The 144179-nt window shown below is 43.4% G+C and overlaps 6 protein-coding genes, 1 long non-coding RNA gene and 1 pseudogene across 24 annotated transcripts; 1 reads left to right on the top strand and 7 right to left on the bottom strand.

Annotated features, from left to right (window-relative positions):
• Positions 1-15621: 15621 nt before the first annotated feature.
• On the top strand, positions 15622-22388 carry LOC103714196 (uncharacterized). Of its 3 annotated transcripts, XM_089925773.1 has the most exons (5): positions 15628-15895; positions 16045-17043; positions 18835-19341; positions 20376-20537; positions 22085-22388. In XM_089925773.1, the coding sequence occupies exons 3-5, from the start codon at positions 18841-18843 to the stop codon at positions 22178-22180; spliced, it is 759 nt and encodes a 252-aa protein (XP_089781899.1). In that variant the 5' UTR covers positions 15628-15895; positions 16045-17043; positions 18835-18840; the 3' UTR covers positions 22181-22388. The 3 variants fall into 3 exon arrangements, with proteins under 3 accessions (XP_088562892.2, XP_089781899.1, XP_088562896.2); XM_088706766.2 differs by lacking the exon at positions 16045-17043 and having other exon boundaries at positions 15622-15895; XM_088706770.2 differs by lacking the exon at positions 15628-15895 and having other exon boundaries at positions 16093-16372.
• A 5752-nt stretch (positions 22389-28140) lies between these two features.
• LOC103714195 (uncharacterized) lies at positions 28141-50305 on the bottom strand. Of its 2 annotated transcripts, XM_026807320.4 has the most exons (8): positions 50048-50305; positions 45233-45299; positions 45072-45133; positions 44895-44984; positions 44670-44791; positions 30030-30084; positions 28414-28625; positions 28141-28329 (listed from the first exon to the last, which is right to left on the bottom strand). In XM_026807320.4, the coding sequence occupies exons 2-7, from the start codon at positions 45297-45299 to the stop codon at positions 28422-28424; spliced, it is 600 nt and encodes a 199-aa protein (XP_026663121.1). In that variant the 5' UTR covers positions 50048-50305; the 3' UTR covers positions 28141-28329; positions 28414-28421. The 2 variants fall into 2 exon arrangements, with proteins under 2 accessions (XP_026663121.1, XP_088562881.1); XM_088706755.2 differs by having other exon boundaries at positions 28141-28625.
• LOC149768758 (uncharacterized) lies at positions 39475-44663 on the bottom strand. Of its 3 annotated transcripts, XM_089925772.1 has the most exons (3): positions 41174-44663; positions 40461-41104; positions 39475-40388 (listed from the first exon to the last, which is right to left on the bottom strand). In XM_089925772.1, exons 1-3 carry the CDS (start codon positions 41829-41831, stop codon positions 39606-39608), a joined length of 2085 nt encoding a protein of 694 aa, XP_089781898.1. In that variant the 5' UTR covers positions 41832-44663; the 3' UTR covers positions 39475-39605. The 3 variants fall into 3 exon arrangements, with proteins under 3 accessions (XP_089781898.1, XP_089781897.1, XP_089781896.1); XM_089925771.1 differs by having other exon boundaries at positions 40461-44663; XM_089925770.1 differs by having other exon boundaries at positions 39475-41104.
• A 5356-nt stretch (positions 50306-55661) lies between the features above and the next one.
• LOC103714193 (nucleoside diphosphate kinase 3-like) lies at positions 55662-73523 on the bottom strand. The gene is made up of 7 exons (XM_008801361.5): positions 73163-73523; positions 70609-70746; positions 70073-70110; positions 69925-69975; positions 68850-69017; positions 68637-68749; positions 55662-55980 (listed from the first exon to the last, which is right to left on the bottom strand). The coding sequence occupies exons 1-7, from the start codon at positions 73242-73244 to the stop codon at positions 55857-55859; spliced, it is 714 nt and encodes a 237-aa protein (XP_008799583.3). The 5' UTR covers positions 73245-73523; the 3' UTR covers positions 55662-55856.
• A 420-nt stretch (positions 73524-73943) lies between these two features.
• LOC148715399 (uncharacterized) lies at positions 73944-75217 on the bottom strand (annotated as a pseudogene).
• A 2768-nt stretch (positions 75218-77985) lies between these two features.
• On the bottom strand, positions 77986-86513 carry LOC103714194 (uncharacterized). 11 transcript variants are annotated; one of them, XM_088706741.2, is made up of 10 exons: positions 86371-86475; positions 82469-82485; positions 82280-82364; positions 82085-82201; positions 81882-81964; positions 80845-80908; positions 80602-80719; positions 79797-79951; positions 78393-78444; positions 77986-78291 (listed from the first exon to the last, which is right to left on the bottom strand). In XM_088706741.2, exons 4-10 carry the CDS (start codon positions 82160-82162, stop codon positions 78260-78262), a joined length of 582 nt encoding a protein of 193 aa, XP_088562867.2. In that variant the 5' UTR covers positions 82163-82201; positions 82280-82364; positions 82469-82485; positions 86371-86475; the 3' UTR covers positions 77986-78259. The 11 variants fall into 11 exon arrangements, with proteins under 11 accessions (XP_088562867.2, XP_088562852.2, XP_017700010.3 ...); XM_088706726.2 differs by having other exon boundaries at positions 82085-82196; positions 86371-86474; XM_017844521.5 differs by having other exon boundaries at positions 82085-82196; positions 82280-82470; positions 86371-86508.
• A 16430-nt stretch (positions 86514-102943) lies between these two features.
• On the bottom strand, positions 102944-108301 carry LOC103714191 (uncharacterized). Of its 2 annotated transcripts, none has more exons than XM_008801358.6 (5): positions 108008-108301; positions 105932-106504; positions 104188-104515; positions 103964-104041; positions 102944-103347 (listed from the first exon to the last, which is right to left on the bottom strand). In XM_008801358.6, exons 1-5 carry the CDS (start codon positions 108013-108015, stop codon positions 103297-103299), a joined length of 1038 nt encoding a protein of 345 aa, XP_008799580.3. In that variant the 5' UTR covers positions 108016-108301; the 3' UTR covers positions 102944-103296. The 2 variants fall into 2 exon arrangements, with proteins under 2 accessions (XP_008799580.3, XP_008799581.3); XM_008801359.5 differs by having other exon boundaries at positions 105932-106501.
• A 32201-nt stretch (positions 108302-140502) lies between these two features.
• LOC148715398 (uncharacterized) lies at positions 140503-141344 on the bottom strand. Of its 2 annotated transcripts, XR_015971100.2 has the most exons (3): positions 141029-141344; positions 140734-140860; positions 140503-140609 (listed from the first exon to the last, which is right to left on the bottom strand). It is a non-coding gene; the product is annotated as an uncharacterized LOC148715398 (long non-coding RNA). The 2 variants fall into 2 exon arrangements; XR_015971098.2 differs by lacking the exon at positions 140503-140609 and having other exon boundaries at positions 140621-140860.
• Between the last annotated feature and the right edge of the window lie 2835 nt (positions 141345-144179).

The raw sequence follows: 144179 nt of genomic DNA, 5'->3' as shown, positions 1-144179 counted from the left end.
CCATTCCCTTCTCTGTTCAAATTAAGCAACCAACTGTATTCTCTTCTTCCCTTCCTCCCTCGCCTCTCTTTCCTCCTCCTCTCCCTCCCTCTCCACTGCCAGCCACTCATCCTCCTCCATCCCTCTCCTCCTCCTCCGCCCAAACACCTTTTCTCCTCCTCTTACCTCCATCCACTCTCCGTCTCTCTCCTCCCCACAGCACCTACCTCTCCTTCTCTTACTTCCGTACACTGATCCCCATCCGTCTCCTCCCCAAGAATACCATTCTCTCCTTTTCTTATCTCCGTCCACTCCCCGTCCCTCTCCTCTCCACGAACAGCTTCCACTCCTCCTCTTACCTCCGTCCACCCACCACCCGTCTCCTCCCCTCCGTAGAAACGCATTCCTCTCCTCCTTCCACCCTCCCATCTGTGTCCAGACCCTCCCCATTCACCTCTACTCCCCGAAGCGGCAGCCTCGGCGCTGACGCTGGTGGTCGAGCCGCCAAGTCTCCCGCGAAGCCTCCAGCATTCGGCACCAATGGTGAAGCCACCGAACCTCCCGTAAAGCCTCCAGGCCTCGTCTCGTCCACAGGCAGCAAAGGCAGCTGCAAGATGATGGCCCGCGAGTTCATGGAAGCCCACAACGCCGTCTGGAAACTTGTCCGCGAGGAGCCAGACGTGCGTGCAACAAGAAGCTGGCCCGCTACACTCGGCGGTGGGCCGAGACACGACCAGAGAAGTCTGAATATAATTTGATTTGTAGGATGTTATGGTTGGGGTAATGAAATAATAACGTTTATATGTTAGTGAAATCAAAAGGGCTTTCGTAGAAATGATCTTGTGCCGGAATGTACGTGCAAGGCGCCGATTACATTCATGTCATGATTGATTAAGCAGTCCATTGACGTATGGTAATATTATAATGCATGTATTCGGCTTCACGTTGTGGCTTGCGGAAACAAGGGCATAATGAGGTTATGGACGGTGGTTGCATGCAGCCATGATCTTTCATTATTTCAGAGAAGATGTAACGGAACAAGCGACTCTTCTTCGAAACAGATAAAATGATTTTTCTTTTCTTTTCTTTTTTAAGAGAATTTTTTGAGAAATTTAATCGATATGAAATATGGATTAGGTATGCAATTCTGTCATGCCGGGCCAGGTTCCACTTCTACTAGGTCTAACCAGAAAAAATATCCCATTAGGAGCTCTATAAAACCTAAGACATTAATGAAGTTCCCAACAAAGGAAGGGTTCGATCACTAGATTAATTATAACCTTATGGCTAGTAGACCAAGTTATACTCGGCAAGCAAACTAAAGTACTTGGGCAATAGGATGAAATACATAGTTACTAAATAGATTACTACTAGAAAGATGCCAATCTTAAATCAAGTATCAGAAAAAACAGATCGAAATATCAAGAACGTAGGTTAATATACCAAAGGTATAGGCCGATACGCTAAGCATGTAGGCCAATACTCGAAGAGTGTAGGCCGATATACCAAAAATGTAGACAGATACATCAAGGGCGTAGACTAATACGCCAAGTATGCAGGCCGAGTAACTGAGATATATACTTAGAAAGCGAGAGTCATCGGCCTATGATAAGATCTTAATGGAGTAAAATTTTAGGATGGTGGCCAGCCAATTGTTACCGCTACTTATGATGTGGGAGAAAAGGCACATTACTTAACAAGGATGAAAACAATGATCAATATAGCATACAATAGAAAGGACAAATGTCTAAATGAATAGTGGTACTCAACTCTCCACAACCCATGATGTGGTCATGTGAGAGGAGGATAGCACTACCCACTAAATGTAGCAAAAGTGGGCCCACGTGGCATACCATAGCAAAAATAAATGTCTAACATAAGTAGTGCTTCTCATCTTTTCACTATCTACAATATGAGAAGAAAAGAAGCAATACCTACTTTAGGAATAGTAGTCCATATGGTACACAACAGTTAAGACAAGTGTCCAAATCTAACTATTAGCACCCATTCTACTAGTTTAGAGCACTTATAAATAATAGATTGTAACTGTGAAAGAGAACCATTTTTCAGAATAACGAAATCTCTTTTATGTTATTTTTTTTTATTTTGCTTTAGTTTTATTATAGATGTACAATATATTTAGGCAGCATTTCGTTATCCTCAAAAAGTCCAGGCATCCGGATTTGATCTCTTTTTCTTCAAGTTCCGACAACAGGCCAGTGGCATGCCACAAAAACCTCCTCACTCCACTGTTTGCTTGGTATCCTATAGTTTCAGCATAAAACTGAGGAAAACAAATGCTGGTCCACTTTTAATTATAGCATAAGTGGCTCCTTTCCATGGATCTTGATTTGAAGACACTTTGAAAATTGCATGGGACTCCAACCAAGAAACAATGCACTAGGAAGGTGGTTAGTATTTTTCTGCATCTCACTTGTCTAGGACTAGTTGGCAACCGAGATGAGTGATGAAAAATTGTATCATCAAGCGACATCTGGCATTTTTATAGTTATATCCTAGGCATCAAGAAGCTAATCATTTTCTGTATAATTCCATTGTTATGTTCCCCTTTCCTCCCACGAGTTAAGTCAAATGAAGCCTAACATATATAACACGAATGTTGAGATCTGAAAAGAAGTACGCATAACTCGTGGGAGTAGTGTTCAATTCCCAGAAAAAAAAAAAAAAAAAAACTACTATTTTTTTTGGGGGGGGGGGGGGGGGGCACAATAGTTGCTCACGCTATACTGGCTAGGTGCAACTAGTAGAATAAAAAAAAGATGATGACTCAACACTGGGGGATAGCCCCTGGTTTGTTCGAAAAATCTCTCCTGAATGCCGGACAGTATAGACGGCGACCCAATCGACGGCTCCGTTTGCCTTCGATGCTATTAAGACATGGCCACAAACACAGGGAACACTTTGTTTGTTCAGTCTTTTACTCACTCGGTCATGTGGACTAAATAAAACCCACGGATTCATCTTAGCTTCAGTGCAAGCAGGTGCTCTTATGACGGTATCTTAATGTCTCCATACTTAGGACAGGAGTTGATTATTAATAAAAGAAAGGCATCGGTAACAACAATTTCCCATAAAAAAAGAAGTACGCATGACTAACGCTAACAGTCCAATACTGCTCAATTTACAATAGTACTGCATCACAATATTGCTGTGCTATCATTAATATAGGTATTTCAACTTTCTTAGAGTTCAGGTTTTGGAAACAATAGGGCTGAATATTTCATAGAATCTTTCTGAATCTTTATTATTTATTATTATTATTTTTTGCTATTCGTATACTTTTTCTAAGTTCGAACTCGGTGCCAACCACACAGTTAGCTCAAAAGGAATCGACTGGTACCGACCGGTTCACATCGGTTCTAGCTGGTTTGAATCTTTTTTGGCTGATTTCGGTCAGTTTGGAGCCGGTTTCAGTCGGTTCAATTCCGATTTCCGCCGGTTCGCGACCGGAAACGAAAATAAACATCGAACTGACCCAGTTTTGTACCGGATCAATTCGGCACTATCCAAATCGGGCAGTTCGGCTCGGTTCAGTAAACTATACTTGCAGGCGTAAAAAAGACATGAAATATCTGTTTCAAGACCATTAAGGATGTATTTGACAGGACAGTAAGATGCTTCAGGAGTATTCATGGCGAGATAACTAAGAGTAATAACACTCCATGGTGGGGTCATTTTATGCTTTTGTCTCTTCAGTTTGTAACAAAAAAATGAATTACTTGCTGACATTTAGGAGGAACCATTAAGGTGCTGCACTATGTTTTATATGCACTAAAAAAAAATATTTACTATATTGACTTGAAAAGCAAATAAGACTGAATACACTAGGATCAAACTTGCAGGCATAGGAAAGACATATGAAAGATCTGCATCAAGATCATCAAGGATGTGTTTGACACAACAGTAAGATGCTTCAGGAGTATTCATGCTGAGACAACCAAGAGTAATAATAGTGGATAATGGGGTCATTTTATGCTTTTGTCTCTTCAGTTTGTAATAAAAAAAACGAACTACTTGCTGACATTTAGGAGGAGCCATTAAGGTGGTGCAATATTTACTATATGATGTACTAAATGAGCATCATAGGGAAAATTAGTGAAAGATGCATATAGAGATCATCTTAACTGAAAAGACTGAGTATATGGATGCAATCTTACTGGGAAAATTGCTGGATGAGATGCTAAATAATGATGGCTAAGAAATACCGGGCCACGTCTGGTATTCTTTTGTTATTTTCAGTTGTTATGTAGAAGAATGGAAAGATAAGAAATGACATTATTAATAGAACTAAAGAAAGTTTGCTGATGCTAAGAGGAGCTCTCTGGGTGTCATGTGATTGTCAGATGCCCTTGAAACAAACAATTTTTTATAGGAAACGCCACTGCCGAAAATACTATAGTGGATAACTATGTTCAACAATAAAGTGAGTCTATATGTTTGGTAAAACCTCATAAGCTGCCAAAGTTGAGCAGGGAACTAGAAAACAAGAGTGCATAGGATTGTAGGAACATTATCTTTAATAAACATTTTCAATATAATGAGGGAAGAGAACCTTTTCTGTAATGAAAGTTACCAATCATTACTTTATAATAAAGGGTAGAAGTAGAAAATATGCATGATATTTGGAACAAGTAACATCAAAGAAGAGTAAGAGTTGTACTTGTTATCATATAGCAATGGAGACCATAGACATGCACAACAAGGATCAAGAGGGCCCTAGAAAGGAAAAGGTATCATGAGTCAAAAAGCTCATAAAAGATGAGAGGAAGACACACAGGATATCCTTTTTTTGGTAAAAACAGCCAAGATATCCTAGATGAGAGCTGTTAGAGAGGATATAATAAACCATGCATTGGGGAAGCTAGAGCAGTGAGAATGATTGGGTAGAAGGATTTATAATAGAGGAAATTTTGGACAGCCAGGTTAAGCCCTTTTGTAATTGTTATAGTTATGGTTATTAGAAAACAAGGGGTCAAAAACAAAAAACAAAAAAAGAAAAAAAAGAAGCAAGGAACAAAAATTATGCTATCTTTTACTTATAGTACTTTCTAATAAATTATTTGTATATCATGAAATATCAAGTTCTACAGTATTGGTTCTATGAGGATCCGTACAGGCATGTGTTCAGTCTTGCATTAACTATGCACTGGAGATAGATCTTGGATACTTATACAGGATCAAGAAACCCAATTAATACCTTCTGACTAGTCTTTTTAGGTAAGATCCTGGGTTGTTATAAATAGTATCAAAGTAGATCTAGTTCTTGGCCCATGTGAACTAGGGAACATTGCAATAAGGGCCCGTTTAAGCTGACCACAGGCTGATCATGGTATTTATGATTGGATTTGTGTTACTTATGATCAGATTCAAATGAATTTGGATCCTTAATTTGATGAGGATGCTAGAACTTAAACATGAGGAGTATGTGAGGATCCGTATGGATATATATGTATTTAGTCCCACATCGGCTATATACTAGGTTGATCTTGATTAGGTGTTTATACAGGATCTTTTTGTGTGAGGTCCTAGGTTTTTACGGGTTCCACTCCTTGTGGTTTAAGTTCAACTTCTAGCTTCCATGAAAGAAAAATTTGGAAACATCCATTTAATTATATCTGCGGGCAACTTCTAAGTCTATCTATTCCAATACTCGGCATACAAGCTGACATTTTTCAATATGCAGCATCGTCTGTCACTGCCTATAAACAACTTGATTGCGGTACAACATATATATGAAGCTTAGAGTGAATGCATGGTGCATTTGCATTTGCACTGGAGTGAGAAGCTAAATGGACATAAGTCACCGTTCCAGCATCTTCAACATGGCTTAGTTGTAACATTCACATGAACAAGCTTCCAGGTTTTCACAGTTATCCAGTTATCATCAATCTTATTTCTATTTAGAAGTTGCGACCTCCATGCGTATGATGTAGGCATCTAGACTATTATTTTGTTCACATCTGAAATGATGATGCTTGCAATTGCTATCCTAGCTAGGTTATAGCTCCTCATCTGCAGATATTAGTTTCCTTTTTTCCCCACTTTTTCAATTGTATGCATCAGGATGTTACTCCATCTGAAATATAATGAAAGCTGGTTTTCTGCAAATAAGTTTTGACCATAAACAGACTTTATACATTCTGTTATACTTCCATTCATGCTTGTTCTGAATTTCTGATTGTAATTCCCACCATACAGGTGATGCCTTTTTTTTTCACGACCCAATAAAGACTCCAAAATCCGCAAGTACTGGAATTGGTACCACCACTGGACTGGGAGGCTTGCACTTTTTTGTGCAGAAGTTAATATCGTTCTTGGGATTAAAGTTGGAGATGCAGGGTCTTCCTGGAAAGTTGGCTATGGTTTCAATCTTGCTGTCCTGCTAATTGCATCAATCATTCTGGAAGTCCTGTTGTGGACAAGATGGTCCAAGAGAACTGTACTTATACGACATACTAGAAGCAACTTGATGAATTGATGGCTTTCATTAGTGATCATGGTCAGTATCGGTGGTCCTACCTGTTCTCTATTTTCGTAAAAAAGTTGATAAATCCTTGATTTGGCATTGAATCGTAAATTTTCTTGCTCTTTTTCATTTGGTAGATTTCGCATTTGTTTGGCTCTAGTGCTTTCAAGATGGTTAGTTTAGTTGATTTGTTGAATGAAACAAAATCATGAAGGCCATGAAAATTTCTACCTACGAGCAGCTTTGGGCAAGATAGTTGCAAGTCATTGCAAAGATTCAAGAATCGTCTGATTAAGTTCAGCTCATTTAAGGATAACAAGACTGAAACTAGTTACAGACTAGTATGACATGTAATCAGGTTTGATGATTGAAGCCATCAGACTGGTGATATTTCTTCCAACTTTGTTCAGTAAATGCTTCCTCCTAAATCATTTATTGACTCACCTCATTTGTAAATGTTTGACTTGAGCTTCAGAGTATCTCTTGAATGAGACTGTAAATTTTTGTTATTATTATTATTGTTGTTGTTATATGATTATTATTATTTATTCAAGATGCAGATGTCTTCTTAGGATACAATGACCCAATTGTTAGTGATTAATAAGGTTCATTTACTCCAAGTGGAAGTATGGGGATACAAATCCGAATAATCTCTCTTACTAGTAGCAGGGAAATGAAGATGCAAGCAAAATATGTAGAAATTTGGAAGTTTGTTGTTTACTCAGGTGATATCCAATATCCATAACTTGGAGTTTAATAGGTACAAAATGAAGATCACATTGCTGGAAAACAATGAATTTGTTCAGTCGAGTTTATGAGCTTAATGACCAGTGTATGACCAACCACTTTAACCACAAAAAGTTGATGTGACCGCCAATGGTAGGAGACGATGAGCACCTAAGTATCATCATATCATTGCTGGTACTAGTGGCATGCCTTAAGTTCCATTCCACCTACCAGCTAATGAAGTTGGAACATATGAGTACACTGATGAACACCTAAGTATGGTGAATTTATCATTGCTTTAAGACCAAATTTTAGCGCAATTCTAGGGAATAAAGTCAGGACTTTGGAAGGAGCAGGCCGGGGCTTAGCCTAGTGATTTGTATTTCCTTTGGCTCAATGTTTAGGCTTTGGAAGCCAGTAGAGTGCTTCACAATCTCAGTTCCTTGTGTTAGAGAGTGGGATAGTTTCACATCAGAAAATAGGTAAGGGATTTTAGATAACCTTCAATCTACACAGGCTACTCCTTCTATTAACTTTAGTTTTTACAGGAGGGGTGTTGCACAGGAGGAGGTATAGCTTGTAGAAAATTACATTTTTCACAAAACAAAGACCTTGGGCATCAGCTATAAGAATATGCTGTAGTGACTAAGAAAACTGGTTGCCAGCCTGCGACTCGACATCAAGCTCTCATGCATGCTCCTCTATCCAGCCAGCCATCTGGTTAGCTTCGCTATGCATATGTGTTGCTATAAAAATTGGACGAGTTTGAGAATTATTTGGTTCTTTTTTGTGCATGCATCTCTTTATCAATGATATTTATTTATTTTTTTTAGAACTAATTAAATCATTAACCGAACAACTACATCTAAATAAAACCAATTAAAGAGTTGCTCTTTGCTCATTGTAACTTCACCAAGAATAATCAACAAAATCTTCGGTTTAACAATGAAATCTCAAGTACCATTATAAAGAGGATCAATGGAACTTTATGAGTTGAATTCAGAATTTCCTTTTTTTTTTTTTAAGAGAGAGAGGCAGATTGACATTTGGATTGGAAACAAGACCAACTCAGAGTCCAATCGTAGAAACCTCCAAGTAAAGAAAGCTCAGTGTGTGATCTTTGCAGGTGTTTTTCCAAGCGTTTCACATAATTCTTTTATTTTATTATCAAGATAATTAATGATAAGCATATTACTAAAAAAAGCAGAATCAATATTAGGTTTAAGAGAAACCGGTGATTGCTGTCACACTGGGATTGGCTAACAATAGAAACTCACCAGCTGTCAAGCGATGATCTAAGCAGTGGCTACTATCACTACGTCAAATGATCTGGAGCCCACGACAGCTTCATCACCACATGAGTACAGTGACATGATCGGTTTCCGCGAAAAGGTTCTGGGGCCCACAACAGGTGTCCTCATGCGAGGTCAGGAGCACGGTCAATTATCCGACGGTGACCCCCTTTGTCTCCTCCCAGCATAAGGTCTCCAAGATGGGTCCACTCAATGGACAGTTTGGATCTATCGGAAAAATACCTGATCGTAATCTTTCATGGGTCCGTTCCCTCCTTTCATCACTTGTAGCAGGCCTACCGTCTGATCTAAACGCTGTTTGCTTTTAGAAGGACTTAAAGCTTTTTTTTTTTTGTTTGTTTTTTTTCGATTGAAAGGACTTAAAGCCTGTTGATTGCATGGAAGACCATTGTTATGGTTCTTTCTTTTTCGTGTTTGATTGCAAGGGCCCATGGCTCCCTGATTAGGGTGGCAATCGAGGGTCAAATCAGGTACAAATTGGATCAAAAATTCATCGATTTAAATTCAACTTGTTTATTAAATAGATCAAAATTACAAATTTGAATCCAACCTGTTTGTTAAATAGGTAATCCGATTCGACCCAAATAATCTATTTATTAAACAGGTTAAATGGGTTAGGCGAATTTCTAATGAGTTAAATGGATTTAAACAGATTAAACAGGTTAAGAAGGTTGGATTAAACAGGTCAGAATCAGGTTAAACAAGTTTCAAATAAATTAAATAAATTTTAAACATATTAAACGAGTCAGGTCATAACCCGATCTACTTACTCAATGGGTCAAAACGGGTTAAATGGTCAAAGATTTAACCCTGAACCCAAAAATTGATGAGTCGGATCATAAATTACCACCTTTATTCGCGATCAATGATAGAATTTACTGTAAAATGGAACATGTTAACTAGATCACAAAAGAGTACTCGAATTGTGGTGCAACCTGCAAGCAAACCAAGCGAGTCATTCTTTAACAAGAAAAGCTGAAATATTTCAAATGCTAAAATGGTGTGGCTTAGTGGCTTGATGGACATAAGAATCTTCTAGCTTTTAGGCAACTGTGTTTTCTAAATTCACCGTCACCTGTTCATTAAAAAAAATTGCGACAAAAGAAACAATGAATTTAGTTAATTTTGTAACAAGTTTTACTGTTAACTCCACCTCCGCTGGCTCTTGTCAGCAACCAAGCATGACCTTCATTCCAATAGGCCACTGGAAAGAGACCCTCTGTTTTTTTCCTCCGGCTGTGGAGAGAGAGGGAGAGAGCATCGACATCGATTGAAGCCCAAGCCACTCGCTCTGCGTCGCAAACAGGGTAATTTTGGACCCGCTTGGGCTACTGGGCCTTCTTGTCGAGATTTGTGATGCGTTCATGTCTTCATCGATTGGAAAAGTACAATTTATGATTAAGGTCATCGCTGAACCCGGCATAATCTCGATTTGGACAAGACCATACGGACTGATGGTGGCCTGGGTTTGGTGCTCCAGTAACTCGTGAGAGGTTTGTCCTCACATTGACCCCCTGAATAACGCCTTCTCCAATACCTATTGAGAGCCAATTATTTGTGCTCCAACAATGTAAAATATGTCACATCACAAACAAGATAAAAAATCAACGCAAGAATTCATAATCCGTTAAGCTTTGAATCTGAAACCTATAACTTAAGGCCTGTTTGGCATTGCTTTTATTTTTCCTATTTTGTGAAAAATTTTGAAGACTTTGAAAGAAAAACTACATCACTTTCGCAAATAAGCGATGATAGAATTAATAAATAGCAGAAATTTTGCGAGAATACTGTCTTCCATGCAAAGTTCCACATAAAATTTTACTAATTCTTAAAGAACCAAACATAAAAAATTGACAGCGATGGCAGACATGCTGATTGTTAGAGATCACCATTCAATTTATTATTGAAAACTAAAATCTAAACCTTTGGAAAGACCAATTGGTGTTGCAGAAAAATAATGCCGGCGCCACCAATTGTATCAAGGAAATAGTAGAAAATAATTAATCTTAGTTAGATTTCGCATATAGAATTAATCTCCTCCCAACAAAAAGGAACAGGCATGTTGGTGACCAGTTCATGACGACCGATGGTGCTCCCAAGTTGAGTTATTAATTGGCCACCCAAAGAGAGGCTGCCGTGGCCTCTCGAGAGTTGGTACTCGGTGCTCTTTTACCTTCCCTCACCATGCTACGCCAATGAAAGGCACCGGAGAAGGAGTGGATGCAATGAACGGAGCTCGGGTTGGGGGGGGGGGAAGGAGGAGTTAGCGAAGGGCAGGGGCCACTGATAATGTGGAGCGATCCGAGATGGGATGGGACGGCGGGGCCCGCCGTTGGGTATTTGGCCAAAAGTCCACACAAGGAGACAAAGCCATCGCCCCACTTCCAGCTGGTGTCGCCCGTCGGCATCGCCTCTGGAAGCCCCGAGCCAAAGCGAGCCTCTCCCCCTACCCAAAGCTGCACCAATCATTGGCAGGGGTGGGGCCAAGCTCCCCTCGGCATCTCTCCAAATGCTCCCAAGTACGAAAGCTCCCCCTGGTTCCTCTTTGGATAGCGATGAGAGAACTACGACGCAGAGGGGGAGGGATAACTGGTTGTTATATTTAGAATATATATGTATTATATTATATAATTCCTTCAAAGATAAGACGGGATAGCATATTACTTTGTCCTGGAGTGCAGTTAATATGATGGTAATTATTTCTTAGATGAAAAGATAACTATGCCTTTTTTGTGGTTATCCTCTATATTTGGGATAAGACATGAGGATAATCCTGGTTCGATGGTACTATCGGCGGCCGGGGTTCTGTCCATATTCGTTGCCAGTTTGATATCTATCCTGGGGATAAAACAGGATAAGTTTCTCGTTTCCACTGGTTAACTGGTTTGTAAACGACGCATTAAAAGAGAATTCTAAAACATCCTTCAAATGGTTGCAAAACAGTGATTTTTAGGAACTACCAGGAGTAAAGATTGGCATTTACATCTTTCTTTGAAGGTTCTTGGACGAACGTGGAAGCACTTATTATTATTATTATTATTTTGGGAGGTAGCAGCACTTCATAAAGTATTATGAGCAAGGGATGTGGTTCCCTTTCTATGCACCCGGCCACCTTTTATCAAATTGGTTCATAGGTCGTGGTGGGATGTGCAACGTGCTGCATTCTTGTTGGGCCAGGTGTCATGAGGGACATGAGTACTTTTATTGAAATGTGGATTAAGAGGGCGGCATGGATGCTCTCCAGCTTAGATACAAATTAAGTATATATATTTTACTCTTTTAAGAATATACCATGGGGAGATTCTCCTCCTTGCTTTGGCACCTTTTGCAGGTACAGTCCCGGAAGCATATTGCTCAAGAAAATGACCCCCCGTAAACCTTTAAAGCAGCGTTAGCTCAACTCAGTAATTAATCGCGCACATACAATATATATAAATATATATATAGCTGATGTGTTTTTTTTCTATTGTTTCTTTCATCAATAAATATAGATAGCTGCAGATAGGCTGTAGATTACACTAGGACACTCACATCTTAGTCCGTGCTATATTCTTGCAATGAACTTTCTACTACTGAAGCATTTCTCCCTCTCTTCATGCTTCTGATAGGAGGACATCGCATCAACTTAGTTATACATGGAGTCATAGATTTAGAAGGCTAACCAATGTTTAGCAAAACAAAAAAAAGGAATCGTTGACTTATAGATCAGTGGAATGAACTTAATGTTCAATGCTATAATTAATGGTGAAAGGTCTGAGAAGTATGATGTTACATATGTGAAACCTCTCTAATATTCCTGCAAGTATTGATACTAATAGGTGAGAAACTCGCACATCATGTAAGAGTAACTGTGTAGTAAAAGGTTGCTTGGGTGCTCAGACACATCCGTATTCCTTTGGGATACATTAGTGCTCCAGATTTAATAGAGATTTCAATATCACGACAAGTTCCACAAGTGGTGTTTACCAGCAGCTACACTAACAGAGTCAACCATTATAAATTAATTAGCATCAAATTTATCTTACGTGCTTCATTTGGAAACAATAAAAAGAGCACTGAGGCCAGCAAAGAGATGGTGACTTATGGTCACATGGAAGATTAGGGACATGTTTATGCTCCAAATACAATTATGGACGACGATATCAGATGAAGCTACAAATTATGTTACCTAATCTCGAGCAATTTAATCGAGATAAGTTGGGACCGACCTATGATTACTCTAAAAGAATCCTTATTCGAGAGATTAATCAAACTTTCACTAGCACGCATTTTTATCTTCCATGCTTCATTTGGAAGTATGAGGACATAAGTCCAAGACTACTAAGCAAAGAGATCACCACTACCGGGATTTGAAGTATGACCTTTCTTTTCAAGTCCTTTGGGAGTATCGATGCGTGGCTAATGTAATGCCATTTAAGGTCCTTTTTGTCATGCCATCAATTCCATAACAGCTAATGCCTTCCATTTCTTACACTAGTGGCTTGCCCTATTACAGATTCCCACTTCATCACCCTCCTTTCCTTGCATGGTCCACGGAGCTCTTTCGCCACCTTTTCTTTTACCAGCCCACCAAAATTTCCATTTCCATCTCCATTTCTTTCGCGTCCCGCCACCAGTTCGACCCCACACAACATGTGACATTGTTGAGTTATTCTTCTAGAGCTTTCCAAGTGGTGGATGGCTATTTTATTGCATAGTTGGTTCCCCATTTAGTATCTACCACGACAAATTAAATAAGCTAAGGTCTAAATATATGGAGGGTGTTGTCACCTTTCGCTATTGTTTTTATTAGATTTATGAGAAGCGATGGGGCACGTGAAGGGATTAGGTCATGTTGGTAGGCGAATCTGAATCATTTGGACGAACTGGAAGACAGGATATGCCTCCCTCTGTTTTTTTTTTTTTAATCTTTTTTTTTCTATGTATATATTTTCTTTACGTTTGTCTTCTTAGTGTCGTTCCACTGCCGGTCTTTGAACTTTCCAAGTGCTCTAGCTCCATTTACTTTGATTGTTTTTTATTTTAACCATTGATTGTTGGGCTTACGTAGGCCCTGACGTTTTCACCATATATTTTTTTATTTATTATTAGTGGCTCACACCCGAGAAGTATTCAAGGTTAAATTTAACTAAAATAAGGCAGTGTCGACGCTGCCTCTGGCCCAAAGGTATGCATCCTTGGACTTAAACTATGATACAAAATTTTGCTCACAACAATCAACTTCGGTTTCGTCTGCTTCGCAATCTGTCTTCCTGCCCTTATCAATTTTATTCTTGTGTCAAAGCCGATCAATCGCTCGCAGCACGAATGAGAGTAATCGACTTATTTGTCGGTAGCGATACCTAGTGAAGAGAAGTAATGGTAAAATTAGAGAGCTTTGCAATATATTTGTTTCTTGGAGATAAACCAAAGTGGCTGGTAGTTTGTTCTTTTAATATGACATGGGCCGTGTAAATGGAGGAAACTCATTATATTGTTTTAAATTAAATTAATGAACATAATAAAGTAGAGTTGCATATGATGTGATGTCCATGGCATCAAGGCTTGTATAATCTTCATACGTAGAGTTTATAATTGTTATATCCCCTAAAGATGGAGGATCATTTTGTTTATCCACCCATAATATTACCGTATAATATTAGTGAAAATGAAGGCAAACAAGTGAAAAAGAATCGAACGGATGATGAAATTTCACTTTTGTTAAAAATTTTGAGAAATTGGGAACCATTTGTTTATATTCAAAATATGTTGATATAGCACCGGCGTAGCTGTCGCTTTTTTTTTTTGCGCTATATCACAGCTCATGGTACGTGGTACCGATCCGAACCGGATGGTATAAAACGTATCGTATTGATTCGGTTTCAGTATTCGGTACGGTGTATTGATACTTGGTATGCCAAAAAATTCCGTACGTACTGTATTGATTCTGTGCTAGTGTGACACCGGTATGGAGTTCGGTACCGAGACGACGCCACTTCAAGACTTTTAAGAACTGGTGCGAGCATTTCTTTTTTACTAATATAAAGATTGACACATCATAATGTAACTATATCTGCACAATACTGCTACTAGTTGGAACCATATAAGGGACAACCCATTTTTGCTAGCATGACATCAGACACGCACATGACTCATGAATCATAGTATTTAGACACAGGGAACATGAGAAATACTCTTTTGTTTGTATAGGATTTCATTTTTTTTTTCCCATGTTAGTATCAACATGCCAAGTTGCAGATGATCCAAATTTTTGTAAGGAGGAAAACGCCAAATTATACCCCTTCCACAGAGACCAACATCCCAAGTTACACCCTCCTCGTTTGTTAACTAAAAAAGACATCGCTTACATGACACATTTCCAAAAGTGGAGATCCAAGGCAAATGCTGTCTCACGCACCGGGTGGCACAGTTGGTCATCGAAGCATAGAAAAAAAATATAATTTATAAAAAAAAATATTAAAGTTTTTTTCAAAATAAAAAGATAATATTTTTATGATTTTATTATATTTTATGAAAAAAATTAATAGAGACATAAGAAAAAGCTATTTTCTACCTATTGTGAATTGAAAAGGCCATCAAAATTTATGAATAAATTGTTTTTATAAAAAATATAATAGATATTTTATATATTTTTTTCCGAAAAACATAAACATAGATCATTTTAGAATATTACTATGATCCATAAAATATGTTAAAACTATTTTTTTACGTATTTTCAGAAATTAATTTTTTTAAAAAAAATTGGTGAAAAACAACTTTTTCTGCGATCCAAACAATTTTATAGTGATTCACGTAGCTGTATTTATATTGGGGGCTCGTTTGGTTCGCGGAAAGCATTTTATCTCATAAAAATATAATTTTTGAGAAGAAGTGAGAAAAGAATATTTGGAAAAATACTTTTGATCATAAAAAAATATAAAAATATAAATTTTTTTTAGAAAAAATTTTAATAAAATAAAAAGTTATTTTTTTAATTTTTTATTGGCCATATTTTTTTTTTTTTTTTTCTCGCGAACCAAACGAGCTCTCGTAGGGAAAGGAAAAGAAACGCTTGGGATTTACCGGCCCGCCCAAGTCCTCGCCTATATATAAGGTTGCCACCCCATTTCTTTTTCCTCTCCTCTTTCCATCGCTCTTTTATTAGTGTAGGTAGAAAAGAAAGACAAGATATATATATATATATATATATATATATAGAGAGAGAGAGAGAGAGAGAGAGAGAGCAGAGACGGGAAAAGAAGCGGAGGAGATGTACGCGGAGGCAAGGCTTCAGTATCCTTTCTTGCAGGGATTTCCGCCGGAGGCGGCGGCGCCGCCGCCCCACCAGCTTCAGCACTACTCCCATCTGCCACCCTTGGGCATCAGCCTTCCAAATGGTGAACCCCACATGGTAATTTACTCGCACCTCTTCATCTTTTGTTTCTAATTTTTTTAATATCTGATGTATTTTTGTTTTTTTTCTCTTTAACTGGAATGAGAATTGAAGGCTGCTCCGCTCTTCTTCTTTCTTTCTTTCTTTTTTTTTTCTTTTCCAAAAAGGAAAAAAAATGTGCAAGAGGAAAGGCGGAAAAGGTGTTTTGGAGATAGTTGTGGGTCTTTTGGTAAAAGAAGGGAAGCACCGCGCCCGAGTCGACGGTCGCGCGGCAAGGCGAGAATTGCCCACTGTCTTTGTCAGGATTACTGAAATGCCCCTGGACTGCGGCCATTTTTTCCCTTTGATTCGGCAACTGATAAGATTGGTTACTAACATAAAGATATTTCAAGAGTAGTTTTGTTTGGTGTCAAGCAAATTTTTCTATTAGTTGGTTATTGCGTTTTTTCTGCATGCCGTTGACCGTTGATCTAATTCTACTCACTGTTTTTTTTGGTAAGATTACTCTTTAGATTTTACTAAGTAGTCAGGATCTTGTGTAGGTTCTTTGCTATGTTCCATTGATTTTATGCATTCTAATACGACAAATGCTTGTAGCTTGAATGCAACATATACGCTAAATAATGTTTCATACGGATTACCACTGATATCTATCGAGTCTTGATATATGAATATTTTCCGGTGCTTAATAAATCAAGCTGTTCCTACTGGTTATTTTGTTTGCGCTTCACAGGTTCTGGTATCAAAAAGAAGGAAAAAAAGTTGAACTCCTTGAACAATTCTCTGCTATCCTAATTTTATCCATCTGCTTGTGCTTATCAAGAATCTATTCATACCTTTATTCCATGAAAAATCCTTTGACATTGGTCTTGGATATAAAGGGTGCTCAGATAAGAAATTCTCTTTTTTTCTGGTAGCAGGATAACATAACTATTACTAACAACTACCAAATTATTGATTGGGATTATCAATTTTGATTCTGCGGTATAAATACGGTCATATATAAGTACCTGCTGTTGTTCTTTTACATCTCGTTCTTTTGCTTCTTTTTCTTCATGTGCTTCCTTCATTTAGATTTTTTGTTTTAAACTACTTGTAGGTTTAGGTTGCATTGTGTTCTGTGGTTTGAGTTGGTGAACGTGTGAAGACTGACAAGTTCTACTGTGGTAAGGCACTAGTGAATGCTAGAAGTTGGTACTCGGTGCATGGTTGCCAAGGATTCAATTAGTTATCCTTTCTTTTTTTGACTAAGGATATTCTGTCAAGTTCTTTATTGATATGTTTTATAAATGTTATGTTTGGCTGAATGGAGATCCATTTCAAAAGATTATAAATATCCTTGCTTAAGAATTAACACTATGTATTACATTCTACAGTAGAGAAAAAGAGAGATTGAGAAAAAGTTATAATTCTCTCATTATAAAAGCTATAAACTTGTTATGTATATAGAACACTTTATACTTTAAGACATGGTTTCAGAAATAGATGGCCATGATTAGGTGGTTTTGAAGGTGGATGAATTCTCTCAGTTGTATGGTATTAGTCTATCAAGTCGTGGTGGTTGAGTACTGATTTCTCTCACAATGCTTAAGGGATAACAGCCATTTCTATTGCTAATGTATATATATTAAATTGAATTGGCTTCTTGCTGCATCTCATTGTTTGCTTGGTGATCTTATCATGTTTATTGCCAAATCACACTAGAACATGCTTTGTTTCCAATTCTTAAGTTCATATTCTTTCCACTTTAGGCAAAAAAATAGAGACTTCATCCATACAGTCAAATCCTTGGATATTAAGGCGATGTGAATCCAGTGTTTGTAGTAACAAGAGTAGTCTTAAGGATTAATCAGGACTTTGAGCAAGGTACGCCATACCGCATCGAATCGGGCGGTAGGGGGGGTATCGTACCGATTCGGTACCAGTATGCGGTACGAGGGGCATATCGACACTCGCTACGCCGAACCGGCTTCTGTATCGGGTGTACCAACATAGTAACAAGATAGCATCAATATGGAGCTCAGTACCGGGATGATGTACCTCAGCTTCGAGACTATTTCATGAAAATATTGATATTTCTGTTATCAACATATGAATTTCTCCTGTTATGCAAAATAGACTTCAGTCATTGTACAGATTAATAAACTATATGCTGCTCAGAATCTGAAGTGTCACATGGAACAGGAGCATTGGAAGCACATTTCATGGATGAAATTGACACCATAACACAGCAACCCCTGCATCTAAGATTTAAACTATACCATATTACCATTTGCAGAATTATCTGATATTATTTATGCCTCAACATTTTCCTTCAGATATTTCTAGCAAATTCAGTGAACAACATAAGAAGTTTATATCATCAAATAATCACATAAGCCTCAGACCAAGGACTAGTAATTTAGTTTACTAAATTTATGCATTTATTTTCATATGCTTGATGACTATGCTAAACTAATAAAAATTTCTTTGCTTCCATATTTGATTAGATGAACGGCAGAAGCAACACATTTAGAGCATTATGCTCTCCACCTAACTTTAAATCTCTTACTTGAATAATTGAAACTTCCACTGGACAGCTACATATGACACAAAAAATAATCATCAATTCTGTATCAACAATCTCCAAGAAATCTTCAAATGCAATACCACTAATTGTCTTCGGTTGCTACAATGATATATGTAAAGGAAAAATTACAACATAAACTGAAGTACTGAACCATCAATATAAATTAAGAATAAAAGCTTGTTTATTGGTGTAAACAATATATGGACCATGTCTATCTCTATATCATGGTTTCTGTCTTAACCAAGATGTACTTTTTTCAGATGTTCTTTGTTCACTTATCAACAATATGACCAACAAGAACATGAAAAACCTACATATGTTGTGGAAGAAGCTAGTAGTTTTTGAGGATGGAACATAATTTCCTTAACTCTTTGGTTTTTTTCTATAGGGTAACATGATGCACAGCTCTGTTATATCAGATTATGACCTGGGTGGAGAAGGGGATCTATTCAAAGCTCCTAAACCCATCATAGAGGAACTAATACTTCCGCTTGATCCCATGACAGTTGCCATGTCCACTATATCTGGAGGTGATGATGTCATCACAGAAACATTTAAGGTTGGGGACATGGAGTCGACCCAAATTGATCATCTACTGAATGATGTCTTCTATGAGTGCAAGAAGGACCTCCTAGAGAAATCTGCAATTGAAGAGTCATTTTCTGAGGTATTAGATGTAAAGTTTCCTGCAGTGCAAATAGAAGAAGATTCAAATACAGAGAAAATTAGATTAGTTGCGGAAGGACCATTGCAGAAAAGTATCAGCTCTGGGTGTCTAACCTCAATGGAGTGGATCCACGAGAGCACAATTATACCAAAGTTTCTTGATTTTCAAGGACTGGATTTTGAAGCTGCATTTGGGCTGAGGAGAGCATACAGTGATGGGGATATTCAGGTCAGAATAAATCCATCCAGTTCTCTAGACTGGTTGTTTTCCTTCTTTTTTTAATTCTTTGTTTATGTTGACTTTGCTTTCATAAGAAACATTAAAGAACAAGAAATCAACATGATAATTTCTTTTTAACAAACCCTTTTTTTAAAATGAGCGATCCCTTGAACTATCTGTGCCACTATTTGAATTTAAATTTCAGGCCCACTCTACAGAGTTCATAAATGCAGAATAATATAATTAAGCTCAGATTGGCTTGTGCAAGCAAAATCGGTGGACAAAGGAACCCATATCAAAAGCTAAGTTCTCCCAAGTCAAAGGGGAAAACAAAAGCTAAGTTCTTAAGAACAGTTTTATAGCAGAGTTCTCTGCTTCAACATTGAAATGAATTATATCAGAATAACTCCATCAAACAGTTTAGTTGTCTTACATTACTTCAAACTCGAATATAGCATTTTTATTAAAAAAGGAAATGCACCTGCTTTAACAAATGCCTATGATGCTCATTTGCTAATGTGCATCAATTTTCTTTGAAAGTGAGTGCAAATTGAGGTGCTAAGTTGCTGCCATTTTTCAATTGGTTCTACAACTCTTATTATTTATAATGATTTTCATGGGAAATTTATCAGAAAGTAGCGCATTAGTCATTACTATGATGGAAATTTATGTGCAGAAAGATCATTGCAGATTTTTCTTGAAAAAGTTTTGAAAAACTTAAATGCTTTTTTTTGTAATATACTCTGTATAAAACTTATTTTAGAGACAACATTTTAAGTACTTGTAGCTTTATGGGGCATGGGCACACATTCCAGATGCAAAAATCCAACCATCAAGAATATTTCTTTTCAAAATATTATGTGTTTCCCAAGATATGCTAGCAATGGGCAAATCTCCAGCACACCTGACTGCATGCCCGTGAAATAATTATCTGCCTACGGCTAGGTATTGTTTGGCTTGATGCCAAGTATACTAAGAAGTCTAGATGTGCCTGTAATGTCCACAGGATGTTGGAGGTCATTGATTTTGAGTTTTTCTGACAGAATCTTGGCAATAATAATACAAATTTTGGGAGCACAAGTGCTGTTCGTTCGTCATTTGAGCGGCTTTTAACCATCAGCGACCTCAAGAGTGAAGAACGAAGGCAAAAGCTTTCCAGATATAGAAAGAAGAAGACCAAGAGAAACTTTGGCAGGAAAATCAAGGTAAATGACTACCATCTTTTCAACTTCCCCCTCTTTTTAAGAGTTTAAAGCTTAAAAATGATGAGTGAGACAAGCAGGTAAAGTGTAGCTAATATGATATTTGCTTCCATTCAGCCATGTTGAAAGTTGTTACTTTGTTACCTTTGACAAATATGACAAAGAGATGATTATACTAATAAAAAAAGAAACAAAAAAGACAGACAGAGATGAGTACAATCACTTTCTGGAAGAACAAATTTGTTATTGTTCAGAACTTGTCATGGTTTCTATGAGGTTATTTATTTCACATACAAGATTTCAATATCTAAATATTCTATGCAAAGTTCGTATCTTTTATATATTTATTTAGGTATTTGATAATAAGGATGTAAGAGAAAAGAACTTTGAAGAGTAGAAACCATTAGGAGAAAAATGAACCAACAACCACGAAAAAACTAGAGACTTTTTCCCAACAATGTTTTGATGTACAAAGGAAAAATTCCCAGTTACGTTGCTGGTGGGAGTTCATGTCTTTGGGTCTATTGGATATTACCTATATTGGGAAAAAAAATAAATTGCTTATTTAAACTTGATATCATATAGATTATGTCCTTGGGCAGAATTAAGAAAATGCATATCTCATTTGACAAAAATTCCATCAAATTTAAACATGGTCTCTGCATAGCCACTACTCCACCCTCATCCTCTCTTCCCTAGCCGCTTTAGCACCCACTTCTTCCACTCATAACCACCACCTCTTATTCACATGTTCTTGCCACTCCTCCTGCTGCTTTGTGACACCCAAACAGAAATCCTTTGGCCTCCTCAGTGGCACCTCCAAGTTCAACCAACATGGTATGCAATTCACATGTGAGTGTGCCGAAGGATTACAACATATAAAAGCTTGTATAAGAACTGCAATCATCCTAAGGTTGAAAAGAACTTGCACTTTTTCACCAAAAAAAAAAAGAACTTGCACTATACTTTTTCATTATTCGCATGTAGCTGCTTGTCAATGAAATAACTCATCAAATACTTTGCAATGACTACTTGGAATATTTTCGCTTTTCACTTTTTAGAATCCATCTTTTGCTTTGGCAAGGATGAGCACAATCCCAAATTCTCCCTGCCCCACCAAAAAGAAAAAGGAAAAGAAAAGGTAAGGTACACAAACCAAGGGCCTCTATATGTGTGTGTGTGTGTGTTTTTTCCATGCTGCCTCTTTATCTAGTAATTTCATCACTGAAAACCTCATCTTGCTTAGGCCCTGTTGACAGGGACTACAATCCCATTTCATCAAATACTATAATTAACCCATTTGATGACTAATCTTTATTAATTACCTCTATAGTGATTTAATGTCTTCCTAAGAAGCATCACAGGATTGTTGTGCAATAATTAGTTAGACAATGAAGCCTGCCCCGGGCTAATATGTAAGGTATTGATCGATGAAATTAACTGATTACTTTTATTGCAAATTATCACATATATCGAATTTGGTTCTGGTCACATTTTTTCCCCAAAGTTGTTTGTGAAACTGTGTAAGGTGGTAAGTTTGTATTTTGCAGTATGCTTGCAGGAAGGCCCTAGCAGATAGTCAGCCAAGGGTACGTGGAAGGTTTGCGAAGACTGAAGAATGCGAGGTTTCGAGGCCGAACAAGTAAATGTATATTATTCCACTGGGAAATGGTTAGAGTTACAAGGGTGCGAGCCCCTCAACAGAGGTCAACAACCGTATGTGGCTTCTGGATTACTGAAGGAAACCTCTGTCGTTGGGATATCTGCTTTGATGTAATAAAATAATTGTCGCTCGACGGACATGGAGCTGTGCTCCTGTAAAAAGTTTTGAATAAAATGAAATTTTCTACCTCATATTGGGCTTGAATGACAGAAATGAAGTCATTTGTGTTGGAATGCCATGAAACCTGTCTGCATCTGGATGAGATTCTGACTCCAGCATTATCCGTGCCTTGAATCTTGTGTTTCTTTGTGGTGATTAAAAAAAATTCCTGCAACCCTAAACCATTGAGCTTTCCAACAGGAATCCAAGACTTGTTTCAGACCATCAAATAGAGTTACTATGTTTTTATGTGCATTCTGATGTCTGCATTTCTTCTTTCCAGGGTTGCAACACTGGATTGTCAGATCAGTGCGAACTCCTGTTATTATTGTTCTGGAGGTTGAGCGAACCACCGGCCTTCTGCTGGAAGCTAAGAGGAATTTGAGACTGCCTGGACCCCTGGTGCGATCAAATATGTCAGGAAGTTGGTTCTGCTACCTCAAAATTTTTAGCTGGGATATCTTTCAAGCACTGCCCAGAGGCTCTTACCACCTGACCATAAGACTGGAGCAGCAGCTGCGACCATTTCATGTTCGTTCGTGGATCTCTGTTTTTGGTTGGGCGATAGGAGCATTCAGCCGCTTTCTTCTCTGATTTAGCCTTGTTTAGTAAAATTGTTAGTGTCTACAGATCAGAAACTTGGATCATGATCAAATTTTTGCTAGACCCAGCCTATTTAGTGCATGTTTGGTAGTGTGTTTGCACTCTTCAAAAAATGATTCTATAGGAAAGCTATACACAGCTGAGGCATCTCGGTCGATGGATGACGCCTGGTTGTGAAAGCTCCGTGTTCACCCCTCGGTTTCCTTGTTCTTGTGGAAGGTGACATAGGCTGCCTCCTGACCAGAGAGGTTTTGAGTAGATGGGGTCTGAGGCTCCCCCCTACCTATGATGGGTGCCGGGATATAGTGGAGTCTATCGAGCACGTCCTGTTTAGTTTCCCAAGAGCAGTCCAGGTGTGGCAGTTGGCCGGATCCAACTAGTGCTTCTTGTAGTCTTCAAGCCCGGTTGCTGTCTTTCTTGATTACTTGAAAGGTTCTGAAGAGATTCATTACTAATAATAAGGGTGTCAGTTCTGCTTATATTGCTTATCATATTTGGCTAGACAGAAACTCCAGGATCTTTAAGGAGCTTTGTCAGAATCGCATGGTGGTGGGTGATAGAGCGCTTCTCCATGTTGATAAGTTCTCTACTGTGCGGATTTTTGGAGGACCTGAGATTGCAAGGGACGTCTGGGATTTTCATTTAGCTCTTGGAGTGTCTCAGACGATTTTCGTCTCTTGGATCAAATATACTGATTCTAGACTGGTTGCAACTGGAGGTAGTCGGCTCTATGATAGCTCTGTTCCTGGAGCTGAGTTCAGAACTACTTGAGAGGGTATTACCTATACGCGGTTTACCCTGGAGGCGACTTGGGTTCAACTGGAAGGGGATTTGGCGACTATGATTGGGCGGACCAGGGACATGCTAGGGCGAGCGACATCATACCGAGGTTGGTTGTAAGGTTTAGTAACAGAACAGCAAGGATTGAACCCCCAACAGAAAGTTTAAAGTCTGATTCATTGCCACAGATCATCTGATCATATGAAGAGGCAAAGAGACAGCACAATTGTAGATAACAAAAGGCTCTGAAACTTAGTTTGTATATTAGACAAGTTATTTTAAAACTTATAACAGAGATGCTGAAACAAAATTCTGTCCGCCTGATAATGAAGGCTCTGAAGCTTGATCATGAATCTGAAACCAAGCCCTTTAATAAAAATCCGAACCTGGTATTGCAACCGTTATGAAATCGTACTAGTGCTTCAATATTGCTAGAATCACTGAATGTTGCTTAATTCTCTCTACTTGTATATTAAAATTTTCAGGCTATTTTACTTAGGTTCTAAGCACAATATATTATGTTCTGATTACAACTTAAGCAATATTGTGATAATTTTGATAGCTTACTATCAATACTGACGTTCAAGAGGAAAACATGATACTTTTCTCCTTCTTATGGCATTATTTAGTACTCCACTAGATGAACATGTAGAAAAGTAACACATTACTGTCAACGAAGAAAACAGGATTGTTAGTGGTCCAATTTGAACACCTTTTGCTCTCTCTTTTTTGTTTAGCGTGACTCATATTTATTTTCAGATATAATTCTAGGATTGTGCATCCTTTTCCAACTGTTAGTATAGAAGAAGTGGATTTTGCATCTTCAGATATAATTATGTGACATGATTTTTATTGTAATTGTGGCAATGATCTATGAAAGAATAGTAATGGTCAAAGATGAGTGGTGTTATATGCATCTGTGGAATATGTATGCATATAAACATGATAATTTAAAGCATAAGAATGTTTTTTACATGATTAAACTTGAATATATTGCTTTTATTTTTATTTTTATTTATGAATTATTTCATTGTTAGTGAATAATGCATTTATTGATTACAGCTTGTAATCAAATAATCACCTATTTAAAGTTGACATCTAGAACACAATATCTCGTTCTTGTATACTTGAATTGTGCATTTTTTATGTTTATTTGTGACTTTGCTTATTATGTAACGCGTAGGACTGTATTGGTGCTATTGGTGGAATGTACGTTAGTGTGATGGTTTCTGTTGTGGTTTAAATTTGGCCCGAGGGTGACTACACTGGAAGAGTCGGGGGAACTGCTGGTCGAGCCGGAGAAAGGACGCCACCTCCTGCGCACCGGCATATCTGCATAAAGCCTCACCGGTATTTTCAGTGAGGGCCCTCCGATACTTAAGTTAGCGTAGAGTTTATATTGGCCAAAAGGTCCTTTAGGCGCTACCTGATGGGGCTATTTATAGTTTTCGCGGAGGTGTCCAAGTGGCGGAACTATAGCCTATCCTCATCATGGGAGGAGATGGTGCTGGCCAGGTGGCGCGCGGCCAAGGCTTGCTTGAGGTACATTGTTTGAGTTGTCCCTACGTGCGGTATGGCACTGGCATGTACCGCAGGATATGGCCATTGTCAGCAGGCATGGCTGGGGCAGCAAGGCGTAGTCCTTTGTCGACGTGTCTTGGCATGATCATTAAGCGAAGCATGGTGCAGCGAGGTTGCCACAGGGTATGGTCGCGGTGCGTATTGGGCGAGATTAGCTCGGCCTTTAGCGGGGACCGAGGTCGGCCTTGCCCGCTTGGCGGGGTGCTGAGGTCGTGCCGACACAGAGGGCCACGACAAATATTCGGTGAGGTCAGCTCAGTAGGCGTTGAGGTCGGGCCGACTTGAAGGCCACCATATATTTGATGAGGTCAGCTAGGCGGGCCTTGAGATCGGCCTAGCCTCGTTGACTTTGAGGTCTGCTCAGCAGAGCGCCCCGAGCTCGGGCCAAGGTGCGTCGTCGCACAGGGCGCCCCGAGCTTGGGCCGGGGTGCGTCGTCATATGGGGCACCCCGAACTTGGCCGGGGCGGGTCGTCGTTGTAGACTCTAAAAGAGTTTGCTGCAGGTCGTAGCAGTGGAGAGATCTAGCCGAGGTCGGCTTGGCCTTCAGCGAGGTCTGAGGTCGGATTAGCTCTTAACGGAATCGAGGTCCCACCTAATCGGCGTTGAAGTCTACTTGGCCGGAATGGGGTGGTCCTCTGTCCTGAGCGGGACAATCCATGCTGCCCCTTATCAGTTTTCATGGATAAGCATATTCCATATATAGGGATGAGTTCTTATTGTGCACAGAATAATATAGTAGTATGTAGGTTTGATATGTATTTTATATTTATATGGGCTGGATGGGAAGGCATTGCTCATGATATACGTATATTCCTTGACCAAACAAGAATCATTATTGCTAGCATAGCAATCCACAACTATATTAGAAAGCATGCAAAACATGTTGAGAAATTTAATAAGGCTGATAATGATGATGATTATATACCATTTGTGCAGATAATATTAGCCATGAGGATATTACATAAGAGCCCTTACTAAACATTCTGTCACAAAATAATTGCTTCATGGCTCAAGTATGTGATAGCACACGTGATGTGGTAATGTATAGATAGGTATTATAATATGTTAGTGTAAGGCTCTTTTAATAAAACATGCTTAATAATTATTTATTTTATTTTTTACACATTAGCAATATGCAAAAAAAATTGTGTTTATAAATTTTATTAAATTTATTTGCATCATAGTACCCATTTATGTTATATCTAAATAATTATAGAATCGTTTTAGGTATTTGTCCATTTTGGTCATTTTATCATTCAAAAGCATTTTTTTGGGTTTGACAACCAAGCATACAGCAAACTAGTTTTACAGCTTTAGAACAACTTTTGGATCTTGACAACCAAATGCTTCAAAAAAATTGCTCTTCTCCAAAAACAACTTTTGATCATAAAAATATAGCTTTTTAACCAAAAGCAGCAACATCCCCAAACAGACCCTTAGCCAATTGAATGACCTTTAGCAGGTTTTGGATGCTCGTTTTGTTCACCTAAGCCCCCTTGGTTCCAAGACCTTGAGCAGGTTTGAGACGCTGGGAAGCTGCCTGCTCCTGTCCACCTAGGCCACATATCCACACACGTCGGCTGGTGCAAAATAAACAATTATACTCACTCATGGTAAATATGAAGAACCGACCCACTCAAAACAGGTTCGATATAATCGACCTGCCTTGGAAACACCTAGTTAGAGCTTCTCTGATAACATTAAATGCACACGAATTTACACTTCAAGACATCCACAACCGAAATAAATGCAGTAGCTTATGGGCTTGTCACTACCACAGGCCTATTGCGGATTGGAAGGAGGCGGAGGGGGAGGGCGGAGCATCAGTGAGGCTGAGGGGCAGACACCAAGCAATGCAGGAAAGAATCAGGAAAAAAAAAAAGTAAGAGTGAGAGAGACCCAATAAGGTTTTTCTCTCTCTCCTATAGGGCGAGGGCTGGGATGGAGTTGGGGGAATCCACGACTCTAATAAGATGAGATAGGATTTTCTACTGGATTACCCAGATCCGGTTGCCCTGCAAATCGCTGCCGAACCGTTGACCCTGAGAATGGAACCTATCTCCCAACATCGAGAAAGCCAACAAAAAACATAAACAATTGAGAGAGCTGCAAATGCAAAGATAGCCACAGGTCACAAAATTTTACAACTCTTCTCGTTTATTGGCAGTTATGGCGCTGATGATTCCTTTGTTCATTAAATGCACCATCAGCAACCCCGGCAGTCACGGAAAGACAAGTAACTGGGAAAGACACCTCAGGAACTTGTAATCCACAAGCATAGCCTGTCAATGAACATATTAGTGAAGAGCACACGACGTCTTACCCACCATCCCGAAATCGCTAAATCAACACCAGATTCCAGGCCCTAAACACAGAAAAAGATGTCCATCACGAAGGAAGAAACATCGTTCAAGTAATTACAGATTATTTACCAACAGAAATCAACTTAATTGAAGAATTGTACCACTCTGAAACCACTATCAGCTGGCAACAATCCTTACACTTCAAGAGTGGAGCTTCCAACATTATGATCTCAATTATTTAGCTTCATCTGCTGCTCCGATATGCCGGCCGAGTACCAACTAGGAATATGCCACTTGTGCTTTAAAAACAGTCTAGAGACCCTAAAATAGCTTCACACACCATTGAAATTTACTTCTCAACCATCATTAGAGCTCCTCCAAGAAACCCCAATACAATGCAATTCCAGAATAAGATCCAAACAATTATAGTTCCAGCTGATGCAGCTTCTCCCCAAGTATTACTACCACTACCACCCGGCTCCTGGAAATAGCACCAGCAGCTGAAGGGGACCAACAAGAACCAATCATTCTGATCCATTAATTACAAATCTCCATCAAGATTCATACAAGGCAATCTCATTGACAATTTCTAAAGCGTAACAAAGGACTACACAGCATACTCAAGCAGCTAAAAGTTGCAGAAGATGCAAATACAGGGGGAATGACAGTGGCCCTTCCACTCTTCTTCCATGCAACCAACAGAACCTTTTCAAAGGATAACATAATAGATGCATCACTAAGAAGGATACGATGGAAACAGGAGAGACATGAACCTATACGAGGCAATACCATTGCTTTCATTTGACATAGTTTCCAAACCGGCGGCCAGTATCACCAGGTGGAGCTCCACCCCTGCCCCGCCGCTGGGCACGATGCCTTGGAGCAGTCTGACTGCCATTACCATTCATTGTCTGCTGGGACATCGCCATCATCCTCTGCTCTTTCATATTTGCAAAGAGTGCATCCAAGGTCTGGGGCCTCTGCTTGGAAACCACCTTATTCTGCATATGTGGTTTAGAAGAATCCATGGACCATCAGGTAAAGACAACTCTAACTTCCATTCAGATCAGTCATGGATGGAAGCAAAACAGCAAAGAGAATCAGAAACTGAAAGACTATTTCCACTATCTATACTTATCAAATTTTGCAAGGAACAAGTTAGAAAATCTAGAAGAGGATATCATTTTTACACATACACCACGATGAAACATCACATTTTACAGCAGGCCTAGTGTTTGTAGAGGAAAAATATGTAAAATAATTAAAATTTTAGGCAATGTCCAGGTTCCAAAAATACCTGAAAACAAATTACCATCTTACTTTCAGATTAATTAAATCACTTTTCAAGTTGGTAGTTCAAAGAGAATCATAGAACAATTGCAAAACATAATCACAGCGAAATCTAAGTTCAAAAATTTGGTTACTTTTACAATTTCAATTGAGCTTTTTTTTTTTTTGTTTTAGCAGTTTTCATAGTTTAACTTTAAGTTTCGAAATTTTACACAAAAAAATCAGGAAAAATCCTAAAAATGAAAAAAAGGGGAAAAGAAAAAAGAGATGAAAAAAAGTTATTATATAAAACACTTACAAAAGAGTATTGGCAACTGTTTTAAGCTTTTACTGTGAACACAAATTATAAAATTTTTGCACTTCAATTCTTTGAAAGTTCACTTTATTAAGCAACTTGTGAAGCTTTTCAGTGTCTAGGGAATTCAAATCTTTCTATTTACAATTTTAACCTAAGTGGAATTCACAAGTATATTGAATTTGAGCATTACTTCATCATATTTTTAGGTCAAGTGACTATTTAACAAAATGCATGTAGTTTAGAATGTTGTATTTGTATGACATGAATGGCAACATCTTATATTTAGTTATTGGAATTAGTTGATTATAATAAGGCCCTTCTGGAGGCCTTTGTCCATCAAGATTATGTTTATCATCTATTGCCCCTTTTACTTGAAAAAAGAAGGAAACTTTCAGAATATCGATACTACTCTATATGCATAAAGAACTCAAGAAATAATCTCAATATTATGAAATAGTAAATACCACAAACAAAAACTTTCAAAAAGAATCCATATCTAATTCCAGACAGTTTTGGCTGGCCAAAACCACCAAAAACTGGTCAGTTTCAGCCTTCAGAAATCACCAAAGTTTCGAATCTTCCTCACAAGTCACAACTATTATAATATTAATGTTACCATGAAATACAAGGATAAAGACAGGCACAATGTCTGCTCTTATGTCAATCATTAGATGTGACTGGAACTAGCCTGTTGGTGAAGAGTTATTACATGCATCATTCAACCATATTACCAAACACAGATCAGACTTCGAAAGCGAAACAGGATCATCAATTGCACATATTATTTTATTGAAGGTAATTGGAAATTCGGGTTTACCTTTCCAGCAAAGCTACCATCAGCTGACTTCCTTTGTACTGTTGCGACTGCAACTCTGCATAGCAAACAACTGTTAGTAATAGAAAAAAAAATCAGCAAATTCAACAACGCTGCTTACAAAAGACCTGTAACAAAATGGGTGAACATAAAAGCAGATTTACTCATTGCCTGTAGAGACAAAGTCTGAGGTTTACTTACTGTCATATCATCTAAAAACTAGTTCTAATAAGGGATTGTATAAACAACCAATCGCTAGATGTAACAGCCAAGAATCTCAATACTCTATCGCCAACATGGTCAGGCTCATTTACATCCACAATCGGCAGTTTGTTGCTATTCATAAATATTGAGGTATGGAAAGTTTTCCAGGAATCCAAGGTTCTATCTTATTGGCAGCCAAATAGATACATATAATTATGCCGTACCATGAGTGATAAGTCCACCATCATTCATTGCAAAAGTACTTCGAACTATTGTCTGAGGGTTCCCTCCAAACCATATTTCATTAACATTGGTAGCACAACCCAGCAAACCAAAAGGTTACAGAAAGATTAAAGACCGATGAAGAACTCCTAGAACAAATTACGAAACTACCTTGACTCCTTGCCTGCATCAAAACTGCCAGTAGTTTAGGTGCACTTGAAGGGACAATACAACTGCAATCTAATCATTGTACCCGAAATATCCATTGTCATCTATTTGATGATCTTTGAAGTAGGCTTTCACCTACAAGTGTGACTCAGAAGAACAAATCATTTTCATATTTGTCCACCATTCAACATGGTAGGTAGCTCAAGATACCAGGGGCAAAATTGACTCAAAAAGGATTTGCATGTCTATGTATAGTGACAGCAGATCCACTCTCCTTTAGAAACTAAGGACTTAAGTATTAACATCGAAGAACTTCCAGTATCAACTCCTCCAGCTCCGAGGATGCTAATTGTTGGGGGAAAAACCCCAAGTCATACCGCCACGGAGGCGCTCGGCCAGAGAGCGCCGACCGGAAAGGCGCTCGGCCAAAGAGCGCCGACCAGAAAGCTGCTCGGCCAAAGGATGCCGACCAGGAAGGCGCTCGAGTAGAAGGCGCCGACCAGAGTGCGCGCCAAGAGGTGCCCAACCAAAATAAGCTGCTCGGTTAGAAAGTGCCGACCAAAGACAGCGCCGAGGCGCTCTGCTAGAAGGTGCTCGCCTAAAGGGCGCCGACCAGGAGTACTCAAAGCAGCCCCGCCACAGGGCGCCCCATTGGGCGATCAGCTCGGCTCGGCACCCTCGCCGAGCCGATGCCCTGACCAAATGATCAACCTCCGCCTAAAGTCCAAAGGACTTGACAACTCCTACGGCTCGCGACCTGCCACTATCTCCAAGCCATCAAGGCATAAGATCTCCTCAGGCGTTCGGCACGACCTGCCATTAATGCATGAGACTCCCTCAAGTCTCCGATGCACTCAGGCATTTAATGAACACGGCCCAAGACGATCTCCGGATCACTGAACCATCAGAACGTATGGCTCTCCCTGACCGCCGGTTCATTCGGTAATAAATGCACTTACCATCTACGGACCCCAGGCCCGCCGCAGCCGGCGGTTCAACCACTCCAACAGGTCCGATCGACCGTGACAATTCCCTGATTCCGGTCTGATCCGGTCCCGTTCTCCATTACGCCATTAATGGGCCACATGGTGCCCAATTATTACAAAACAGGACAAACCTCCTGTCACCTCCCAGGTAACAAAAATCCTCCTATAAAAGAAAACCTGGAGGGAAAAGGGGAGGGGACCAAAAGCAAGAGAAAAAACCCGGAGCTGGAGAGAACCCTCCTAGACCGGGGGAAAAAGAAACAAAAACGGAAACAGATCCCCGGGACTGAACCCGCCGGGGGAAGCACAGACGCAATAGAGGACATCATCCTCTTCGTCTTCTTTATCTTATCCAAATGTTCTTGCTTTCTTCCTCATATACTCTCTTCCCTGCTCTCTCCACATACTTGTCCCCTCTGACTTAGGCATCGGAGGGCCGGCGCCGGGGAGCCCGGCCACCGGCTTTTTTGCAGGACAGGACAGGATTGGACGCACCACCCCTCTTCGGACGCTCCCACGCCCCCTGCGGTGGAGGACGCAGCCGGCCGGCGCACCGCCGTCCGCCCCCTGCAGCAGCGGAGCTCCTCCTTCCCCGGCTTCGCGGCGGCCCCCGGGTCCCATTTCCAGCAACAGTTGGCGCTAGAGGAAGGGCCCGAGTTCGCTACCATGAAGCTAAGAAGCAAAGGGGCTTCCAACGCCTCTCGACGTCCTCCACCAAGCCCAGAATGTTCCGTTCGGAACTCACCACCCCCGGTTGAGCCAGCACCTCAAGTTCAACCGGAACAATTTGATGCCCTGGTGCAGCAAGTGCAGGCGTTGGCTACCGCCGTCCAAAGTTTGCAACCCAGGCGCATCCCAGCAGCACCGCCTCCCCTGGCTCCAGTTCAACCGGAGCCCCCTACAAGCGGGCTTCCTCTTCGAGGTCAGGACTTTCAAGTCCAGGCCTCCCTCTGGAGAGAGCACCCAGTCAGAAATCACGGAGGCTGGCCACAGCCTTCAGAAGCTGAGTCGGTTCCAGGGCAACCTGCACCCGGAGGAACCGCTGTAGCGATCCTCCAGAATGATGAACTCGACAAGAAGGTCGAAAAGCTGGAGCGCCAAATCCAGGCACTCCACGGGAGAAAATCGGGACGTAACGGCGACTTCGAGTTCAATACGAAGTCGCCCTTCTCCCAGGAGATTGAAGATGAACCGGTTCCCCTCCGGTTCAAGATGCCCCAGGTGGAGCCTTACAACGGCAAGGCAGATCCCTTTGACCACCTGGAGAGTTACCGGGTCTTAATGGCCCTACAAGGAGCCTCGGAAGCCATGATGTGCAAGGCTTTCCCGGCGACACTCCGAGGACCAGCCCGGCTTTGGTTTACCGGGCTGAAGCCGAGTACTGTCTCTTCCTTTGAGCAGCTCGGCAGACAATTTGCTGGCAACTTTGCCGCCAGCCAGCCCCAGCGGCGGACATCTGACTCCCTCCTTGATATCAAACAAAAGGAGGGAGAATCCTTCAAGGAATACTTGGACCGGTTCACCGCCGCAACATGGGAAGTCCGGGAGCTTGACCAGTCAATCGCCATGTCGGCGCTGAAAACTGGAGCCCGGTCCTACAGATTCCTCTTCTCGATTGAGAAGAATTTCCCAGCGGATCTTACAGAAATGTTCGCTCGAGCCCGGAAGTATGCCAAGGCTGAGGAAGCCGTGGCCGTCAGGCGGGGCGGGACCGAGCAGAACCCCAAGAAGAGGCGCCGTGAGGAACGCAGCCGACCCAGAAGCCCGTCTCCACGACGAGCTAAGAATCCGCCCCGCCCGAAAAGTCCACCCCGGTTGAGAGAACCGCCGCAGCAGAGGTCACTCCGCCCGAGGTTCCCACTGCAGGCCCGTGCACCTGAAGGGAGGTATGAAGAGTATACTCCCCTCAATGCTCCTCGGGCTGAAATCCTCATGGAGATTGAGAGTCGGGATTGCATCCGGCTCCCCCCTCCAAAGCCAGACACCAGAATCCGGCGTGATCTCCGGAAGTACTGCCGTTTTCACCGGGATCACGGCCATGATACCGAGGATTGTTATCAGCTCCGAAATGAGATCGAAGCACTCATTCGCCGAGGGGTGCTCGATCGGTTTGTACAAGGCCGGCGTGAAGGAAAGAAGCCAGCCGAAGGAGCAGCACAGCCTGAAGGTTCTAATGCCAACAGGCCCATCGTCGGCGTCATCAACACTATCCGAGGAAGGACCTCGGCTGGGGAAGCCTCAGGGGAAGGAGCCTCCTCGAAGCGCCCGCGCACCTCTGAAGCCATCTCCTTCTCAGATGACGATCTAGAGGGAGTCGAAACTCCCCATGATGATGCCATGGTCATCTCCATGATCATAAATAAATTTGATGTAAAACGCATCCTGGTTGATAATGGAAGTTCGGCGAATGTTTTGTATTTTGATGCTTATTGTAAAATGGGGATGACAAAAGAACAGCTACGGAGGATGAATGCTCCGCTAGTTGGATTCACTGGGGATTCAGTCCCAGTAGAGGGCGAGATCGACCTTCTGGTCACAGCCGGGCTCGCCCCTCGTGAAAGTACCGTGGGTATGAGCTTCCTTGTGATACGCCTGCCCTCGGTTTACAACGCCATCCTTGGAAGGCCAGGACTCAACGCCCTCCGAGCAGCGGTCTCAACTCACCACCTGCTGATGCGATTCCCCACCAGCCAGGGAGTCGGTGAAGTCCGAGGGGACCAAATGATGGCAAGGCGATGCTACCTAGCGACCCACGAGGCAAGACGACCAGCCGAGGTGCCCGCCCCAACGACTGACCAGCCCTCAACTGAAGTTATGGAGGCACGGGTCAACCCCCAGAAAGAGCGGGTAGAGCCTGGTGAGTTGTTAATTCAAGTTCCCTTACGAGAGAACTTTCCCGAGCTAACCGTGCAGATCGGCTCTGGCCTTGGCGAAAACGAGAGGAGTCGCCTCGTCGACTTCCTACGGGACAATATGGATGTCTTCGCCTGGTCGCCTGTAGATATGCCGGGGATAGACCCGGAGGTCATGGTCCACCGGCTTCAAGTGAAGCCGACCTGCAAGCCCGTGGGGCAAAAGAAGCGAGGCGCCGCCCCTGAACGACAACGAGCAGCGGCCGAGGAGGTCGGCAAGCTCCTTGAAGCCGGTTTCATCCGGGAGATATCCTACCCGGAATGGCTCGCCAATGTGGTCCTCGTCAAAAAAGCTAGCGGAAAGTGGCGTATGTGCGTGGACTACACCGACCTGAATAAAGCCTGCCCGAAGGACAGCTTTCCACTTCCCAGCATTGACCAGCTCGTGGACTCCACCTCGGGTCACGAGCTGCTAGCATTCATGGACGCCTTTTCCGGATATAACCAGATCCGCATGGCGCCAGAAGACGAGGAAAAAACAGCCTTCATCACCGACGGGGGAACCTACTGCTACAAAGTGATGCCATTCGGTCTAAAAAATGCCGGGGCGACTTATCAAAGGCTGGTCAGCCGGATCTTCAAAGACCAAATAGGCCGAAACATGGAGGTCTACGTGGATGATATGCTGGTGAAAAGCAAGGCGGCGCAAGACCACATAGCCGACCTCAATGAAGCATTCTCCACACTCCGAAAGTACCAGATGAAGCTCAACCCAGCTAAATGTGCATTCGGGGTCACCTCCGGCAAATTCCTCGGCTTCATCATTACACAACGAGGAATCGAGGCCAATCCAGAGAAGATCCGAGCCCTCCAAAGGATGACGCCTCCCAGGACGGTCAAGGAGGTACAGCGGCTCACGGGCCGAGTGGCAGCCCTCGGGAGGTTTATCTCCCGCTCAGCCGAGCGCTGTCTTCCATTCTTTGCAGCCCTCAAGAAGCCGAAGAACTTTTTGTGGTCGGGCGAGTGCCAGCAATCTTTTGAAGAGCTCAAGCACTTGCTGGCTTCCCCTCCCCTACTCACGAAGCCTCAACAGGGTGAGCTCCTCTACTTGTATTTAGCTGTCTCCCCTGTAGCAGTAAGCTCGGTCCTGGTCCGAGAGGAGGGGAAACTTCAGAAACCGGTGTACTACACCAGCCGGGTCTTAGGGGATGCTGAGACCCGATACTCCAAACTTGAGAAGACCGCCTACGCTTTGGTCATCTCAGCTCGGAGGCTCCGACCCTACTTCCAAGCTCACACAGTGGCTGTGCTGACTGACCAGCCGATCAAGCAGATCCTGCAGAGATCAGATCGTGCGGGTCGGATCACTAAATGGGCCATTGAGCTTGGGGAGTTCGACATTGAGTACCGGCCCAGACCGGCGATCAAAGCACAAGCACTCGCAGACTTTATAGCCGAGTGCACCATACCAGATGAGGTCGAGCCTGAACCTGAGCCACCGTTGGAACAGACCCCAAGTTTGACATGGACTCTACATGTCGATGGCTCTTCAAACTCGGGGGGTAGTGGAGCAGGATTTATTCTCACCAGCCCGGAGGGGGTGGTCGCCGAGCAGGCCCTGCGCCTCGAGTTTTCTGCTTCCAATAATATGGCGGAGTATGAAGCGCTCGTCGCCGGGCTTAAGCTAGCCAAAGAGCTAGGAGTGAAGGACTTGAAGGCCTTCAGTGATTCTCAGCTCGTCGTCAACCAAATTGTGGGCGACTTCGAAGCTAGAGACCCGACCATGCAGAAGTATCTCCAGAAGGTACGGGATCTCGCCTCGACCTTGGACTCTTTCCACATTCAACATATTGCCAGGTCGGAAAATCTCAGGGCCGACCAGCTATCAAAGCTGGCGTCCTCTCGCATGAGCGAGCTTCCCAAAGAGGCAGTCCTGGAATATCTCCAAAAGCCCAGCACAGACGAGCCCGAGCAGACCCTCTGCACCGAGCTCGAGCCAAGCTGGATGGATGAACTCATCAGCTATCTGCAAGACGAAACCCTCCCCGCTGATGTACGAGAGGCTCGCCGAATCAAGCGCCTCGCCACCCGATACATACTATACGAGGGAAAGCTCTATCGAAAATCCTTCACCTCTCCCCTTCTCAGATGCCTTCGCCCAACGGAAGCTAATTATGCCCTGCGCGAAGTCCACGAAGGAATTTGTGGAAACCATCTGGGAGGACGAGCCTTGGCCCATAAAATTCTGCGCCAAGGATATTATTGGCCGACACTCCAGAAGGATGCTATGGATTTCGTCCAAAGATGCGACCGGTGCCAAAGGAACGCCAATGTTCAGCGCCGGCCCTCGGCTCCTTTGACTTCTATCAGCTCTCCTTGGCCTTTTGCCCAGTGGGGAATTGACATCCTCGGGCCATTTCCTCTGGCCACCGGGCAAAGGAAGTTCCTGGTCGTCTCCATCGACTACTTCACTAAGTGGGTGGAAGCTGAGCCCCTCGCCCGGATCACCGAGCAGAAGATGCGGGATTTCGTTTGGAAATCCATCATCTGCAGATTTGGGCTCCCCCGCATCCTTATCTCTGACAACGGTCGCCAGTTCGACAACATCCATTTCAGAGAGTTCTGCTCCGAGCTTGGCATTGACCACCGCTTCACCTCGGTCGCGCATCCTCAGACGAACGGAGAAACCGAGGTAACAAATCGTACTATTTTGCAGGGTCTCAAAAACAGGCTCGGCAAATCCAAAGGACAATGGGTCGAAGACCTATACAATGTCCTGTGGGCTTACCGGACTACGTTCCGCGTCCCCACCGGCGAGACTCCCTTCAACCTGACATATGGGACGGAGGCCGTCATTCCACTAGAGATTGGGCTCCCCTCTCCAAGAGTCGAGCACCACGATGCTAGCTCCAACTCTTCGCAGCTCAGAGGCAACCTCGACCTGATCGAGGAAACAAGGGAGGTCGCCCGAGTGCGTATGGCGAGGTACCAACAAAAGACAGCTCAGTACTACAACGCCAGGGTCAAAGTCAAATCTTTCAGACCAGGGGACCTTGTCCTAAGAAGAGCTGAAACCTCCCGACCAACTGAGCGAGGGAAGCTGGCCCCGAATTGGGAGGGACCATACCGAGTCACGCGCATTCGCCGACCCGGAACTTATCAATTGGAGTCTCTAAATGGGACTCCCATTCCGCGGAGCTGGAGCTCTGAAAATCTCCGCATGTACCACCAGTAGAACCCTAAGGGGTCCCTCATTATTCAACCGTTAAATTCCATTCTATGAATTTCACTCTATGAATTTCATTTCACGATAAACTGATGGTTTGCGGACTTATTCCGAGCTCACCAATTTTCTTGATTATCCCATGGCATCAGGTTTATTCTTCTTCCCTAACCACGGTTGGGATGCCCTGATACCTCGGGATGGAGTACCTGCGTGGACTCCCTGAAGATGTCCATGAGTTTATGGTGCGCTCTCCATCAGCGAGCTTGGCTCGTTCTCCTACCCTGGCCACGGTCAGGATGCCCCGAGGCGTCGGGACGCCCCGGTTACCGAGAAGCTCGAGGCGTCGAGACATGAGTAGCGGTCCTCTCTGACCGGACGAGCTCGGCTCGTGCTCCATCGACTATTGAGTAGCGGTCCTCTCTGACCGGACGAGCTCGGCTCGTGCTCCATCGACTATTGAGTAGCGGTCCTCTCTGACCGGACGAGCTCGGCTCGTGCCCCATCGACTATTGAGTAGCGGTCCTCTCTGACCGGACGAGCTCGGCTCGTGCCCCATCGACTATTGAGTAGCGGTCCTCTCTGACCGGACGAGCTCGGCTCGTGCTCCATCGACTATTGAGTAGCGGTCCTCTGACCGGACGAGCTCGGCTCGTGCTCCATCGACTATTGAGTAGCGGTCCTCTCTGACCGGACGAGCTCGGCTCGTGCTCCATCGATTGTTGAGCTCGGCTCGTGCTCCTCCCCCGACCTCGGCCGGGATGCCTCGAGACGTCGACACGCCCCGGTTCATCGGGATGCCCCGATATGTTGGGATGTTGTCTTTATTGGCCAAACGAGCACGGCTCATTCTTTACCAGCTTCAACCAATGAGCTCGGCTCGTCCCTTCATCGATGGATTTCTCTGCCGACGTCCTCGAAGAACGGAGTCCGAGCAGAGAAGCGTCTTCAGTCGCCTCGGCGCAAGGACGCATACGGTACAAGGTACCCATTTATTTAATGTTTTTACATTACGTATTATTGGATTTCTCTGCCGACGTCCTCGAAGAACGGAGTCCGAGCAGAGAAGCGTCTTCAGTCGCCTCGGCGCAAGGACGCATACGGTACAAGGTACCCATTTATTTAATGTTTTTACATTACGTATTATTGGATTTCTCTGCCGACGTCCTCGAAGAACGGAGTCCGAGCAGAGAAGCGTCTTCAGTCGACTCGGCGCAAGGACGCATACGGTACAAGGTACCCATTTATTTAATGTTTTTACATTACGTATTATTGGATTTCTCTGCCGACGTCCTCGAAGAACGGAGTCCGAGCAGAGAAGCGTCTTCAGTCGCCTCGGCGCAAGGACGCATACGGTACAAAGTACCCATTTATTTAATGTTTTTACATTACCCATTATTGGATGCTCATGACACCGACACATTGTTGCAAGTCCGGTGAATTTCCGTCACGGGCTGACGGGTATGCAGTCCATTTGTAAGAAAAGAATCCGGTTCGCCCCGGCAACCCGAGGCCCGGATTTGAAATTCGTCGCATTAAGAAGTCCCAAGTCCTAACGACCGCCCTAGGGCTTAGTCGAATTCTGGACTAGGCTCGGAAAAACGTTCCGAGCCCAAACCCTTGTATAAGCACAAGCGTTGCTACACCATTAGTCGAAGAACCGAGCAATGGAGCTCGGCAAGCCAAACTCTAACTCAACCCTGTGGCGGGAAAAGCTCAGGCCCTAGAGCCCATATCCTCGGAACCTAAAACAGATCCGAGCAGAGAAACTTGTTTAAACTACAATAGACGAATTTCCACACAAATGAATATTCATTTCAAAAAGCCCGGAGGCCTAGTACAAGAACTCGGACCCGGCCTTAACAAAGTATAGAGGCCGCTCCGGCTTACAAAAAAGAAAAGGAAGATAGGAAAAAGGGGAAAACTACACCAAGGGCCCAGGCCCGGCGACTTCAGGAATAGTTGGCTCTTTTGCGGCCGAGGCCCCCACGGTGGCTTTGGGAGCTGCCTCGGTGACCTCGAGAGCGATCTCGCCTTCTTCAGCTTGATCCTCCTGGTCGGTCCCGCCAGAGGTTGGAACCTCTACCTCCGCCTCCGCTTCTGGGTTTTCGACCCCAGCGCCTGGTTGAAGCAGGCTAAGGTCGAAATCTGGGAGAAGTCGCCGCAACTGATTGCGGAAGTCCTTGAAGCCCTGGATGAGAGCATTGACGCCTTCCTCTTCCATCAAGTCGCGAAACTCTTCCGATTCGCGGAAGAGCTTGACGGCGTCCTGGGCCTGCTCCCGGGCCTCCTTCTCTCGAGCCTCGTGGTAGGCGGCCTTCCGCTCCAAAATCTTTATTTCTCTCTCGCGATCCGCGAGCAGAGATTGCACGTCAAGTAGACGGATCTCGAGATCTCGGACCTTTATTCGAGCCTCCCCCACCTCCTGCTCGCGTATAGCGAGCGACGATTCGGCCTCCGTCCGGCGGGCCTCCGCGGCGCGCACTTCAGACATAGTCAAAGAGTGCGCGCCCTTCTCCTCTTCAAGTTCGGCGACCAGAGTCCGAACCTCGTCTTCGGCCGCCCCTAGCTTCGCTTGAAGCACTTTCTGCTCGGCCTCAGACGCGAGGAACTTTGTTTCGGCCTCCTCGCGCCCCCTTTGATGCCTTCGGGCCCGGTCCCGATAGTCCTGGATGATGTGAATCATCGTCTCGGTCTCGTGGAGGCGCTGCAAGAGGGACATGTGAGAAACAGTTTTAAGCCGAAACACAAATTTGCACAGAGATAAAAGTTGACTTACTCGGATGGAAGAGCAAATAGCGGAGTCCATGAACTCGCCGTAGTTCATGGACCGAATTTTGGCCTGGTCGGCCGGGAGCAGCGCGACCCGAAGAACTTCGCGCGCCACTTGTGCATTATCGAGGGCCGAGTCGCCCTCGAAAACAGCCCATCCAGGAGCGTAAGGCACCCGCTCCTGAGGACCCGAAGAACCCGCCAGACCAGCCTCAGCTGGCCTGGGTGCGGCCAACCCCGTTGCTTCTTGGCTATTCCCCGGCTCAGAGCTGGGGAATTGGGGTCGAGTAGACGTCTGACCGGACCGCTGCGTGGTAGAGGTGGGGCGTGCGAGTGCCAGATCTGTTGAGGTCCTCCCTCCCTGGTCAGAATTTGGAGCTTCCCGCCGACCAGGGACTTGCGAAATCGGCACCGGACATGGAAGTGCCGTCGTGGCTCCACCAGAGCCCACGCCCTCTCCCCGACCAGCCTCAGGGCGCACGGGGCGAGAGGCGTGCGCCTCAACTGCTGTGGTCGTCGAGGTCTTCGTCGAGGTCTTAGCCGAGGTCTTTGCTTTCTTCCTCGGCTCGGTCGGTTCTCCTGAGAGTTCGGCCGCCCTCTTCTGGAAGCGGGCGAAAAGGACTTCGCTCTTGGTCACCATTTTTGCGATGTCTGCAAAGATAAGCAAAATTAGAACATTAGAACAATAAGAAAATAAGAAGTTGCTATAACTATCCTTACCCTGAGGACGTGCCGAGCTCAAGCCCACGTTCACCAGGGCGTCCTCGCTAATGAGGCCGTTCAGCCAAATCCCGTCCCCAAGGCTGCGGATGATATCGAAGATCTCCTGCTCACGCGGAGAAAGCTGGGGGAGCCTGTTGATGGATTTAAGTTGGGCCGGCCTCCACCTGGGGTCAAACCCCCAGGACCGTTCAGAACCCAGGAAGAAGAATTTCTCCTTCCAACCATGAATGGATGAGGGGGCACCATGAAAAAGTGGCCGACCCACCCGGAGGGCGATGTAGAGCCACTCCCCGTCTCCCGGGTTCGACTTGAAAATAAAAAGTCGCCGGAAGACGTTGACAGAGGTAGGAATCCCCTGTAGTAAACACAGTGACAGGAAACCCATCACTGCCCTCCAAGCGTTTGGAGTGAGCTGCGCCGGAACCAACTGGCATACCGCCAGCAACTCATTCACAAAGCCGTGAAGAGGAAATCGGAGGCCGGCCCAGAGTGACTCCGAGTGCACTCCGATCCAGCCTACCGGAAGATCGGTTACCCGATCCCTTCGCCAGGCGGGTTCCAAACGGAACCCGTGAAGAGGAAAAAACCACTCTTCGGTCATCTCGACCTCCAGGACACTCATGGTGGATACTACTTCGCTAGGCGACGAACCCATTACAAGAGAGGGAAATGAAAAAGAAGGGGGACCTGGGAAAGATGCCGGAGAAAAGGGACTTCGGTCTGAGGAAGACTGGAAGAATAGGAAGCTGGAAGCAGAAAGCAATAGAAAGAGGACAGGGGGCCGGGGGAGAGTTTATATAGACCTCCCCAACGGCCCGGATCAGCGAAGAAAACGCTGCGTCCCGGTTAGATGATAACACGTGTCGGTCTAAAAGACATAACGACGCATTTAATTAGGGCTAGCGCTTCGAACATCGAAGCGCCCCATCGGATCGTGCGGAAAGACGTCCGCAATCGAAGATCGTGCGGCCCCATCATGAGCCCACGACGCGAGGACGCTTCGCAAAAAGTGCCCCAATAATGAGACTCTTCGGGAAAAGAGAGACGCCGCCTATTAAAGGCACCTCAAAGCGCTCGATAATTCAAAACGCGCAACAAATTAAAATTTTCGGAATCCGTAGTGCCCCAACTAAAGCTACTTCCCACGCTCCAGCTGGTAGCCAACTGGAACTCGGAAGTCGAGGGGTAGTGTTGGGGGAAAAACCCCAAGTCATACCGCCACGGAGGCGCTCGGCTAGAGAGCGCCGACCGGAAAGGCGCTCGGCCAAAGAGCGCCGACCAGAAAGCTGCTCGGCCAAAGGATGCCGACCAGGAAGGCGCTCGAGTAGAAGGCGCCGACCAGAGTGCGCGCCAAGAGGTGCCCAACCAAAATAAGCTGCTCGGTTAGAAAGTGCCGACCAAAGACAGCGCCGAGGCGCTCTGCTAGAAGGTGCTCGCCTAAAGGGCGCCGACCAGGAGTACTCAAAGCAGCCCCGCCACAGGGCGCCCCATTGGGCGATCAGCTCGGCTCGGCACCCTCGCCGAGCCGATGCCCTGACCAAATGATCAACCTCCGCCTAAAGTCCAAAGGACTTGACAACTCCTACGGCTCGCGACCTGCCACTATCTCCAAGCCATCAAGGCATAAGATCTCCTCAGGCGTTCGGCACGACCTGCCATTAATGCATGAGACTCCCTCAAGTCTCCGATGCACTCAGGCATTTAATGAACACGGCCCAAGACGATCTCCGGATCACTGAACCATCAGAACGTATGGCTCTCCCTGACCGCCGGTTCATTCGGTAATAAATGCACTTACCATCTACGGACCCCAGACCCGCCGCAGCCGGCAGTTCAACCACTCCAACAGGTCCGATCGACCGTGACAACTCCCTGATTCCGGTCTGATCCGGTCCCGTTCTCCATTACGCCATTAATGGGCCACATGGTGCCCAATTATTACAAAACAGGACAAACCTCCTGTCACCTCCCAGGTAACAAAAATCCTCCTATAAAAGGAAACCTGGAGGGAAAAGGGGGAGGGGACCAAAAGCAAGAGAAAAAACCCGGAGCTGGAGAGAACCCTCCTAGACCGGGGGAAAAAGAAACAAAAACGGAAACAGATCCCCGGGACTGAACCCGCCGAGGGAAGCACAGACGCAATAGAGGACATCATCCTCTTCTTCTTCTTTATCTTATCCAAATGTTCTTGCTTTCTTCCTCATATACTCTCTTCCCTGCTCTCTCCACATACTTGTCCCCTCTGACTTAGGCATCGGAGGGCCGGCGCCGGAGAGCCCGGCCACCGGCTTTTTTGCAGGACAGGACAGGACTGGACGCACCACCCCTCTTCGGACGCTCCCACGCCCCCTGCGGTGGAGGACGCAGCCGGCCGGCGCACCGTCGTCCGCCCCCTGCAGCAGCGGAGCTCCTCCTTCCCCGGCTTCGCGGCGGCCCCCGGGTCCCATTTCCAGCAACACTAATAAATAATAGTTCATGAGATTCAGATAAATTAAACACATGCAACAAAAATCCTGAGATTCAACTCCTCAGATAAAACTAAAGTTGCAGAATCCATGGATGCAGAATGTCTAACCACCATGGAGGTCTACATGTAGAAACTGGTTATATCTGACAGGAGCAAATCTTATAGAACAGTAAGAGATCTGAGAATCCGAGATAAGCAGAGGTAAGAGAAGCATGCCATGCACAACATACCTTCCCTTCAGAAAATGCGAAAAAAAAAATCTATGCAACAAAATTCCATACTTCAAGTATTAGGATCCAAGTGCTTCCTTCCAAGACAATAGATGAAACCATCGGCCAACTGAACTCAACCAAGCCTTAATCCGAAATTAGTTGGGTCGGATACATGAATCCTTTTAATCCGTTCTGCTCGGTTTAAGGCTATACCTTCTGAGAGATGATGAGATATCAAGTCCTTGATGACATATCTTAACTCCCAAATGCAGAAAAGGATGAATGCACAAAATTCCAATCCATCATCTATGATTCACTAGTGAAATACCAAATGCACATCTATTTGTGCAAGAATAGGCTGTATGCAAACCAGACATCACTTATGGTAGTCGTTAAACTAAAGCAGCTACTCAACCATACTTATTCAGGCAATAGTCAACCAGCACATGCACCCTCAATATATAGATGAAATACATCCAAAATGAATCAGCATAAGCATTCTAAGATAAGTGCCATTTCTCAGAGCTAAAATCAACAACAGAACACATCTCATCTCGCATCCTGAGAAGTGGGATTTCCCATAGATAAACTAGCTGCCTCATGTATGTTGAACCCATCTAACATGTGGATGTTCCACTAACAACCATAATAGTTCAATGCATGCATGTGGAAAGACTTTCCACAATTGACAGAAAGGAACCATTCTTTACCTGTAGAAATACAGGTCAAACAAGAAGTTGATAAAAGAATAATGATGAGAAGAAAAGGAAAATGTTAGAAAGTAGCATACAGAAAGAGTACAAAACATAATTACCTTTGCCTGTTCCAGTTAACTCCCCTTTTACGAATTGGCATAATAGCAGCCTTCCTAGCAATCTCTGTTGTTACAGGAAACTGATTCCCATGGAAATTTGACCTTCTCTGTGCAAGTACACCCTGAAAACACAACATGTATCACAAGGAGAGAACAAACATGAGTTAGTGGTTTAAGGAAATCAAAAAAAAAAGAGAGACAAGAATATATTTTAATCTAATTTACCTGTCTAATTGATGATCTAGAATCCATGAATCGCCGAGCCTTAGTGCTACCCTGAGAAGCATTGCCATTCTGGAAACCCCGGCTTTTGATCTAGAAATTCAAAAGTTTTAGCTGCAACAGTTTTATGACAGAAGAGCTCCAGCACAAATAGAACCCTTCGAAAAACCAATCACTCACCGACTGCCTTGGAGGTCTTTTCCCTTTAGACTTATTTGTCTTTGACATTTTTATGATATCATCTACAACCAGCATAAAGGCATGGGATCACAAAGTCAGCCTTTTGTCTGTTATGAAGCTTGCGCAATTTCATGCAAGATGGATGATAGTAACAAGCATACCTAAAGCCATGTCCATTTTCTTTTCAGTAAGGGCAATTGCTTCTGTTGTTAGTGGCTTAGCTGCCATCTGGAATTACAAATAAAAGAATAACTACCAGCAGTATTGAATAAGATCAAGAGGCACAATGCATTACAATAATAAAAGCATTTGTTTCAATCACTGGCAGTCTCCTAAGAATCAGCTTGAAGAAGCAGAGTAAGCACATTTGTGCATCATTAGCATGCGAGACCAAAGAGGAGTTTTAAATGCTAAACAAAATATACAACACAATATGTATGGGATCCATTGGCCATGTTGGTTAAACAACTAAGAACAATCAAGAAAAATGAAATAGAGTTATGTGTTCAGAGAAAATTAGTATGGTTGCATAGACAAATAAAATGAAGTACTATGGAATCTTTCTATATGCAAGATACCATTTCTATTCTTTCTTCCCATAGCCAATTTACTTTAGTGAGCCTCCAAAGAAGATTGAGTTCACATATCGAAGTATGCAGAGCCCCTCTTATTCACATCCCTGTCCCCTAGCTCTCTTCCCTATACAGCCACTTTACCCTGCTCACCCAGGAGTAATCAGATTTGCCAATCTGGGATTAGTGTAATTGGGCCTCTTTTCTTCGTGTCCCCATCCTCTAGCTATCTCTCCCCTTTATGGCCTCCTCTGGAAAGGCCATAGACAAGGCAATCAACAGGAATGTACCTGTCTCAACGATCTTATCATGGCAACATGATTATCATTGATGTTGTCAAATTTTATTATTTGACCAAATGTTCTATGGCGATTTGAGGGGAACAAGGGGAGTCCAGGAATGGCTATGAGCAGAAAAAACAAGAGGAAATGCTGGTGGCAATAAGATAAATATTGGTCATGATGGAACTTGATGGAGGACCACTACAGAGAGAAGAGAGAAGGGAGAGGAAGAAGAAAAGAGGAGGAGAACGGAGAAGAAGAGAAGAGGAGAGAGAAGAAGAGAAGAGGAGGAGAAAGGAGAAGAGAAGAGGAGAAAGAAGCAAAGGAGGCTAGGTTTTATTCAATTCATCAATGTCCTAATTCATGAGAGGGGTGGCCTTTATATAGGCCTTACATCAGGTCAATCAATCGACGGCATACCAAACTTGGACCCTCAATCAATTGACCAAGTCAATTGATTGATTACATACCAAAATTGATTCAATCACTCGACCCAATTGCATGATTTAATAGCTAACTCAATTGACTTGTTTAATAACAAAATAATTGACCAAATTAACTTGACTAAAAGCAAATGACCAAATTGACTCCCTGGTGGATCACTGGCGACGGACCGTGGTGGATCGGCCACCCCAGTGCCCTGCGGCTGCCATCTTCCCCGACAGCTCCCTGCTCGCCTTCGTCTCTGCCAACAAGCCGCCAGCCATCCCCACCCGCACCTGCCTTAGACCACTTTGGCGCCACGTACCTGCTATGACCCCTCGCCGCCGTGCACATTTCTGCCGGTCAACGCCGGATAACGCCGCCTACCTCGACCGCGTCCGCCGAGACCTCACCGTCGCCGGATTCCACGGCGACCTCGAGCGCGGTGGCGCTCCCCACGAGTCTTCCTCCGCCATGGTGGCGGGGCCGCCGAGCACCCCACCTGAGCCGTCACCGCCCAAACTTCACCGCATCTTCGGCCTTCTCCCCCCTGCCCCGTCGGCCATTGCTCCTCCTTGCTTCCTCCTCCAAGGCCTACTCCGAGCCCTCTCATGAGCCCACTACCCCTCCGCCTCCCCTCTTCTCCCTCATCTCCTCTCCCTCTGCTGCTCCTTTCGGCCGCATCTCACCCGACACCCTATTCCCCATTTTTTTTTCATCGGGCAAAAACCACACCACATATCCCACACCTCCCACTTCTCTCCTCAACATGCCCTCGGGCCAACACACCAAAACCCCCACAAACCCCTCTTCACATCAATAGTTCGAGCCCAACAGGCCCGACAACACCCGCTCTTGGCCCACCCCTTTGTCGGGCCCTTTGGGGCACCCTGCCCCGTCTCATCAGCCAGCCCACCATGCCAAGATCCACCGCATCACCTGCAGGCCCAATATACTCATCAAGCCCGCCCACTGCTTCAAAGCCCAATCCACAGACCCTCCTCTTCATCTACAGGCCACTAAGGCGCACAAGTTGCTACAACCAGCCCGATTCGCGGCTTTCGACAAGCCTACTTGCTGCGTCATGTCTTTGATCGTTGCCCCAATCCGATTCGAGCGAACGATTCTGGTCGTCTGCTTCACGATAGAGCCAAGTTGCAGCGCCTTGACCCTGATCTCCTGGAGTAGTACGATAGCCGGCCAAATCCGCACTCGAAAAAATCGAGTTTTTTCCACTTGGAAGGAGTTGATGAGGACATCAGAGCCACCAGATTGAGTCGGACCCCGGATTGGGTCGTCATTTTATTTTTGGCATTTTTGTTTTTGTTTTTGTTTGATCAAGTCAATTTGGTGGCTCAAGATCATCTCCCATCCACAATGACGTCAATCTCCGATGCGAACGCAAGCAAGTGGCTCTGGTGGCACGATCATCTAAATGAATGGCTCTAATGTCTCCATCAAAACTTTTACGCAGAGATTGATCAAGGGATTCTTCTATTCGAAGAGTGCTTTATGCCATATCTCTGGGAGCTTTTCCTGCTCCGAAATATCTTTCCTTTTCTCCCTTTCTTGGAAGCAAGGTGTGGAGTTGGAGACCAAAGATGAGATAATTGTGTATTCAGTATTCACAACAAAAATGGATAACAAAACCATGCCTCTGCTCTCCACACCGTCTCCTTATTTTATCTATTTTAATATTATAGATATGGACGACGGTAAGAAACTGAGAGCCGCAGATAGCACCAATTAGATGTTGTTCACTGAGACTAACTTTATCTTATCTTTAAAGGATCTAGAAGAAATATGTAATGAACATTCTAATCTTAGACCAACAAAATGCCAAACAGCAAATACAATGAAAAAGTTGATGATTCAAACAGAAGGGAGCTTTTTTTAAAGAACTGGCATTTAACTGATGTTTGTTTTTCCATAAAGAAAGGAGTTTACACTGACAGGTTAGGATCCATAAGATCTTTGCCTCATGCATATCAATATAACCAACCAACTTTTGCTAGACACAGTCTTTTTTCCCTTAGAAGCTTAAGCACCTTAATGAAAACTATGGTTTCATAAGAATCATCACTTGACAGTGGTTTCTTGATTGGGAATTCTAAAGAACTACAGAACACAATATCCATCTTGTACCTTCCTTTACCCTCTTAATAAATCAAAGCCAGTTGGACTATAAAAATATTCAATCAATATTTACCCTTCCTGAACATACTTCACCTGACTATAATTATGTATATATCAAGACACTCATATTTGTAGCTCAAAGAATCATATTGATGCCTATTAAAAGGATGGCATATAATAAATGCTCAAATATATGGGATATTTTTTTTAATTTTTCATAAATTGTGCTCCATAGTTATCTGAGTATACCATTATCTATTAAAGCAGCATGTAGTCAACATGCTTTTCCTATCAGTTTAAGTGAAACAACATCTTCTTAACCGTGAATAGCGTACCAAGAAAACTTTCCTTCACAGATGAGAGCACCCCAAACGACCCTGAAGCACTACTGTTGGCAAATCAGCAGGATTTGAGAACATATGGTGGCAAAAATAGAATATATGGTTCATCATCACCATAATCTTCATCCAAGCCTTCTACCATCAAACTATCAGGGTAATTCATTTTAAACACCATTCAAACAACCTCTAAAATTGTCTCTCTTCCAAGGAGCATGGAGCAAAACGTCAATCTTTGAAGGAAAACATAAACACAACTAGTCGGTCAGTGTCAAAGAGCCGCATCACTCTGAATCTCAACATCAAACCACATCCTTTTTACTGAAATCGATTGCTAACTAGTTTAAATTTTTGCCTCCCTACATAAAACCATATTTATTTGCCAGAATCCTAATAATAATCAAATCTGCCTACACGTTTTTCAGCACCATCCGTCCAAATTATTCTGATTAACTCTCCAATACACTTAACAATGAACATGGCTGGCTTGCGACTGTCGTACAAGTAAGGCTTGCGAGCCTTTGAAGCAATGGGAAAAAGGTACTCCGTCATTCATAGTTCGAGTTCAAACAGTGGTCTTATCTTCTGAATCAAAGAACATGGGTCAAAGACTGGTTGATTGATTCATGATTTACTGAATCCGTGTCTTCTAGTGAAAGTGGGGCCATGCATACTCTGCAAAATCTAAAAGGAAATTTGACTCTTCAAAAAGACTAAAGCATAATATAATCTGGTCCTGTGATCTTGAAAACAAAAAAAAAAGGAAAAAAAATTGAAAACGCCTCGAAAAGCCTTATTTGAGATATATATTTATCTTATCCCTTCATCAAACCAATAGAATAAACGGATTAAAAAAACAAACTAACAAGAAACCATCCCACGCTCTGAGAAAATTAAAATACAAAACCCTAGAACATCAATCTCATAGGGGCCCATCAATCAGCATACCAATTTTGAGCGCTTAAAAAAATCATGCTCAAAAAACAAAAATCTCAGCGATCTTGATCGATCTACCGCTAAATAATGAAAAGGAAAACCGAGAGAGGGTCAGTAACAAAACCTAGGGCTTCCAAATAAATTCTTCGAAGAAGCAAGCTTGTTATATATCAGAGCAATCGAAGCTACAGAAAGATAGAATCGGAGAAGAATGTCTTCAAATTAATCAAGAAAAATACGGAAAAAATAAAGGACAAAAGGGCATAGATCGATAGATGAAGAAAACTCACCGGATCCGCAGAAGAAAGAGAACTTCTCGCTCAACGACGTAGGGTTTCGAAGAGAAGTACTGGAAACGTTCTCGCAGCTTCTCTAAGAGATAGGTTTCCCAAGGCTGCGAAGGGAAGAAGGGGGAACGAAATTTTTCGCAGCTCCGCCAAAAAAATAAAAAGAACAAAAAAATACGGCTCTTCAAGAGCCGAGAAAACCCTCCCACGCGCTCGCGCGTTTGCTTGCAGAAAGTAGATGTCTATCGCCATTCGCAAATTGCAGTTATCTATAGGTGGCTGAAGTCGGCGGACGTAACATGCACAAAAACTATAATTCACCGACTTTAGTAATTACCGATGCTAATTTCATATAATTTGAGATCCGTATGATATTCGCTCCCTTTTTTTAACAGGTACACTCCCCTTTGTTACTTTCTGTGCTGGGATTATTGTAGAACCATTGATTGATATATGATTGATTGCGCCAAACTTAATTAGTTTTACCAAATTTTATCTGTCAAACTTAATGGATGTTACTAAATAGAGAAATACAATCTTCTTCTCTTGTTCTCCTCTTTCAACATGGTATCAGGGCCTAGCAAAAAAAAAAAAAAAATTGCCCTTTTTTTTCTTTTTATGGATCCCTTGTTTTCTTTGGTCCCCATCTCGGCTTCTGTTGCTCCGCGGCGGCCTTCCGCGTCGCCGATCTCGTCCGGTCCAAATCAGTAGCTCCAAGACCTCCTCTTCATCCGGGGCCAACGTCAACGCCCCCGGCTAGACGCGTCCGAGCCGCCCGGGGGCACGGTGTCCTCGATGAGGATCTGGCTGTCCGATCGCTCTACAATGGGAACAAGGGCGTCCTGGACGACGGAGAGCATGGAAGGGAGGCGATGGAACAACGCTCAGCCTCCAACGAGATAGTCGTCCCCTTCGACCATGGCGTCTCTCTGAGGCGCTTCTTCTCCTTCCATCTCTTCTTCTAGGGTTCATGGTGTCCTTTCTCCGCTATTCAAAACTCTTGGCTGAGTTAGTTAGCCGGCCATCCCTCCACCAGGTCTTCTTGAAGACAAGCTACGAGCAGCAAATCTATCACGGGATTTTCTTTTTTCACTTCTCTCCTTTCTTCTTGCTCTAGGGAATACTCAGAAGTCGAGGCTTCGCACGGATTCCATACTGGATATGATTACAGGGCCGAAGAAGAAGGAAGCAGAGAAGGAGGCGATTCGGCGCGCCAATTTTTGGATCGAAACCTCCGATTTCGTCTCTCACCTCTGCACTTTCTCTGACTAATGACATGCAAGGTGACTATTGAGATCTGATGGAGGCCACCTTTTTGCGTAACGACCTTCATCAGTTTGACTGTGAGAAGTGCCGAAACGTCGTTTGCAGAGATTTCTGTTTCTCCATAGATGAGAGGGTTAAGCTCCTCAAACACCCACTTTTGATGCTCCTATTTCTCTATGGAGACGGCGACGACGCGTGCCATACCGTACCGTCAGAAGCTTGGCGAAGGTAAACTTGGCAGGCACAGTCCCGCTCTCGATTACACAGAGCAGCATGCCATACCGTACCATCAAAAGATTGGCGAAGGTAAACTTGGCAGGCGCAATCTTGCTTCCAACCTCAGCAACAGCATGCCACATCATACCATCAGAAGCTTGGCGATGGTAAACTTGGCAGGCGCAGTCCCACTCCAAACCTCAGAGGACTAGGGGAGCATGCAACAGCATGCCACACCATACCGTCAAAAGTTTGACGAAGATAAACTTGACAGGCGCGGTCCCGCTCTCGATCAGGGAGGCTACATTTGCATGGCACCGCCCCAGTCCTCAATCTCCAATTTTATTTGCTGCCCCTGGTTTTTTCATGATCCAGTTCGAGGTCTTGCTCTTCTTCTATAGTGCTTTCATTTACAAGCATCGTTGAGCTTCAATTGCCTTCTCTCTGAGATCTGTCCTCGTTGCGAACGTCTTCACTAAACTTCATCCTTCTAGCATCTTTCGATCTCTTGTTTTCAAACTCAAGTTGATGTCCACTTTACCACCTTGAGTTTGAGGGGGGATGTTAGAATTATTATAGGATCATTAATTAATTTATGATTGACTGTACCAAACTTAGTTGGTCTTATCAAACTCTATCTTGATTGATTTGTGATTGATTGTGCCAAACTTAGTTGCCCTTATCAAATTTTGTCGGCCTTCTAGTACTATATAAAGGTTACTCCTATATACTGTAATAGCAAGCAGAAATATAATTTTCTTCTCTTATTCTTCTTTTTTTAATATTCTGCTAGAACGAACGACTGCGACAAAAGGGGTACATCTTTTGAAAAGTATTTGAAAAGTATTTATTATGGAGTGCTATGACTTCCTCTTTCTAACCCACAAGGCATCTTTGGAGTAGTTGGCTACATAGGAGGCCACCTAGTCCGCAGCCCCATTGGCCTTTATGGAGATGTGGCACTCTATTTTTTGCTGGTTTCAAAAAAAAACAATCTGGGTATTTGTCCTTGCTTGAAGTGGGGTTGCATTTCCACAGTCCGTTACCATGCTAGGAGCCAAAAACCAACCCAATCTGTAGCTCCACGCATTGTCGGTTAAATTTTTTTTATTAATATAACAATTTTGAAGCGTGCTACCTCTAATATTATCCCTTCTTGTGCTGCACCCCAGGACTGCTCATTTCCTCATCATTTTAAATGGTTTTGCCTTGTAGAATCCTTTTGAGACTCGCACATACTGATAGTATTTATCGTTTAGTTTCTGCTTGACTTCATAGAAGAATCTAGTCGACGCTATCGGGTTACTTTACTGCAAATGCTTCGGACAACTGAACCCTCTTTTGATTAAAAAAAAAAAAGAGTATATTATTAGGAGCACTCCAATGCTCCTTTCTCGGTCCCTTTCTGGCTACCTTCTCGGTTTCCACGGCGTCGGGACTCAGAGTAAACGCGTAATCCACACTGAAGATTTCCTTGGATTGCTCGCAAGTTGCATGCTCTCTGTCTCTTCTCGTCGCACCCTTCCAGAAGTTACGTGGACGTGGATATATTTTGGGCAGCTGCAATCCGGTTGGCACTATAGTTCTAACCTATTGATTTCAAATTGACCTGGATATATGCGCAGCCATTTTTATTTTCAGAAACTAGGATGGTAGGAAGTCTGGATAAAATCGAGCAATAAGAAAATTATAACAATCCTTTAAATTTAGTTACATAGAGACCTCAAAAGTTTTAAAAGTTTTAATTAACCACCAAATCTTTATTTTTATTAAAATATAGCTTAGTCGTCTATCTGAATTCTAACACAATTAAAACAATGAGAAAAAAAGAACTAAAATACCTTTAATTCAGAGAGACCGAATTGTGACTTTTATACGATCTCAAAATAATTCATCCTCTGTTATCCATCAATCTACATAGATCTCAAAGGACCATATCCTCTTTCATCTATCTATCTATATAAATCCTAAAGCACTTCATCTTCTATCATCCATCTGCTTACATAGATTTAAAAACACTCTATCCTCTGTCATTCATCTATTTGTGCAGATCTTGAAAGCACTCCCTTTCAATTCATACTAAAACGAGAGTCATTTGTTAAGTTAGTAGGAACGACAGTACTAAAATTTTACAAAAGTTTAGTTATCAAGCGACTCTCGCATGATAACATTTTACAACGAAGATAGACGCCTAATCCACATTACAATGTATTTGAAATTTTTGTAGCTAATTGATATTTTTTAAATATTTGGGTTCAAAATGCAAACAGCCCAAATTTGGAGGGGTATATTTATAATCTTTGTGGAATTTAAAATGAACTCGCCAAAATCAATACCTAATAACTTAACCAACCGGGCCAATTGATACTCTTCCAAAATGCAAACAGCCCAAATTTGGAGGGGTGTATTTATAATCTTTTTGGAATTTAAAATGAACTCACCAAAAAATACCTAATAACCTAACCAACCGAGCCAATTGATACTCTTCCAATCCATCCAATAAATTGAGCCATGATAAAAGTTAAGATGTACAATCCGAGTATGGCTCTAAAATTAAGGCTGAACCTTCAATTAAATCAATAAAATTTTTTAATAATTCATTGCAATCTTAGTGGACTCAAACGGTGTCAACTAAACCATCAAATATTTGTACAAATAGCCAACTCTAGCCCCTTTGCTTAGACCAGACTTCACATCCGGACCAATCAAATAATAGGTTAGATTCAAGTCCAAAACTAAACATAAATTTGATTTGTCGTCATTCCCAAGTCCAGTATCCAGTCGGATCCAGACCCCGCCTGCTTGCGGTTGGTTCGGCCGTAGACTCCTACTAGCCCAACCAGTGGCATGTGGTAGCTGGTAACACGAGCTCAATCTTCGAAGGGCCACTCTAGAAAGCCGCTCGCAGCCTACCGGCTCCCGCCGGTATCGAGGCCAGGAGGGTGGGATACGAAACCAAGTTCATTGTACTGTGCCATCTACACCATTTACCTAGATTAGATAGTCGGTATTTGATAACAACCTATGACCTCACCCAAAAAAGCTAGCCGAAAAGTATTATTTAGTTTCCTGATTCTGCATAAGTACTGAAGATCTACTTAGCGAATAACCAATGTGGGACTAAATATATGCCCACATGGGTCCTCACAGATACATAATCAAACAATGGTGCCGACAAACAAAAAAAAAAAAAAACCGAGTGCATTTTAAATGAGCATCTTTTTCCATGGTATATTTGCCTTGCCATAGCATAAATCACAAAATAGATTCCTACGTGATCGCGTTATGTCTTGGGCTACGTGCATGAATCCACATGACATCCTAATTAGACTCATACAACAGAGCTCAGCAGAGCGCTTGAGGACACAATCCGGGGGAAACCATAACGAAAAAGAATACTTCATATTAGCTACTAAACTAGGAGATGAATGAATGCACGGTGATAATCATTAGAAGAACCCCACAACGTTTCAGAACCTTAGAATGACGAATGCCACCAACCACTACAACCCAAGACCTGCCTTTCTCGTGGCCATGACGCAGTTGGTTCAATATAAAACAGACCTGTTCTTTATTCTGCATTCATGCCACATTAATGAGATACATTAATTCAAATAGAAAATGACCTTAAAAATAAAATAGCATAAAAAAAAGACCAAGGACTGAAAGGGAAGAGTCGAGCTTCATGCTCTTTGATTAAAAAAGAATCACTAGTTGCCGAGGAATTAGTTGCAACCATGCACAAAACTTTCATCCACCAACTACCGCAAATTTATTAACCATAAGAGCACAAAATTTCAACGACTCTTGATCCTTTTCTCATGACTAGGGTATAACACAGAAATCTTAGCAATTAGCTATAAGAAATAAGCAAGCCTTGGCTATAAAATACGTTGCATTACTATAGATTAAATCAGTGCCATGATCTACTGTTCATGTGGTGCTTGTGTCGCATGAAGTTTTAGTCAGATACCAGTTTTATATACATATATCTATACATACACACACTGTTATTCAGCTCACCTTCTAGTAATAGGGGTATCAATAAGGGTGTCAATGCTCTTCTAATTCAAGATGCAGAACAGAAAGGGAGGACCTTATTTGCCCAGTAAATGATGAAACGGAACAATCAGTGTTGTTTGAATGATTAGTGTGCAGCTTATTATTGCCAAAGTTACATATCCCAGATCACAACCCTGTCTCAGAATATAATTTGTTAATGACAAGTACTTCCCAGCAGGTGGATTTTGCTCACTATAAAATGAAAAAAAAAATTGCAACCTCTGCTAATTATTGAGCACCAAAAGATACCAAAAAACCAAGAAACTGATCAATTGACTCCATAGAGCCATTTCTCGGCATTGCTGGCATAAGAAACTAATTCGCTAGGTTCAAACCACAGAGCAATTTCATTCCTGGCTGTTTCAGACCCATCACTTCCATGAATTATGTTTCTGCAATGAAACCATACACAAAACTCAGAACTTATGTCTGAAAAATACATAGCATGCATTGAAAAGTAATCACAACATGCACTTGACTAAAATTCACATAATTGGGAAATCTCTCCGAGTTATATAACCAAAGATCGAAAACCAAATGATTTTTTGTCAGGCAAGCGGAAAAAATAATACTAGAAGTTCAAATGTACGCAAGAATACAAGGCTGAATAATCTAAGTAAAAGGTGAGGGATTTGTTTTGGCCCTTACTTGACCTGTGGTTGCCAGTGGTAACTAGGTTGCTGGTCATGATTTATACCATGCAGACAGTTTGCCATACAGACAGGCTTCTATGAGGAGTTCCTTAAAGTTTCCGTATTTATGTTTTTTTTATTGATCTTTAATTTGACAGGTAAAATGGTTAATGAAATGTAACATGCAGAGATTTGACATGGACAGGCTACCGAAAGGAGGATTCTTGGAAGCCTTATGGCAGAAATTTCAGGTAAAGAGCAACCAGTACAAGGATTCAAGAACCTATATCTTTCTCTAGAAGAAAACATGCCCTGACAACCATCTAATCATAGGGTTGTTAGCAAAATATATTCCAACGTAATTTATTATCACCCTTGATGTTACCACATCCTGCACATTATTGCCAGAATGTATCCTAATAAGGGCCTATTAGGATATTCCTACAGGATTGGACTAAAAATGCTGCAGAAATCGGGCCAGGCTTGTCTAGCACATGTCTTCTAAACTATGTGCACATATTATGTCTAGTATTATAGAATATGAGGCCTGGCCCAACCCTTGTCAACTAGACCTCTTCCAGTCCATTCCTATAGGATGGAAAAAAAAAGACACTCGATTAGGTCATTTTTTATCCCTATAGGATCCGAGCCGGCCCACTCTGAAAAAATTCTAGCAAATTCTGTGAATATGGGCTTTGCCTAGCCTGTGTTCTTGTAAGTCCGGTTGGATTGCACAAGACTATCCAAACAGGCCCTAAGTTGTTTTAAAAACTTGCCTTGACCCACTTTTTATGAGTCAGAATTCTGCTTTGTGTATCGAAACGAAAGGCCAAGAAGCACAGGAAACAATATATAGAAACGGTTGATACACTTAAATCAGCTAAACTTCAATTTAAGCTGAAGAGTCCACAGTACCAAAAACTGAATTCTACTCTCAGTCTCAGGAGGCTGAGACATGAATATAGCATAAATACTGGCATGTTTTGAGTCCCAGTTTGCAGTCCAACATAAAGACACCAAAGAACCTCCAAACATAAAAGGAAAACCAAACAATAAGTGCATGCTTGCTTACAGATAAAAATCCGACCTACATGAGATTACATACCAAAAAATGAAGTCCATGCAACATAAAATGCACTCATTGCAAGTCTTTTTGATGCTTAAAGCAAAGCCCCACCTCCACAAATATAAATTCTTAGCCCTCAATAAAAATCTTGATTCTCAGTTCAACTTAAGAAGTCCAACTATGGAACAAAAAAATCTAACAGAACTTCCATAAACTGTTAAAATACTATATCTTTCGCCCATAAAATATTAATACAGAGTACATCAAATAAGTAAGATTCTTATTTAAACCCATTTTATGTCAGAGTACAACCAACAAGAAAAAAAAAAGTGAAGGTTCCAAATAAAACAAATGTGTTTCCATTGTCGGCAATCTAAACTGCACATAAAGTCTCATTTTTTATGCAGATTATCCAATGCCGGACTGCTTTTTAACTCCTTTTCAACTTATGCCCTTTCATGCTCTTACATTCTGTCTTTCTGCTGGTAAGGTTCATATCATATTGTCATCCCATCCACATTATGTTCCACATAAGTAACTCCTGGTCCTACCATAAACAATTACATTTAATAAAACTCCAAACAACTTTTTGGACTCTTCTAGGAAAGCTTTAGGCTCTACAGTTAGAAATTTTTCAGAAAAGCAATTTTCCCCTGAGAGAACTCTAAGAAAAACAACAGACTGCTTTTACTCAAGGAAGATAACTTTACTAAGGTAACTCTATCTTTGCATCACCTTCCTTCTCCCATAAAATGGTATTCTAGCTTGTCAATTTGAGCCACATTTCTACCAAACATTCTTAAAACATGTTAATGCAATGCTATTTAATTGTGTAAATGTTTGGACTTGATGCCATCTGTCTACATGCTTTTAAAAGACAAATATAACTAATATGGAACAAGCATGCTTCGCCAACACATAATTGAAGCCAAACAGGCCTTACACTCATTTTTTCCCTGACCTAAAAGATGCTCCTGAGTAATTTTTTTTTTGTTTTTTCCTTTTTTTTCCCCAGTTGTTAAGTTTGCAAGACCACTCAGATTTAAGCTATTTTGACCAATACCAGCACAAAGGATTGAAATTTCAACACATTAATTGACTTATCCCAAATTATAATTGTTGGGGGAAAAATACAAGGCATCCTGGAGCGAAAGGCGCCGACCGGAAAACTCCCGACCGGGGAGCGCCGACCAGGAAGCTCCCAAACAGGAAGCACCTGACCGGGGAGCGCCGACCAAAAAGCGCCGACCAGGAAGCGCCGACCAGGAAGCTCCCGAACGGGGAGCGCCGACCAGGAAGCTCCCGAACATGAAGCGCCCGACCGGGGAGCGCCGACCAGGAAGCTCCCGAACGAGAAGCGCCCGACCGGGGAGCGCCGACCAGAAGCGTCCGACCTGATGACGCTCGGACTAGAATGCGCCCAGCTTGGCAACTGGCTCGGCACCCAACCAGATGCCGAATTCCGAAATGCCTTATCCAAATATTGGACCCCAGCCTAACTCCTTAAGGAAGTCTGACTCCAGATTCGCAACCTCACCGTATCCTGCCACTGTCGTCAAAATATTATTGCGCATGGCCTCTGCAGGCCTCCAGCACACTCAACCATTAAATGGGCATGGTTCATGATGATCTCCGGTTCACTCAACCATCAAAGCGTATGACCTCTCCCGACCCCCGGTTCACTCAACAATTAAAGCATATGGCTTCTGTCGTCTACGGACATTGAACCTCTTACGGCAAACCTACTTGACAACTGATGATAACATGATTCAACGATGACTCGAGAACTTCGACCTAATCTCCAACAGTAACAGCGCTGACTCATACGATCGGGCATTAATTTCCACTTCATACTAGATCGTACGACAGGCAGTTTGCCCCGTCACATCACAGGTAACCCAACCCCCTCTATAAAAGGGGACTCCTCCATTTCAACAAAAAAAAAGGAAAAAAACCCGGACTCTCTACTATTGTCTCCATTCTCACACTTGCCCCCTCTGACTTAAGCATCGGAGGGCCGGCGCCGGAAATCCCGGCCACCGGCTTCTTGCAGGTCTTCCGGAGGACGCCACGCGTTGACGGACCGCCGCCGATCACCGCCGATTCTCACCGGAGCTCCCCCTTCCTGGCCCAGCGGTCGTCCCCGGTCCAATTTCCAGCAACAGTTGGCGCTAGAGGAAGGGCCCGAGTCGCGGCCATGAAGCTGAGAAGCAAGGGAGCTTCTAATGTCTCCCGACGTCCTCCAACTAGTCCTGGACATTCTGTCCAGAACTCGCCACCTCCGGCCGATTCGACCCCACAAGTTCGGCCGGAGCAGTTTGATGCCCTGATGCAACAGGTACAGGCTTTGGCCACCGCCGTCCAAAACCTGCAACCCGAGGGCGTCCCAGCAGCACCACTTCCTCAGGCCCCGGTCCAACCGGTGCCCCCTCCAAGTGGACCGGCCCCCCAAGGCCGCGATCTCCACGCCTCTTCAAGAGCCAACGGTGAGGAGCGGTGCCGCTGCCAGGGTTCCGCCCGACCATTCTCCTGGAGGGAGCCCCTAGCGAGGGGTCCAGGCGACTGGCCACAACCGTCAGAGGTCAAATCAGTCCCAGGACAACCCACACCCGAACAGACCGCTGTGGCGATCCCTCGGAATGATGAACTCGACAAAAAAGTCGAGAAGCTGGAGCGCCAGATTGAAGCGCTCAACGGCAAGAGGGGGAGATGTGAGGGTGACTACGAGTTTACCGCGAAGTTCCCTTTCTCTTACCAGATCGAGGAGGAGCTGGTCCCGCCAAGGTTCAAGATGCCACAGGTGGAGCCCTACAATGGCAAGACCGACCCCCTCGACCACCTGGAAAGTTACCGGGCCTTGATGGCACTCCAAGGATCCTCGGAGGCCATGCTCTGCAAGGCCTTCCCAGCGACGCTTCGAGGAGCAGCTCGGCTTTGGTTCACCGGGCTGAAACCCAGCACAGTCTCCTCTTTTGAGCAGCTCGGCAGGCAGTTCGCTACTAACTTTGCTGCCAGCCGACCCCAGCGGCGGACTTCGGACTCCCTCCTCGATATAAAGCAAAGGGAGGGAGAGTCGCTGGGGGAATACTTGGACCGCTTCACTGCCGCAACTTGGGAGGTCCGTGAGCTTGACCAGTCAATAGCCATGTCGGCACTCAAGACTGGAGCACGGTCTTATAGGTTTCTCTTCTCCATTGAGAAGAATTTCCCAGCTGACTTCGCCGAGATGCTAGTCCGGGCGTGGAAATACGCGAAGGCTGAAGAAGCTGTTGCTTCTAGACGGGGTGGGGCCGAGCAGGCCTCCAAAAAGCAAAAGAGGCGTCGCGAGGAGCACGGCCGCCCCAGAAGCCCGTCTCCGCACCGAGCAAAGAACCCGCCTCGCCCGAAGAGTCCGCCTCGGCTGCGGGGACCGCCCCGACTTCGGTCCCCGCCACGTCCGAAATCCCCACTGCGTCCCCGCATATCCAATGGGAGGTATGAGAACTACATTCCCCTTAACACTCCTCGAACTGAGATCCTCATGGAGATCCAGGGTCAGGATTATTTCCGGCCTCCGCCACCAATGCGGAACCCCGGGGCCTGGCGCAATCCCAAGAAGTACTGCCGCTTCCACCGGGATCACGGCCATGATACGGAAGACTGCTTCCAGCTCCGAGACGAGATCGAGGCGCTCATCCGTCGAGGAGTGCTTAACTGGTTCGTACGGAACCGGCGTGAGGAGAAGAGGCCAGTAGAGAGCGCCGCACAGCATGGAGAGCCGAACGCCAATAAGCCCATCGCTGGCACCATCAACACCATAGAAAGGGGAGCCCCAACTGGGGAACCAACTGAAGAAGGGCTTCCACCAAAGAGCCCCCGCAATTCTGAAGTCATCTCCTTTTCGAACGAGAACCTGAAGGGAGTCGAAACTCCCCATGATGACGCTGTGGTCATCTCTATGGTCGTAAACAAGTTTGATGTAAAACGTGTCCTAGTTGATAATGGAAGCTCGGCGAATGTTTTGTATTTTGAGGCCTACTCTAGAATGGGGATGGCAGAAAAGCAGCTACGGAGAATGAACGCTCCGTTGGTCGAATTTACCGGAGACTCAATTCCAGTAGAGGGCGAGATCGACCTCCTAGTCACAGTCAGACTCGCCCCCAAGGAAAGTACCGTGAAGATGAATTTCCTCGCGGTGCGTTTGCCCTCGGCCTATAACGCCATCCTCGGACGACCAGGGCTTAACGCCCTTCGCGCCGTGGTCTTAACCTGCCACCTACTTGTGCGTTTCCCTACCAGCCAAGGAGTCGGCGAAGCCCGTGGGGACCAGGCGGTAGCAAGGCGGTGCTACATGGCGACCCATGCAGCCAGGCAACCGGCCGAAGTGTCGACCTTACCAGCAGACGATCAGCCCACGGCTGAAACTCTAGAGACACGGGTCGGTCCTCAAAAGCAGCGGGTCGAGCCTGGTGAGCTACTCATTCAAATTCCCTTGCAAGAAAATTTTTCCGAGCTAACCGTGCAGGTCGGCTCTGGCCTCGATGATCGCGAGAGAGATCGCCTCGTCAGCTTCCTGCGAAACAACGCAGATATCTTTACCCGGTCGCCCGGATCACCGAGCAAAAGATGCGGGACTTCGTCTGGAAGTCAATAATTTGCAGATTCGGACTCCCCCGCATCCTCATATCAGATAACGGCCGCCAGTTCAACAACATTCGATTCAGGGAGTTCTGCTCCGAGCTTGGCATCGACCACCGCTTCACCTCGGTCGCGCATCCTCAGACGAATGGAGAAACCGAGGTAACAAATCGAACCATTTTATAGGAGCTTAAAGCCAGACTCGACCAGTCCAAGGGACAGTGGGTCGAGAATCTATACAACGTCCTGTGGGCTTATCGGACCACGTTCCGTATACCCACCGGTGAGACTCCCTTCAATTTGACATATGGAACAGAAGTCGTCATCCAATTGGAGATCGGACTCCCTTCCCCGAGGGTCGAGCATTATGACGCCGGCTTCAGCTCCTCGCAGCTCAGAAACAATCTGGACCTAATCGAGGAGACAAGGGAAGCCGCCCGAGTCCGCATGGCGAGATACCAACAAAAGACGGCACAATACTACAACGCCAGAGTCAAAGTTAAATCTTTCAAAACGGAGGATCTCGTCCTCAGAAGGGCCGAAGCTTCTCGGCCAACCGAGCAAGGAAAGTTGGCTCCGAACTGGGAAGGACCTTACCGAATCGCGCGTGTCCAGCGGCCCGGAGCGTACAGACTGGAGTCTCTTGAGGGGACCCCCATTCCACGAAGCTGGAGCTCTGAAAATCTCCGGGTGTACTACCAGTAGGACCCCGAGGGGTCCTCTGATCGGAACATAAATCTCGCCTTCTCCATAATTTCTGCAATCATTTAACCAGCATTCCTCCTAATGATTGCATATTTCATGATTCTCAGACGACCTGGCCCGGCTCGTGCATACGACCTCGTGCGGACATTAACACCGGGCGCCTTGGCCAAAAGTCTGGAGTGCATTATATCGAGCTCGATCTCGATCTCCCTCAAATACCTCGGCTAAGGCCGGGATGCCTCGAGGTCGACAGTGCGTCCCCAGACCCCTCGACCTCGGGAAGCGTCGCAGGTCGATAGAGCGTGCCCAGACCCCTCGACCTCGCGTACGATTCCTCGACTAAGGTCGGGATGCCCCGAGTATCGACAGTGCGTGCCCAGACCCCTCGACACTTCGGAAAGACGGGGTAGTACCTTCACGGCCCTCCGTGGCGCTCAGCACCAACAACGGGGTAGTACCTTCGCGGCCCCCATAGCGCCTCCTCGACTAAGGTCGGGATGCTCCGAGTGTCGACAGTGCGTGCCCAAACCCCTCGACACTTCGAGAAAACGGGGTAGTACCTTCGCGGCCCTCCGTGGCGCTCAGCACCAACAACGGGGTAGTACCTTCGCGGCCCCCCGTAGCGCCTCCTCAACTAAGATCGGGATGCCCCGAGTGTCGACAGTGCGAGCCCAGCTCCCTCGACCTCGAGATGACGGGGTGGTACCGTCGCGGCCCCCCGAAACGTTCGTGATCGACAACGGTGCTCCCGAAAAGCCTGCGGATGATAAAGCGACGCCCACAAATCAATGGGTTATTCCTCCTAATGCGCCGACGTCCCCAGGGAGCGGACCCCGAGCAGAAGAGCGCCCTCAAAAATTAGCCGAGGAGCGAAACTGCCAACCTCGGCACGGGACGCTCGACTCTGACACTACAAAAGGTACATTTTAATCAAAGGATTGCATTATTTCATTCGTTCCTGCACCTATTACGTGCTCAAATAAAGCCCCGACTGGCGCCATGGCGTTCAGCCGGGCCGATTATCGCCTGGCCTCACCTGCCCCGCATGCACTGCTCGGCGCCGAACCTTAGCTCGGTTTATACCGGCAGCTCGGCGAAACCCTATCCCGAGCTTGGGACCCTTACCGGACCCGTTTAAGTCGGAGAATACATCCGCCTCGGCCACTAGAGGTCCGAGCTCGCAGAGTACGAATAAAACTTGAGTCAGGCTAGTGACCTTTGGTCCAGGGCTCGGCAGAATTCTACGCCGAGCTCGAGAAGGCTTGATGAGCCCGGGTATATCTTTTGGACCTGGACACCGCAATATCGCTGGTCAAAGGTCCGAGCAGCGGGAACTTGGGACCCGAGCTCAAAGACTTGGCGAATATGCCGAGCCTAAACTTAAATCTAACCACGCAACGGATGCAGTCGAGGCCGCAGAGCCCGTCTATAAAGTGAAGTCGATCGAAGAAATTTACATTTATTGAGGAACAAAACTTGGATCAATCATAGAAAAGTATACTCATTTAAAAGAAAAGCCCGAGGGCCAAGTACAAAATCAAGGCTTGGCCGTATAACAATATAAAGGCCATCCTTCTTTACACATGGTAAAAAGATACAAAAAATGACCGTCCTACGGCTCGGCCCTATCATCTTCGGCGGCTTCGGGGGCAGCTGGTTCCTCCGCGGCCAAAGCCTCGGCATGGCCGTCTTCGGCGGCCTTGGGAGCAGCCTCGGGCGCTCCCGCTGGACCCTCCTCGGCAGCCGACCCAGTCTCCTCGGCGACCTCGTCGACCGCCGGAGTACCCGCCTCAAACTCGACCCCCGCTCCCGGTTGAAGCAGATCGAGGTCGAAGTCGGGGAGGAACCGCTGTAGTTGATTGCGGAAATCATTAAAGCCTTGGGTGAGCCCGTTCACCCCCTCCTCTTCGAGCAGGTCTCGGAACTCTTCCGATTCACGGAAGAGTTCGACAGCGTTTTGGGCCTGCTCCCTGGCCTCCTTCTCCCGAGCCTCGTGTTGCTCGGCCTTCTGCTCCAAATTCCTCATTTCCTGCTCACGAACTGTGAGCAGGGATTGAGCTTCGGACAAACGGGCCTCGAGCTCTCGGACCTTGAGGTGAGCTTCCTTCGCCTCCTGCTCGCGGGTAGCAAGGGCCAGAGTGGCCTCGGCCAGACGTGCCTCTGCTAGGGTGTGCGCGCCCTTCTCCTCCTCAAGCTCGGCGGTCAGAGCTCGAATCTCGTCCTCAGCCGCCTCCACCTTTGTCTGGAGCATCTTCTGTTCGGCCTCGGATACGAGGCGCTTCGCCTCGGCCTCCTCCCGCCCACGTTGATACCTTAGAGCCCGGTCCCGGTAGTCTTGGGCTATATGCATCAGCGTCTCGATTTCTTGAAGGTGCTGCAAAAGAAGGAGATGAGAAACAAGACCAATTTAAAACGAACCTTCACGAATGAAAAGGTAAACTTACTCGGATGGCAGAACAAAGGGTCGCGTCCATAAAAGCGCCATAATTCATGGACCTGATTTTGGCCTGGTCGGCCGGGAGCAGTGCAACCCGAAAAACTTCACGCGCCGTTTGGGGATTATCGAGGGCCGAATCACCCTCGAAGACTGCCCAACCAGGAGCATAAGGCACCCTTTCCTGACGATCTTGAGTACCCGACGGGCCCGGTGGGCTAGGCCTTGCTGGGCTCGGCGGATGTGGTTCCATGGCCCCTGACTGATCCCTGGTTCGGGACTGGGGAGCTGGGGTGGGACAGGTAGCCGACCCGATTACTGTGGGATTGGGGCGGAGCACGCGAGCGCGAAAGCCCCCGTAGAGCTCGTTCCTCCTTTTTCGAAGCTCGGAACTCCCGCCCGAACGGGACTAGCCGCTCTCGCCTCGGCGACCGCGCCAGACGAAGACTTGTCTCTCTTCCTGGGTTCGGAAGGGGCCCCACCAGCCTCGGCCGCCCTCTTCTGGAACCGAGCGTACAGGGCCGCGCTTTTCGTCACCATTTTCGGAACGTCTGAAAGCGAAAGAATTAAGGAAAAAGGTCAAATGTTAGGAAATAAAAGACCGAACAGAAAAACAAAAACTACCCTTACCCTGAGGGCGCGCTGAGCTCAAGCCAACGTTGACCAGGGCGTCCTCGCTCACGAGGTCGTTCAGCAGAATGTTCTCCTCGAGGCCGCGAAGAGCATCGAGGATCTCCTGCTCGCCCTTGGACAGAATGGGGAGTTTGTTGACGGCTTTGAGCCAAGTGTGCTCCCACCGAGGATTGAACCCTCACGCCCGCTCGGAGGACAAAAAGAAAAACTTATCCTTCCACCCGTTAATGGATGAGGGAGCCCCCCGGAAAAGTGGTTGACCACCCCGAAGGGCAAGGTAGAGCCACTCTCCGTCACCCGGATTAGATTTCAGTAAAAAGCACCCCCGGAAGACATTGACGGAGGTCGGCATCCCATGTAAAAGACATAAGGTCAAAAAGCCGACTATAGTTCTCCACGCGTTCGGAACGAGTTGCGCCGGGACAATTTGATACATCGCCAGCAACTCGTTCACAAACCCGTGAAGAGAAAACCGCAGGCCGGCCCAGAGTGCTTCTGTATACACTCCGATCCGGCCTGGAGGGGGCCTTGTCACCCGATCCCTTGACCCCGCAGGTTCCAAGTGGAACCCGCGCTGAGGAAAGAACCATTCCTCAACCATTTCCATCTCCTCAACACTCAGGGTGGACCCAACCTCACTCGGACCAGGACCCATTAGAAATAGGAAAGAAAAAGGAGGGAGGAAGAAGGTTTCAAGAGAGAGACACCTTAGGAGGTTCACCGGAAGTAATGGCGGAACGTCGGAACGGCCGCTTCGGACTGAGAAGGAAAAGAGAAGAAAAAAGAAGACGATAAGAGAGAAACCTTAAGAGGCCAGGCAGGGGTTTATATAGATCCCTCCAACGGCCCAGATCAGCGAGACGGAACGCCGCTCCCCGTCCAGCTCGTGACACATGTCGGCCCGAAAGTCAGAGTGCCGCATTAAATTCGGGCTAACGCTTCGAACACAGAAGCGCCTCGTCGGATCGTGTGGCCCCATCATGAGCCCACGACGCGAGGACGCTTCGAAAAATGAAAAGGTACCCTAATGATGAAACGTTTCGGGAAAGAGGAGACGCCGCCCATTAGAAGCGCCTCGAAGCGCGCGATAATTCAAAATTTTCCTAACCCGTATTAACCCAATTAAAACTACTTCCCGCGCTCGAGCTTATAATCAGCTCGAACTCGGAAGTCGGGGGTAGTGTTGGGGGAAAAATACAAGGCATCCTGGAGCGAAAAGCGCCGACCGGAAAACTCCCGACCGGGGAGCGCCGACCAGGAAGCTCCCAAACAAGAAGCGCCTGACCGGGGAGCGCCGACCAGGAAGCTCCCGACCAGGAAGCACCGACCAGGAAGCTCCCGAACGGGAAGCGCCGACCAGGAAGCTCCCGAACAGGAAGCGCCCGACCGGGGAGCTCCCGACCGGGGAGCGCCGACCAGGAAGCTCCCAAACAGGAAGCGCCTGACCGGGGAGCGCCGACCAGGAAGCGCCGACCAGGAAGCTCCCGACCAGGAAGCGCCGACCAGGAAGCTCCCGAACGGGAAGCGCCGACCAGGAAGCTCCCGAACAGGAAGCGCCCGACCGGAGAGCGCCGACCAGAAAGCTCCCGAACAGGAAGCGCCCGACCGGGGAGCGCCGACCAGGAAGCTCCCGAACGAGAAACGCCCGACCGGAGAGCACCGACCAGAAGCGTCTGACCTGATGACGCTCGGACTAGAATGCGCCCAGCTTGGCAACTGGCTCGGCACCCGACCAGATGCCGAATTCCGAAATGCCTTATCCAAATATTGGACCCCGGCCTAACTCCCTAAGAAAGTCTGACTCCAGATACGCAACCTCACCGTATCCTGCCACTGTCGTCAAAATATTATTGCGCATGGCCTCTGCAGGCCTCCAGCACACTCAACCATTAAATGGGCATGGTTCATGATGATCTCCGGTTCACTCAACCATCAAAGCGTATGACCTCTCCTGACCCCCGGTTCACTCAACAATTAAAGCGTATGGCTTCTGTCGTCTACGGACATTGAACCTCTTACGGCAAACCTACTTGACAACTGATGATAACATGATTCAACGATGACTCGAGAACTTCGACCTAATCTCCAACAGTAACAGCGCTGACTCATACGATCGGGCATTAATTTCCACTCCATACCAGATCGTATGACAGGCAGTTTGCCCCGTCACATCACAGGTAACCCAGCCCCCTCTATAAAAGGGGACTCCTCCATTTCAACGAAAAAAAAGGAAAAAAACCCGGACTCTCTACTATTGTCTCCATTCTCACACTTGCCCCCTCTGACTTAAGCATCGGAGGGCCGGCGTCGGAAATCCCGACCACCGGCTTCTTGCAGGTCTTCCGGAGGACGCCACGCGTTGACGGACCGCCGCCGATCACCGCCGATGCTCACCGGAGCTCCCCCTTCCTGGCCCAGCGGTCGCCCCCGGGTCCAATTTCCAGCAACAATAATCAATGCTTGATTTGCTAAATTTATAAGCAATGTGCAAGATAATAAAATTGAAATTGAACTACTTTGTTCCATGACAATGCTGGAGCTCCTTCTATGTTGTACTAGAAGCTTATAGTTTGTTAGGGTGGGGGTGATCTATGATCTTAATAGTCGAGAGAAATTGCTGGCACTTGAGTAGGATAGTCTTTGGTTCGGGAGTAGAGGGAGAGAACCATTGTAGACTCCAGCCGAGAAGACCAGGAAAAGGAGAAATGGTTTTGACTAGCAGCAAATTCATCACCTTCACCTCACCTTAATCCATTCTTTTCAATTAGATATCATATAGGGTCACTTTATTTTTGAAATGTTTCCCGTATTTTATCTACAAAAGTTATTGAAAAATAAATAGAAGTGCTATAATGCTTCATTCACTTCAGAGTTTGTACTTCAGAAAATTTTCACTCAAACCTAACAAAAAGAGAGGAACATATCATGACAAAAACGCTCAAATAAGTTTCAAGGGAATACCTTCCAACAACCACAGCAAGATCTCCTCTGATTGTTCCAGGCTCAGATTTTTGTGGATCTGTGGTGCCAATTAGTTTTCGACCATATTTTATAACTCCCTCTCCTTCCCAAACCTGCAAAGAAAACAAAAAAAGAACCAATTTCTTTTGCCTGAGAAAGAGAGCTTTTTAGGTCAAAATGTTTATAGCACAAGAATATATCCACATTTCTTACCATGGCAAGCACAGGACCAGAGCTAAGAAAATCACAAAGGCCATTAAAAAAAGGTCTATCTTTGAGGTCATGATAGTGTGTCTGAGCGAACTCCTTGGAAGGAACTATCAGCTTGATGGCAACAAGCTTATACCCTTTGCGCTCAAAACGTGATATAATCTCTGCAATCTGAAAAATGCAATTCCAATATCAGGTATACTCTAATCAGATGCAAATCAAAAATTCAATTGTCTGGAACATCAAATGCACCCCCCAAAGAAAAGATCAATATAAAAAAAAAAATAAACCCAAAAAACTCAATCAAAAGACCTTCCCATTACATATCATATGTCAAACACGGTAAAGGAAAAGTTATCAAGCTTATCAGTAATCTAAAATCAAGAGACTAACTTGGCAAGTTCAGAAAGGAAAGCCTTTTGATCATTCCAGTAACTGGATAGATTCTTTAAAAAATTACAGTTTTTCCCATTCCAAAAGCTAACACTGAAGGAACAGCTTCAAAAGACCAGCATTGATGTTCGCCATTCAGTAAAGATGCAACAATCCCCATTACCAAGGAAACACCAAAATAAAATGAACAAACCTCAATAACATATGGCTTTTCCCCGTCCTTTTTGTGTCAAAAAAGAGGATGAGTCGAAAAGAGCATTGTTGCAAAGCAATGCTGATAAACATGGGTTTGTTAGCTAATAGTGAATCTGCTGACACATGGGACAAGCCAGCATAAGATTCCAGTAACTGATAAAATAGACTGCACAAACTGTACATGATGCGAGAAAAGCACATTTTTTTTAATCGGCAGTAAGAAAATGGATATGGTCATGCACTTCATGTCTTCTTCTATTATTAAAAAAAAATCAATCACTTCCTTGAGAAATCAGCAGATGCAAACACAAACTAATTCCTTTAAATGCCAAAGACAGCATTGGAGTGATGCAATGCACGATCCAGACTATGTTGATTGAGTCAATATTTCATCTACAAAACTTGATTTCAACCTTATTTGCACTTTCATGTACTGATATATAAAAGATATCCCCCCAAAATAAATATATACAAGAAATTAATGTCTTACCAGTCCTCTTTGCACTCCATCAGGCTTAATTGCAATAAATGTGCGTTCTAGCTGAAATATATGGAAAATAGCCTTTTAAAATTGTGATACAAATTTCAATTGAAGGACACCAGAAGGAATCTTAACAATGATTGTTTGATAATATTACCTCTGCAGCATGTGCCTCCTGGTCCTGAAACATGTATGCTGGGAGAAAAGAAAGTGAATACAAATAAATAAAAAAGTTCAATGTAAATATGAAGACAAATTTAGAAGCTATAAAATAAAAAAAATCCACATAAACATTAAAAGATGAAGGGTTGTATAATATTACTCCCTAAAACATCTGTGTTTGTAAGATCAGAATCAAAAGTTAGCTATCTATGGAGCAAAAAAAGTTTTTTCCATACAACTACAAAGACCATAATCCAAAACCAAGTAAGGAGAAATTGTGGAAGAGCCGACACTCAATGCAAAGAGGAACCCACAAAATTAAAACAATAACTTGAAGGGCAATAGTTTCACTCAAATTGTACAGATGTATCGAGCCATGTGCAGATAAAATTTTAGAGTTATAGAATCTTATAATATTAACTACTTTAACTTTGAAGTGACCAAAGAAGTGAAATCTTAAAACCTAACACTGAAACATAAACTATAGAAGGGATACGTTAAGAAATCTGATAGATAAAGTGAAACACCAACCTGCAGCAGGAATGGAAATAAGACCAGAAACCCATCCCCTTGGTGTATTCCTGCGATCAGCCTTCTCATAAAATGAAGATACTGATAGCGGCTTTCCTCCGAGCGTGGTTATTGTAGCTGCTGCTGCAGTTCGCCCTTCTGCATAGAAAAGCATTTCACATAGTTAAAGTTGGAATATTGGCATATGAATAATTTGCAATCCAACAGAAGGATAGGTAATTGTCTTATGCCATTTATGCTGGTCAGCAAAATTGCATTTTCTCTGTAGTAAACTATAGTAAGTTAACTCTGAAACAACAGTAAAGTGCAGAAGAACATCAATTCTGCCACATGATGATCCACAAAGACAGAGACAGTTGATATTTCATGTTGTAATTCAATCCATAATGCAGTAGAAATTACGTGATGATGGAAGAATTAAAAATCCAAATATCCTATCAACATGCCTCCTAAGGCCCCGTTTGGATATTTCTACAGGAATATTCTGCAAGAATCGGGTCAATTAGCCCATTCAACCTGCATCTTCTAATGGCCCACCTAAGTCCTAGCCTAAATCATAGTCTGTGGGCCTGTTGGTCTGTAGGAAGAAAAAAAGACCCATGGAGATCTTTTCTTTTCTTCCCATAGGATTCGAGTTGGGAGAGTGTCAGGTTGATATGTTGCAGCCCAAATCCTAGAATGTGGACCTGTTGGTCAGTGGGAAGAACCCGTGGGATTTAAAATGGGGTTGTTAGGTTGATATAGGCCATGCTCAAATAGATTTTCTAGTCCATAAATCTAATAGGAAACTCAGCCCAAATCCTGCTGGATTACTCAAACAGGCCCAAAGGGGAAAAAAGTACACCACAAAGCTATAGGTATAATGTTATATCATGACCCAGGTTGTCAAAATAATGCATGAAAGGGATGATTAGTTGGAGGGAATCCCTGAGAACCTATGCAGTCAAAGACCCACCTTGTGCAATGCTGCTGGGCAGCTGCCACGACAAACGGGAAGAGACAGTCATTTCAAGCTTCTTCAAGTAGACTATTGGTAGTCACCAATTAAACACTACATAACTTGCATCAACGAATTAAATAAGAGAATTATTGAATGCAACAATGATCCCTTCAAGTCATCTATGAAAGCTGATGTTTGTAAGGCTATGCATAATCGAGTACATGCTGGTTAAAACACTTCTACTCATGATGATATCACTACCCTTCAACATTTTTGATATTATAAGAGACCTACCAAGCGGCCCTTCATATAGAGAAGCTTAACATGTAACGATTGTGGCAAATCCCCACAAAGAGCTCCTACTTCATTTCTGAATGGGAAGATGTAAGATTTTAGAAAAGCGGTCATGGACATCATATAGGCTACAAAGGGAGGAAGGTAATTTTCTTCCTAGCATGGCTACTTGAATAAGTTATTCCTACGAGGACACAGGTATGGGTTGAGCGTCAAAACAGAAAAGGACCTTGATTCTCTATTTTAATAATCTCAGTGTACTTGATGGAGCAAAATGCGAACACTTTAATATAAATATAATAAAGGGCAAAAAAAGAACTAGGTAGGGATGAGGAGCAAATCTACTACAGGCATAGAAGTTGTACCAAACTACCACTAGAAGGCAAAGTGATGTACAACGAGAATCCAAGGAGGAAGTAGTAAAGAAAGGTGTTTCAATTTGAGCTTGGCACTCTAAAACATGTGGAAAGACCTAAACTGACATGGATAAAAGTTGCATCAAAAGACTTGAAAATGCTTGAAGATACACTACAGTTAGCCTTTAACATGAACAGTTTAAAAAAATACAGACTCATAGGACCCACCCACAGTCAAGGAAAGCTTTGATGGTTAGACAAATAGTCTCTGGTCAAGTAATGCTACAGAAAAAGTAAGATGCAGTATGGTTCTTGTATGATGCTAGATGACATGTGAGACATTTCATATCCATCATTAGATTAGACGTAGAAATAGCGGACACTATATATGTTTCAAATTCTCACATCACCAGATCTTTCAAAGTTGCAAAACGACTAGCCATTTAACCATTTAGAATTAGAAGAGTGCTTAGACAATCAATCAGCATAAATAGCAGCTCTTTGTTTAATTGCTTTGCTGCCCCAAGACCACCTAAACGACCGCTTAATCATGAAAACAGCCATTTCCATAAAATTTGGTTCAATTATCAACGGCACCATCAAACTTCTATCCCTTTCTTGAATATATAAACCCAGAAAACAACCTACATTTGCTTCTCGTGCTCTGTCTTAGCTTGAATTTCTGAAACAAGTTGTCGACTTTTGTAGTATGATCGAACTAGCAATATCAAACATTCCAAAGCGGAATAGATTTAACCCCCAAAACAACCACTCGAGTACAGTCTGATAAACAAATCTTCTGGCGATGTGGCCCCATCGGTAGCCATTGGTCAGCGACTCAAGTTCCAATTTGAAACAACAGTCAATCCATGATAAAACGTCGAAAATTGAAATCCAGGCTCCAGAACAGACAAATGTAGATTCCAAGAAAGACGGAAGCAGCAAGGAGCCCACAACTACTCACCGGACAAGAGCGGCGAGCTCCGGGAAGCGGCCAGGAGAGCCCTCACCGTCCGGGGAGCCGATCGGTAGACCCGGGAGCTCATCTTCGATCACGAGGTGTGCCGCCGCCCGCCGAGGATAGGGTTGGGCTCCCGCGGCTCTCGTCCCGTGGGGCCTCCTTCTACAGGGTGCGGTTTAGGCAACGGATGGGGCGTTGTATTACGTATTTACCCCTACACTTTCCAGAATTACAAGCCACTCGATGGCGTTGACGGGGAATAGTATAGGGGTATTTAGGGCATTTTGAAGTAAATGGAGTCCCGCGGTCCCGCTCCTCGACGGGCCCGCGTGGTTGCCGGATATCGCGGGGAAGGAATCGGTGCCGCTTAAACTCGAAAGCACCGATTTTGCTGGGCTGGAAAGAAGCGGGCGAATTGATTCGGCGGGGTTCCAACCTTGATGGGAACGCCGGGAACGCCGGGCCTCTCTATAAATATACAAAATCTCAAAAGATTATAATAATTACAATAGTCTCCAGCAATTGGATGATGCTTATGCTCCGAATAAATTGCGTCAGAAAGCCATCTAATAACCATTAGAGTCATTCTCTAAATGAATCTATGAAGCCTATAATATATGTATAGTATAATTGAGATCCTTCCATACCGCTCTCAACTCAATCGTCGGCAGTAAACGAGTGAAAAATGCCTTGTACAGTTTCCCTTTTCCCTTTCAGCCAGTCCAAGAGTTCAGTTCACTCGAAAGCATGTAGCCATTAAGGAAAGCGGCCGTTGGATATTTGGTTTGAACCGGTTCCGCCCCACCCCTTATAGTAAGTACTGGTGAGAGAGAAAGAGCGCTCCTGCCCTTTACCCAAACAGTACAAGAATAGCAATCTACCTATTGGTGTGCTGCTGCCCTCAATCGACCTGATCGTCCCAATTCGGCAGATACAAAAGCACCACTGTCACTTCAACCTAGTTCATCTCTCTCCAGAACACTACCATCAAGATTAAGGCTGTGACTCTACCCGACCCATGTTAGAGGACCTGTGGGGTCGGGTCGGATCGGGTCCTAAAATTAGTCTCGTTTTATTTTTTGAGTCAGACCCGAGTATTGAATTCAGACCCAATTCGATTGACCCATTTGAAATTTGGATAATTTTGAATTTTCAATACTACGACTCGCCCTAATCCGACCATAGTTTCTCTTTATTCACCTGCACATTGGTTTCGGTGAGTGATGGGTCTGAGCAATGCCGGCCTTAGAGGAACAATAGCAGAACTGCTGGAACCCAAACTCCTCTTTACTTCTTTGAGCAGAATTGTGAAGGCTTGGTGACCCAAACCTATTTCCTCTCCAGCACATACAGTGAGATGATAGCTTGGGGAGTGCCGATGAAGTGTCGGAGAAGGAGAGGGTCCTCTTCAGGAACTTGATGCTCTTGCTGTTGCTCTTTGGTGCAACTGCAAGCTTCTTTCACTTCTTTAGCATCTGCCGAAGCCTAACTATCTCTGTGATCATGTTGGGCTTCTTAGAATCCATGGATCTTATTTGATAGCTTTCCAAATGCTTTAAGAAGACAAAAACTCTCTGTTCGTGTTGGCAGTGATGGTCTGAGATGCGATGTTGGGTGGTGCTTCAGAATTTAAAGAGAGCTCCAATCCTTTGTTTAGTATTTTTCTTTTGTTTATTTTTATATGGCTATTGGTCATCTTACCTGGGTTCTGAGATCATTGCCTGGGGAATCAAACTGACCAACGGCTTCTTTTAAAATACTCATATGAATACGACTACAGCTTTTTTTTAGCAAGTCTGGGCCTCATTCATTGGTTTCTAGGAAAAAGGCACTGCTTGACCTTGTGCATAAGAAGGGTCCTGGACTGTTGATTCCGATCAAAATGCTGATCTTTCAACGATCTTCCTATTTCCTACAGTAGCCACTATAAACACTATATGTACTGTCCCAGCATGTGATTTTCGTACAATATTTATTATATTACTGTCTCAGATGCTAGAGCGATTGAGTATCATGGAATACCATTTTCTAATCAATAATATAGTTATTGGATTCATATTGGCTAGATAGCAAATTCAACATTTTTCTTTTTGCCAAAATTCGCACCCAACCGAGATCCGAATCAGATCCGAATTTTTTTAAGTTAGATCCGGGTTATACATAAAATCGATCCGAATGATCTGTTAGATCAAAAATTGTAGCCGTGAATCCAAATCGGCTCAACTCGATTTTGCACCCCTAATCTGTTAGAAACCTAGTTGGGTCGGAGTTACTCGTGACCCAATCTGACCCAACTTTTTTGCACCCCTAATCAAGATTGATCAAGAGAAAATAGAAAGATGATGGTTCTCAAGAGAAATAAATCACTTTGAAAGATGCAGCAATTACGAAAGGAAAGCCACATATTGCTCCTGTTGTCAAAGATCTTTTGGCAACTATCGTCCGAAGAAAGTCATGCTTTTAGAAGAATAAATCTAGCACTTTGTTGTATATCTTTTACTGTATATATTCTCGTTATATTTCTCCTGCGGAACTTCCTTTTTCCCAGAAAAATGACATTCTTGTAAAACTTCAAAGTAAACTTTGCAATTGCATCTGGCTAATGATGTGTCTAATATTTAGTGTTATCATCGTAGACTTCCTTGAAAATCATACCGTTACTTCCGGTTCATAGCGATAGGCACCTCACTTGCTGGTGTAAGTTAGCCTAGTCGTTTTAACGGTGACAATAAGCTGCATGGATGCCTAAAAAAGTTCTAAAGGAATGGAAAATTTGTCGCTGCAAGTGGAGAGGATTGGATTGTTGGGGAAATTAAGCGGGTATCTGAAATCCTTTTTACATCCGATGTCCGAAAGATGACATCAAGGGATGCATCCCATCCCGGGCATAAAATTTCAGGATTTCATCATAAGGTTTCTCCTGATCGGAGGCATATAAAAAATGATGTGCTTTTAAGCCATTCTCCTTGCAGCCCTGATCTAATAAATTGCAAAGAAAACCATACCACATCACTTCATCAGTAAAAAAACGTCCACAATTTTGAAATATGATTTATATTTATCTTTCGAATTTTGGGCACCCAACTATGCTGACTTCCTTCATGAACGGTCTAGATTTTTCTATTAACATTGTGTGAATTTCATTCTTGCTACGCCGTACTAACCTGAACTGGACGGTACAGAGTGTACCGTATGTACCGGTTCGGTACCGATACCCGGTATGGATGGTATACCCATACTCGGTACGCCAAAAAAATTCGATACCGTACCATATCGATATTGTGTTAGTGCGGCATCGGGATAGGATCCAGTACCGGAACGGCGAATCTTAGTCCCATTTGTACCTTAGTTGCCAAAAATGGTTCCAATCTACTAGAACAATTACTACCTGTAGAACAATCTATATTTTTGAAAAGGTGCGGTAGGGTGTAGAAAGACTTCGCACCCACCGTCAAAATCAACATTGGTGATTGAAAAACAAAAATATAAACCATTGGATAGCTTAAAATATTTTATATATGAAGAATCACATATTTTAGAAATATCTAGCCTATATTAGCATTAAGCCATCCCAAATATATTGGTGTAATGGGATGATATAGGATATTGATTTAGAGGCGACTTGATATATAGGACAGGGGTTCACAAAATATATGATTTTACATGAATAGATACTTTAGACCTTCTAGATCATATCCAATAATTTAAATTTTTAGTTTTTATCACCATTACTAAATTTGATTGCGGGTATAAAGTCTTTTCTTATTTCTTGCTAATAGCAGAAAGAAGCTTGCCGAATAATCTGCATCAGAGTTAAGCACATGCAGAGCAGGAGGGAAGGAAGAAAACCAAAGTAATTGAATGTGGAAGAGAAATTGCGATGCTTGCCGGATAATCTGCATCAGAGTTGCCTTCATGAAAAATATTGGTCACCCGGAGTCGATGCTCATGTTGGCAACTAAGTAAACTCCGAGCATCTACATCAGATTTGCCTTCCCGGAAAATATGGGTCGTCCGGTCTCGATGCTGATGCCGGCGACTAAGTAAACTCAGAGCTTCCCTTGGAAGTGGATGATATCATGATGCAAAAACGAGCTACATTAGAAACCAGCAGAAGAGTTTGAAAGACTTTTCCTTCAGAGATGCAATCCAACTATCAAACCAGTGCACGAATAAATATATGGGCAGTTACCGAAAGATCTTTGGGTCAACATATAGAAGCACAAAGCTTGCACCTCGCATGCATGAAAATTGTGAAGCAGAAAAGAATTTATCTAAAATTCTTAAAATGGTTGTTGGCAAAGAATTGATCACCACAGTTTATCTACTCTTTTGTTTTTCCCCCCTCATTTCTATCCCTCAATTCACCAATTTCGACATCATTTTGGCGCTCTGTGAGGCTGGACAGGGATTGGTACTTCGCAAGCAGTCTCATGCCGGTTTCTCCTTATGGAGCAACAATCATCAACTGGAAGTGAATGAAGGTTCCTCTTGCTTTCGTCTAATCAATAAAGGATACCCAAGTCTAGCCTGACAAAGCTGTATACAGAACACAGGCTAATTCTTAATCCCTGCTAAAAAGGAACCAATTATTAACAAGCAAAAAGTAGAGAAATTCCAAACCTTCATCAGCCATGTGAACAAATGCCAACTCCTAGTTGTGGTTATTTTCCATCATTCCATAGTTCCACCATACAAATCTTAGAATGTAAAGATTATAAAGATTGGTATAAATGAATGAATGCAAAGACACCAATCAGAGGACTTGAAGGATATGCATTGGTTTGTACAAATAACTATTGATAAATCAGAGCACTTGAACACCCTTTCTCCAAAAACACTATTGGTAAATCATATCTCACATAGCTGGTTAGAAAAGGATGTGCTTACACATCTGGACCATTACATTGCTATGCTTAGTCATGTTTCTAAAAAAAATATTGCTAATCTCAGTTGTACAAACACCATTATTGCACAACAATATAAAACCCGCAGTTAAATCCAAGCTCTCACTAAGTTATTTACAATGATCACAACATCATATGCACCAGCTATGATTTGACAGAGTCCTGGGATGTCGCGTCAGATTCAAACTTGCAGTCAGCTCTTAACGCTGCCAACCATGAATCCACCTGAAAACAGAGAATACTTACAGAATTACAAGGTGGAAGTAGCAAAGGACAGTTCAGTCTATACAACATTTATATTACTACCAATCTGTATATTAAGGTACCCGGTCCAAGAGAATAAATGATGGCTGCAAATCTTCTGAGGTGTCCTAGCACCTTAAACAAGCCAAAAGAGAAATTTCTTAAATATTGAATGCTAAGATGTTCAGAGTAGATTCATATTGATTTTTCACTCGAACATTGCAATCAAATGGTGATGTAAGCCAGTCATCAAAATTAAGGCTTACCAATTTGATGATTGATAACATGCAAGAAAAGTTATTCTTTCCAAAAAAAGAAAAATGGCCATAATAGCTAGGTTATTGATGAAGGGGAAGAAACGAGAATACAATTCAATACAAGAAACAACGTGTCTCTATTGGTATGTTAAATTTCAGATGAATTTTAAAACTAAGAGGTTCTACATAAACTCACAAATAATAGATTTTCTGATATTGACATGGAGAGGATGGTTGCATTTTTCAATTTACTTTTTTTTTTAACTCCATTAACAATTATCCCAGTAACAGGATAAAAGGATAGAACGAATATCAACCGAGGAGATCAAATAAATGCCAAAAGGTGACAACAACAATAGAGTGGTCAATTGATCTGAGCAGCTTCAGTTTGGCTTCAGCTCAGCTCAAGAATAAGCTCAATCAGGTTCAGCTCAAAGTTAATTGACCTGAGCTTAAACTTGATTCTCAGGCTTGATCAGGCCCAGCTAAAGTAAGGCTCAAAACTGGGTGATACTAAATGCTTCATTGACTGATACCACATAAAAACTTTAAGTGATGGCTCGGTTAGTATTATATTTTGGGGAGTAATGATACATTTGATTGCATATTTCACATTTGTTTCCTGAATTCTGATGATTAAGGCGTTGACTGGTGCATTATTTAAATGGTTAGAAACATTTTAAACTTTAATTAAACTTGAGACATGCTTGAATTGATTTTAGCTTGATTCAACATTATCAAGCCAATAGAAATAGGCCCATACTTGGCTTCGCCCAAAACTAGGCTTGAATAGGAATGGGGAAAGAAACCTACTCTTATAAATACCTATCACTGTTGTTATGGGGGCGACTTAACCCAGTGAATGAGTCATGAAAAAAACGGAGAGAAATAAATCAGCACCTTTTATAATAGACAGAAATATATGTGACATTATGCATGGATTTAATTTACATATCTAGCATCATAATACATGTTATTTGACAGAAACCACTAAAACTTGTGCTTAATTGTTGCAAGGGGTATGTTACCCTGACCAAACATTACCAAGTCCAAAAACACAAATGCACAGCCTTTACATTTTTATAGTCATTTCAGTTACTTCTGGATATGGGAATATAAGGCTTATGCCTCATCAATGAAAAATACAGAAACCTTTTACAGCTAACGAAAGAAAATTTGGATGTTGAAAAATAACAGTTGTCAACTAATAGCCTAAAAAATAGGATATACCTGTATTTTGGAAGCACTTGAGCATTCAAATCGCAATCCATGACAAGTCAAAATGTAAAATGAATATCTTTTTTGCTCATCTTCTTGTATGAAGCTTGGCAATGACCCAACTTCAACAACATCAGATAATAGTGTGGAGTCTTGAGGGCTCAAATCTGCACAAAAAAAAATTTAAAAGCACCAGCCAATGAGCTGCGTCTGGAAATAATTAATGCATATATTGTTTTTTTTTCCCTGGAAGACCATGGATATTGTCAATTGCAAGGCTAAAACCACTACACAACACACAGATCCCTACTGTCCTATCTGATTGGAAACTTGCATTTCAGTAACCTAAAGATAACCCCAATCCACCAGAACAATGACAATGCAACAATATTGATTCCTAATACCATCAATCGAAAAACTATTGTCATCACAAGTCTTCAGTTCAAATATTATAGGTTGTGTGCCACATTGTACATTTCCTCATTCAAAATGCTGTGCACACAACATAGAAGCAACATGGTTTCATACCAGAGCTTTCAACTGTTCTCTCCTTGCCAGCAAAATTTTCCAGATAAAAAATGGTTGTAGACAATTTCAGTAATATATGAATCAACTGAACTTCTACAAGGTAACTATATTTTTTTTAGTATGCTTTCTATGCTGATGAGTCATCTGAACTCCTACAAGGTAACTAGTTTTTTAATATGCTTTCTACGCTCAACATCTTTATAGTAGCTCAAGATCTTCAAACATGCCTGTCTTACGTGCATGAGTTGGAGAAGAATTAACATATTTTTGACTAGGAGAAGGATCATACCTGTAGATTTGAGATAATAGAAGATGCATGACCCTTGAAGAACAACAAAGCGTGAAAGCCAATCATCAACTTCTGCATCATCTATAATAGGTGGTTCTCCAGGAAGTTGTGTCCATCTCTATGTAAGTAGGTGGAAGACAAATAAGTAGTACCAGTTTACCACACATCAGAGGAATGCATATGCAGTTACAGAAAATATGAAAGGGATATAAGATAACCAATCTGAGGTTAAGTGGACAGTACAGTTCGAATATAGAGATACCCAGAATGTCGTGCAGACCTCAAAACTTCATCAAGATGTTCCAACCTGGACATAATACAAATGTCAAGAGAATGAGCAGATAAACTTTCAAAAACAGGATATTAGGTTCGAAAGAAGTCATGATGCAGGGAGTAAGGTGATTTAGGCACTACAGTGATTACAAAAAAGATGACGCCTCATAAAAGGAAGTGGCTTGAAGAGCAAAGAGGGAGAGATGGTAGAGATACGGTTCCAGTCAATAATATACAGAAGTGGTAGAAGAGCGATGGTGCTGCAAGGGGATGAGGAATCACAGGCAACATGGGAAGAATCAAGATGACCTGGGATAGCCAGGCCCTAACCCAATACATGGCAAATTAACACTATGGAGGTCCTTGTTAGGGAAGGAAGAGAATGCAAAGTGGAAGGAGAGGATGGATTCAATCAGGTTAAAAGAATAGCCACAAGCAGCAAAGAACCTTCAACTCTTCAAGTTTAGAATCTATATTCAAAACATCTAATTTGAATGTTGAATAATCCCCATAACCAAAAAAAGAAAGAAAGAAAGAAAAAGAGAGGAATCAAGTCATTCAAACATACAATCACGATCTCTTTTCTATGAATGTAGCTTTTCGTAGTTGGTAATTGATGTCATGCATTGTGTAACAGTAGAGTTGTGAATGAAGATAAAATAACAGATGCACACCAATTATATCTATGTTTAAAAGTAAGACTAACACAACACTGAGGCTATGTTACCTGTCCAGTTTAACTACCATAAGATGCTAAAAAACCTAAAGTTAGAGAAAAATTTAGTCTCAGATTTAAATCTCAGAAGTCTTGCATGAATATTTCTAAGAGAACAGCAAACCTGGTCTTTCCATCTCAAAAAATCACTTCCAAAACTGAATTTCAGAAAATTACCATAAGGACCCATACGTGAAGATAAAGATCCAGAATATGCAAAGCAGAATACCCAACAAAGTCACTGAACATAGATTTTTCTCAAATACAAATACAAACACGTAGTATATCTTACTGAGCTTTCAGATGAGCTTCTCTTTCTTCCGCATCTGCAATTTCAGATTGAAGTGATTCTACTTCAGCTTTAGTCAGCACAATCTGTAAAATGAAAACCACCATCTCAATAAGATGACATAAAATAATTAGCAACAAGTAGAAATATATGCATGTATGCATCCGAGCATGCATGTATATATGTAAGCTGTGCACTCAGGTAACCTTATCATCATCATCACTGCCAGATGACCAATGAAGACGTGGTAGAGAAAAAAAGTTCAGCAAAGATGCAGCTCCCATCACTCTTTTTACAGCCGGCGAGTGGCTACAAGATCTGTACTAGAAACAGATGCTATAACATCATTAAAGGTGAATAAATTTAAAATATGCTCATGTTATCCCAGATATAACTTAAACCTCAATGAATGATCAGTCCTTGGATTCCTTGTCTGTAGACAGTCATCAGATGCTTTTCTGGCCTGGAAGTACTCCGGGAAAACCTCTATTTTTCCATAAACATCATCCATTAAGCCAACTCACTTTTGCATAGGGGTGTCTAAATTTGAACGTAAAATCGAGCATCTAAAAGTGTATTGCGTTGCTTACAACTGCAGGAAGAGTATCTAACAGGCACAAATCAGTTTTCACACTTCCCTCTATTTGCAAATATCAATTTATCATATGTAACCAAAAAAATCAAACAATGGTTATTGGGATGACAAATTTAGTCTGTGAACTTTCAAGTGACAATACCGAAGAAAAAAAGGAACTTTAAGATTAACCATTACATTTGAATGCAAAGACACTATTTAATTTTCTGTCAGGTGAGGGACCAATTATTAGTTAAGACAACACAAAAGTACAGTACCAAAAGCAGCATAAACTGTTGATGTTATCAAGACAAGTAATGTCAAATCAACTAGATCAAAAAGTCAACAAGCATTGATGAAATAAATATGTTAAACTAAATTTGTATGTGTAGATACCAGAATTCATGAAGTCAAGGTTGGCCGAACCGGGCCGAACCGGGCCGAATCGGTCTGTACCGAGCCCACCCGGTAGACCGGGAAGGTTTGGCTATTAAAATCGGGACCGGTCCCGAACCGGCCAAAAACGGCTAGAACCAGACTGAACTAGCTAGAACCGGCCCCGAACCGGCCGGTTCCGTTCGAGCTCGGTGCAAACCAGTTCCGGTCATGAATCGGCCGGAACCATTTGGAACTGCCCCCCCCCCCTCTTTGTTTTGTGACAAAAGGTTGTTGGGAACCGGCCTTCCCAACATCCTTGCTCTCTTTCTAAACCTCTCCAGCTCTCCCTCTTTCCACCATGGCAAAAATCACACCGATTCAGCACGATTGAAGAAATAAATAAGGTATGCTTCATCACTCCTATCTCATTTTTTCTATTTCTTTTAGCTCGAAATTTGCAAAATAGGAGAAGATCATGCCAAAATTTTCAATTTTAGCTTGATTTTATGATATGTTGTAGATCTATACATGATCTACACAATGACATAAAAATTTTTAATTTCTAAATTATATATAATTTTTAAAAATTAAAAATGTATTTTTAGATTAAAAAATAAAAATAATAATAATAATAATAATAATAATAATAATTCAAAAAAAATATAAAATTAGAATCTTATTTAGGGGTATGCAAGCTACTCTTCAGAAAAATTTGATATCCATTTATTTAAGTTTTGAGGCGATCATCCACATAGTGGCCTAGGCCTAAATTTAGAAAAAAGTGAAAAATAGGTAACCTTTGATGCATGCCCACAGGTTTAAAAAATATATGTAGCATCCATTATTGGGTTCTACATTCATCTGAGCTGAAATTAATTTTTTCAAATATTTATATTTAAAAATTATTTTTTAATCTAAAAAATGATTAAAAATATATAATTAACACCAAAAATTATGAAAAATAGTAATACTTAATACATATTTCAGAAGTATTTTCTGAAATAAAAATATATTTTTCAGAATTTATGATATTTAAACATATTTTAAAATTTAAAAATTATTAAAAATATATATATGAATAAAAAATATGAAAAAATAGTATTATGCATTAGATAAATCAAATGTATTTTCTGAGGTAAAAAAATATCTTCATCGTTATAAAATTAAGATCCGGGGAGCATCATACGAGTCGAATTTTGTTACTAGTTTATTCGGATGGCCCCTTTACAGCCGTTTTATCAGCCAGAGGGCACCTCTTAGAGCCAGAGCTTCAGCGAGAGATTCGAGAGTGCTTATAACCCAGAGCGTGTTACTTATGGGATGAACATACAAGACTACAACACTGCTTGATTAAAGGGGTGGGCTGATGTGCCTTCTGATTATGAAAATGATCTAGATATCTATGAGAGGCATCGCCACTTGACGAGATTTTAAATATCGGAATGAATGTTGTACTTTAAATATATGTAATTAATTGTATTTTTTATACTTTTCATCTCACTAGTTGATTTTAGGATATTTCATGTTGCTTCTTATAGTATGCAATATCTCACTAATTATTTTATATTTTGTATCACTTTAAAATAACAAGATGCATCATTTAGGTTAAATCGGAATCATAGAAACATCAGAAAAGAAAAAAAAAATCAAATTAAACTTAAAATCATTGAAAAGATTGAAAAAGATTGATTACCAATTAATTAAACTTGAAACACTCAAATTTGATTGATTACCAATTAATTAAAATCATCGAAAAATTTGAACCGGGTCTCGGTACCGTTTCGGCGGACCTTGCATGAAGTTGATTTTTTTTGTCAAATTGCAAATTGCCAAATTGGGATCCAAGAGTGTTCTGATTCAATACCTTCTGAAGCAGTAATGGGCCCATATTTTATGAAAAATTGAAACTAACTTTTATCATATCACTGAAATCAGAAACAAACATTCTGTAGAGATCCTATCTGATTAGACAGAATACTGTATGAAATATCATGACTAAAATGGCCTCAGATTAATATTGACGCATTTTGTTGTCCTTCAATAGCCATGTTGTTGTTATGATCCCTTCGACAACTGATTTCGATGGTTCATCTTGTAGAATAAGCACTGAAAATTCACGTATGCTTATTGCCTGGTGCATTAGAATCCATATACCATGCGGGTGTGTTGAAGTCTTAAGCAGTTCAGCTGGAGTGCGCATGTCATGCCTTCTCCAAAAAGACTACTAAAATTCCTAATTTGGTTTTCATATCCATTATGATAACCTTTATTTGGAGATTCCATCCTGCTGTAAAATTCAATGAAATGAGCATTTAAAATCATGATCATCTAGTTTTTTTAAAGATGGATCAGCTGCCCAACTTTCATTTGATAGCACGAAAGTGAAATGATGCAAACTAGAAGATTATTAGATTTTTCAGAATTTCAATTTAGGCTCTCATCAGTGTTTCTCCAGATATTCATTAGAATGAAAATGATATCAAGATATTGAAAGAGAAATAGATCATCAAGAACTACGTTAAATTATAGTACATAGTTTTCGTTAATTCATTCAAAGTGGAAATCAAGATCTTATCATCTTTAAAATGTCATATTTGAAGATTGCACATGTCAGAAGTTACTAAATTGGTCAAATAATGGACTAAGTCACTTCCAGAGTCACTAGGAGTAGATATCTTTGCTTTAGAATGGCTTAGTAGCCCTCGTATATTGGCTCTATATTAGCCCCCCTCTTCTTTCTTTGTCTCAGTCTGCTTCAATCCTTTATGTCTTTCCTCATCTCTCCTCCACTGTTTCTATTTAAAGGCAAAACATGTTTTCTTCTCTATGTTCGCCATAACTGATTGGCACAAATCAAATGCATCTGGAGGAATCAATAAGGTTCAAGGATGCCTTTTCCTTTCCTAAACATAAAATAATTACATCTTATTGCCTTTTTTCTTTTTGGTGCCACGCTGTCTTAATACCGCCATAAATTCTGATTGTTTATCAAGAAGTAGCTCGGTATAAAGATCGCAAATGCAAATCTGGTTGCACCAATCGAAGAAAAAGAAATTAAATATCTTTTCTCTTAACAGAAAGCAATACTATAAGAATATTTACTCATAGATTACCAGGATCACTCCTAACATTTATCAACCATCCTAGCAAAACAATCAATAACATAAATCCTTGCAGTTCCGATTTCCGAAAACTCCCAAGACCAGCAACATCGAGCCACCCCAAATCAAAACCATAAACACCAAAGAGATCAAAATCCCCACCAAACATGCGCAGCTGCTAATACATGCAATTCAGATTCGGTGCCGACACCAAATTCATCGATCGACCTAGAATCCAAACTCGACCCCCGATCCCTAAAGCTAGACAAGCTCATAACAAGAGAATGGAAATATGGAATCCCCGTTGATCTCAACAGAAAGCAACAGCAGAAAAAAAAAACGGAGGGAAAATAAGCATTGACAGTTAATCTACGATAATTTCGATAACAACGAATTATAAACAAATTAAGGAAAGAATTAAGAAGGGAAAGAGCCAAACCTGGGCTAGGGTTTTTCGTTTGCAGGTGCCGTCGGAGTTCTTGGATTCTTCTTCGGTGCTGCTTTTTGAGAAAGGCGTTTCCCAGGGGTCAGTATCGGGTCGGGAAGTCTGGCGGGAAAAAGACGGTTATGCCCCGTCCTGTCCGCCCACTTGGTGAGACGTACACGGCTTTGTCTGTGGGGCGGGGGAATCAGAAGGCGAACGAGATCAGGTGTTCCCCGGCATGCTGGGCTACTGGGAGCGCAATGCGACAGGAACAGATGGCATCATCCTGGGACCACCTTTGGCTAAAATCACATCAAGCGTCTCACAGGGTGCTGCGCATCTTAAAAATGGTTCATTTGCTTTATCCCACCAGAAAAAAAAAAAAAATCTTTGCTGAAATATTTTTTTGAAAAACTAATATCTGAATATAAAACATCTGAAAAAAAAAATTATATTTGAATGAGCACCTACTTTTAAAAAAAATGTAAAATATTTGTTATTTTCTTAAAAAAAAACCTTAGTTTATTCTATTTAAAAGCTTAAAGAGTAATTATATATATATATATATATATATATATATATATATATATATATATATATATATATATATTGTTGGGGGAATAAGGTTTTTCCCCCAAATGACACGAATGCTCCAAAGAAGCCGCACAATCGTCGACCCTGGAAGGCCGAAGTCGGCACCCGAACTCGGAACCTCCGACCTAAGAGAAACCCCAATGCCCGAGGCCTACTTTTGTCAGCCACCTACTACGGCTATACGTCTCCGAGGTCCGGCCAGAGACCGTACTATGACGCCCCTCCGGCATTTATTGCGCATGACCGCTGTGATCCTCCGGCACACTCCACAATAAATATGGATCTCCAGCTTACTCCACAATAAATATGGATCTCCGGCTCACTCCACAATGAATGCGGATCTCCGGCTTACTCCACAATAAATGCGGATCTCCGGCTTACTCCACAATAAATGTGGATCTCCGGCTCACTCAACAATTAATGCACGTGACTCCTGTCATCTACGGACTCCCAGCTCTCCACGGCAAATAAGCCCAGCAGAGTCTAGTCAACTGTGATAAGTCTCTGATCTCGGCCATACCTCCGACACTGATGCAATAAATTCGCCTGGTAGCGTGCTAGTTCGGGTTGTACAACGCCCTCATCGCCGACATCAGTGCAATTATTCGCCTGACCAAGCGCCGACCTGAACGACATGCCGAGCCGTACTACGGCTTCGCCCCGTTACATCGCAGGTAAACCGACCCCCGGTCTATAAAAGGGGGTTGGAAAATCGATACTGAGGACACGCACCGTTTACCTCTACTCTACACGATTTGCCCCCTCCCTGACTTGAGCGTCGGAGGGCCGGCGCCGGGAGACCCGGCCACCGGCTCGTGTGCAGGCACCCAGACGGAGGACGCCGCCCACTGTCGGATCGTCGCCCAGCCGCGGGAATCAGCCGCTCCTTCTCGCCGATCGCCCCAGACGGAGGACGCCGCCCGTCGACGAACCACCGCCCCGCCGTGAGTAACCACCTCCCGCTCCCTCTCCTCGACCGAAGATTGCCCCCGGGTCCAATTTCCAGCAACAGTTGGCGCTAGAGGAAGGGCCCGAGTAGCAGTCATGAAGTTGAGAAGTAAGGGAGCCTCTAACGTCTCCCGGCGTCCCCCGCAAAGTCCTGGACACTCCGTCCAGAATTTCCCAACTCCAGCTGACCCAGGTCCTCAGGTCCAGCTGGAACAGTTCAATGCCCTGGTACAGCAAGTCCAGGCCCTGGCCGCCGCCGTGCAGGGCCTACGGCGCGTGGAAGCTTCATCGGCGCTTCCCCCGCAGGCCCAGGCCCCGCCGGAGTGTCTCCCCAACGGCCCGGTTCTCCCCAGTCAAAATCTGCATGGCTCCTCCAGAGCCAACAACGGAGAACGGGCTACTCCCCGTAGGGAGTTACCGAGAGAAGGTTTCGATCGGAGACCCCAACTTTCCGAGGCGGAGTCAGCCCCGGACCGCCAAGGGCCGGCGCAAACCACAACGACAATCCCACGGGTGGGGGAGCTCGACCGAAAAGTTGAGCATCTGGAGCGCCAGATTGCGGCACTCCACGGCAAGAAGGCAAGACAGGAAGGGGACTTTGAGTTCACTGCCAAGTCCCCCTTCTCCCGCCAGATCGAGGACGAGCCGGTTCCCGTGAGATTCAAAATGCCTCAGGTGGAGCCCTACAGCGGAATCACCGACCCCCTCGACCACTTGGAGAGTTATCGGGCCCTCATGGCCCTACAAGGGTCCTCGGAGGCCATACTCTGCAAAGCCTTTCCAGCGACCCTCCGAGGGACCGCTCGGCTTTGGTTTTCTGGACTGAAGCCGAACACGGTGTCCTCCTTTGAGCAGCTCGGCAGGCAGTTCGCCACCAACTTTGCTGCCAGCCGGCGCCAGCGACGGACATCAGACTCCCTCCTGGACATCAAGCAGAAGGAGGGGGAGTCCCTCAAAGAGTACCTGGACCGCTTTACCGCCGCCACATGGGAGGTCCGCGAGCTAGACCAGTCGATAGCCATGTCGGCTCTGAAAACTGGGGTTCGCTCCTACCGATTCCTCTTCTCCATCGAGAAGAGCTTCCCGGCCGACTTCACCGAAATGCTGGCCCGAGCCCGGAAGTATGCCAAGGCCGAGGAGGCAGTCGCCTCCAGGCGGGGAGCAATCGAGCCCGCCTCTAAGAAGCAGAAGAAGCGCCGCGAGGAGCGCGGCCGACAAAGGAGCCGGTCTCCCCGCAGAGAGAAAAATCTCCCCAGACTGAGGAGTCCGCCCCGTCAGCAGGGGCGACCTCAGCAGAGGACACCTCCTCGTCCGAGGTCTCAACCACGGCCCCGGACGTACCAGGCGAGGTACGAGAACTATACACCCGTCAATGCGCCCCGGGCCGAGATCCTGATGGAAATTGAGGGTCGGGACTTCTTCCGACCCCCGCCTCCTATGCGAGACACGGGATTTCCCCGAAATACCAGGAAGTATTGCCGCTTCCACCGAGACCGTGGGCACGACACGGAGGACTGCTTCCAACTCCGGGACGAGATAGAAGCGCTCATCCGACGGGGAGTACTCAACCGGTTCGTGAGGAATCGACCTGAGGAAAGAAGGCCGGCGGAGAATGTCGCACCAACCGAAAATCCAGGCGACAACAGGTCCATCGCCGGCACCATCAACATGATCGGGCGGGCCTCGGCAGGAACGGCCGCCCAGGGAACACCCCCGAAGCGCCCACGTACTGATGAAGTCATCTCGTTCTCGGACGAGGACTTAGAAGGGGTCGAGACCCCTCACGATGACGCTGTGGTCATCTCCATGATTGTAAATAGGTTTGATGTAAAGCGTGTCCTAGTTGACAATGGAAGTTCAGCCAACATTTTGTACTACCATGCCTACCAAAAAAATGGGGTTGACAGGAAGACATCTCCGGAGAATCAATGCCCCGCTAGTCGGGTTTACCGGAGATGCGGTCTCGGTTGAAGGTGAGGCTAGCTTCCTTGTCACAGTTGGCCTCGCCCCCCGGGAGAGCACTGTGAGGATGGACTTCTTGGTGGTCCGTCTGCCCTCGGTCTACAACGCCATCCTTGGGCGCCCAGGGTTAAACACCCTTCGAGCCGTGGTTTCAACCCGCCATTTACTCATGCGGTTCCTCACCAAGCCCCGGAAAGGCGAGGTCCTTTACTTATATCTGGCCGTCTCCCCAGCCGCAGTGAGCTCAGTTCTCGTCCGGGAAGAGGACAAGCTCCAAAAGCCGGTCTATTACACCAGCCGGGTTCTCAGGGATGCCGAGACCCGATATTCTAAACTTGAGAAGACCATCTTCGCTCTCATCATCTCGGCTCGGAGACTCAGGCCTTACTTCCAAGCCCACACGATAGTTATATTGACTGACCAGCCCATGAAACAAATATTGCAGAGGTCGGATCGTGCGGGGAGGATCGCCAAATGGGCGGTCGAGCTCGGGAAATTCGACCTCGAATATCGGCCCAGGCCGGCTATCAAAGCTCAGATACTCGCCGACTTCATCGTGGAGTGCACCCTTCCGGACGACCCCGACCTGCCATCTGGACCCGCGGAGGAGGCCCCGAGGCAGCCATGGGTCCTGCACTCGGACGGGTCTTCGACCTCGGGGGGTAACGGGGCCGGACTTATCCTCACTAGTCCAGACGGAGTGGTGGCTGAGCAAGCCCTGCGCCTCGAGTTCCCGGCCTCGAACAATGAGGCCGAGTATGAGGCCCTGATCGCCGGGCTCAAACTGGCGAAAGAACTAAACGTGGGAGACTTGACGGCATTCAGCGACTCCCAGCTGGTGGTGAACCAGATCCAAGGAGATTTTGAAGCTAAAGAGCCATCCATGCAAAAGTATCTCCAAAAGGTGCGGGAACTCATATCTGCCCTGAATTCTTTCAACATTCAGTACATTCCTAGAACGGAAAACCTCAGGGCAGACCAGCTATCCAAGCTGGCAAGCTCCCGCATGAGCGAGCTTCCTAAGGGAACCGCGCTCGAGTATCTTCAGACCCCCAGCACGGAGGAACCCGAGCCTACCATGTGCATCGGCTCCGAGCCAAGCTGGATCGACGGGCTCGTCTGCTACCTTCAGGACGGAACCCTACCTCATGACGAGATGGAGGCTCGCCGAATCAAGCGCCAGGCCCCCCGATATGTCCTATACGAGAACAGGCTCTATCGACGATCATTTACTTCCCCCCTTCTCAGATGCCTCCGCCCCTCCGAGGCGGACTATGCTCTCCGAGAGGTCCATGAAGGGATCTGCGGAAATCACCTGGGGGGCCGGGCCTTGGCCCATAAGATCCTGCGGCAGGGATATTACTGGCCCACACTCCAAAAAGACGCAACAGATTTCGTCCGCAAGTGCGATCGGTGCCAGCGAAACGCCAATATCCAGCGCCGACCTTCAGCTCTGCTGACCTCCATCATCGCCCCCTGGCCGTTTGCCCAATGGGGGATCGACATCCTGGGGCCCTTTCCCCTCGCCACCGGACAGAGAAAGTTCCTGGTCGTCTCCATCGACTATTTCACCAAATGGGTCGAGGCCGAACCTGTCGCCCGGATCACCGAGCAAAGGATGCGGGATTTCGTATGGAAGTCTATAATCTGCCGATTCGGACTACCCCGTATCCTTATATCTGATAATGGTCGACAATTTGACAATATTCATTTCAGGGAGTTTTGCTCTGAACTCGGCATTGATCATCGCTTCACCTCGGTTGCCCATCCCCAGACAAACGGGGAAACCGAGGTAACTAACCGAACTATTTTGCAGGGACTTAAAGCTAGGCTTGATCGGTCCAAAGGACAGTGGGTCGAGGACTTGTACAATATCCTTTGGGCGTACCGGACCACGTTCCGACTACCCACGGGAGAGACCCCCTTCAACCTAGCATACGGCACTGAGGCCGTCATCCCGCTGGAGATCGGCCTGCCTTCTCCCAGAATGGAGCATTACGACCCCGACACCAATTCTTCCCAGCTAAGGAGCAACTTGGACCTTGTCGAAGAAACGAGAGAGGTCGCCCGGGTTCGCATGGCGAGATACCAACAGCGAACGGCCCAATACTACAACTCCAGAGTCAAGCCCAAGCTCTTCAAAGTAGGGGACCTCGTCCTCAGGAGAGTCGAGGCTTCTCAACCGACCGAGCAAGGAAAGCTCGCCCCAAATTGGGAAGGGCCGTATCAAATCGCCCGGGTACAACGACCAGGGGTGTACAAATTGAAGTCCCTGGAGGGGACTCTGATCCCACGAAGCTGGAACTCCGAGAATCTACGGATGTATTACCAATGAAACCCTAAGGGGTTCAAAACAATCAGGACAATGGACTCAGCTCCTTTTTCTGCAAAAATTTCTCTCACCTTGATAACTGTAATCCTCTTTTAATATTGGGTCGTCTGTGATCCTCAGATTCCCCGGCCAAAATCGGGATGCCTCGAGGCTCGACCGTAGAGTCCCAAACTCCCTCGACCTCGGGAAGAATCGCAAGACGACGAAACGTGGAATGGAGCAGGATTCCTCGACTAAGGCCGAGATGCCCCGAGTGTCGACAGTGCGTGCCCAGACCCCTCGACACTTCGGGAAGACGGGGTAGTACCTTCGCGGCCCCCCGTGGCGCTCATCACCAACAACGGGGTAGTACCTTCGCGGCCCCCCGTAGCGCCTCCTCAACTAAGGTCGGGATGCCCCGAGGGTCGACCGTAGAGAACCAGACTCCCTTGACCTCGGGAAGGCGCCGTGAGGGGTGGAAAGGGTGGCTCCACCTGGGGCGCCACGAAGTGGATCCCCAGGAGCGGTCGACGATCCCCGATCCCCGAAGCGAGCGATCCCTCGACTAAGGTCGAGATGCCCCGAGTGTCGACAGCGCGTACCCAGACCCCTCGACACTTCGGGAAGACGGGGAAGTACCTTCGCGGCCTCCCGTGGCGCTCATCACCAACAACGGGGTAGTACCTTCGCGGCCCCCCGTAGCGCCTCCTCGACTAAGGTCGGGATGCCCCGAAGGTCGACCGTAGAGAACCAGACTCCCTCGACCTCGGGAAGCGTCGCAGGTCGACAGTGCGTACCCAGACCCCTCGACCTGACGAACGATTCCTCGACCAAGGTCGGGATGCCCCGAGGGTCGACCGTAGAGAACCAGACTCCCTTGACCTCGGGAAGGCGCCGTGAGGGGTGGAAAGGGTGGCTCCACCTGGGGCGCCACGAAGTGGACCCCCAGGAGCGGTCGACGATCCCCGATCCCCGAAGCGAGCGATCCCTCGACTAAGGTCGAGATGCCCCGAGTGTCGACAGTGCGTGCCCAGACCCCTCGACACTTCGGGAAGACGGGGTAGTACCTTCGCGGCCCCCCGTGGCGCTCATCACCAACAACGGGGTAGTACCTTCGCGGTCCCCCGTAGCGCCCCCTCGACTAAGGTCGGGATACCCCGAGGATCGATCGTAGAGAACCAGACTCCCTCGACCTCGGGAAGCATCGCAGGTCGGTAGAGCGTGCCCAGACCCGCCGACCTGACGTATGATCCCTCGACTGAGGTCGGGATGCCCCGAGGGTCGACCGTAGAGAATCAGACTCCCTCGACTTCGGGAGGTACCACAGGTCAGCAAAGCGTCCGCGGACCCGCCGACCTGACACAAGACCCCTCGGCCAAGGTTGAGGTGCCCCGAGGTCCGACCACAGGGTCTCAAACTCCCTCGACCTCGCAAAGAGCTACAAATCAATAAAGCCTCCCCAAGCCCTCTCAACCTCGGCGGGTGCTGTCGGGTCCGTGAGAAGCCCGAGCCCCCTTAAAGTCAAAAATGACTCCGCAGGTCGACGAGGAAGGGAAGCAGCCTACTCCACCATGCGAAGCATAACTCTGAGAATGAAAGAGGTACATTCAACTGGACGCCCTCCTTGTCAAATTTTATTTACATATTGCTGAACGGAATCTTAATGTTGAAGCCTTATCTCGCCCCAAAGTCGGGCCTCTCTAACGGGTCGGCTTAGGATCGACCTCCTAATTACATTATGCATGCACCGTTCGTCAAGTCTCCGAAACTGGTACAGAGGATTTCATAAATTAGTGCCCGACTTGGCTCTTCGACGTAAACTCCTACGTCCGGCTAAAAAGTGGTCCCGGCCACGAATGCGCCAGCCAAACACGGGTACCAAGGCAATCTCTGGAAACCCCAGCCTTGCTCACCGAAGCCTCGGCAGAGTCCGAGAACAATAACTACGAAAACCTTCGGTAATAACCTGCCTATTGGCCCGCGCTCCCTCTGAGGAGTTTGGAGTTAAGTTCGGAGACCCGACTAAACTCCCCGATTAGCGGCACATACAGACCTAGTCCGGTCTTAGTTAAAGGGCTAAGGCCCGACCTCGACACCTTGGGACTTCCCTAAAGGCTAAACGCGATGACCTCCACGTCTCCCAAATCCGAGCTATAGGACTTAGGGAAATTTTCTAAAAAACTCAAGACTCGGAGCTCCTCTTCGTCGGGATGACTGGAACCCGAGAAGGCTAAGACGTAGCCCGGGAAGAAGGGCAACTTCGTTAAGCAGCCCGGAAATTAAAATGCAAAGCTAGGCCATCGAGGCTGTTCGCTAAGGCCCTGGCCTCGGTCACGACAACAGAGGGAAAGATGAACACGGAATGGCAAAAATACTTTTTCATTAACAAAGGGCCGGAAGGCCAATTACAAAATTGGAAGTCGGCCGCTCAAGGGCCGACCTCGGATACAATGAAAAAGAAAGAAAAATACGCTAAGTCCTAAGCGGCGGGAGCCACATCCGGGGGGTCGTCCGGCACATTGATGACCTCAAGACCTTCCTCCGGAACAGGCTCGGGGTCGGGAGCAGGAGCTTCGGGCACCACCTCCGGGACAGCGTCCGTCTCGGCCGCCAGAGCCACCTCCATGACACCGTCCGCCTCGGCTACCCTCGTCGAAGGCTCGGCGGGGTCTTGCTCATATATTCCCGCCTCGGATGTCAGGATGGTGGGAAGGGCTCGCACGTCGGACCCCCAGCCCCGGTCCTCCCTCGGACGGACCGTCGAGAAGTCATACTGAGGGCAGTACAGGCGCACCTGCTCTCGGAAGTTCTCGAAGCCTCGAAGGAAACCGTCGACCGTCTCCTCCTCCAACATGTCGCGGAACTCTTGCGACTCTTTGAAGAGCTCCACGGCGTGCTCGGCTCGTTCGAGAGCCCTCCTCTCCCGGGCCTCAAGTTGCTCGATTCGGAGGCGAAGGGCCCTCTCCTCATACTCGAGGGCCGCGACCCTGGCCTGGACCTCCCCCAAGTGCGCCTCCGTGCCGCGCATGGTTGCCTTGGTCATGGCGTGAGCCGCCTTCTCCTCCTCAAGCGCCCCCACCACGGCAAGGCGCTCGGCCTCGGTGGCCACCCACCGAGCCTCGGCCGCGGCCGATACCGCTTCTAGCTCGGCGATTCTTTTCTTGGCCGGCTCCAGCTGCTGGCCGAGCTGCCGAACTTCTTCTCGATACCCGTGGGCGAGGAACGCCATGGTGTCGAGCTCGAGAATATGCTGAAAAAAAAAAAAAAAGAGAAAAAGAAAAAAAAAGAAGAAGCGAGGGTATTGTGAGTTGAAAGGCACGTATGCACGCTAATAACTCAGGAAAATTAAGAAGGGAACTTACCCGGGCGGTGCTGCAGTAAGCACTGCCGGCGACCTCCTCCAGCGAAATCCCCCGGAACGCGGCCCAGTCCGCTGGGAGCACTGCACGCCGCAACATGGAGCGTGCGACCTCGGCGTCCTGAAGGGCCGAGCTCCCCTCAGGAACGGAAGAGTCTGGCTCAACCGACTCTTCTCGGAAAGCTCGGGAAGAGCTCGGCACGATCGGACCCGAGGTCCCGGAGCCGCTCGCCTCGGGGCCTCGGGCAGGCCCGGGTCCTGGCTGCTGCGGTCGGGCCACGAATGATTCCCCCCGCTGGGCAAGGGGGGCAGGGCAAGGAGGGGCCGATGGGCTCGCACCACTGACCACCCGCTCCCGCCTCGGGTCGGCCGCAGGGGCCCCCGCCTCGGGGCCACTCATCCCGGCCGACGAGGAAGCGCCGTCCGTCCTCGCCCTCCTCCGAGGCTGGGGATTAGCCCCCCCGGCCTCGGCCTCCCGCCTCCTCAGGCGGGAAAAAAACGACGTGTTGCTGGTCGGCATGCGGGGAATATCTGAAATCAAAAATTTTGTTAAGTGTCAGGCCAGTGGCAGTAAAAGCGAAAGACAAAGAATGAAAATAACGTAGCCGCCCTTACCCTCGGGGCGCGCCGAGCTCAGACCCACGCTCGCCAGGGCGCCCTCCCGCAGGAGCTCGGACAGGTCGTTGCCCCTCCCGAGGGCTCGCACGGAGTCTAGGATCCTCAGCTCCCTCCCCGTGGGCTCGGAGAGTCTGTTGAGGGCCTTCAGCCGTGGGTGTCCCCACCTCGGCTCAAACCCCCAAGGCGCCGCGGACGCCAGGAAGAAAAACTTCACCTTCCACTCGTGGATCGAGGAAGGGGCGCCCCGGAAGAGTGACATACCGCCCCGAAAGGCGAAATATAGCCACCCTGCGTCCGCCGGGTTCTTCTTTAACAGAAAACACCGGCGGAAAAGGCCTACCGTGATCGGGATCCCGTGCCCGAGGCACAGGGACAAAAACCCGATTATGGTCCTCCATGAGTTCGGAGCCAACTGTGCCGGGACGAGCTGGTACTCGGCCAGCAAGCTGCTCACGAACTCATGGGTGGGAAAACGCAGGCCCGCCCAGAGTGTCTCGCGGTAAACCGCGATCCGACCTGGGGGCGGCTGCGTCACCCTGTCCCCCGGCCCTGCGGTTTCAAGATGAAACCCGGGCTGGAAGAAGAAACGGGAGCGGATTGTCTCCAGTTCCTCCTCTGACATATTCGACCCAACTTCTTCGGGACCGAGACTCATTCTCACAGAAGAATGGAGTAAAAATTAAGAGCAGAAAATGGAAGTTGGCAAGGAGAAGAAAAGAGGAAACTCTAGAGAAAACAGGAAGAAAACCTACTGGACATTGCCAGAAATTGCTCCGAGCACCGCCGGCAAAATTCGGTTGAGGGAGAAAACAAGGGAAAAAAGACGACGAAAATGAGGGGAAGCCAAACAAGACCTTTAGGGCAGACTCGTGGGGTTTATATAGACCCCCCTGACGGCCCAGATCGATGGGGTCGGTTCCCATCCCCCGATCGGGCTGCGCCACGTGGCGACCTCTGAGGCCGAGGCACTGCATCCACTCCGGATCAATAAATCGAATACGAAATCAAAGTGTTGTCCCATCGGATCTCGGGACCTCATTATGGGTCCACAGAACCCCATCGCCTCGAAGAATGAGCGGACGGCACCCCCGCTCCCCTCGTTTAATAAAATCTGGGACACGTGGAGCCCCGGTGTGGCCTCCACTCCTCCGAAATTATGACCCGGTAACACGAAATCGGAAGCGTCCGACCCCTGGTCATGCCGCGTGTCCGTTTTGAAACCCAAAATGGCACGCTCATTGATGAGCGGGAATTCTCGATTGTGGGGCCGAGGCGCCACCCCGTCGAACCCGAGGACCCTCATCCTGGGTCCGCCTCACAAACCAACCTCGGTAATCCAAGAGACACCGCCCCCGCTATAGTCGCCTTGAAAGACGTAGGGATATGGACCCCATCATTAATTCGCCGAACAAAGTAACCTCGAAACGCCCAAGGGCGCAGGTCCTACCACGAAAATTCCAAGAAACATGAGGGTGCGGACGAAGTTCGCCCCCCAACTTTAACGATGGACTTTACTTCCTACGTCCGAGCCCACAAGCCGCTCGAACTCGGAAGTCGGGGGGTAGTGTTGGGGGAATAAGGTTTTTCCCCCAAATGACACGAATGCCCCAAAGAAGCCGCACAATCGTCGACCCTGGAAGGCCGAAGTCGGCACCCGAACTCGGAACCTCCGACCTAAGAGAAACCCCAATGCCCGAGGCCTACTTTTGTCAGCCACCTACTACGGCTATACGTCTCCGAGGTCCGGCCAGAGACCGTACTATGACGCCCCTCCGGCATTTATTGCGCATGACCGCTGTGATCCTCCGGCACACTCCACAATAAATATGGATCTCCAGCTTACTCCACAATAAATATGGATCTCCGGCTCACTCCACAATGAATGCGGATCTCCGGCTTACTCCACAATAAATGCGGATCTCCGGCTTACTCCACAATAAATGTGGATCTCCGGCTCACTCAACAATTAATGCACGTGACTCCTGTCATCTACGGACTCCCAGCTCTCCACGGCAAATAAGCCCAGCAGAGTCTAGTCAACTGTGATAAGTCTCTGATCTCGGCCATACCTCCGACACTGATGCAATAAATTCGCCTGGTAGCGTGCTAGTTCGGGTTGTACAACGCCCTCATCGCCGACATCAGTGCAATTATTCGCCTGACCAAGCGCCGACCTGAACGACATGCCGAGCCGTACTACGGCTTCGCCCCGTTACATCGCAGGTAAACCGACCCCCGGTCTATAAAAGGGGGTTGGAAAATCGATACTGAGGACACGCACCGTTTACCTCTACTCTACACGATTTGCCCCCTCCCTGACTTGAGCGTCGGAGGGCCGGCGCCGGGAGACCCGGCCACCGGCTCGTGTGCAGGCACCCAGACGGAGGACGCCGCCCACTGTCGGATCGTCGCCCAGCCGCGGGAATCAGCCGCTCCTTCTCGCCGATCGCCCCAGACGGAGGACGCCGCCCGTCGACGAACCACCGCCCCGCCGTGAGTAACCACCTCCCGCTCCCTCTCCTCGACCGAAGATTGCCCCCGGGTCCAATTTCCAGCAACATATATATATATATATATATATATATATATATATATATATATATATATATATATATATATATATATATATATATATATATATATATATATATATCTCTTAATTTTCAGCCATGGAAATTAGGTTTTTCGATGTCCCATATGAGTTTTTCTTTTTTATAAAATATGATATTCTTATTTTCATGAAAAATCTACTTTTCTATCTTTTTTTTTTTTGAAAACTCCAACTAAATATAAGGCATTTCTTTATTTTCATATTGATTACACTTTTTTCCTCCTCTTCCTACCAACCAAATGAGTACTAAGCTTTCTACAAAAAATAAAATAAAGGTGCTTAGTTCACTTCTACTTATGTGGGCACTTACCTATCACTGATCTGTCGGGCAAAGTTTTGTCCTTCATTTCTTCATATCGATGGTTGTTTAGTTTTCTTAGTCCTCGATCCATGTAGATAACAAGTTATAATTTCTAACTTCTCAATTTCCGTAGTCACCGTTAGATTTCTTTCACAGAGATTTAAATAATACTAAAATAATACAAAAAAAATTAAAACATTGATTGAATTCATAAATGATTTGTTGGTTATAGCAAAACTCATCAAAATTGATAATATAGTATACTAAACAAATCTTAAATAATTTTATAAAAAAACATATTAGCATCTAATCCACGCTTAAGTCTTTTTATAATTCATCTTATATGGAAAATATCTAATTAATAGTAGCCACATGTATGGATACGTGCATTATGACAAGTTATGTATAAAATAGGTATTGAAAGATATATAAAAGAAAAAAAAGATATCTACGCCCGGCCGAGCAGACCCCCTCCGAGCAGGGGCCGACCGAGCAGACCCCCTCCGACCCGGAAGCAGCCGAACGCTTCCACCAACCCGGAGACGTCCGACTTACGCGCTGAGGTCACATTCCCCCTCTGCGGCGCGACCGAAAGACCACACTTTGTCCTCGTCAACAATTAATGTGTGTGGCCTCTGCAGGCACTCAGCTCACTCAACAATTAAAGCGTATGGCTTCGGTTGCCTACGGACATCAAGCCTCTTACAGCAAGCCCGCTTGGCTACGAATGATAGCATGACTCCACAAGAGCTTGAGAGCTTTGGCCTAATCTCCTGTAGTAACAGCATTGACTCACACGATCGAGTATTAATTTCTACCGCATGCCCAATTGTACGAAAGGCTGTTTGCCCCATCACATCACAGGTAACCCAACCCCCTCTATAAAAGGGGAATTTCTCCATTTTGAGGGGGGAAGAAAAATCCTAACTACTACCTCCGTTCATACACTTGCCCTAATTGACTTGAGCGTCGGAGGGCCGGCGCCGGACAGCTCGGCCACCGGCTTTTTGCAGGTCCCCCGGAGGACGCCGCACATCGCTGGATCACCGCCGTTCGCCAAGCCCTCCCGGAGCTCCTCCTCCTCAGCCGACGGCCGCCCCCGAGTCCAATTTCCAGCAACACAAATCTCTCGTCGCAGGGAAAATTTGTACGTTTAGCCGTCGTATCTTTCCAACAAGACTTAGCGGGAGGGGCGGATAGGGGAGAAATCCCCTCTTCCTTACGACATCGTCGGTTGGCGGAGAGTGCATTACTTTTTAGGCTGTACATATATACCGAAAAGCGAACAAAACGGCAGACTAGATTGCCACCTACGCCGCCCAACATTCTAGAGAGAACCTTTGGACACAACAAGAGACTCCTCCTTCATTTTTAGGCTATTTTTTCACTTATGATTCTGTTGGCTGCACCTATTTTAGAGTTGGATGATCGGCCATTATAGCAAAAAAAAAAAAGAAAAAAAAAGAAAAAAAAGGGCTTCTACTCTTTTTAGCTACATAAACAACTTGTGCTGCCCTGAAAACAATAATACTTCTACACCTTGCGGCATTTCTTTGGAGTGTCGTCGATAACGTTGTTGTAACTCAAATGCGGCGGCACACGCGCACATATCATATTTATTTTTAGATAAAAAATAAAATTTATGCAAATAAAATAATAAATACTAGAAGAAAGTCTCAAAATTTATGATTAAATTGAGGAATAAGAAGAGGTGGTGGGAAGAAATGCCCACGATGGGAAAGTAGTAGAGAGGCACCATAAAATACGAAGAAGGAAAAAATGCAGATGATTAGGTAGGTACGTGTTGCTGGAAATTGGACCCGGGGGCGACCGTCGGCTGGAAGGGGGAGGCTCCGCTGCCTGAGTGGCGGACGGCGGCTTGTCGGCGAGCTGCGTCTTCCCAGAGGCCTGCAAGAAGCCGGTGGCCGGGCAGTCCGGCACCGGCCCTCCGATGCTTAAGTCAGCAAGAAGTCTATATGAGGAAGGAGGGGGGAGCGAGAGAGAGATTAGAGCCAGAGGGAGAGAGCCTTGTCCCTGTGACTTTCGCCGAGCGTCTCCGTGGCGGTATGACTTGGGTTTTTCCCCCAACACGGCGTATTAGACATTTAGGGCTCATTCCAAAATAAATTTGTCCATAATGGGTTTCTCGGGTCCATTTTTTTCTCGAAGAGACCCGATCGATCGCAAATTAAAACTCCGTTAGGGCTGAGAGTTCTCCACTTCTCCTGGCTTCTCATCTCTCCGCCTCCACCGCCACTCTAAAGTCCAATCCGGCAATCTCTGAAGCCTGTCCCTTGTTGCAAGTCACCAGTCCTCGGTCCAATCAAGGAGGAGGTGACCCCTCTATCATTGGCTGACTGTAGTTCCATTCAGAACCTGACATACCGTGATCTTTCTCCTCGGTCTCTTTCATCTTTGGTTTTCTTTGATTTTTCTGTTGCTCCACCTTAATGTCTAATACCCGACTAGCCTAGCTACCCTCCGGTTGAGCCACTCGCTGATGGGACCAAAGCCCACCTCTACCGCTAGCCCCACCCGCTACCAAAGCCTCCTCGAGCGGCATCGGTGGCAACATCACCTTGTTCTCGTCGCTGCCATTGCTCCACCTTCATCCCAATGTCACTCTAGTACTTGAGTCAGAGCTGGGCCAGTCGATTCTCGAAGGTGGGGTCAGCGTGGCTGATGCTGGAGGTTCAGCAAGGGCAGAGGAGGAGGAGGAGTACTTAAGCTTGGGATCAAACTTAAGAACAACAAATGGTTAATTTTGTTTTTGCTCTCTATATGAAACTTTAATGTTAGATTATACTTGAATGGTACTGAAGGTTCAACCGAGGCAGAGGAGGAGTACCTGAGCTTGGGATCAAGCTTATGCATAACAAATGGTTAACCATATGATTAAATTCATTTTTTTTTTGTTTTTGCCCTCTATATGAAACTTTAATGTTAGATTATACTTGAATGGTACTGGAGGTTCAGCCGAGGCAGAGGAGGAGGAGTACTTGAGCTTGGGATCAAACTTAAGCATGACAAATGGTTAACCATATGATTAAATTCTTTTTTTTTTCGTTTTTGCCCTTCATATGAAACTTTAATGTTAGATTATACTTGAATGGTACTGGAGGTTCAGCCGAGGCAGAGGAGTCGTCCTTGAGCTTGGGATCAAACTTAAGCATAACAAATGGCTAACCATATGATTAAATTCATTTTTTTTAAATTCTGCCCTTTACATGAAACTTTAATGTTAGATTATACTTGAATGGAAACATTTGAGCGACTCTTGTGAAACAGGAAGCTTTAATCAAGTTCAGACCGGTCAGTTTTTGGCCCAAATGGATAACTTGGGCTGATCCAATCAAGCTCGGATCTGTATTTTATAAAAATTTTGGAAGAGATTGGTAGGAGACGGAGCCTGGTCCAGGCCCTTACTTGTCAGGTCGGGGACCCGCCACCAGAAAGGAAAAAGATTGCAGGGGTTGCAACTCCGAATTAAAACTACTCAAGTTATTTATCTTTGTTGACCCAGCATTCAGACTAGCCTATCCTCACAATCCGAGGGATGCGGATAAATTATTCCAGATAAATGTCAACAAACTTGTCCGACACTGTAACTTGTCGCTGGCTTGACTTGCATGCGAGGTTGGACGCGTTGGAAAAGTCCAAAACCAGGCAGCTGATTCTCAGTCAAACAGATAAGCCCAATCCCATTGAAGAAGCGAAGAAGAACAGACGAAGTCCCCGTTTAGGGCTCGGAGTGCTTTACCCACTCCCCTACTTGAGGTCCCAGAAGACTCCTTGAAGGGAGGAAAAAAAAGAGAGGGAGAAAATAAATCCAAACCCGTGCAAAGTTTACCTACAGGCATCACATGCATTAAAGAAGCCACACTGTTTTAATTGCATTCGATGAATTTCTTCTCATTAAAATGGGAACGGAAGATCTGTACAATAACTCGAGGATTGAAAGGGCTAAACGGCTCCTTCATCCACTTGAGAGAACAACCAAGAAGATTAAAGAAGACAAAAAACAACAACAACAAAAAAAAAAAAGCCAAAGATTTAAGGGAAGAAAAATAGGCAAGAAACAGCAAGATGCCAAACTTAGAGCATCTTGGGAGGAGAACCTTCAAAACAAAAGCATAGCAAAATGCTCCACCGACCGATCTTCGCTTCCTCTTTTTACCCTTAATTTTCTCTCTTCGGCCTTGGCTTCGGATTCTTATTTTTCTTATTCATCTCCATCACTACTCCGAATCACTATCCATGCTCTCCATTCCCTTCAACCCTCTCCGCTTCTGCAATCAAAACCAGCAAAAATTTATTGCGGCCACCCACAATATTCCAAAATAAAATAACAATAACGAAATAATAATGATAATTATAATAATAACAAAACATCTCTGGGGGGGAACCGTGTTTGGGCCCCAGAGGGAAGGGGAAAACCAAAAGGCCGAAGGGGAAAGAAAAGGGGAGGAACCCTTTATTAATTGAGACCATCGATGAGGACACCACTCACCAAACAACAAGGCCCCACGTGACAGGGAAAGCCAACCAATTATCTCCCCACAACCCTTTTATTCAAAATTATTTTAATCATTTTATTTGTCCTCCGGCCTTACAAAAAAAAAAACAAAGGAAAAGCAAAAGAAATAAAGCGTGGTAAGGGGCCAATCGATCGGACGGCTGCAATAATAGCACAGAGTTGCGGAGCATCCAGGAAAGCTCCAAAAGGCCCTCTTATTACTCGTTAGGTCACAGGACGGTTATAGTGCTAGACACCAGAAGTCCATGTACCTTATAGTTCAGTAGTATTATTATTAAAGTAGAAGCAGTGTAAATAATAATAAATCAGGACCAGAAGATTCAAGCAAAGAAGGTTAAAAAAAAAAAAATCATAATAATAATTAATACCTTCTTCACGCATTTCTTCTCCCTGACTTCATATCGGCCTCTCGTCAAGTCCGAAAGCCACATCCCTGGAAAACAATACTGCACCCACGCCAGAAACATATAACAAATTAGAGAAGACCATAGAGATAAAATAAATATAAATAAGTAACAAAATGCGAAGATAAATTTGGTGTAGATTCCAATTACAAGAAATAGAACAAAGAGGTAACGGAATGGATGGAAACCTGGAGGGCTTTATCGATGTTCTTGGCCCGTTTCTTGGGGCGCTGGGGGAGCTTGGTGCCCTTCATGGCCAAAAAATCGTCCTCTTTCTCCTTTCTCGAGAGGGAGATGTAGATCCTGGGCCACTCGAAGTGCTCCAGGTTCAACTTCTCCACCGTGGGGGCGGCCGCGTTGCTGCCGCCTGTCTCCTGGTCGGACGGCGGCTTCGAGCCCGCCGGGTTGGCGTCCGTGGCGGTGCCGTTGGGGGCCGTCCTGTGGGCCTTCTCCGGCGGGGAAGGCGGGGATCGCTTGTCGGATCGCGACAGGCCGCCCGATCGATCTTCGACGCCCCTGATCATGGCGAGAAAAGAGGAGGGGAATTTTTTTTTTAGAGGTCCGAAAGGAAAGCAGGTGAGAAATGAACGGCAAGAGGGAACGGCCACGATGACACTCAAAAGAAATGGGACGTGGTAATATTTATAGCCCACAGGAGCTCTCCTTGTCACTGTGCCGAGCCGACGCGATACAAACGGGGTAGGGGATGAGCTCTCCTCCGCTCATAGCGAACACCTTCCCAACAAATTAAGCTACTAAACTCTCAAAAAAGAAATTTCCAAAAATAAAAGAAAAAAAATTCTGAGTGAAGAAAAGCTAGGGTTTGCTGAGCCCAAATTATTTCTTCCAGAGAGCGGAGGAAGATTACACCGTAGAGATAAGATCAAAATTACCACTCAGGTTAAGATCCAGTGAACTGAAAAAAAAAAATAAAAAAAAAAAAGAAGGATGGCGTAGGGGCAACAAGGTACTTTTGGCTATCATATAGGTGGGATTCTGGCTTTCTATCACATGGAAACGATGGGGATAAGACCCAAAGGAGAGAAGGAACATCGCTGTACCCAACGAACGAACGAACAAAAAGTATTTAAAAAATACAAAACCCTCACCTGTCTAATCAAGATCTGTAGCTAAGACAGCCGAAGTTAAAAATTAGGCAGTTTCTATGAGAACTTTTACCACTTACCATCGGAGATAAAAACCCACAGGAAATAAGCCGAAACCACACGTACAAAAAACCAAAGCATGATATCAAACACGCCCACTTTTTCGCTCTCCACCTCAAAGGTGGAAGCACGCACAAGTAATAAAAGACTAAAAACCCAAAAGTTCTTGCCTCAGCTACGTTTAGTAAGTGGAATGTTATCCTACGAAATATCCAAAAAAAAATCGCGAGAAGGTATTGTTAAATAAATCCACTTATTCTATCACAAATAAAAAAAAATTCTCTTAATAACACTTTTCTCTATCTATCGTTAGATACATTAAAAATAAGAAGGTAATTTTATTTTTATAATAAACCTTAGATATCATAAAACTAATTCTTCTACTTATCTTTTCAAACCAAAAATTAAAAAAAATATATCTACAAATAGACTATCCCATGCAGAGGGATATTCTCCAAAAGTTATGTCCGAATAACGCAGCTTGCATTTACTCCATATAGGGTTTTCGCGACAACTAAACCCAGAAGAATTAGAAAAAAAAAATAAAAGAAAATCCACGACTTAAAAATGAAAATCCGCTAAATTAAAGCCAAAGAGAGAAACGAACGAATTCTTCTTGGCTCCAGGCAGCCAACAAAAAGGCAGCATCCGCTCTTTCCCCTCTTAATCACAGATTACCGTAGAAAAAAAAACAGAGAAGAAGGTATCAAATACGTTTTTTTTGTGTAAAAAACGAAGACAGAGGAGAGGCGTTGAAAATGGATACCTGTTGAACGAAGATGTCATGGTGTCGCGGGTGGGCAAGCAGGGGCGGAGATTGGCACCGCGCGTGTAGGACCCACAGGGCGGGGGCATCGCCGCCGATGCAGCGGCGGCGGCGAGCTTCTCTGACCCAGCGGCCGCCGATCTCCGCTGGATCTTGACGCGTGAGTGGGCCGAGGAATCGTCCCCGGCCGCCCCCCGGCTCTCCGCCCTCGACCCCCGGGATCTCTTGTTGTGCCCCCACTGGAGGAGCACTTCCCCGCCCCCCGGCGACACCCCGTTGATCTCATGGTGGTGGCTCTGGGCCTTTACAGGCGAGGGAGTGGAGGCGGCGGCGGCGGAGGAGGAGGGCGGTTGATTCTCGGAGTGGGAGGGGTCGGAGGGGAACGAGACATGGGAGAAGTGGTGGTCCTGATGCGCGGTCGATCCCGATCCGGAGCGCCTAAAAGGTTTGCCTTCGAGGGGGGAAAAGTTTGGGGTCCGGACACCGTTGTCGGCGTCCTCTTCCTTGCAGGCTCTCAGGCTGTGCTTCCTTCCATTGCTGAGCGGGACGCAATCTGGGCTTACTCTGTATCTGCTAACAAAGAGAAGAGAAAAAAGAGGTCATCAATGGCACCGGAACTAACAATATATGAAGGATCTAACGCCATAGCTATCAAAAATGATCAGAAATGCAGATCGAAGACGGATTCAGGCAAAAGGCAACAAATCTAGCTTTCAGAGAAGGGAAAAGATTAAGAAATGTAGATTCTTTGAGTACCAAATAGCATCAAGGTCTTTAGATGAGCAAAATCCAGGTTCTTGCTAAAGTTACAGCAGGGAGAGGATTTTGCTCGATTTCTTAGGCAATTTCTCAAGAAAAAGGTTGAAAATCAATTTGATCAATAGAACTCCGAAGAACTCGATCCATAGAATCAAATATAAGCAATCAAATCTTAGTCTTGTAAAGAAGAAGAGCAGGTAGTAAAAGAGGGGGAGACAAACGAAAAAACAAGGTCTTAAATCTTCTGAAAACTAAATCAGAAGGAAATGAAAAGGAAACACAGCCGCACCCGCAATAACCTCATCTCTCCACTTCAAAAAAGCTTAATGAAGGGAAAACATAAGAGAAAAAGGGTACAAGAGGAATAAAGAAAACAGGAGAACAACCACAGGCATGGCCGCCCGGCGAATTCTTAGCCCGTCCACTGCCATCGCCGGAGATCTCCAACAATCATCACTGGAAAACAAATTTGACTAAATCCCAAGAAAAAGTCAAACCAGAAACAAAGGAGAAGATGAATAAAATAAGGAAAAAATAGCTCTGGGCTTCCATCTAAATATTAGCCCTGCTTTCCTTCTACCCTGGAATTCTCCAAAATGATTCGAGGGAAACCTGATACGCCTCTCAATCAGTCTTCATGGGAACACCGAAATCCGGCAACGCTCCGCCGGAAATCCAAAAACGAGGCGGAGGAAAACCAAGCCTCGGAGGCCATTTGTTCCCAATATAGGGCCGAAATCCGGCGCTAGTCGATCTAGAAACTATAAGACCTTCAGGGAAAACCACCAGAAAATCGAAAACAAGAACCGATACAAAGGCGCCGCAGGGGAGCAGCGCGATCCAAAACCCTCGCCGGAGATCAGAAAAGCTCGCCGGGAACCGACGTTTGCTCTCCTTTTCCAGCCAAAAGCCTCAAATGACAGAACCACAGCCGATAAGAACAACAACTAAAACAAGAACGGTAGAGAGTCGAATTGCCGGAATCCAAGAAAAGCCAAGCCGGATTCGGCAAAGGGGAAGCAAATCGCGCCGGAACCGACCGGCTCTTCGCTCCCAAGACCCAGCAAACTCGATCTATAACCAAAGACCTGCAGGAATAGAAAGCAATCTTCGACCAGCGAAGCCCTCAAGGCCTCCATCCTCCGCAGTCCAGCGATCTCTTTATCAACAAGAAAAGAAACAAAACATCGATCTCAAGCGAGGAGACCATATGAGAACGAATCCAAAACCTTCGAAATTAGAACGCCATAAAAAAGTACCAAAACAGAGAGACAGATGGAGAGACAGAGGAGGCGAGAGCGAAAGATCTGAGCAGACCTCATCATGTCCAATGCCGAGGGGATTCACCGAGCGGTCGCCGTTCAAAACTCTCGAAAAATCGCATAGCTTTCTCGAGAGAAGCGCATCAATGGCGTTCTCCAAAGAACCGGAGTTCTCGTCTCTCAACCTCTGGCACTTGGATGCGAGAAAGATTCAGAGAAGCAGAAGAAATCTATAGGAGAGCTACGATAAGAATAGCTTTAGAGATAGAGGAGCACAGGGAAAGAAGAGAGAGATAGGGGAGGGGGAGGGGGAGGAGGAGGGCGGAACAGAGGCAGCAGCGAGGACGATGAGGCAGAAATGGGGTTAAAATAGCGGCTTTATCGAAACGGGACTTCCCATAATACCCCCGATTCTTGCCATCCAATTTCCGAAATGCCCTTCCCCCGCTCCGCCCTAGTTTCCTCCCGACGCCCAGGGGCATTTTCGAAATTAGAATAGTTTGCTCTGGGCTTTTCTGAAATAAGAAAGGTCCCGCTTGCGGTCCGTGCGTGGGATTACTAATGGAATTCCTGTGCGATCAGAGAGATCAGCCTCCATCTTTTCTGAAACAGATATCACCGTCGATTCGGTATGACTCTTTATGGTGACCGTCAGATGGAATTGCTGTTGCTCTATGTCGCTTATGTGGCAATCTATGATATATTTTTGCTAAACTGACAATCTATAATATCACACCGGTTATTGGAAAGCCCACTCCTCTTTTCTACAAGCACTTGGCTGCGGCATACTATAACGGCCGTTATAACGGTTTAAAATAAAAAGTTTCTATTTGTAAACATGACATAATAGCGAAAATTATGCGGATGGCGCCGATGGTCGTAACCAACCGCATCATACCTGCTCGCATGAAGCACGGCAAGATGGAATCCGAGTCATATCATCCTATTACAACCGTGATTAAATTCTATAATAAAAAACTTATTGTCTAAGACTCTAATATTTCATTATTTTCTATCTATTTTAAAAAAATATACAAATCTAAGATTTAGCGCCTGTTTTGGCATCATTTTTTTATATTTTAAAAATATAAAATCTAATGCAGAAAATATATTTAGTTATTTTTTTTGTTAAACAAATTTTATTCTTTTTTAAAATGTGAGAATAAAAAAATTTTACTTCCAGTTTTTTTAAAAAACAAATTTTCATCCTTCTCCTCTCTCCTCTCAACCTTTCTTTTTTTTGCCATGTCTCATCCTCAGCCTCTGATCCTGGCCGGCCATCTTTCTATACAATGTCAAGCTATCTTTTGTCCATGACCATATCGCCCATCTTATTCTTTATTTCTTTTTTCTTTACCACTTGCTTGACGGTATCATTGCTCGAACTCTTTTTTATCCTCGACACGATATCACCAACCTCATCCTCTCTTTCTCCCCTTTGCCATGATCCTTGTCTTTAAAAAAAAAAATCAAACTTATTTTTTTGATAAAATTTTTAAAAAATAAAAATAAAAATCTTAGTTTTTAATTTTTTTTAAAAAAAATATTGATGGTAATGCTGGACGATACACGTTGAATAGTTGATATTTTCTTGGCTGTCATTTCATGGTTAACCCGAGGTATCTGTCAAAACTTGGCCTAGATCTGATTAATATGATCTGTAGGCTAAACTTATTTTCCTCGATTACCTATTTCTATTTTAATTTTAATCCCATCCATCGGTTCTAGGGCAATCCAAGAACCCATTCCCCAGCCGTCCGATCGAAAAATCTAGCGAATAACTTAAATACCCTCCCTCCCCTTGTTTCAGGGAAACGGGGCTCTTTCCAAATAATTTCCTTCGATAATCGCGGAGCGGGCTGTTTGACTCTAATTGGATCGCGATTATTTGGGTTCAATTTTTATTAATAAGATATGGGAACCACAGCCCGAACGTACGGACTGGGATCGAGATCGAGATTGATAAGAACTCAGCAGCGAATCAATCAAATCGGATGGACCTGCTCCCATGGACGTAGAAGGGGGTGCCATCTTTGGATTACTTGCACCCGCGGGACACTGTAACTCCGCACGTTAGATTCGACGGAGCACGCGACTTGGGACCCACCACCAACGACGGATTGGTAAACATGATTTGGAAACGAGGAAGCAAAAAACCAATATGTTGCTGGGTTTCCTCGTGGCTTTTTTTTTTTAATAAATACTCTCTAAATATCAAATCTTATATGAATAACCACCGAGATGGTAGATGGCCCAGATTTGAAATGCGCGGGCGTCGATTAAATGCAAAGACTGGATGCCCTTCGCCTGATTTGCCTGATGGAGTCACCATCTGGTCTGTTAGCAGGGAAGGGGGCCAAGTGGAGGTTGCTATACGGGTGAGGTTCTCCTCACCCCCTTCTTCCCTTTCCTAAAGCTAAAAAAAATAAAAAAAATATTATGAATATTCTTCTAAAATTGATACTTCTATGTATTCCCTCGTAAAACAATTGTTTTGCTATTATACTTTTTTTTATTTTTATTTTTACATAGGTACCCACGCCATCTAATGTAGTTAAGAAATTAATAGTTTCAAATTAAAATAACTAAAATATCCTTAATAGATAGATGTGCAAAAAAAAAAAATATTTATAAAGCGATCATAATGGAGGACAAAAAAATAATTTCAAAATTTTATTATATTTTTAATTAAAATAAATATAGTTTTTATTAATGGTGCTAGAACAAACATTATATTAGGGACATTTGTAAAAAATAGTATTTTGTGAGGATACAGAAATAAATATAAATTTTAAAAAAATATTCACGCAAATTTTAATTTTTAGAAAGATATTCATTAAAAAAACGTTCTCTTTAAAAAATAATATTTAGAAAAGAGGCATCTTTTTGTCACGCTTATGGGTAGGAGGTATCACGCCGAATGGATGATCTTGATCGTGTGATGAACATGGGCTTCTCCTCCGAATGGCGACGCAGTGGAGTGGCCCCACCATTACATCATACTACCCAAATGCGAGCCACTTCAAACACAGATCCATTTACCTCAGCTTGAAATGATATATAAGAATTCGAGATTGCGGATTTGTTGGATCGGAATCCTCTCCAATCTCTACTTGGACTCGGAAAGGCAGACCTCATGGACGTGATTGGATAAGATCAACAATGACAAAATAGAGCATCGAATCACAGCCACCACGCCAATGACGATTGGCTACGTTTGGAAGACCGATCTCTTCGATCCAAGTTGTGTCCAAAAAGTTTCAAAAACTTTTGTTGGTTTTTACACAGAATATTATTTGTTTTTGTGATGAAATTGATGAAAAAAAATAAAAGATTTTCATTAAAAAAAAATTCAAAACTATAGTAGTAAGTTCTTCAAATAATCAGAACGTTAAATTATTTTTACAAAAGTAAATTTTCTGACTAAAGATATGTATGAAAATCTGTTAAATAAGATATAGAAACCAACAAGCCCAAATCTCGTTCTTATATGTGTGTGTGCGGGCAGGAGTGTTTCCAAAAATTCGACCATAACGACACCTGTGGAGGTTGTTCAATATTTGGCAATGGACCAAATCAATCTTTGAAAGTATGACCAAATAACTTTTTTTCGCAACAATTATGCTTCATATTTTTAACGTTCAACATTGTGAGCATGATTAACGTTTACACTAAACGAGAAAGCAGAGAACAGCGACTTTTGGTAAAAACTAGGGTCCCGCGGCTCCTATTCAAAACTATACGATCAGTAGGCTCTCGTGCATGGCAATAAATCCGGCCAGTTTCACGAATCTTCCTGCCACATTGCAAGAAAATTGTCATTACTCAAAAAAATCTATTGCACATAAAAAAAGCTAATGGACGTTTTTTATTTCCCCATTCAGATTGTTTGGAAAAATATGTTCCATGGTATCCTGGGAAATGATTTTCTTGAGGTGAATTTTGACAATAGCGTCTCGGAGAGTGAAAATAGATGTGGCGTGAATTTTGTGATCATGGACGAAGACAACCCGTTGATTACGGCTGGAGGTCGACGGATATTTGATGAGGCGGTCCAATGGTGGAGCTGCGTGCGGCGTGGAAGGACCTCGTGTACGCTGGAGTACACTTGGAGGCTCGGCGGATACTCTTAGAGGGCGATTCGGCCACAATAGTTGATTTGAATCAGAAGAGGGCATACAAGGTCAGACCTACATCTACTTGTCTGGGATGTATACCATTTATTGGTGGGTCTCGACTCGTTTGGAATCACACATGTATTACAGGAGGCGAACAGTGCAGCTGATTGGGTCGCCTCCTTTGCAGCACATCACATCGGATCTTTTGTATGGCATGGGACTGCCCTTATCCTGCAGGATTTTGCTACTGTTTTGCATTTTGACGCTTCGAAGGGCCTATAGTGAGACGCCGGTTTTACCCAAAAAAAAAAAAAAAAACATTGTTACGACACCATGGAGACAATTAACAAATCTTGGAAGAAATAGTATTCACGTCAAAGAGACCATGAAACTATACGTACCATGAACCAATTTTTCGAATAGCCAATGGGTGTAGGGAGATCCGCTCGGTTCACACACCACGTAACTCGATGAAATTAACTCTGTAAAAAAAGTTCATTATAGTTTAAAAGCCGATGGATATCATTTAACAAAAAATAATGTTCTTCTTCCACATAAATACAGAGCTATAATGCAATTATAGTAAATAAAATTAAAGTAATTTCAGTAAATAATAATCTTCTTGACTTGCAGAGTTGCAGTTCCAAAAAGGGGATCAAAGTTCATGTTCAAGCAGAGTCGCCAAAAACAAAAACAAAAAAAAGGTCAGATAACCACTTGAACCCAACTGATTTGGACAAAACCCTGACCCATTTCTGCCCCCATGGTAGCCTCACTACAATCTTAAGATACAAATCCCAAACCTCAGGACCCACAGTTGAGTCCAGGCTGACTCAACCCACTTCGTTTCCCCACTCACAGGATTCATGGTCTTGCCAGGGTCCACGAGACTACATAAAAAAAAAAAGCCTGATGTGAGAGAGTGAGAGAGAGAGGCAAGTGGATATCAAACTCACTCCAAGACGTCACTAACGCCATCCTGAGCACACGCATATGCTCCATAAGGTGAGGATAGAAACCAGTCTTGCAGCCACCACATTTTTATTACTCTCTTCATCTCACGGCAGCTCTGTACTAAAGATATGGCCGGATCAAAAGAAGCTTACAGCAGCAGCACTGGAAGAATGGGTTTCCATGTGCAAAGGCTAGATAGAAAGTTATCACCCTTATTTTTTTTCCCCCCTTGTCACGGGCATGGGCCACACAACGTTAACTAAGTAACGGACTCGTGACAAAGCTTTAATACATCTGCGGAGAATAGATGATGGCAGTCAAAGATTGTACAGGAATTCTTTATACAAAGTAGAAGGTTGGAGAGTAGATTAGAATTTTTGGGCATCCCAGCTTATATACGATGCAAATCCTGGGCCTTGTCCTGTTCTGCACATAAAACAAGCTGATGGATAGATCACAACCATCCATCTATCTTGCTTCAGAAAGATCCAAATGATCTGCAAACAGAGGGTCCATGATGGACCTCGCTTCTGCTACAAATGTTCGGAGACACTGAGATGTTTGCTCTGATAAGATCTCCAGAGCAAGCCGTCTACTTCATTTTACCGGCAAGGGGAGAAAAGGGAAAAGGACCGGCAGGGTCAAGAAATCTCGTTCCCCAGATTAGTCTAGAACCTAAAGCAAATAAAAGTATTCATACAAAGATATCATGGATGATGAGGCTTTTTTTTTTTTTTTTTTGCTTCAAAACGCAAATAAATTATTCTTAGGCGAGTTGAATATGATTATCTGTGAGAGCCAAGAAAACCTCTTACAGAAACAAGAGGGGTTTGACCAAGACAAATTTCCAGTGAGAGATAGATGGATCATGATAGATGGAAATTATCTTTTACAGCTCCCGATCATGATTCAGATTTCATCACACTGCAATTGTCTCCTGCATGCTCCTCTACTTCTGCTTCCCTTCCATACGAATCCATCCAGAAGAATCAAATAGTCAGTAAAACCATAAGTATCAAGCCTTATTCTCAAGTGGTGGTTGGCTTATAAAAGCCTTCTGCACCAAGCTCTACCACAGATGTCACCTACTGCTGAAACCTTAACAGGCAACTAGCCTCTAAAAACGATCCCTCAGATTCTCTATAATTAGATTTTTCTACATGGATTTCCTTTGAGGATGGTCCCCTCCGACAGAATCCTTGGTAGTTTATTAACCCTACAGTTTTATACTGACTCAAAGATTTTTCAGTGAAAAACATGCAAATAGTTGCTCTATTATTACTATCTCAGCTTGACTTAGATAATGTGCAACAACATATCATAGAAAACCTGGTTCAGACCTCTTTATAGACTGGTTCTTCTGAACACCATTCTACCACCAGCAATGCCATACCTTTCTCCAAACATGAAGATATGACGAGACGACGACCGACAAAGTTCAATGTTGCAATCATCATTCATTTTACATGTTTGGCAGAGAAATGCTGCTGCATTAATAATATCTCAGCATGTCACACAATTGAAGTACTTGTTATTATACCACTGAACATAATATGTCCGACTATATAGCCATGTTAAAACAAGAAGTTCATGTTACAGGTGCCATTCAGTTCTCATGTTTGCCAGAGAAATAGTCACTATTATCATCTCGACAAGACCATAGACAACACTTCACAAATAAAATTAAGTACCTCAATACAACTAATTTAACTTCCTTATGGAGATGGTTAACCCCAACTCTGTTACAATGGTGCTCAACGAACCGTGCCTTGCAAAATAACCATTTATCCCATTAATTCAACAAAAAACTCCAAACACGACGAGATGATGACATCCCAGGCTTTTAATAAGAACCTCCAGCAAAATCTAAGTTTAGTTGTCTAATAGTCATTTTTGTTATTTTCAATATGCAGGTAAATTGGAAAGTGACTTTGAGAGCTTATTTCAGCAATATGAAGAAATAAGTTGGACACTAATTCTGGCAAAACTAATCAGAAATTATGCCTAATTTGTAAGCTATCGCTTCAAAAGGGACTTCAAGCATGGGACCAAAAATCACTTGATTTGAAGCTTGAATGGAGGTAGTACCACAAAGATAAGTCTAAATTTTGATCATCTTTGAGCTTTGTTCATCTTCTCTGCATGCAAAGCTAGGTGAGCTTAAGCAACTTTTGGTCTACATTCCAAGAAAAGAAAGCATAATCAAGTCCCATGTAAACAAAATTCAGAAGATATCTGTGAAAAATAATCCATGTAGGTGAAAGAGGCCTTAAGGGTGAGAGTTAAGATCATCACAGTGACTAATTGAATAACTGAGAATAATAGATGGAATGAGAAATCTCTCCCAAAACTTTGTGAATTATGGGAAACACTGCACTTATTTGAGCAAAATAATCTAATATATCGGAATTTCTTAAGCAATCAAACAAGCAACAAATGGAAACATGCACAAACTCTTTCTTCATATCTGCCTGTTTATCATCATCATCTCCTTCTTCCTCCTCGCTGAAATCTCAATTGTGAGTTATTAGAAAATAAAGAACCAATTGTTCAAAAATGCTTCAGCAATACTTATTGGTAAACATGAAACCTGATCAACAATATGAAGTAATATAGATCTATAGCAGCAATCACATAGTTGATGACTTGAGTTTCATTCTCATACATAAAGATGAAATTTGATCAAAATCAACTTGCAAATTTATTTACTTTAGCTAGTTGGACGGACTTAGGTAGAACAAAAAATATCAACTCCAAAAGATTATGAATTCTTTGAATGATGCAATGAGTGATTAAAAGTAATATCTGTGAATGTCTTAAGATTCAGATCCCTGCAAAGCTCTCCAGATATAATTCCTACAGTCTCAAGGTGTTTTATGACATGCACATGCATTATAGCTGCTTATTGTTATATTATTATGATTATTGCCCATGGATAAAGCTGAAACATTTTTGGGCAATTTGTTTATTTTTTTTTCTTCTAAATCACAGGCAAGTGGTTTGCTTTTATATACTTAAGATTTCAATGGATCATACAGGAGTATGATGCAGATTTGTATAAGTAATTCTGTAGTTGATAACTGAAATTTAAATCAAAATCATTTTGCAGACTTATTCATTTCTGCTAATTGGACTTATTTAGCTTCTCATTCCACCCACAATGAAGTAAACAGAAAATTATACTCCTGATGTCTGAAAGTGTCTTACCCTTTCCTGAATTTGTTTGGTTACCTTTCACCACGAATGGAGTGGAAGAATTTTGAATGCAGTAAGTATGTAATGATCATAACATAAATGTTATATAGAAACTATGCATCGCTAGCTTGTAGTCAAAGAGGAGATTATATAGAAATAGGGGGAAAGAAGTTTTTTTTTTTAAATACATAAGAGAACTGAATCATCTGCCTGTACAATAAATCATATTGCTAATGAAAACATTATAGAAGATTCGTATTAGCTATAGCCATGAGCCTCAAAGGATGCACAAAGATAAGTTACACATTTTCTGAAACACAATTTTACTAATATTTGATCTTGCATTTTACTCTAATGGATATCTAAGAGTAGAAATCATCAAATGTACATAAGCCAAGCATTTGGAGGCCAATTCCACAAAAGATGCAGCAATCCTAAGCAGAAGCCATCAAGCATAAGCAAATGTAGGCCTGACATTACTTTAAAAGAAAGGTTGGTAGACAAAAACCTGATAAATCCATTCAATAATGATCCAAACTCCTCTATTGGAAGAGCCTTGAAATCCATTCAAGCTTCAGTCTTCTATATGCTTTCCTGATGCAACAAGGCCTGAGGGGCCCAGTCTCTTTTCTTTCTATCATGACTATTCTAGCTGCAATGTATCAATGAAAGTTTCTAATACATACATACATGTGTGTCTATATATATTGAGATCTATATCAATATTCATCCATATATAGATAGATAGATATATACAAATATGTGTATACATAGAGAGAGAGAGATGTATATAGATATACATATGTATAGAGAGATATAGATATATATAGATATAGATAGATATAGATAGATATAGATAGATATAGATAGATAGATAGATAGATAGATAGATAGAGAGGGTATCTATATATGTATATAGATGGACTTTCTTCTCAAGAAGAGAGGGTATCTGCAACATGCAAGTAACACTACTAAGCAAATTTAATGCTGTGTGAGAACAACCAAACTGGAATTTATTTACCCACCATCCAGATAGATCATAGATGAGGATGTTGAACGATATTAGCAATTGAGATGGAAGATCATATGCGACAATATAATAAAAAATCCAGCTTATGAATCATGATGATTGACAATATATTTCATCATGATTGTAAATATCATCAATAAAGTTAAGTCATTTATCCAAATGGTAAAAAAAGAAAAGAAGTGGGCAGCTTCCAGTTAGATGATATTTGTGTCCCCACCCACTAGCGATTGCTAAATTGTCAAAATCTCAGGAATTCACTTGGGAACTTAGAAATCAAAGTCAAATTTATATAACATTATGTTGATGTTTTATTAGACTAAATGTAATAGATACATAAACGTGCTAATGCATAAAAGATTGTCTATTTCCCATGTCAGACTGATTTGCATACAGACACCACAGGGATGTGTACCTGCACATGCAGAGCAATTACCCTAGACATGCACAAGCAGTAACTTGCTCATGCCAGTCTCACCAAATCGGTAATACACACACAATTATAACCTACAGATACCAGCTTGGTTACCGTTACAGTATTCACATGCACATATACAAGAATAACATTCAGAATTCCTTGTATAAGCACAAATATAACATGCACACAACAATATCATTTGCTCAAATTTCCTTTTGCCTAATTATTGTACTAAATAGCTTTTTCTGGGTGGTTTACTTCAACCTTTCAACATAAACCCAAGAACCTATCCTCACCAAAACCTCCTCAAATACCCATAACACCTGCTCATACCATCTAAGTTGTCTATTCTCAGTTCCATGCCCATAAACAATCTGACAGATATTTAGAAATTAGGTGACTACAATCTAGCCATGTGAAATTGAGCCTTATTGTATTGCTAGTGGCATCGATTGATCAAACATCACCTTAGAAGTACCTGTCGACTTCATCCACCTAGCTTTAGGTATACTAGTCATTGTCTTTGTTAATCTCCGCATTCTTTCAAATAGCAGACTTCAGATAATGAAAATGATCACAGTACAGTACTTCTTGACAATTACATTCTGCATACAACCATCTAAGTAATATTTTCATCAATCAGTTTCTAGCCCCATCTTATCATTCAGCACTATATCATCGGTAAACAACGATTGAGGCGCATCATCATGGCTATGCAACTAACATGACTAGCTGCTTCCGTTTTTTCCTCTTTCTGCATAGTAAATATTTCTCAGAATATGAAGTGTGAATCAAACCCATGTTTGAATTGAAACTGAGATACTGATACAAGTTCTTCCCTTCTGAATCAGATACATCCTGACTATGGCTCACTAGTTTTATTATAGCCTGCAGTCACAACTAGGGTTTGAGGATTAGTTCTGTTCAAGGCCCCAACTTCAAGCTTGCCTGCCAGCATTGGAAGCCCTCCCTCAATCACTGATATAATAAGCTTGCCCTGAACACTATCAATCAGCTATTTGCCTAGTTGAACATCTATTCAACAACAAGGATGGTATAATAACTCAGTAATACAGTTTTAAAATGTCCCGTCCTCATAAGATTCATCTTGCAAAAATGATGTAGACTGATGAAAGAAGTTAGCAAAGACAACTCATAAACCTGAAACACCCCAACCAAAGCCCCCATGCCATGTAGTGGCAAATTAGTTCCTAGGAATCAAACCTATTCCTATCATATACAATTCATTCATTTTGGTAACAGACATGAATCTTCTCTTATTATTTGAACATTTCTCAAGCTTCTAAAGAAAATCTCCAAATAACCATTCCTTCCACAATTTCTTGTTACTATTCCTTGAACGATGCCTATAAACCTTTCAAATCAGTATAATGCATTCTAGCATTCGCAACAACACTTACACAAGTAGTCCCAAATTATTGATCATTTGCCAACAATAATTTCTAAGTAAAGATCCAACCATAAAAATCCTTGCAGTTCCTTAAAAGGGAAAAAGAAAAAATATTGAAAAATATCAAAATCTGAGATCCTGCATGTACTTGGATTCCCTATGTGGTGAAAAATAAAAAGAAAGCGACGAATATCCAGTTGATATCAATCAAAGGGACCACATAAACGGTAGGAAAGAAAGATTTTTTGTATACGGAGTGATTCTTGCAGAGCGTGGGGTGGGCACTTACTAAACCTTGGCCATCTTGTCGGGGTCACCGCCAGAGGGGAATTTGCCGAGCTCCTCCATGCTGTCGTCCTCCTCTTCCTCCTTTCCCCTCCCTCTGACCGCGGCTGCGACCGCGCGTCGACCTCCTCCTCGTCACCGGCGGCGTCCTTCTCCGGCGGGATCGGCGATTCTGGCGGAGATTCTTGATCTTCAACAGCGGATTCGAAAGGATCCTTTGATCACATGTCCCGATGTCCGGAAACAAAACCCTAATGCTCTCTTGGATTTTTTTTTTCCCCTTCTTTTTTTTCACTCGTGGGATTGGGGAGTAGCCGGATCGGCGCATGACTACGTTTACACGAATCTCATAGCAATCGGTTTAAGGTGCGGAGAGCTCGGCGGTTATCCACCAACTCTACATCAATTTAATCAATTTAAAGTCAGCTAAACATTTATTTATACATTAAGCCTAAGGTCAGCTGCTTAGTTTATTTTAGAATTTTTTTTGCATGGGTACTCTTCTAAATATCGAATTTTATGTGAATACCCTTCCAAAATTGATATTTGCATGTATACCCTCGAAAAATACTTGTTTTACTATTCTATCCGTTTTTATTCTTATTTTTGCATATATACCCATGCCATCTAATGCCGTTAAAAAATTAACGGTTTCAAATTAAAATGACTCAAATATCCTTAATGGGTAGACGTGCAAATATAAATTTTTATAAGGGTATACAAGTAAATAGTAACTTTACAAGGATATCCATACAATTTTCTATATTTAGAAGAGTATTTACGCAAAAAAAAATCCTAGTAGATGGAAAGAATTTAGATACATTAATTAATATGATAGCCTTTATAATCTTGTATTTATTAGGAAATGTATTTGGTTCTACGACCAAAGGTCTACTTTTTTATCATGAATATAACAAAAATATATAATAGAATTTGCAAATTGGCTGTATCTAGATTTACCTCCTGCAATTGATCTGATGATGGGATTAATATTATAAGGAGAGTAGGGTTCAAGCGTGGAAGGATGGCAACAAACATAGGTTCACAGAATCCAAAGGAACCTCGACTCGTCAGGATTCTCTCTCGATCTATTACACTGTTGATACATCTGGTGTCTCGGTAGCTGGCTTTTTTTTTTTTCCCTTCTGTTTTTTGGTTTTTGTTTCTTGTAACTTTTGAAGAGAGAAAGTGAGGGAACCCTGAACGAAATATGGGCCGTGTCAGTTTTCTGCAATGGAATTGAATTTTGGAAGAAGGTCTGGGATTTTTTTTGTCCTCGTAAGAGGGGAGCTGGGAGACGCCAAGTTCCGTCCAATCAGTCATGTAGATAAAAAATAGTGTGATATGAAATTTGGCTTGGTAAGTCATGGGTCATCTGTTCTGACTGAAGGTCAATTGCAAGCCTTTCAAGTTATGGGTCACCCAGCACCTCATAATTATGATATTTGTGCTTTGTAGTTCTTGATTAAGCGAGCTTTTAATCTTTGTCGTTAACTTAGAATTGAATAATAATGGTGCCTGATTAAGGGAGCTCTGCAATTCTCCTGCGAGCTAGGGTTTTTTTTAATGGTACACATCCTAAGGGTAAAAGTCCCACCAATGCAATCTTAAGTGCTCCTAGCTACGATAATGCCTAGAGGGGAAGAGAGAGAGTGAAGGAAAAAAAAAAAAAAAAACAGTGTCACCAGAAAAAAATTGTGTTTATCATCTGTTGGGTTATAGACCAGGGAGGAGGGGGAGCAAGGATAATAACGTCATTTCATATTTTAAATTTATTTTTAATTAATAAAAATATGATTTTTTAACACTGTTAGAACAATCGTTATATTAGGGATATTTGTACAATAACAGAGTTTTACGAGGGTATACATGCAATTATCAATTTTCAAAGGGTATTCGCGCAAAATCTGATATTTAGAAGGGTATCTATGCAAAAAAAAAACCCTTTATTTTAATTTTATTAGGATTAAGGCTGCAAATGGGTTGTCTTGCCTGGTGACTCGACCCGGCCTGACCTTTTTAGACATGATTAGATTTGATTTAAATAACCCATGAAATCGGGTCAGGTCCTAAAATTGAACCCATTACATTTTTCGGGCCAGGTTGGATTTACTAAATTGTAACCCAACCCGATCTGATTTATTTGATTTTTGGGGCAATGTTGGGTTTCCTACCTTATGATCCCACCCAACCCAAACCTGGTACATCGTTGGTCTTGGAAAGTTTAGAACTTACAAGGCCTAATTTTAATGTTGTAGCCCGCACGACCTGGACTATAGTGTGAGTATTATGGGCCTATTCAACTGCAACCATGTAGGCCCACCAAGTTACTTTATTGATTGATGCTGGGGCATGGTGTCCCAATAGAGAGATTACCCCCATGCGATATCAAATGTGACTGCAAAGCTAAAGTCTTGGAAAGACGACCCTAGATACATCTCTACCTGGCCCTCTCAAATGCAACACCCTACCCCTTTTCTTCACCGTACAACTCTTCCTTCTATGTTTCTTTCTCACTTCACTGTCCACCACCACCCAAAACCAAGCCAAGTTAACCTTGAAATAGGATTAAAAAAAAATTAAATATAAGAAATAACAAGTACAGGGATCCAACTCAGACTTGATCTGAACCCAAATTTTTTAGGTTAGGACTGGGCCATACAAGGATCCGACTCGACCTGAATGATCCATGGGTCAGAAATTTTAGCCATGGACCTGATCTTCTATTGGGCTAGATCTAGGTTTAACATTAGGACTCGAATAAAAAATCGGATTGGGTCAGGGTCACTTATGAGCCGATTTGATCCGACCTATTTGCATCCCTAAGTAGGATGCATATATATTTCCATAACTGGCCAAGGTTTGCTTTTGTGGGCTCGTTTGGTTCGCGAGAATAATGTTTTTTCATTGGAATATTTTTTCTAAAAAGCTGAAGTATATGATGCCTGAAAAATTGGTTTTTGCATATTTGGTTTATTATGAAAAAATATCATAGTCTACAGAAGTTTATGTTTGGTTGAGCATCTATTTTTTTTTTGAAAAGTTGTGTAAAATATGTGTTATACTCTTAATAACAAGAAGATCTTATCTCATGCTATCTAAGAGCCTAAAAGTATTTTTGAAAAAAAATTATTCTAATTTCTAATCAGTGAAAAATTAGACTTTTTAATGCCCCATATAATTTTTTTTAATAAAATATGAAAATTTTATGCTTATAGATTTTTTTTAAGGCCCTTCCCACGGACCAAAGAAGTCCACATTCTTAAACCAACCAATTCGTAATCTAGTATCGAACTGGAAGGCCATAAAAAAGCCTCCGTTGATGAGACCTAGTGGGTTTTCGGATGTATAGAATATGGTCTCCTTGTTTGTGCCAAAAAAATTTGTGCACTCTTGATCTTTCACAAAACCTGCAGTATGGATCATCCAGAGAAGTGCAGCAACTCAAACTTTCAAACTCTTCAAAAAGAGGCAAGAAACTAGCCGGTCGTTGAATCTTATAAAATGAGGTTTTTCTTTGTGCTGAATATCACCTCTTTTTTATATTTTTCATGATTTCTAAATCAATTACAAAAACATAGCAGCAGGGATGCAAACAAGCTGAGCTGAGCAGATTTGAGCATGTAAGGTTGTAGATAGTACCAAAAAATTAGTGACCCAATCAGATTATTTTATAATAATCATGGACAGATCCAAATTAAGTTTTGATAATTTTATTGGAACGATTTTGAATTCTGTATAGGATCTAATTTCTTATCAAAACAAACTCGGATTAAGCTATGTTTGAATCCGAAAAACCAACAACTAAATACTGAAAAACAAACCATGTGTGTAGTAAATGTAAATATAGGAATATAAAGAAAATTGGTTATATGATTTGTATTAATTTCTTTTCTTTATACATAGATTTTGGTTCCAAAATTCCAACCATGTTTATGTTTCAATCAAACTAAATATAAATAAAATTCTAATTGTATTTCTAAGGTAATTAGATTTTTCAAAAAATCAATCATTAGCTTTCCATGTTGTACTCCAGTTCGCTATGGATAATTGTAATAAGAGTCATTAAAGTTTTGAAAATTGTTAACCCTTGATTAGTTGCACCACTAAGACCATGTACTAAATTGGAACAAAAAAAATTCAAATCTGAACTCTAATCTGATTATTAATTGAGTTTGATACGAGTTTGGAAATTATTTATTTTGAAGTATTCGAACCCAAATCATAACTCATTTTTTTTTATGAATTTTGGATGTTGATACTACATGGGTGTGATTTGAATTCGACCTATGTACTGTCACGGCCCCGCCTCCGTGGGGCACGTGCGGCATCTAGTGCCCACGTGGGGGTCACATGAGGGAGAACATAGGGCTCCCCTGCCAAATATTGTCCAGTTCCGAGGCTTCACGCAAGCATCTTTACCTCTCTCCGATTTTGTTTTTTTCCCAAAATACGTATGTAAGATTTGGAGATACCCACCTCATATGCCCAGGCTCTGGAATGAGTTTTTCCAATGTGAGACTATTGGGCCTCACACCCTTCCCACCACGGACAAGAGTCGTCCTCGGCTCTGAAACCAAATGTCATCCCCGCCTCCGTGGGGCACGTGCGGCACCCAGTACCCACGTGGGGGCCACATGAGGGGAGAACACGGGCTCCCCTGCTAGATATTATCCAGTTCCGGGGCTTCACACAAGCGTCCTTCATCTCTCCCCGATTTTGTTTTCCTCTCAAAACGCATCTGCAGGATTTGGAGACACCCGCCTCATATGCCTAGGCTCTAGAACGAGACTTTCCAATGTAGGACTATTGGGCCTCACACCCTTCCCACCATTGGACAAGAGCCGTCCTCGGCTTTGATACCAAATGTTACGCCTCCGCTGCAGCGGGCACGTGAGGCACCTAGTGCCCACGTGGGGGGCACATGAGGGGGAAAACATGGGGCTCTCCTACCAGATATTGTCCGGTTCTGAAACTTCGCGCAAGCGTCCTTCACTTCTCTCCGGTTTTATTTTCCTTACAAAACGCATCTGCAGTATTTGGAGATACCCGCCTCATATGCCCAGGCTCTGGAACGAGTCTTTCCGATGTGGGACTATTAGGCTTCACATGTACAATCCTACTAGTACTAGGCAGCTAAGGATCAGCGCAGAAAATAAATAAGCTATCCAAGCTCAACTTGAACCCAAGCCAAGCTTGAGAACATCTGTTCAAGCCCGGCTTAGCCAAGCTCTGATCCGAACTTTAGTTGAACCAAGCCAAATCTTTTTTTTTTTTTTTTGTTTTCTTCGCTACAGGTGTCCCTCATAGGTTCAAGCTCAACTTGTTTATGAGTAGATCTTTAAAAATGGTTGGGAAGCTAATTAAAAATTAGCGTAGTTGTAATTAAAACATTATAGACATTACTAGTAGAACTTGTATACAAAACTTATTTATGCAAGTAGCCTTGTATATAAACCTTATTCATGTAAGTTAAATAACTAATTTCATGTGTAAGAAAAAGGGTATAAGATGTTTATCAAATTATAGGATTTTGCCCGATTTCAGGTAGAAAAATCTGATCTTTTGATTTGGAAAATTTTCATTTCAGTTTTTGTTTAGATCTCTTGCTAGGGCTTGAGGTCTAGTGCCCTGGATCAACCCATCATGAGCCCTAGATGTGGAATGCCAAAACAGTATATATATAATTAGATATATGATACCTCGACATTATATACTTTAGGATTATTCAGCTACCCGTAACATGTTGCGAAAAATGTTTAGTGCCTGAACTAATTGAATTTGATCTTTGCAAATTGAAATCCTACCAAATCATAAACCATTTCTCATACTGAAGGTACAAGGTACAGAACTTCCACCTTGAATGAATATGGTAGATATTTAATCAAATATAAATAAGAATCCATGTTCCATTTAGAAGCTAGCTACTTCGTTCCCTATTTCTAGTAGCAGGATTCTAATTTCTATCAAGTTGAAACAATATGCTAGTGGTTCTAGTCAACCAAAAACATTGTTGCATAGCTATTTGGCATCATTTTCCCTTTTGCCCATTCAATTGGAAAAGTTAATCTCATTCAAATAATTATGCTTTGCGACTCCATATCCATATTCAAAATAATTTTTATCTTTTTTATTCAATTTTTAATTGGCCTTTGGATACAAATCGCGAGAATGTACGAACGGTTAAACCTATGGACTCGGCCCGGTCCACTTGACTGGCTCAGCCAATTCTTGGGCCAAGCCTGATGGGCGATGCATGTGAGGAAGGTAGGAAAAAAAATCTTTGGCTGGGAGTCTTCTTCAAAATAGAGGTGCCGTGTTTTCATCTTCTTCTCCTGCGATTCTACTACCACCGGCCGCTGGGTTTGGCTAGGGCTACGGCCACATATGGCCGCTTTCGAGCGGGGGCTAGGCCACCATGGCTGCCACCCCCTTGGTGCTGTGGGGGGAAGGGAGGAAAGGAAAAAGAGAAGGGGAAGATGACTTCCCTATTCATGAAGAGAGAGTGAGAGAGGTTTCTCTTCCTTCTTTCCTCTTCTCTCTTCTTTCTCATTTGTCCCTCTCTTTCTCTCTCTTTCCCATCTTTTCTCTCTCTTATTTTTTTCTCTATAAAGTTTTTCTCTCTATTTACACTTTCTCTCTCTAGAATTGATGGGTCCCTATAAGTATGACTCATAGTGATTTTTAGATCGACCTAGGTTAAAGGTCCTGATCTAGAATCGTCGAATGGCGTTAGCCCCCACCCTGGTCATTGCCAACACTGTTAGATTTGATCACTCTCGATCTCTGTTGAACATTTGTACCCTAGTTCGAGCTTGATTCAATTAAATCATCTTGATCGGACCGACTTGGATGTCAAACACTCGTACTCGATCAGCCTCATAAGGATGTTGGAGTTTAGAGTTTTTATTTTTTAAATAATTATGATGAAATTCTAATGAAAAGTATAATTTTGGAATATTAGATTCTAAGAAGGATTTTCGGAGTTAAGTGAATCTATTAGTTGGATTACATCTGCAAGATTAGTAATGATATGCATTTTCTAAATTCTTTATTTATATAATATTATTTTTGAAAGAGTAGATGCCCTATAAGCCAATCATTTGATAGGTTTCTCTTTGTAATCCTCCAAATCATGTACTTTGACACTTGATATATATCAATAAAGGCATTGTGTTTCATCATTTGCTGTTTATCTGTTTTATTATTGGATGATGAACCCCATAAATTAGGATATTGGTTTTAGGGTTATGATGAGATCATACCAGTGAGACCTAAAATCCTAAAATTCTAATTTAGAATATTCCTAATCAAATTGGTATATTGAGTCGGGGATCAATATTACCGGAAATACTGGCACATCTTATGTATGCTCGATGTAGAGGGTGATTGATCTCACAATCACTTGTGTGAGACACTAATACAAAGATGTGGGTGCTCATTAGAGGAATGAGTTCACTGAAATGACCAGCCATGAGAACATCTTATGGATTCTTACTTAATTATCAAAAGATGGTTCTCATAGTGGGAGTTGTGCAAGTGATCCTTAGACCTGAGATCACCATGGTACCTTGTGCACTTGAAGCTATGTTTTGGTTTACCCTCATTCACGACATTGCGTTGTGTATGGGGTATTCTGGATATGGTGGATTTTGTACGAAGGTTGTGAGTAGATCAACAAGGAATCAGTCACTTCTAGTAAGAGAAGGTAACATCCTACTTACTCTAATCTTATGATGATTCAAGAAGCCTTTGATCAAAGCAAAATGAATATTAGAAAGAGTTTCTAATGTTTCATTGTTTGAATTATCATATAAAAGATTGAGAGAGACATGGATAAGTGATTGAGTTTGATATTGATCCATACTCATGCACTTATTCAGGATGTAGTATGACTGAGGGATTGAATTGCACGGTAACTTGCCACTGAAGGGTATGTTTGGATTTGTCTAATACATTTCTCATCTTCCGGGTAGACATGATACGTTGCTAGACGTCAATCATGTCTTGTGGGTTGATCGGATCAAAGAGTTTGATTAGATCAAAGCATCAGAAAGGTTCTGATTGCTAAGTCAGGTTTAGCACTAAATTGAACCTAAATTGGATTAGAGGTATTCTAATCAGGTTAGGTCAACTTGCACCTGCACCTACTGCTGGCTAAGATAAGGAACCCAATGGGTCACACACAAGGGAATTGATCAAGGGTCTAATTGGATTAGATCATATTTGCAAGATGAACATGCTAGCACGTGTTGCAAACCATAGCTCCTGATTCAAATTAAATTCGAATATGATTCTTAGGTTAGGTTGATCTAATATGATTAGATCATGACCTAATATGGGTTAGCCAAGAGTTGGAACCCATTTGGCCTTAATTAGACCTGATTTGATTAGGTTTAATGTTTTCTTTAAGTTGGTTAAACCCAATTGGATTGGGTTTGATAGGGCCTTCACTTCTGGACCATTGGATCGCTCCCTGGATGAAGGATCTAGTCCACTGGTTGGCGCCTTCATCTGGACCATTGGATGGCTTCCTGGATGAAGGATCTGGTCTACTGGTTGGCGCCTTCATCTGGACCATTGGATGGATTCCTGGATGAAGAATCTGGACCATTGGTCAGCGCCTGAATCTGGACCACTGGATGGTTCTCTGGATGAAAGATCTGGACCGTTGCTCAGCGCCTGAATCTGGACCATCGGTGATGGCATCTTGCTTCTGGACCATTGGATGGCACCTTGGATGATGATGCCTTGATCTGGACCATTAGATGGCGCCTAGATCTGGACCATTGGCTTTGGTTCACTGCATTTGGGCCCTTGGATTATCAGGATTTAAGAGGGAGATATGAGAAAGAAGTTGATACACCCTTCTCCTTAGCACCCCATCATGATGGGATGCCTCTCTTGGCACATGCTTCATCATGATGAGGTGTGTGAATGGGATGCATCCCTTTATGATGCAGCCCTCCATCTCTTATAAATAAGGAGGTGCCTTGGGGTTCTAAACATCATCCAAGAAAAAGCTTCTCATTCTCTCTCCCTTATCCCTTCTTTCTTACAAGCCTCTCTCTTTTGTCCTAACCCAAGACAAGAGGGTCTTCTTTAGGACAAAAAGGCTAGTGAATGTTTTAGAGGTAGAAAGGAAGAAGGAAGTGAAGGAAAATCAGCCAATTAAATCCTTTGGAAGGATTGAACAATTAGAATCAAGTTTTGGTGGAGCTAGAGTCTTGAACCCATTCTTGTGTGGATCAACATCGGAGGGTGAACATTTGGGCACCTTAGGACATCTTCAGACATATTGGATATAGCGTGATAGGTATTCTTCTATACCAAGATTATATTTTCTATATTATTTGGTTATACTATTAAGGTGATCTTGGCTTATTAGGGTTTCATATAATGGGTTTTATAAGAAAATTTTATAATCCCGTATCTTCCGCTGCGCCCTAGGGCACTGGGAAACCCAACAATTTTTACATCTAATAAATTATTAATGGATTTATATATGATTTATGAATTTTACGATATGGTGATTTGAATGAAATATAGATATATAAATTGAAGTAATATTTTTTGGGATTATTGTTAAATTATTTACATTCTTACATCGTATATGCATATTTTAATTGAATTATGATATATTAATTATTTTATAAAAAGAACTTTGATGTGTATTAGATTTGAACTCTGAGTCTGATTATATTTTGAATTCTGCCAATTGGGAGTTATGCATTGGTACTCTAACAATTGTTGATTTTGGCCCATCATAGGGTATAAATGTAGGATTCTCTCCCCACTCCGCATGGTATAAGTGCAGTATTCTGGCCCACTCCGTAAAATATAAGTGCGGTATTTTAGTCCACTTCGTAGGGTATAAGTGCGGTAGTATGATCCACTCCGTAAGATATAAATGCGGTTATATTTCTAGCCTAATCACGGGGTATAATTGCGGCCATAGTTAAAGGTTGTTAAGTTGAATGTAATTTATTTCAAATCAGATTTATGGTTACGTATATGAATATTTGAAAGATACGGATTTTTAATGGATTTGTGTTTCATAACGGAATTGATTATGTCTTTATATTGATAATCGTAATTTATATTTATATTTGATGCTGTTATATGAATTGTCTAGCGAAGGTATTAATTACTTACTGGATTGTTTAGCTCATTATACGTTTTATTACTGTTTTCACATACTTGGAGAATTAGATTGACTCGGAGATTTATGATGAGAGAGTAATTAGAGACAAGATATAGACATTTTTATTTAGATTAGATTTTGTTTTAGATTGATGAAAGATTTTTTTGGGTACAAATTGATGCAAGATTTTAGAATATTATTGGTTTTGTAAGACTTATCATTTTATCATTTAATTACAATTTGAATGCTATTATTTAAATTATTTTTGCTGCCTGGTTATGATATCATGATGAGATGCTTTGCATGCTTGTGGGAAGAGTTTTCTATGATTATGCAATGGTTGCTGCAACTCTCGACTCACGATTTTGGATCGGAGACGTGAAAAAACTTTTTTAAAAAATAAAGTTTTGGATTGGAATATAAAAAACTGAAGGATCTTTTAACTATTTAAGTTTTTGATAGAACAAATTATACTTGACGAGTAATTCATTTATTTATATATTGTTTCCTCCACCACCTTTTCTTCTTCCTTCTTCTTGTAGGTCACGTTTGACACTTAAACAGAAATAAAAATAGAGTTAAGAAAACTAAGAGCAAACCTCTTTATAAAATTTGTACGAATTATTTTGCAGAGTCAATTTACAAAACTTATTAATAGTAATTCTTTATCAAGTCTGGTGATGCTCCAATACCTCTTCAGGTTGCTTAGGTCATCTCAACTTAGAAAGGAAATATGGATCGGCTCTAAATTTATCGGATGAATATGGGTGTTTCTTAATCTTAGGACAATGATATATTAGCAATTTAAAAATTTTTAGGGCATGAGGGCCGGTGAGATGAGTTATCTTGCTGAGTTTGATGAATTAAATGATAAGATCGGATCGAGAATCAAATTTATTTATTTATTTTTTCGGTACACCGGTGCTCAGAATACAGCCAAAAAAAAATTTATTTGTTTTAAAGAAGAGGAAGAGAAGGCAACGGGGGGAGGGTGGGAGTGACGGCGGGTCGTCGTTTCGAGCTTGCATGCCCAATCCGCCGATTTTCTCTCTTCGGCGCCTGGTCTCAAATTCAAGTTTCGTTTTGCCGCGGTTTGTTTCTTTCGTTCCGTTTCTTTTTTAATTGAATTGCCTAGCTGAATCCTTGAAGAAGGGGAGGAGATCGATAGGAATACCATGGCCACCAGCAGCAAGCCTGCCTTCGACGGCCAGTCGCTTGAAGAGTTCTTCGCATCCTTCGCCTACAAAGGAGGAGGCGGAGGACATGACGATGGTATCAGGAAGAGGAACAGCAGCAGCGGAGGAGGAGGAGGAAGGGTTGATAAAAGAGTAGGACAGGGATGGCGCCTACTTAGCCCTAACAACAGCAGCAGCAGCAGCAACAACAACAACAACAATACTCCTCCTCCTCCTCCACCACTACCATCATCGTCGCTCCAGGGCACTGCCAATAGGAAGAATCCTCGACGGCCTGTTGCCTGCCGAGTTCATTGCATCCTTTGCCTACAAAGGAAGAAGGGTTGATGATAGAAAAGGAAAGGGAGAAGACCTCCTTAGCTCCGGCACTCCTCCTCCACCGCCGTCTCTCAGGAATAGGAAAAGGAAGATGACAGCCGCCTCCACCACCACCGCCAGACGGGTCACCCGTTTCTTCCCCTGTGCCGGCGAGAGGGTTGTCGTCGTTGATGTCAAGAAAGATATCACTGGGAAGGCGAAAGCCTCTTCCGGTGGCGCGACCGCCAGGAAGAGGCCAAGGACGACGGGCAACACAGGCAGCACGGATGCAAACAGGCAGCCGCAGAAACGCAGCAAGGGGAGGAGAAAGCGGCGCAGCATCCAGCTATCTGCTGAGGAGAAGTACTCGGACGCCTACAGGAGAGTCAGTGATCACGATGTGTGGGATGCTCCGCGGTCGTCCCACACCCTCCTGCAAGAAACTGAAGAAAGACACTGCTTCGATCCGTGAAGGGTCCTGGTTATATGCATCCTGCTCAATGTAACAACGGGCGATCAGGTAGCTTCCCTTTTCTCCCCCAAAAATTACACATTGCTTTTCCTTTCCTCCTCTTGGCAAGATTAGTTACACCTGTTGGAATTAATTTTAACATCATGAACAAAATTTTGCTTCCCCAACGCTTTGCTTTTACAATGACCCATTCTAGTTTGTCTAGGAACAGTCAGTGCACGAACAGAAGGTTGAAGGTTGTAGAACCAAAATTTTGCTTTTTCCTTGGAATCTGATCGATTCGTTTCTTTCCAGGCCTTAATTATAAAAGGTTTAATTTTGTCCATTCGCATCGCCTAAGTGTGATGCATGCATAACACTTATGTAAGATGACCTGGCACTATCCAAAACTTTACAAGGTTATTTGAGTGAAGTAGGTAGATTTCTGCAAAGAAGATGCGAATGCCCCCTCCCTATGGTTTGATGGACGTCCCTTCTTTGATTTCTTTGTAGAATCAATCATCTCAATGAATGATCTGCCTTCTGATCAAGACCAGATTTGGAATAACGCTCTTGAAACTCTGCACCTGTAACTCTTCCCTTGCATCAAATGACCTTCATGGTTTGACGGTTGTTCCTTGTCCTTGCTTGCATAAGGAAGATAACAGAAAAGTTTTATTGGTTCATTTGCAATGATACCAAATCGAATAGATTTAGGGTGTGATTAAAGAAATCTAGTTAAAGGATTTCTTGAGGTTTAGTAAGTTAAAAGGATGAAGAAATTTGGCAAAGGATTTTCTGCACAATTTTGGATTGTTTAGGTATTCTCATTATAAATTTGAGAATAAGGGACAAAGTGCATGATATCGATGACTCAGCATATATTTTATGGTTAAAACTTATAATGGTTGATGTTTATGAGCACTCTAAAGTTAAAAGAGGATTCGTACTGACGTGGCTTATTAGGGTAATTTTATCAGTAAACTGTGATAGATTTCATCTTTGTTGCTATAAAAGGGACAATTGAAAGAGAACAAAGAAAAGTTATAGAGAATAAAGTAATAGACAAAAACTTCAACTAAATGGACTAAGGTTGTTGGGGCTGTTGGGTGGACTCAAGCCCTACATATTATGGTTGAATATAGAACCAAAAAATGGACAGAATATGCTGTTGCACTTTTGCTTCTTGACAAGTAATCAAGAATACCGACATCTTTAAATGCTAATCCTATGTTTTTTCTTCCTCTATGTTTTTCTTGATTTCTTAAAAGACTTCCCCATCGATATCACGTAAACGATGCCCTTTCATTATGTCACACACTTGACCAATGCTTACAATACAGTTCCAATTCAGAAGTATCTGAATATTGATGACATTTCATAGGCTTCAAACTTTTAAACCTAGATTCGGATCCTCCATGCTCAACATTGCTTACGCTAAATTATAAGAACAAGTAACATATATTGCTTGTGGTGAAAGTTAAAAATTCAAAGGCAAGAAAATATTTTAATTTTTGATCTTAAACAATAAAATAGAATGATTTTCAAAATATCAATCTCTTTCGGATTGGCAGCTAATATTAGAGCAATTGAACTGTACAACCAAGATTACATTTTGAAATTAGATTTTGCGAAGTTAGGAAGCTTCTTCTTTTTTCCATATCTCTTTTGATCGAAGCTTGTATTAAATTAGTTTTGTAGTTCTTTTGATAGTTTCAGCAACATTTTTATTCTTGAATTTGGAAAGTAGCCAGGATTGTATTTGGTTTCTTGAAGCATTGGCTTGTTTTAAGAATTCACATTGTTGTTTTCTGGAATTATCGGGGGAAGATTTACAAGACATTTTACTATTCTAGAAAGAGTGGAAGGCTGCATGAATTTCATCACTTTCTAGTTGCCTTAAACATCACTTTTGTGTCATCATATCAAACCTTATTTCTTCCACTCTCCTCTCCAAGCCAATGTTTTACTTGTGCCATCGCCATGTTCTCCTAATTTTGTTTTGGTACGACCATTGCATGATTTTGCCAAATATATTTTCGAAATTTGAGGTGTTCTTGATGTTGCTGAAGGTGCTAGTCTCAGATGCCCTTCATCAATTCTTGCCTAATTTCTTTGGACTTATTTTCCTCCTGTATTCCATCTTTTCTTCTTTAGCCCCTCTCTTTTTCCCTGTTTATAAAAAGAATTTCAGATCTTGCAAAATTTGGGACTTACTTGAAACATATCAATTTTATTTTGAAGCCTTAGAGCTACTAAGGCTGCACTGATATGTCAAATTAGCTGCTTCATGGGGCCCATTCATGATTCTCAAAATCAAAATTTTATCATCCGAACCCACGTCGGTGTTAACTGGACCTGGAGTTTCCTTGATGGAAACATACAATTGCAAAGTTCCTATCAGAACTAGTGAAAATGTATAACCAGTGGTCATTGTTAGAACCAAAAAAGAAACTAATTAATCCACATCATGGACGAATTGCCACATGCCATTGCATGGCCTCTTTTCATGAACTTGCTTAGGAAGAGTAGAGGTAAGGTATAGAAAGGGCTGGAAATGCGCTTGGGCCGGGCTTCGGGCTAGGCCCGATAATATTCAAACTGAGTTTGGGCTTAAATATAGAGCCTATTTTTTTGTAGGTCGGGCTCGAGTATGTCATTGGCTGGGCTCGGGCTCGACCCAAGCTTGAGCTCGAACAAGGCCTGAAATGGAGACCAAATTCGGGCCCAAATCAATTTGTTTTTGTATGTTGTTATTTAGAGAGAATAATGAGAAAGTAAAGGACAAATTAAAATGAGTTTAGCTGAGAATAATGTGTTATGTATCATTTACTTGTGTTATAGGAGAAAGCCAAATTTTTAACTAGATCATTGTCTTGTGAAGCAATATTATGACATATTAAACATCAATCAGGTCTAGTTGAATCTATTCTTGGCCCAAACGGTAATTCGGGCCAGACTCAGGCTTGGGATCGAGCCTGGATTATCCAAAAATTTTAGGGTCTAAGCTTGCCCCGAAGCTCGAAAAACAATTTAGGCCGGGTTCGGGTAGGGGCATGGCCTGGCCTGGCCCACTTCTAGCCCTAATTATTTTTTAAGTTTATGTTGCCATAAATCACTCTTGTCAGGTTCTCACCATATGACTGTCTCTTTCTTCTTTCCTATTTGATCAGTAGGAATGCCCATGCAGCAGTGCATATAGTAGTCAACAATTGCTGTGCAAGGTGGTGGTTGTGGGATTTTCCCTCGTTTTCTTCCCCTTCTCATTCTATCTACTTTCTTTCCCTCTCTCCTTCCTTGCCTTTCTATTTACTAATTTGATGTGCCGGCATATTTTCCAACATGGACCAATGGTTTGTGTAGCATTGCTTCTCCCAAGTTGGAATCACCTTATGTACAAAGCAATCCTCCAATCATAATAACAGAATAAGGTAATATGCTTATGTTTGTTGGCCTTGGCTAGTATCTAATTATCACATAAGGTCATTCCGTACACTTATAGGCCCTTATCACCTTATCAAAATAGTTTTCTTGATGTCTATATTGTTTCCTTACATTGCACTTTGACTTTGGTTCGTATAGAGTGACAAACAAATCATATATCATCAGCTTTCTATATCTGTAGTTACGATCATATAATTGAGGGTCTTAACCTCAGCTACGAATCTAATTAGTTTGTGTTTGGGATTAGAATCTTATTTCTCACATGATAGCCCAATATTAGATATTCATTGATTTTGAAATATTACTCAAGAAACTTAGTGGCATCCCATTGCTTTAGGCATGTCCATCATCTTCATTGCTATAGGAGGCAAGCCACGGGAACCTTATTGATCCTTAGGGATTTAGAATGTAGAAAGATCTGGGCGCATATCTTATGGAAAGTGGGTTTAAGATCAAATGGTTATTAGATCCGATTCACCATGAGCCAAGAGGATTGGGCTTTATTTTAGAAGAAACTTCAAGTTTGCCCTTAGTGGTTCAAAAACAGACCTGTTATTTATTTAGTGTGTGAGGTGCTACATATGTGTATCATGTGTGTGTCATTGCACACATGCATATATACATGTGAACATATATACGCATGAGGATACATATATATATATATATATGTATGAAATTGGTGCCATGCCTGTAATTTTCAAAGCTTTCTATGTCAGACACTTTATGACACATGGGCACTTGACACCCATGTCCTGTGTCCAGATAACAATGCATCTTATGTTATAGAATACCACACAGGCCTTCCAAATTTTAAATCCACCTCATTCAAGTGCTAACTACACTTCCAATACAATTGAACATCAAAATAGTGTTAATATTGCTTTAATCAAATCAACCTAACAAAGGAAGCTTTTTTTTCCTTCTCAAAAGTTAAACAAATAGCTCCGTTTCTCTTTTTAATATAATTAACTTTCACCTTTTATAACTAGTTTGTTTAACAAGGTTGGAAAATTTGTGACTTTGGTCAACTTGCACGCTTAGTTTTATGACTCATGTTAACTTGGAAGCTGAAGCAACTCATGTATATAGACATGCATAAGTTCCTTTATTTAATCACCTAATCAACTTTTAAGTGATTTAAACATCTATAGTTAGTGATCTAATCATTTAATAACAATGATTAAATAAAGACATTTACAAGAACATATATGTATGTATATATATTTATATGCACATGTATGCATGGATGCATGTATCAAGGTCTTAAATACGGCGGAATAAGGTTGTCCTAGTATTTTTTTTCCATGGACAAGACACCTTTCATACCAACGCTCAGAATGGTAGACGACTCGCCCCATCTCGGCCCATTCCCGGTGGACATCAAGCTGCTCCACTGTTATTTAAAAGCTTGGTACTATGTATCTATATGTATATATGCATGTATAAAATATGATGATGAAATATTTGTTAATTTGTCAAGGTTTATGGTAAAATCTCATACTTAGTAGATATGTCCCTAAATCCTAATGCTCAAACTATATGTATGCATGCAAGCATGATGTGCATACATGGATGGATGGATGCATGCTTGCATGCATGCATGCATTTCATGTATGGATGCATGCATGCATGCATGCACGCTTGTATGTATATATGTATATATGTATGTATAAATGATGCCTCTAATCTCAAACACAATGTGCCTAGAGGAAATAGGGAGTTTTGGAGCTCCATATATGTCTGGTCATCGCATTATGGACCAATGTGAATGGATTGCGCTATCAAAAGTAGTTTGTTACTTTGTTATCAAGAGATTTTGGAAGCAATGTTTTCACGATGACCTATACTAGCTTCTCTAAGAACAATGTCCGTTGACAAAAGATTTTCTGTCAAAAGTGGTTTCTTGTTGAAAGGTCTTAGAGCCAAGATCTTGCTTTCCTTGTCATCTTATCAATCCCTTTCTTTCCAATCCTTATTGGCAAAAGGTTTGATTTTGTTCGTTCACCACACCTAAAAGTAATGGATGCACAACTCTTGTGTAAGGTGGCCTGACACTATCTAAAATTGTATGATGGACAAGGTTTCCATGTGGGATGTGTAGTTTTAGGTGGAAAAGATGTGAATCTTCCTTCCTATGGTTTGATGGATGTCCCTTTTTTGATTTCACTATAGAATTAGTTGTCTAATTGATTGATCTTTCTTCTTTGGAAGACCATACTTGGAATTATGCTCTTGTAACAATAATTTTGCATCAGATAACCTTCATAGTTTGATAATTGTTTCTTCTCATTGAAGAAGATAGCATCTTAAACTTTGTATGGATTGGGTTTGCAATGAATACCGCGTTGATGCAGGACCTAGAGCTAGAGTTTTGAACAAATGCGATGAAGCGGCCTAGGAATTCCGGAAAATAGGCTTTAGATGTTGTTTGCAATTCTGAACTTTTTTGATAGATTTAGGCATAATTCAAGAAAGGAGAAAATATAGGGATCTTTAAGGTTAGGATTTCATGAGGTTTTTAAATAGTTGGAAGGTTGAAGAAATCTGGTAAAAGGCTTTCCATGGAAGTTTGGGTTGTTTTTAGGTTTTCTTATTGCTAATAATAAAGAGACAAAGGTGATGGTATTTGGTCTCTGCAACTTGACCTATATCTAATGGTTGTGGTTTGTAAGGATTGGGGTTTATAAGTGAGGTGAAATTAAAGAAGTGATTTAAATTGAACGAGGGTGATTGTATCAGTAAATTGTTATAGGACTGTGGCATATTTGATCTTATTGTTGTAAAAGGGAAAAAGGGGCAAAATGAAAAAGCTTCAAATTAGGACTGCCAAACTTCATAATGCTTGTATATGGACTTAAGTTGGTCGGGTTGTTGGGTTGACTCAGGGGCTTTATCTTAGGGCAGGATTTAGAAACAAAAGGAAAAGGATCAGATCTATTATTGGGTTTTATGTCTTTGTCTTGACAATGCGTATTGTTAATCCTATGTTTCTTCTTCATTTTATGGATGCTGGTGTTTAAAAGATTTCCCCCATCTCCATCACATGAGCTTTCTCCTTATGTCATATTGCTGAACAATGTTTAGATTTTAGCTTTAGTTCAAAAACATTTAAATATTTTTTAGCATTGACATGCTACAAACTTCAATTTGAATTCACCATAATGAACATTGCTTTTGCTAGATACGTGTAAACGATCTCTTTTAACAAGAATGTAGATTGTACAATTTGCAATGATAGTTGTAACCATGGAATGCCGTACCGGCCCGTACCGGCCGGTACGGGCCGGTACGTACCGGTCCGGCCGTGGACCGGTACCGGAACTGATAAAAAACCGGTATTTCCCGGTTTTTTATCCGAACCGGCCGGTACGGGTGCGTACCGGCCGGTTCGGGCCCGTACCGGCCGGTTCGGAGCCCGTACCGGCCGGTACCGGCCTCGTACCGGTGCGAACCGGCCGGTTCGCACCGGTACGATTTTTTTTTTTTTTTAGAACCACAGCGCCGCGCGCTGTGGTTTTTGAAACCACCGCGTACCGGCCGGTACGGGACCGGTACCAGCCGGTACGTACCGGACCGGACCGGTACCGTACCGGTCCGGCCGGCCACCGGTACGCCGACCGGTACCGGTACGGCGGACCTTGGTTGTAACCTTTGTTTAATGCAACATGTAGATTATGTGCAATATATTAAGATTTTAGTTTAGCTATTTCCAATAATCATGTCCTGGATGTCCCACTCCTTTTTTTCGGAATGAGCGTGGAATAGCATTCATGTATGTAGTGGTTTTATAGTGGGCTTAGAGGATTTCCTAAAGATTAGTACTTGTAGTCAAGCATCATTGAATAGCCTCTAATGCCTTTCACAAGGGATGATGTAAAATCTGAGTAAACAAAAATAATAATTCCTAATAGATTTCTTCAATAATTGCGTCTTTTATAGACTTATAATTAAATCTTAAAATGTTGTAAATTATATAATAGAAATATTTTGTTTTTATTTTTTAATGATATTAATTTTCTATCTTCTCGACATTTTTATCTTAGTATCAGAAGTTCAAGTTGGTTTGGTCAATTGTGAGCCAACACGGTGCCAACTTGATTAGACTTGACTCAATCTATATTTGAAGACTCGTGGATTGGGTTGGGTTCAATAATTGGACCCGATCTAAAAATTCGGGTCAGATCTAGATTTTTTTTTTTACCTAATTGAATCCTAATATCATTCGAGTGTAGTTTGGGTCAAGAAAGGATGGGGCTGATTCAATTTTGAACCCAATCTTGCCCAACCTAAAAGGACAGCTAGATCCTTGACTTGAACTGTAAATTCAACCTAACTTAGACCTCACCTGAACCCGAACATTTTGGGTTTGGTTCGGATCAACCTTATCAAATATAATGAAACCCTTAACTCATGCCCTTTCTAAAATTTGTCCTTTCGCAGCCAAGTTCCTTAAAGTCTTAGCTGGTGTAAACAATAATATACAACCTAATAAGTGTCAATTTAAGTCTCCCATGATGCTTGGCTTATTATGGAAGCTTGCCATATTTAAAATGTTTCCCATAATGGCTTGGTCTCCTTTTGGATCACTTGGCTTATTATGGTAGTTTGGATAGATTATTATGGCATCTTGGGTGGCATTTGTTAGTTTCGGTGCAAACAAGGTGGTATGAATTCTTCAATGATGCCATATACATTCAATTATGCCTTCTTCCTACTGATATAAACAAGAACACATAAAATACTTGAGGTCCATTGGCCAAGCGTCCCTATATCATTATTGTTAATTTTAATCAGGTTGCATATACCACTTACAGATGTCTAAAAAATTCCTCATCAATAATTTGGACAAGGCTGAATGTAACACCTCTCTAGAGGTCCACATATAACTTCAGGTATGGTATTCATTTTAGTTATCAATTCTTTTCATACAAAGAATTAACTTTTTCTATTTGATATAAAATAAAATATGAATATATTTTATTTCATTCCTTTTGAAATATTTTAAAAAATTACCATCTAAAATAATTGAAGATATCAATAAATTCTACGTATTTTGTATATATCATATAAGTAATTGTTTTAGAAACAGGGGATGGCTCAAGATTATTTTCTATTTATGTTGTAATTGAAGAAACTATAAAAGGTATACCCATGTGATTTGAAAGATATTGTTTAATATAGAAGATGTATCACTAATTATTCAATTCTTGTAGTCACGTTATGGTTCAAAGTATTATTGACTCCATTATTGTTTGATTGTGAAATCAAAGCATGGTGAAGGTTGTAAACCATGAAAAAACTCACCCTGGATAGCTTTGTTCCATCTTGATGATGCTGATGTCGAAGCAGGTTGAAGTTTGCTACTAGCTAAATCCTATATTAATTTGCTCAAATTGATGAACCAAGAAGGCTATAAGAAAATTGAAGAAAGGGAGGGAACAAACTGTTATCCCAATTGATAGCAAAGCCCAAAAAGAAGGCAATGTATTTGCCAAAGCTTTTTCGCTCGGATTTCCATGATATTGATCATGACCATGTGGAAGAATAGTTGGTACTGATCAATCTTGATCTTCAGGTCAAAGCTTTGGAAAGTAGAAAAATAGCCATAACTATCATAAATACAACGGACCTTCGACATTGATCATGACTTCCTTATTGACCATGGTGGAGCAAATTCGATATACAAGTACGCGAGCATGTATGGTGCCACAGCCAACCTACAATCAGATGCAAGTGCAATGGTGATGCTGAGAAATTATTTGGTTACTCTGACCATAGTAACACATCGTAAGTGATTGCATAACCATAAAAGAAGAAACAAACAATGTTCCGATCTGTTACTTGCTCTGTTTCCTTTCTTTCGGTCTTCCTAAATTGACTAGTGGCAAGATCTTTGGGAACTTTATGTTCAGTGTTCTTCAAATCCTCTTTTATGCTGCACCATACTCCAACTCCTGTTGGAAATAATCTGATGAGGGCAAATATGTCATAGAACCTTTGGTGAACACATAATCTTAATAGGATAAGATAAAGTGGGAAAACAGCTTGGATGCAGAGTTGAATGGCTTAATGGGATACCTAAAAGTTTAGAAAAAAGAAAAGAAAGGATGGAAAATAAGCTGCATATATAACATACCTGATTTCCGAGTATGAACTGGATTTTCTTGCTTGAATTAATTCTCTCCCTGCACAGTGTTCTTGCTTGCTAGATTCCTAGATAGGTTGCTGCTGCTCTTTCCTTAGTGACTGGCCAGAATGAAATGCTGATATATACATGCTGAGCGGTAGAGAGACCACATCCCCCTTTTCCCCCATAATAAAGACTTCAAAAGGCCTTGTTGTAATGTGGAAAAAATGACAAGGGAAACAGGTTCCAAACAAAAATTGAATATGCATATAGATTGTACTTGTCATGGCCATCGGCCGATTCACGGGTCACCTCGGGTGCAGGTTCGAGAAGTATTGTCAGGTTTTTTTCCTTCTGTTTCCTGATGCAAAGTCTGTGAAGGAGAATCTCAAGGAGCAGATAGCGGATAAGTTGTGGTCCTTGTGGAGCCTGGGCTTGCAGTGGAAGCGCGCTCAGTTGATCATTGATCTTTCTGAAAGTTACTTGAAAGGTGACTGGACTCATGTGACCCAGCTCCCTGGCATTAGCAAGTGAGTGGATCTAACTTTAATCTCTTTGTTTCCATCAAATTGTTTGAAGTTATTTTTGTGTTTCTTGTTCAATTTCCCCATCATCTGGCTAGCATATGCATAGTGGGCTGACATATTTTGCTGCTGTCCTCTACTCCACCGGTATGCTGCTGATGCATACGCCATATTTGCTGCAGGCAAGCTGGAACAGGTGAAACCCAAGACCATAAATTAGTTGAATACTGGAAGGAAGTTGGCGAGATGTTATGCGGAAAAAGCTGACCTTCCCCAGTCCTTTTGGAGCTTAGTTTTATGTTTGTAATGGTGGATGTTTTGTTTACTTTTGAGCTGCCAGTAGGCATGAACGCTCGACAGCCAGTTACATCTGAGTTCTCTTTTTTGATGTAATGAATGACAAGAGGTATGCATCTGGTTTGGCTTTATCTAGTTTTGTAAGCGATGATTTCTTGCGTCTATGGTTCAAGCTAACGATTGTCTCTATGCTGATGGCACTGCTTGGGTTTATGTTATCTCATTGGTTAGGTTTATGTTTTGGAATTACTAATAACTAGTTTGTGTCGTTTGATGCATGTGAGAGGATACATGTACCACATGGGAAGACTGATCGTATGTGATTTATTGGTCGAAATTGGATATTGTTGCTCTTCATTTTTCTTTCATATCTTGGAGATCAGATTTTTCCTTTTTCTAGATAATTGTGAAATTTATAGTAATAACAATATAACATAAACATAACAAAGGAAATATGATGGAAAAAGAAAAAGTGAGTTCTTTTTTCAGAACCAAATTTTAGGAAAGTTAAATATAGGACGGTGCCCTGACAATAAAAACTTAATGAAACATATAATTTAGACATAGGAATCTATAGTAAACTATTAAAAAAAGTGTAAGTAACTTGTCCACAACTCATATAGAAAAAGACAGTGACAAACAGAGAAAAAGAAACTATATAAAAAAAAAGGGACACAACAAGAAAAAATCAAGCTACCTAAAGAGCAAGATCATGAGCCATACGACGACCGTTTTCACGGCGACCACCCCCGGCGCAAACTTCGGCTACCCCGGCTTCCGCTGGAATACTTGTCGGCTGCGACCATACTAGAGATAGCAACCTAAGCGGGGCGGCCGATCGCTGTTAACGGGGTGACCGAGCAACGGCGAGCCATGGGTTTCGCGCGGGAGAAGATGGCGATCGATGCCACTGAGCCCCTTCTTCCGGAGGTTCTGATTCGGGGAAAGACGACGGTGCGGTGGCAGCCTTTTATCTTTGAGAACATCGCCGACTACTGCACCGGATGCGGCAGGATAGGCCACTCGGCGATGGCGTGCCGCCAGTCGGTGTCGGAGCAGACGGAGGAGGGGGGGGGGGGGGGGGCGGATTTGGGGGTTTCTCAAGCAGGCTCGGAGTCGGGAACTGGGGAGGTCGATCAAGGGCCGATCTATGGTCCTTGGTTAGTGGAGAACCAACCTCGGCTTCCGAGGGGGCCGCCGCCGCCGCGACCGAGGAAGACGGTTGAGCCGAAGGCCAAGTCGCCCTCGCCTCGGCCGCTCTCTCCGGGAGACCGGACTAGCCCTTCGGTCACATCTCCTCCGGACCTCGACGGTTGGCAGAAACCAACCAAGGTCGCCCGCCGCCATTCGCCGCCGAAACGCGCGCCGGTGGAGGGGGTGGGCGACGGAGCACAGGGCCCCCAGCTCGGCAGCGGCCGAGTCAACACGGCCTGGTCGACTCGGATGGCAGGCCGCTTGAGGCTGGGCCGGCGGAGCATCGGGCCAGCTTGACTGTGCAGCCCGGCCTACCTGGCTGGCCTGTCCAGCAAGCAGCCCAGGGACGCTGGGCCGCGGGCTAATAAGGGGCTGATCGGCCTGTTTTGGGGCGCACGTGTGTTGCGCGTGACGCGCGCGTTATTGGGGTGACGGGCAGGCCGACCCACACTGGGCCGCCTGCCCTTAACCCAGCACGCACCCAGCGGGCCGCGCGTGCCCAGTGGGCCACCCACGCCTGGTGGGCCTCGCAAGCATCCAGCTTCGAGTGAGCCTACTGGTGAGCCGGCATACCCTGGGCTCGCTCTCTCGGGGCTTGGTCCCTTCCGGTTTGGCCTCACGTGCAGGGGGACGGACCCGGAGAGTAGGCACGATGTGATGGACCCGGAGACATTAGGACTAGAGGTGTTCGGGTCACCAGGAGCATTGAGTGCGTATGGGCTGGTGGATACCATCGAGGACCCAGCACGGGGATCATCTATAATGTTCTGGTTTGGTTCTTCGCCCTAGGTAGGGGAGAGATCCAGGCCAGAACCCCTCCGGCGGGCATTGGAGTCACAGTAGGCCCCCCGCAGGAGTCTAGCTCGGGCGAGCGTGACCTGGGCGGAGGGGCCCATGGGGCTGGGGACCGGGTGTCGGTCAGCCACCCCGAGGCAGAGCAGCTGGCCCAGACCACCCGGGAGGTGGTACCCCAGGGAGACAGTAGGGAGAGCAGTGATGACCGAATTGCGGTTGCAGGGACCACCAGTAGACCGGTGGTGGATCATCCGACGGTGGTACAGAAGGTCCGAGCGGCAGTTATGCGGGCTGTCTCTAGAGCGAGTGAGGATGACGGTTAGCGTGGAGGGATGTATCCCGAGGTAGCG

This window comes from Phoenix dactylifera, chromosome 1, assembly GCF_051530095.1.
Source record: "Phoenix dactylifera cultivar Ajwa chromosome 1, Ajwa_hap1_PhDact_Kaust_v1.1, whole genome shotgun sequence".
Taxonomy (NCBI): Eukaryota; Viridiplantae; Streptophyta; class Magnoliopsida; order Arecales; family Arecaceae; genus Phoenix; species Phoenix dactylifera.
Note: the sequence above shows the minus strand (reverse complement) of the source record. Positions and strands in the feature narration are given on the sequence as shown.

Bases quoted from the DNA above. Each gene is read 5' to 3' on its own strand.
- LOC149768758 (XM_089925770.1), bottom strand. From the start codon at position 41,831: ATGGGTTCGTCGCCTAGCGAAGTAGTATCCACCATGAGTGTCCTGGAG. The intron at 41,105-41,173 runs GTAAGGATAGTT...TTATCTTTGCAG, and splicing joins GAGCTCGGCACGTCCTCAGG to ACATCGCAAAAATGGTGACC.
- LOC103714191 (XM_008801358.6), bottom strand. The intron at 104,042-104,187 runs GTTTCCATCCAT...GCGTGGGTGCAG, and splicing joins ACATCGATAAAGCCCTCCAG to TATTGTTTTCCAGGGATGTG. The intron at 103,348-103,963 runs GTATTAATTATT...TTTTGATTGCAG, and splicing joins AGAAGAAATGCGTGAAGAAG to AAGCGGAGAGGGTTGAAGGG.
- LOC103714193 (XM_008801361.5), bottom strand. From the start codon at position 73,244: ATGAGCTCCCGGGTCTACCGATCGGCTCCCCGGACGGTGAGGGCTCTC. The intron at 69,018-69,924 runs GTAAGACATTAA...TGCATTTTTCAG, and splicing joins ATGGAGTGCAAAGAGGACTG to ATTGCAGAGATTATATCACG. The intron at 55,981-68,636 runs GTATTCCCTTGA...GTTTCATTGCAG, and splicing joins CTTGCTGTGGTTGTTGGAAG to AAACATAATTCATGGAAGTG.
- LOC103714196 (XM_088706766.2), top strand. From the start codon at position 15,755: ATGTACGCGGAGGCAAGGCTTCAGTATCCTTTCTTGCAGGGATTTCCG. The intron at 15,896-18,834 runs GTAATTTACTCG...TTTTTTCTATAG, and splicing joins CAAATGGTGAACCCCACATG to GGTAACATGATGCACAGCTC. The intron at 20,538-22,084 runs GTAAATGACTAC...TGTATTTTGCAG, and splicing joins ACTTTGGCAGGAAAATCAAG to TATGCTTGCAGGAAGGCCCT.
- LOC103714195 (XM_088706755.2), bottom strand. From the start codon at position 45,299: ATGGCAGCTAAGCCACTAACAACAGAAGCAATTGCCCTTACTGAAAAG. The intron at 45,134-45,232 runs GTATGCTTGTTA...TGCTGGTTGTAG, and splicing joins GAAAATGGACATGGCTTTAG to ATGATATCATAAAAATGTCA. The intron at 44,792-44,894 runs GTAAATTAGATT...TTGTGTTTTCAG, and splicing joins CTAGATCATCAATTAGACAG to GGTGTACTTGCACAGAGAAG.
- LOC103714194 (XM_017844521.5), bottom strand. From the start codon at position 82,389: ATGGATGATGTTTATGGAAAAATAGAGGTTTTCCCGGAGTACTTCCAG. The intron at 80,720-80,844 runs GTACTGTCCACT...CTACTTACATAG, and splicing joins GGTATCTCTATATTCGAACT to AGATGGACACAACTTCCTGG. The intron at 78,292-78,392 runs GTACCTTAATAT...CTCTGTTTTCAG, and splicing joins CATTTATTCTCTTGGACCGG to GTGGATTCATGGTTGGCAGC.